Source organism: Oncorhynchus masou, chromosome 33, assembly GCF_036934945.1.
Source record: "Oncorhynchus masou masou isolate Uvic2021 chromosome 33, UVic_Omas_1.1, whole genome shotgun sequence".
Lineage (NCBI taxonomy): Eukaryota > Metazoa > Chordata > Actinopteri > Salmoniformes > Salmonidae > Oncorhynchus > Oncorhynchus masou.
In genome coordinates, this window is record NC_088244.1 from 36,137,207 (window position 1) to 36,271,318 (window position 134,112).

General features: G+C 42.9%; 11 protein-coding genes, 1 long non-coding RNA gene and 1 pseudogene across 20 annotated transcripts in view; 6 read left to right on the top strand and 7 right to left on the bottom strand.

Annotated features, from left to right (window-relative positions):
* Positions 1-6,140, top strand: part of LOC135528396 (F-actin-monooxygenase mical1-like) — a 21,703-nt gene extending 15,563 nt beyond the window's left edge. For 4 of the 6 annotated variants that reach the window (XM_064957451.1, XM_064957449.1, XM_064957452.1 and 1 more), the window contains 9 exons: positions 131-195; positions 454-1,096; positions 1,247-1,480; positions 2,317-2,435; positions 2,513-2,626; positions 2,911-3,004; positions 3,229-3,322; positions 3,579-3,652; positions 3,829-6,140. In XM_064957451.1, the coding sequence (XP_064813523.1) occupies positions 131-195; positions 454-1,096; positions 1,247-1,480; positions 2,317-2,435; positions 2,513-2,626; positions 2,911-3,004; positions 3,229-3,322; positions 3,579-3,652; positions 3,829-4,037 (1,646 nt within the window). In that variant the 3' untranslated portion in view covers positions 4,038-6,140. The remainder of the gene's footprint in view (positions 1-130; positions 196-453; positions 1,097-1,246; positions 1,481-2,316; positions 2,436-2,512; positions 2,627-2,910; positions 3,005-3,228; positions 3,323-3,578; positions 3,653-3,828) is intronic. The other 2 variants (XM_064957453.1, XM_064957454.1) reach the window with 2 other exon arrangements.
* Positions 6,141-19,416: 13,276 nt separating this feature from the next.
* LOC135528399 (calcium/calmodulin-dependent protein kinase type 1D-like) lies at positions 19,417-29,659 on the top strand. 3 transcript variants are annotated; one of them, XM_064957460.1, is made up of 11 exons: positions 19,417-19,629; positions 21,872-21,980; positions 25,479-25,604; positions 25,737-25,811; positions 26,190-26,452; positions 26,661-26,736; positions 27,140-27,331; positions 27,596-27,683; positions 28,017-28,333; positions 28,493-28,598; positions 28,743-29,659. In XM_064957460.1, the coding sequence occupies exons 1-10, from the start codon at positions 19,488-19,490 to the stop codon at positions 28,554-28,556; spliced, it is 1,452 nt and encodes a 483-aa protein (XP_064813532.1). In that variant the 5' UTR covers positions 19,417-19,487; the 3' UTR covers positions 28,557-28,598; positions 28,743-29,659. The 3 variants fall into 3 exon arrangements, with proteins under 3 accessions (XP_064813532.1, XP_064813531.1, XP_064813533.1); XM_064957459.1 differs by lacking the exon at positions 19,417-19,629 and adding an exon at positions 20,053-20,212; XM_064957461.1 differs by lacking the exon at positions 19,417-19,629 and adding an exon at positions 20,637-20,984.
* Positions 29,660-32,745: 3,086 nt separating this feature from the next.
* On the top strand, positions 32,746-33,744 carry LOC135528403 (G0/G1 switch protein 2-like). The gene is made up of 2 exons (XM_064957465.1): positions 32,746-32,835; positions 33,075-33,744. The coding sequence occupies exon 2, from the start codon at positions 33,090-33,092 to the stop codon at positions 33,426-33,428; it is 339 nt and encodes a 112-aa protein (XP_064813537.1). The 5' UTR covers positions 32,746-32,835; positions 33,075-33,089; the 3' UTR covers positions 33,429-33,744.
* On the bottom strand, positions 33,347-34,748 carry LOC135528405 (uncharacterized). The gene is made up of 3 exons (XR_010453548.1): positions 34,543-34,748; positions 34,170-34,213; positions 33,347-33,435 (listed from the first exon to the last, which is right to left on the bottom strand). It is a non-coding gene; the product is annotated as an uncharacterized LOC135528405 (long non-coding RNA).
* LOC135528401 (transcription initiation factor TFIID subunit 8-like) lies at positions 34,062-39,898 on the top strand. The gene is made up of 8 exons (XM_064957463.1): positions 34,062-34,224; positions 35,524-35,683; positions 35,869-35,967; positions 37,779-37,841; positions 38,323-38,447; positions 38,591-38,738; positions 38,925-39,067; positions 39,319-39,898. The coding sequence occupies exons 1-8, from the start codon at positions 34,177-34,179 to the stop codon at positions 39,457-39,459; spliced, it is 927 nt and encodes a 308-aa protein (XP_064813535.1). The 5' UTR covers positions 34,062-34,176; the 3' UTR covers positions 39,460-39,898.
* Positions 39,899-40,435: 537 nt separating this feature from the next.
* Positions 40,436-42,041, bottom strand: LOC135528402 (ciliary microtubule-associated protein 3-like). Its single transcript, XM_064957464.1, has 6 exons — positions 41,982-42,041; positions 41,763-41,899; positions 41,440-41,538; positions 41,077-41,210; positions 40,665-40,782; positions 40,436-40,563 (listed from the first exon to the last, which is right to left on the bottom strand). The coding sequence occupies exons 1-6, from the start codon at positions 41,998-42,000 to the stop codon at positions 40,495-40,497; spliced, it is 576 nt and encodes a 191-aa protein (XP_064813536.1). The 5' UTR covers positions 42,001-42,041; the 3' UTR covers positions 40,436-40,494.
* An 870-nt stretch (positions 42,042-42,911) lies between these two features.
* On the bottom strand, positions 42,912-49,228 carry LOC135528400 (V-type proton ATPase subunit S1-like). The gene is made up of 10 exons (XM_064957462.1): positions 49,059-49,228; positions 48,639-48,765; positions 47,665-47,739; positions 47,051-47,244; positions 46,888-46,925; positions 46,657-46,742; positions 46,209-46,453; positions 45,404-45,457; positions 44,671-44,902; positions 42,912-44,531 (listed from the first exon to the last, which is right to left on the bottom strand). The coding sequence occupies exons 1-10, from the start codon at positions 49,181-49,183 to the stop codon at positions 44,316-44,318; spliced, it is 1,392 nt and encodes a 463-aa protein (XP_064813534.1). The 5' UTR covers positions 49,184-49,228; the 3' UTR covers positions 42,912-44,315.
* A 1,142-nt stretch (positions 49,229-50,370) lies between these two features.
* LOC135528407 (rab GDP dissociation inhibitor alpha) lies at positions 50,371-59,928 on the top strand. Its single transcript, XM_064957467.1, has 11 exons — positions 50,371-50,650; positions 51,538-51,645; positions 51,899-51,998; positions 54,616-54,750; positions 54,896-55,094; positions 55,294-55,425; positions 55,640-55,739; positions 55,914-56,085; positions 56,303-56,447; positions 56,780-56,834; positions 56,957-59,928. Exons 1-11 carry the CDS (start codon positions 50,606-50,608, stop codon positions 57,107-57,109), a joined length of 1,344 nt encoding a protein of 447 aa, XP_064813539.1. The 5' UTR covers positions 50,371-50,605; the 3' UTR covers positions 57,110-59,928.
* On the bottom strand, positions 59,904-78,379 carry LOC135528406 (inter-alpha-trypsin inhibitor heavy chain H6-like). The gene is made up of 18 exons (XM_064957466.1): positions 77,902-78,379; positions 75,535-75,570; positions 70,212-70,366; positions 67,527-67,637; positions 66,993-67,240; positions 66,595-66,764; positions 66,331-66,447; positions 66,023-66,194; positions 65,337-65,809; positions 63,507-64,707; positions 63,135-63,167; positions 62,921-62,938; positions 62,678-62,725; positions 62,536-62,559; positions 62,345-62,395; positions 62,121-62,234; positions 61,478-61,882; positions 59,904-61,331 (listed from the first exon to the last, which is right to left on the bottom strand). Exons 1-18 carry the CDS (start codon positions 78,022-78,024, stop codon positions 61,072-61,074), a joined length of 3,759 nt encoding a protein of 1,252 aa, XP_064813538.1. The 5' UTR covers positions 78,025-78,379; the 3' UTR covers positions 59,904-61,071.
* A 643-nt stretch (positions 78,380-79,022) lies between these two features.
* On the bottom strand, positions 79,023-93,868 carry LOC135528408 (6-phosphofructo-2-kinase/fructose-2,6-bisphosphatase-like; annotated as a pseudogene).
* A 12,946-nt stretch (positions 93,869-106,814) lies between these two features.
* LOC135528409 (UDP-glucuronosyltransferase 2A2-like) lies at positions 106,815-111,455 on the top strand. Of its 2 annotated transcripts, XM_064957470.1 has the most exons (5): positions 106,815-107,289; positions 107,875-108,002; positions 109,054-109,211; positions 109,457-109,656; positions 109,832-111,455. In XM_064957470.1, the coding sequence occupies exons 2-5, from the start codon at positions 107,996-107,998 to the stop codon at positions 111,075-111,077; spliced, it is 1,611 nt and encodes a 536-aa protein (XP_064813542.1). In that variant the 5' UTR covers positions 106,815-107,289; positions 107,875-107,995; the 3' UTR covers positions 111,078-111,455. The 2 variants fall into 2 exon arrangements, with proteins under 2 accessions (XP_064813542.1, XP_064813541.1); XM_064957469.1 differs by lacking the exon at positions 107,875-108,002.
* A 609-nt stretch (positions 111,456-112,064) lies between these two features.
* LOC135528411 (P2Y purinoceptor 1-like) lies at positions 112,065-113,766 on the bottom strand. The gene has a single exon (XM_064957472.1). It carries the CDS (start codon positions 113,046-113,048, stop codon positions 112,065-112,067), a length of 984 nt encoding a protein of 327 aa, XP_064813544.1. The 5' UTR covers positions 113,049-113,766.
* A 349-nt stretch (positions 113,767-114,115) lies between these two features.
* Positions 114,116-120,557, bottom strand: LOC135528410 (CCN family member 5-like). Its single transcript, XM_064957471.1, has 5 exons — positions 120,001-120,557; positions 118,847-119,063; positions 117,530-117,778; positions 115,986-116,185; positions 114,116-115,572 (listed from the first exon to the last, which is right to left on the bottom strand). Exons 1-5 carry the CDS (start codon positions 120,070-120,072, stop codon positions 115,255-115,257), a joined length of 1,056 nt encoding a protein of 351 aa, XP_064813543.1. The 5' UTR covers positions 120,073-120,557; the 3' UTR covers positions 114,116-115,254.
* Between the last annotated feature and the right edge of the window lie 13,555 nt (positions 120,558-134,112).

The following is a 134,112-nucleotide window of genomic DNA, read 5'->3' on the forward strand; positions in this document are numbered from 1 at the left end:
ATCCCCTTTTTACGTGTTTTGTGGTTCATGTGAAAAGGAGAACGGGAGAAAGGGTTGCCAAGTAGCATCTCTTAACATGTACCAGATCCAGAGTCTGTGCAAGCTGTTGATTTCCCTCTTGTGCCCTCAGGGAAGTTCTACTGTGAGCTGCACTCTGAACAGATAGGGAACAGGGAACAATCCCCATCCGTTAAGGTGGGTCTCTCTGTTCTGAGTTTGAGCAGATGGGAAATTAAACCGTTCTGTTGCATACCATGTTGCCAGCTTGTGGCTCAGCTTGTCTGTACAGAACAGTTAAGGACAGCTAGTGGGTAGAAGTAATACATTGGCGTTGAGTCACAAGACTTGTTAATTTCCAACAGGGCAGTGTACCATGACCATTCATTTACAGAGGAATGTTTAATCACAACAATGCTAATGCTACAATGCTTCTTTCATTTCGTTCCCTTCTAGGATACCATCGGAGGTCACGAGGAGAGAGGTGTGAATTCGATCTCCAGTGAAGACCCCTCACCTTGTCCCTCTGAGGACGATGAGTACTATCTAGACTCGGGTCCTCCTAAACCCATGGAGTCTCTGCATCTTCAGAGTCAGGAAGACCCCAGTAGCAAACAGCCTAACCCTGTAGAGGAGCACCCGGTCTCACCAAAACCACCCATAGACGTTTTCACAGAGAAAGTTTTTGAGGACTGTGAGGTAGAGGAAGAGGGGAAGGAGGGGGGTGAGGATGCCCCCTCGGATCCTCTGACCCCTGTCCCAAAACCTCGCCACTCTCGCTCGTCCATCCCAAGCCCTCAGGCCTCCCCTCCTGTACCCAAACCACGCACCGTCCTCCTCACCCCAAAAGGGGACACGTCACCAGCCCATGTAGGGGAGAAGGGTTCCCCCAGGGCAGAAAGAGAAAAAGGGACTCCCAAGGCAGCCCCTGACTCCAGGCCGAAGCCATCCCTGCGGAAGCTGCAGCTGACCGACGAGGAGAAGAACCACCTAGTTAACTTGAGCTTCAGCCTGGACTCTGACTCAGAGACACCCGGTTCTTCCTCCTGCTCCTCTTCCTCAGCCACAGCAGGGGGTCCCTGCCCACCCAAACCCCCAGGTATCTTTTTCTTTCATTACCTTTTCTTTGTTTAGTCTCTTCTATTGTTTTAACTGTTTTTAAAAATGTTGCGATTTTAAATGGGAGTGTGAACTATGTTTAAAATGGCCCAGTCGAAAGCTTGAAGGGTTTAATAAAGTGTGATTTGAGGTGCAGACGGCCAGGAGGAGGAGGGCTACTGGAGTGGGGGCCCTGGGTCGGGGGGCCCTGGGTCGGGGGGCCACATACGGGAGCACAGGAACCGCCGCTGCTTCAGGAGGAAAGAGGAACCAGCGGCGGGCCGGGGTCAGCACGCCAGGGTCCGCTCCAAGTTCTCCCCCTGGAACTTGTCCTCTCCTCGGCTGGGGAGGGACCAACGCTTCAGCGTCCTCAACAGCCACCCAGGTAAAGACCCTAGTGGGCTGTGAATTACTGTCTCGGCCATAGAGACACAATTACTAGAGAGGCTATGTCATAAACCCTCAAAGTTCCCGAATGGGGTGAAAATGGCCGCCACTTTGGTCAGGGAGTAATCCAAACCAGTGTAATTGGAAAGAATGGTAGTGGAGGCGTAATCCTGATTTTTATTCTGCAGGAAAATAGAGTACGGCATGTCATTATATCAGAAGTTGTGAAGTACAATTACTGTCATCCTAAAATATTGTCATATTAATATAAATAGTTCAAATGGATTTCATACCCATTTTCTGTATAATTATGTTTTCTTGGAAAGCAGCGAGGGCTATTCTACGTGATACTATATCAGTACTTGTTGCATTTACAACGTGTCTAAATCCTATCATCAACTGATTTGAGCCAGTGAATATATGGCTGTGGATTGACTGCATTGTTTGACTAGAATGTTGGCATATTGGCAGTTTAATTTAAAAATATACATGTATATATATATATATTGATGTAATCATTCCTCTAAAACTGTCTGGCTAGCTAGCCAACAAACATACAGTCCGTGCAGATAAATGATTCAAATTCATTATTTTACACTATCACAGCACTGGCAAACTGTGGTTAACCAACTCCCTGATCAAAATGGCTGACCTTTATCCCATCATAAGAAGGTTCATGTCCATTTTAGTATTCTGATTCCTAATTATATGGTGTCAGTATGACAACATCTTTATACCTATCAATTATTTATTTATATCGCAAACAGCAGTTGTTAATAGCCATGTTCTTCATATCTATTCTGAATGAATAATTGTATTTCTTTAACTTCAAAGAAGTACACCATGGCCACAGTGTATCTGAGGAAGATTGTGCTGATGATGATGATGAGGACGAGGAAGAGGATGAGTTGGATATGTTTGCACCAGATGGCTTGGATTTATATGACGATAAGGTAAGGAGTGGGACTTGTCTGGCTGGCATATTAAGCCCATAGACATTGCACTCACACGCACTCTCCCTTGTCTCTAGTTCCAGACCATCCCTTCAGACCCTGTGGAGGCTGAGAAACTGGAGCTGTTGAAGATGAGGACGTTGGATCGACGGGCCAAGGCGTGTGAGATGCAGCGCTTCCACAAAGCACAGGTCGGTTCACTGTACTGAGATTTTCCAGTAAAGCATAGGATTGTGTTTACTAGAGAGAGAGAACATTAATTGTTGCAAAAGGTTTTGCTCTGGTGCACCCTACTGAATACTGCACAGGTCTGTTCACTGTCTGAACAGGACAGTGATAATGCCAGATCAGAACAGCTCTACATTGGGATGGTTCGTCTTAACACTGGACCTGCCAGTATTGAGTCTTGCTGCTTGTCTAGTGTTTTCTGCTTTAAAGCTCATCTTATTGTATGCTTGTGACCCCCTCCACCCAGTCTATTCAGAGACGCCTGGAGGAGATTGAGGTGACGTTTAAAGAGCTGGAGGATAAAGGTGTGGTGTTGGAGCAGGTACTCCGAGGAGAGGAAGGTGCGGCCCCACCCCGACCCTTTCGTTTGATCTAGTGAACCATAACACAGTACTTTGAACATCGCTTGTCTTCTTGCAAAGATTTGCCTTTTCATCTTTTATCCTGTGATGCTCGGATGGACGTCCATAGAGCGAAACATTGGCATTTGGCAAACTTTAGGGATCAAAGAACTCCTTGCGTCTCTTTCGCCCTCCCCCTATCATGTCTTCTCATTCTCCCACAGGCAGTGGCGGTTCCCCTGAGATGATCGACCAGTGGATCCATCTGGTCCATCAGAAGAACGCCTTGGTCTCTGAGGAGTCAGACCTCATGGTGGCGTGAGTGTAGAACTTTTCAATACATTTCCACACATTATACAGAGTGTGGTGTTCTTGTGTGGTGAGAGTCCCTAGCTGAAGTAGCCAGTGGGGGACAGAGAAGCAGACTTATTGTGTTCAACATAGCTGCACCCTTGTTTTGCCATGTTGACTCATGAGCTGAGTGTGAGCTGTGGGGGGGGGGTCCCTTAACTGCAACTAAGGCCCTATTGAATGAAACCAGCCACTTCTATTCAACTGTTTTCTGTTTCCTCAGGTCTCGACAGCTGGAGTTGGAGGACAAACAGAGTATGCTGGAGATGGAGCTCAGACAATACATGGCGCTGGATGGTATGTTTCTCTACAAAAAGACTGGATCGTTGCATTTGTCTCACTGATAGCGTTGTTGAAAGCTCACATATTGGGAGGAGCAAAAGAGGGAGCGGATAGGCTTTTTGTTCAGCTCCTGTGCGAAGTTTGACGTGTGTCCGTAAAATCCTCTTTTATCGTGTCCGTGTCCACCCCAGACTCTGAGAAGACGGCGGAGAAGCAGGCAGAAGAGGACCGTGTGCTACAGGAGATGCTGGAGGTGGTTGACATGAGGAACTCTCTGGTGTCCTTCCTGGATGAGAAGCGACTCAAGGAGATCGAGAGTGACAAGCAGCAGGCCACCTCGCTGTTAGAGGCCAAGAGACACTCCACAGCCTCAGCAGGGGCACAGGTGCACTGGGCGTGAGGGTGACACACACACACACACACACACATGTATCTGCTAAAATGAAGGAAACACTTGAGTAAATGAGGGATGCAAAGTATATTGAACGCAGGTACGTGGTTCTTTAGTTAATTAAGCAATTAACATCCCATCATGCTTAGTGTCATGTATTAAAATGCCCAGTTGCCCATTATTTTGGCTACCATGGCTAGAAGAGATCTCCGTGACTTTGATAGAGGAGTCTCAAAGGAGCCTAGGGGGTTTAAAGTGTGTCTGTCACCGGCTCTCAACCCAATTGAACACTTCTGGAGCGGTGCTTGACACTATTTTCCATCAACAAAACACTAAATGATGGAATTTCTCATGGAAGAATGGTGTCCCATCCCTCCAATAGTTCCAGAACACATCTATGCCAAGGCACATTGAAGTTGTTCTGGCTTGTGGTGGCCTAACGCTATATTAAGACACTTATGATGGTGTTTCCTTTATTTTGGCAGTACATGCCTACATTAATACATATGTACAGGTATACATACACACTTAAATGTATTTAAAGAGAATATTGCTGCTTACAGACGCACACGCATGATCTTACATTTGCAAAGCCAAAGATGTATTGGTGAAGGTATTTCTCCAGAAGTGTTGTGCTCTGTGTTGAGCCGCAGTGTACTGTCCAACTCCAGATGTATAACACAGAAACTGGTCTAGAGATATGTGGCTTACAATCTGGATGCATCCAGGCCTTCCTGGCCTGTTCCCACTGGCCATACATCTCCAGTGAAGGCAGTGCTCCAGCAGCAGCCCCAGAATAAAGAGACCCCCACAGCCAGCTGAACTCGCACCAACCTGACTAACTGCTGACCGCAGTACTGCAGTACAAAGCCAAGGAGTTGAATGGTCACAGGGTTAATATATTCTGTGGGTTGGACAGTGTTGTGTAAAATGCCTTTTTTTGTTGTTGTTGTGTAACACTGGATGAGTGAGTTCTGCTAAGCACCACGGTAATATCACAATTCTACTTTTGTATACTGTATAAATTGACATAATTAGATTATATTACAACAATTTGTTGTTTGAGAATTGCGTGGTCCATAACAATTCAATATTATTAAAGATGTTAAATATTAGATTATTTACTAGTATTTAAAGTTATTCCTTTTTTAATTTTTTGCACCTTCAGTGACTCATGTTGTGGATTGTTTTGCATGTTACATTTATAGTTAATGTTTAGTCTCAGGGGTTAACCAGTGCACTCCTCTAGGAATCGTTGTTTGATGGAGGTCACTAATTGGACGTGTGATACTAAGGCTGCAATACACAGGCAGCCCAATTTGAATTGTTCTTTTGACCACTCACAGCAGATCTGATTGGTCAAAAGACCAATTGGTGAAGAATAAGATCAAAATTGGGCGGCCTGTCTAAATGCAGCTTTTAGTGTATGGGTGAAATACATTCTGAAGTGACAGGCTATTTTCTGACTCTATATCCATCATTTATCATTTGCTAATCTCTAAGTATAATAGTATAGCCAAGGGAAAACGTTGTTAGTCAGACCCAGCCTAATGTACCCTCCAGTGTTGAATGCCTCTGTTGTGCTGCCGGGACAGTACTTTGCAGAATATAACATAAAGACCCTGCACTGTCATCTAATTTTATGACTTAAGGACATCCTCGTATGTACGTATTGGATTTTTTGGTAAACCTTGTCCCATGTTGTTTTGATGCTGTTCCTAATGGTTACCACTAGAGAGCATACCTACCCTGTTTGGCTGCATTGCATTAGTGGAAACCAAGACTTTGGTCATGGCAGACCTGATTGTCGTTAGATATTTTAGTTGTGACCGGGACAATTTTAGCTAACCCTCTTCCTAACCTGTTACGAAAAGTTGCTTCTGCTAGTCAAAACCGACACATCTGCCCTAAGAATAGTCTTGGTTTCCACTAATGTGATACAGCCCCTGTTTGACAGCGTTTATAGACACATGATTCACGTGACTTCACAAATTGCCCGTGAACTGCAATAGGTTCAGCAAGTGTTTAATTGTAATCTAGTTTATTCTGCACTGGCACTGGATTGACTAAATAAATACTCAGAATAAAGAAGTAGTCTTGTTTCACTGCAAATTGAACTTGCTCAGTGATGCCTGCTAGCAATGCAAAACAACTATATAGCTAGCCTCTTTGAAATAACCTGAATATAATTCTGAAAGTAATAAAATACACGGTATTGTGTTTGCAATTTCATTGCTGAAGCACTTATGTGATGTCCAATGCACCATTCTGCAACTAGGCTGCAGTTGTGCAATAGTTGCAGGTGGAGATCTTCCAGGTCATCCATATCGATTGACTTTGATCCTGTTCATCAGGACAGATATGGGCCAGCATTTCTATGCAGCTCACTATCATTACATCTAAGTTGAAATGTGCTATTTGCAAGCCTCTGTTATTAAGCTTATAGCTGCTGTCACCATATCCATCGCATGGTGTTTGGCACCAGGGGTTTGGGCCCTGGTGGGTACAGGCCCACCCAATGCGGAGCCAGGTCCAACCAATCAGATTGAGATTATTATTTTTTGTTTAAATGTTATTGCTCTATTTGTCAGTGTTACAAATGGGACATTATTTCTCTTTTTACCTAAGCAGAGTACTTGACTTGAGCAGGAGCTCACCAGAACTGAGTAGCGGCACCTACATTTTTTTTCTGCTCGAGTTCCTGCACCTCATAGAATATTAGCGCAAAATATTGAGTTCCTGAACCTAAATATAAACGGTACCGGCACCTGCAGCTTTTCAGTCCAAGTCGAGCACTGGCATAAACATTCATACACGCATAGGAAGGGGGGTGGGACATAAATTGACAATAATACATTTTATTTTGAAGATGCCTTCTCGGACACTCAAGGACATCTTACATAAAATATAGTGCTGTAATAAAATATATTAGGCCTATGTAATGAATATGAATTGTTTGATTATTTACCAGGAAAAATAAATACAAATTGTTTAAAAAACAACAACAATATAATAGGCGGGTTCTGGCACGTGTGTCACTTCGCACTGATACCATGTGCAGTAAACAGTATCTATCGCTGTGTAGGCTATTTACCTTTAGCTAAGACTCGCTAGCCAAAACAAGTAAAATGGCCAAACAAAGCGCATTGTTATTTTTTTTTCAGGAGACCTTGATGTTGGAGCATTTGCCAATTTATTTGATATCAGTGATTTCGCCATGAAGGGCCTCCAGTCTCCTCAGCAGAAAATTGCACTCGGCTTGCATTTTGACTCCTAAAGTGATCTCGACTAATAAAAGTTGTGATCACTGTACTAGTCTATATAGGCTATGGCCTATTATTATCTATATTAGCATACTGTTAGGCTATAATTTTAAGTTTCCTTTGATGGTGTTTAATATGCAGCTTGTAACCTAATGCAAATCGGATCTACTTTGATTGGCCTCCATGCCAGTGATTAACATTAAAAGCCTTATGTAACATTTTAGAAAACGAAAAAATGTATTCAAGTCTTTAGAAATTTATTCATAAAAAAATGTAATACTTTCAGTTGAAATATATTATAGTGCTTTAAGGGTTGTGAGGGCAGGTGGGGAATTATTTTAATTAGATTTATTTCACCTTTATTTAACCAGGTAGTCCAGTTGAGAACAAGTTCTCATTTACAACTGCGACCTGGCCAAGATAAAGCAAAGCAGTGTGACACAAACAACAGAGTTACACATGGGATAAACAAATGTACAGTCAATAACGCAATAGAAAAGTCTATATACAGTGTGTGCAAATGGCGTAAGGAGGTAAGGCAATAAATAGGCCATAGTAGCAAAGTAATTAGAATTTAGCAAATTAACAATGGAGTGATAGATGTGCAGATGATGATGGGCAAGAAGAAATACTGGTGTGCAAAAGAGCACAAAGGTAAATAAAACAATATGGAGATGAGGTAGGTAGTTGGATGGGCTATTTACAGATAGGCTATGGACAGCTGCAGCGATCGGTAAGCTGCACAGATAGCTGATGTTTAAAGTTAGACTCCCACCGATTTTTTTTATTTTTTTTTTGCAATTCGTTCCAGCCATTGGCAGCAGAGAACTGGAAGGAAAGGCGGCCAAAAGAGGTGTTGGCTTTGGGGTTGACCAGTGAGATATACCTGCTGGAGCGCGTGCTATGGGTGGGTGTTGTTATGGTGACCAGTGAGCAGAGATAAGGCGGAGCTTTACCAAGCAGAGACTTTTATAGCCGATGTCAAAGTGCTGTACAGAAACCCAGCCTGAAATCCCCAAACGGCAAGCAATGCAGGTGTAGAAGCAAGATGTACCATTCTTATTCTTCCAGTCATAACTAGCACTCTTCCCATTGAGTTCACAGTTTAAAAATGACTGTACAGTGTAACACTTCATTATCAAGATCAGCTAGTGTCTCTGTGTTTCAGTAAATCATGCATTTTCAACTAGAGTTCGACTGATTATGATTTTTCAACGCCGATTGTTGGATACCGATTATTGGGGGACCAAAAAAAAGCCGATACCGATTAATCTGCCGATTTAAAAAAAAAATATATATATATATATATATATATTTGTAATAATGACAATTACAACAATACTGAATGAACACTTATTTTAACTTAATATAATACATCAATAAAATCAATTTAGCCTCAAATAAATAATGAAACATGTTCAATTTGGTTTAAATAATGCAAAAACAAAGTGTTGGAGAAGAAAGTAAAAGTGCAATATGTGCCATGTAAGAAAGCTAACGTTTAAGTTCTTTGCACAGAACATGAGAACATATGAAAGCTGGTGGTTCCTTTTAACATGTCTTCAATATTCCCAGGTAAGAAGTTTTAGGTTGTAGTTAATTATAGGAATTATAGGGCTATTTCTCTCTATACCATTTGTATTTCATTAACCTTTGACTATTGGATGTTCTTATAGGCACTTTAGTATTGCCAGTGTTAAAGTATAGCTTCCTGGCTCGAACCAGGAACACATTGACAACAGCCACCCTCGAAGCAGCGTTACCCATGCAGAGCAAGGGGAACAACCACTCCAAGTCTCAGAGCAAGTGACGTTTGAAACGCTATTAGCGTGCACCCGCTAACCATTTCACATCGGTTACACCAGCCTAATTTCAGGAGTTGATAGGCTTGAAGTCATAAACAGCGCAATGATTGAAGCATTGTGCTGCTGGCAAAATGCACGAAAGGGCTGTTTGAATGAATGCTTACGAGCCTGCTGGTGCCTACCACCGCTCATTCAGGCTGCTCTATCAAATCATAGACTTGGTTATAACATAATAACACACAGAAATACGAGCTTTTGGTAAACAATATGGTCGAATCCGGAAAACAAGACGTTTATTCTTTCAGTGAAATACGGAACCGTTCCGTATTTTATCTAATGGGTGGCATCCATAAGTCTAAATATTCCTGTTACATTGCACAACCTTCAATGTTATGTCATAATTAGGCGGCCCAAACTGTTGCATATACACTGACCCTGCGTGCAATGAACGCAAGAGAAGTGACACAATTTCACCTTGTTAATATTGCCTGCTAACCTGGATTTCTTTTAGCTAAATATGCAGGTTTAAAAATATATACTTCTGTGTATTGATTTTAAGAAAGGCATTGATGTTTATGGTTAGGTACACATTGGAGCAACGACAGTCCTTTTTCACGAATACTCATCGATTATTATATCGATTAATATTAATTTGTTTGTTTTTTGTTCTAGGAACCCTTGATTGCATTGCTTGCATTCAACACTTCCAATATACAGGACCTCCCAACGGAACAAAGGGTCATGTAAAGTATGTTTCATGCTTTAACCTTGTGCTCTGGGTCTGAATGAGTGAGTTGGCAAGCTGGGCCAGTGCGCATGGTGCCTTCTTGGGATTCAAGGCAAGGGAAGATGCAAAATATTAGCGTGGTTTGCCAGTGCACAAGTTATGGTCATTTTTTTTGTCAGTATTATAAGGCACCGATGAACTCTAGAATGGTCCTTTGGTTTGATTGTCAATGAGGTTGTCCAACAGATTTATATTTAGTGCAGAACGTTGGACTACTCTGCCAGGTCTTGGGTACCTTGGTAGGGCTTGGGAGTGAGCCCAGCCCTCCCGTTGAGGTAAGCTCAGTGCGGGAGAATACATACATCATTGTTATCATGCAACAGCTCTTCAGTACTCATCTCTATTATGCAGTGGCAACCCATCATTCAGGGCAGGTGGGGCTCGTTTAGCTAAAATATATATATATTGTCACAGCCCCTCCTCTGCATTGCAGGGGTGGTTCCTCCTGCAGGCAGAGGGTTGTTAGTGATTGGAGCCACCTGGGCTCAGGGTATTTAAACTGCTTCACTAACCACTCGTCTCTCTCTCTCTGCTCCTCCAAGTATGATCCTGTTTTGTTTGTTCCTTTGTAGTTTTCACTCAGTCATTCACACACACAGATTCACGCATCCCTGCACTTTACATACACCCTACATTATGATACTTTCACACCTCATTCCTTTTTCTTTGTTTAAAGTTAATCGTTTTTGGTTTATAATAAAGAACCTTTTTGATTGGCCTATACCTGTTGTTCGTGTCCCCTCATTTTTGCCACAGGCTATGAGCTGGCCTGTGACAATATATATTATTAAACAAATGTTTTGCCTGTTTTACATGTTATTTTGACATTCATACATGTCAAGAATTAGTTTGCAAATAATGTAAAAAAAAAAAAAAAAATGTGTTAATAAAGCTGCATACAAACTGCAGCTGTTTCAGCCTTGCCCAGTGCTTTCTGTGGTGGTGGGGCAGCCAGCGGTAAAATACAGAGCATATGGATTGCTAATGTCCTCTAGTTGCACCGTGATTGTCTCAGCTCGAAAATTCAATCCCATTTGGGTGCTGCCATAGAGTTAGTGGGAAACAAAGTATGTGAACCCTTTAGAATTACGTGGATTTCTGCATAAGTTGGTCACAAATTTGATCTGATCTTCAAAGTTACAACAATAGACAAACAGTCTGCGTAAACTAATAACACACAATTATAATTTTTCATGTCTTTATTTATTGTAAACATTCATCGTGCAGGTTGGATCAAGTATGTGAACAGGTTGACCCTCCTTTGGCAGCAATAACCTCAACTAAACGTTTTCTGTAGTTGTGGATCAGACCTAAACAACAGTCAGGAGGATTTTTGGACAGATCATGATTGGACAGATCATGTTAACATCATACTTTCAAAATCTTAGCTAGACAAGCAGTCATCATCATGAATCAAGTCGACAATCTACTGGCAAACCCTTTTCAGTCCTTATCACATGAAGAGAAATTATAGATAAAACGTATCGGTGCTCATCGGACATAAACATTACACAACAAGTTGGAAATCGCAAATTCGACAATGAGTGGTTTGGAATGAATCAGTGGCAAGAGTTGCAAAGCAAGCACTAGACTGCTATTCAGTGGAGTGTGTGATCCAAGTCTTTAAGGGTCTCTTTTCCAAGCTTAAAAGGATAAACATTCAACACCATGGGCCAGAAAAGTTTGAATGCATTGGCAATGCTGTCAATCCAGGATGATTTCTGCTGCGTTCAAAACAATTGGAGACAGGGAAATCATATACATATGCAACCAAGGTTAATCCTATTCCACCGAGATGGCTACTTGGTGGAATAGGATTAACCTTTAGTTGCATATGTACAGTGCCTTGCAAAAGTATTCGGCCCATTGAACTTTGCGACCTTTTGCCACATTTCAGGCTTCAAACATAAAGATATAAAACTATTTTTTTGTGAAGAATCAACAACAAGTGGGACACAATCATGAAGTGGAACGACATTTATTGGATATTTCAAACTTTTTTAACAAATCAAAAACTGAAAAATTGGGCGTGCAAAAATATTCAGCCCCCTTAAGTTAATACTTTGTAGCGCCACCTTTTGCTTCGATTACAGCTGTAAGTTGCTTGGGGTATGTCTCTATCAGTTTTGCACATCGAGAGTGACATTTTTTCCCATTCCTCCTTGCAAAACAGCTCGAGCTCAGTGAGGTTGGATGGAGAGCATTTGTGAGCAGCAGTTTTCAGTTCTTTCCACAGATTCTCGATTGGATTCAGGTCTGGACTTTGACTTGGCCATGCTAACACCTGGATATGTTTATTTTTGAACCATTCCATTGTAGATTTTGCTTTATGTTTTGGATCATTGTCTTGTTGGAAGACAAATCTCCGTCCCAGTCTCAGGTCTTTTGCAGACTCCATCAGGTTTTCTTCCAGAATAGTCCTGTATTTGGCTCCATCCATCTTCCCATCAATTTTAACCATCTTCCATGTCCCTGCTGAAGAAAAGCAGGCCCAAACCATGATGCTGCCACCACCATGTTTGACAGTGGGTATGGTGTGTTCAGGGTGATGAGCTGTGTTGCTTTTACGCCAAACATAACGTTTTGCATTGTTGCCAAAAAGTTCAATTTTGGTTTCATCTGACCAGAGCACCTTCTTCCACATGTTTGGCGTGTCTCCCAGGTGGCTTGTGGCAAACTTTAAACAACACTTTTTATGGATATCTTTAAGAAATGGCTTTCTTCTTGCCACTCTTCCATAAAGGCCAGATTTGTGCAATATACGACTGATTGTTGTCCTATGGACAGAATCTCCCACCTCAGCTGTAGATCTTTGCAGTTCATCCAGAGTGATCATGGGCCTCTTGGCTGCATCTCTGATCAGTCTTCCCCTTGTATGAGCTGAAGGTTTAGAGGGACGGCCAGGTCTTGGTAGATTTGCAGTGGTCTGATACTCCTTCCATTTCAATATTATCGCTTGCACAGTGCTCCTTGGGATGTTTAAAGCTTGGGAAATCTTTTTGTATCCAAATCCGGCTTTAAACTTCTTCACAACAGTATCTCGGACCTGCCTGGTGTGTTCCTTGTTCTTCATGATGCTCTCTGCGCTTTTAACGGACCTCTGAGACTATCACAGTGCAGGTGCATTTATACGGAGACTTGATTACACACAGGTGGATTATATTTATCATCATTAGTCATTTAGATCAACATTGGATCATTCAGAGATCCTCACTGAACTTCTGGAGAGAGTTTGCTGCACTGAAAGTAAAGGGGCTGAATAATTTTGCACGCCCAATTTTTCAGTTTTTGATTTGTTAAAAAAGTTTGAAATATCCAATAAATGTCGTTCCACTTCATGATTGTGTCCCACTTGTTGATTCTTCACAAAAAAATACAGTTTTATATCTTTATGTTTGAAGCCTGAAATGTGGCAAAAGTTTGCAAAGTTCAAGGGGGCTGAATACTTTCGCAATGCACTGTATATGATTTCCCTGTCTACAATCGGATAACACTTTACATTAAATTGCTCCTATACATGCGCACTGTAATTACCACATTGTGCACTTGTGAAACAATAGCGGAAGTGCATAACGATGGCGCCCACCCAGGGACTTACCACAAATCTTCGTTTTGTTAAGTTCTCCGTACTTTACGTGACTTTTTTTGTACGGTCATTAGCACAGTATTATCCCAATTTTAGCTTCAAGACACCTTAGAACAACTGAAGAAGTAGCCTAGATTGTGCTGATTTATTGGCACATTGAACCGTGCTCTAGATTTAAAAACTTAGTAGATATTGCTAAAATAATGAAATGATAGGGTTTACTCTGCCCAAGATCTGCCTGTGTTAAGCAGATCCTTAATTATAAAGCAAGTGAGGAGTTTTTGTATGGGGGGCAATGAGAGTGTACTGCTATTTTGATCTAACAGAACTTTCGTAAAGCTTAGGTTTTTAGGAGTGTACTGATAAGTGTGATGCACGTGACATCCTGGCAACTTTGAGAAAGAAAAAAAAACTATCGGAGTTGTCCATGTGGGAGCAAACCAGCCTGCCGTTCCGCTCTATGGACAACGAATCCCATTGTTAGGGGTGGAGACACAAGCAACTCGTCATTACAGTATATCCAGTATCTCTGATGACCTCGTATCTAAATTCTGCTCTTTATGCAAGTTCACCATTGTTATTAGACAGAGCTACTGCATGAGAGCTACTTCATGTAAAGTGCGACTTTTCCTTTTGTAAACAGCATTCAATATGTGATATGCCAAATTTGCTAATCTGTCCATATTTTAGATTTCCCCTAATGACAATCATCACCTAGAGAAATGGAAAGTTTCAATGACAGTGCCTATGACAACAGCATGAACTAAACATGTAAACCAGCAAATTAAAGTCCTTAAGCCTGTGAAGCTAAATGGATGTTCTGTATTCACTCACAGACCAGTTAACTCTTGCTTTAAACCAATGTACTGCCAGCTTGACAAGCTCAACGGCAATACAAGGATTACAAGCGTATTTAATATGTTCATGAAATGTTCATGAAATAATTGAATTAATGATCAATGCATTGCAGTGAAAATGTATAGATGTATTTTTTAATAATATTAATTATTTCAAATGAACCTGTAAATCTTTGAAAATTACAATAAAAACATTGAAAAGAAAATTGAGTGTATGCATTGTGTTTCTTATACCAATATTCTACTGTATTTTGCATGCAATTACACATGACTGTGCATTGTTGCTGTGTTTGACATAGCTTTTTCTTTGTCTGCATAGTGCTATGACAGGTTATCAAATTATCAACACCTGATGGAGATAAGCCTATGAAAGATTAATGTATAAGCCTGTAAAGGGTCAAGTAAAGGGCATGTATGAGCCGCCTAGTGCCCTTCACATCTGCAATATGCTGTTTTATACAACAAGTGGGTCTAATCCTGAATGCTGATTGGTTAAAACCTCATTCCAGCCGGTGTCTATTCCACAAATTACCTCCGGTTAAATCTATGACATTAAAATGCCTATTTACTCTGTTCCATCGAACTGCGCAATCCACTGTCCCATCAACCCAGCCATGCAATTTCTAAACTTGATCTCCACTATAAAAAGCATTTAGACATTATCTCACATTTCTTTTAGACTAACATTTAGTTTTCAACAGCGGATATGTGTATCTCCGACATTTGCAACTTTGTTTAAATATTTAAATTCGATCGCCAGTTTTCGCATAGTAATGAACGTTTCAGGATTCGAGATCAGACAAACATGCAGGCAGGCAGCGTTTCTCAGCCATTCGAAATCATGAATGGACATAATTTTTATGGATATATACATAGAAATATCAATAGAAAACAGGCCAAATTAAACAAAGTGCAGCTAGTTTGCAGTCTTTCCAGCTTCACTTTGAAGTGATTATGTTAGCTATGTTGTTGGCTAGCTCCTCTGAACAGCTGTGTTCTGACGAGAGCACATTTTCAATGCCAGGTGAATTTGCTCATTGTTATAGATGTATCCAAATAAATGACAATAGAAAAAAGCTTGAACAAATACAAATAGAGCTACGTTGTTGTTTTCTGGCTGCACTGTCTGAAGTGACTGGAAATTATCCGAGCAAGCAAGGGATAAGAACGTTGCCAGCCAGTATGGAAGTAGAACATTTAGAACGAACGATTGGGTCGCGTCCATAGATACCGAACAAAAAGACTTGACTGGGTCACGTCTCTGGCAACCAAACCGATAGAACGACCAGTCATCTTCGGTAGCAACCCAATATTTGTGTCGGGACTATATCTTGTGGTAGTAAGAATGTTTTATAAAAATATGTAAATCATTATTTGAATATGTTGGTAACCCATTATATAAAAGTGATGTGATAACGCCCTCGAAGCCGGTGTTTGGAGGAAATATTTGCACGGTGTGCCGGCCCTCGAGGAAGCGCCAATATATCCTCCTAACACCGGCTTCTCTGACAATGTCATTTAAATAATTCACACTAAGGTCATCAACAACTTGCTGGCATCCTGTTCCTTGAGGGAGTGCTGTTCTTGCATTATGCATGTTGACACATGAGAGCTTAATACAAAACACTTCAAAAAGGTATAAAGCTTGATACATTTTTTCAAATAAAATAATTACTGATATTTAATGTCTGAAATGTTAGTGTTTGCCAAATAAATAAACATAAATTTAGAGCATGTATAAACTTATTGCAATTAGGCAAAAGCAGTGCTATCTCAGCTATCTCAGTTTGCAAGTGTATAAAAAAATGTACACTGAACAAAAATTAACATGTAACAATTTCAAAGAATTTCCTGAGTTATAGTTCATATTAGTAAATCAGTCAATTCAAATAAATTTATTCGGCCCTAATCTATGGATTTCACATGACTGGGAATACAGATATTCATCTATTGGTCACAGATTGTAAAGGTAGGGGCGTGGATCTGAAAACCAGTCAGTATCTGGTGTGACCACCATTTGCCTCATGCAGCGCGACACAGCACCTTTACATAGAGCCATACACACTGTTTGCCATATGCCCAGTCTGTTGATTGTGGCCTGTGGAATGTTGTCCCACTCCTCTTTAATGGCTGTGTGAAGTTGTTGGATATTGTCTGGAACTGGAACGCATCATTGATCCAGAGCATCCCAAACATGCTCAATTTGTGACATGTCTGGTGAATATGCAGGCCATGGAAGAATTGGGACATTTTCAGCTTCGAGGGATTGTGTACAGATCCTTGCGTCATGGGGCAAACCATGCATTATCATGCTGAAACATGAGGTGATAGCGGCAGATGAATGGCATGACAATGGGCCTCAGGATCTCCTCACGTTATCTCTGTGCATTCAAATTGCCATCGATAAAATGCAATTGTGTTCGTTGTCCGTAGCTTATGCCTGCCCATACCATAAACCCCATCGCCACCATGGGGTACTCTGTTCACAACATTGACATCAAATCTGAAATGTAAAAAATGTAAAATCAGCAAACCACTCACCCGCAAGACGCCATACACACTGTCTGCCATATGCCCAGTACAGTTGATACTGGGATTCATCCATGAAGAACACACTTCTCCAGCATGCCAGTGGCCATCGAAGGTGAGTATTTGCCCACTGAAGTAGGTTACGAATGCCAACTTCAGTCCGGTCAAGACCCTGGTTAGGACTACGAGCATGCATGTGAGATTCCCTGAGACAGTTTGTGCAGAAATCCTTCGGTTGTGCAAACCCACAGTTTCATCAGCTGTCTGGGTGGCCATTCTCAATTCTTTAAAGTGACTTTGGAAGTGGCTTTTGGTAGAGAAATGGCAAAAGCTATAGTGGGGCATGCTAATTGCACGCTCCCTCAAAACATCTGTGGCGTTGTGTGACAAATCAGCACATTTTAGAGTGGCCCTTTATTAATCTCAGCACAAGGTCCACCTGTGTAATGATCATTCTGTTTAATCATCTTGATATGCCACACTTGTCAGGTGGATGGATTATCTTGGCAAATGAGAAATGGTCACTAACAGGGATGTAATTTGTGCACAAAATGTGAAATATCAAAAGAGAAATAAGCTTTTTGTGGGTATGGAACATTTCTGTGAAATTTTATTTCAGCTCATGAAACATGAGACTAACACTTTACATGTTGCATTTATATTTTTGTTCAGTATAGATGCAAGCATCAATAGCAAAATACTTGGTCAACATGTGCATTATGTCACCTTGATGTAAAGTGATACAGTATATCCTAACACTGTCTTATTGCAATGAATAGACTACTGCACATGCACATGTGAAAATAAAAATGTAAAGATCTAAAGATACAATATGTACATTTAACAGCCTGACCCTTCCACGTTGTGACTGATGGATGGAAAAATACAGTGGGGCAAAAAAGTATTTAGTCAGCTACCAATTGTGCAAGTTCACCCACTTAAAAAGATGAGAGAGGCCTGTAATTTTCATCATTGGTACACTTCAACTATGACAGACAAAATGAGAAAAAAAATCCAGAAAATCACATTGTAGGATTTTTAATGAATTTATTTTCCAATTATGGTGGAAAATAAGTATTTGGTCACCTACAAACAAGCAAGATTTCTGGCTCTCACAGACCTGTAACAACTTCTTTAAGAGGCTACTCTGTCCTCCACTCGTTACCTGTATTAATGGCACCGGTTTGAACTTGTTATCAGTATTAAAGACACCTGTCCACAACCTCAAACAGTCACACTCCAAACTCCACTATGGCCAAGACCAAAGAGCTGTCAAAGGACACAAGAAACAAAATTGTAGACCTACACCAGGCTGGGAAGACTGAATCTGCAATAGGTAAGCAGCTTGATTTGAAGAATTCAACTGTGGGAGCAATTATTTGGAAATGGAAGACATACAAGACCACTGATAATCTCCCTCGATCTGGGGCTCCACGCAAGATCTCACCCCGTGGGGTCAAAATGATCACAAGAACGGTGAGCAAAAATCCCAGAACCACACGGGGGGACCTAGTGAATGACCTGCAGAGAGCTGGGACCAAAGTAACAAAGCCTACCATCAGTAACACACTACGCCACCAGGGACTCAAATCCTGCAGTGCCAGACGTGTCCCCCTGCTAAAGCCAGTACATGTCCAGGCCCGTCTGAAGTTTGCTAGAGAGTATTTGGATGATCCAGAAGAAGATTGGGAGAATGTCATATGGTCAGATGAAACCAAAATATAACTTTTTGGTAAAAACTCAACTTGTCGTGTTTGGAGGACAAAGAATGCTGAGTTGCATCCAAAGAACACCATACCTACTGTGAAGCATGGGGGTGGAAACATCATACTTTGTGGCTGTTTTTCTGCAAAGGGACCAGGACGACTGATCCGTGTAAAGGAAAGAATGAATGGGGCCATGTATCGTGAGATTTTGAGTGAAAACCTTCCATCAGCAAGGGCATTGAAGATGAAACGTGGCTGGGTCTTTCAGCATGACAATGATCCCAAACACACCGCCCGGGCAACGAAGGAGTGGCTTCGTAAGAAGCATTTCAAGGTCCTGGAGTGGCCTAGCCAAGTCTCCAGATCTCAACCCCATAGAAAATCTTTGGAGGGAATTGAAAGTCTGTGTTGCCCAGCAACAGCCCCAAAACATCACTGCTCTAGGGGAGATCTGCATGGAGGAATGGGCCAAAATACCAGCAACAGTGTGTGAAAACCTTGTGAAGACTTACAGAAAACGTTTGACCTGTCATTGCCAAAAAAAAGGGTATATAACAAAGTATTGAGATAAACTTTTGTTATTGACCAAATACTTATTTTCCACCATAATTTTCAAATAAATGCATTAAAAATCCTACAGTGTGATTTTCTGGATTTTTTTTCTCATTTTGTCTGTCATAGTTGAAGTGGACCTATGATGAAAATTACAGGCCTCTCTCATCTTTTTAAGTTGGAGAACTTGCACAATTGGTGGCTGACTAAATACTTTTTTGCCCACTAACCAATTTGACAAAAAATGGTCCCAGTATTTATTTTCAAATCTTTAAACAACAACATGACGTTAGAGCGAAAGAACATATAGTGATGACTATCACTACACTGCTCAATAAATTAACCCCTGTGACATTCTCGAACCGTTAACGGGGATGGAACTGCGCGACCTAATCTCTGACCTGAAAAAACGAGTTATTTCCGTGGCTGTCGACACGGTAATCTGTCCAGTCCTCAACGAGGTTTTGGCAGGAGAGTCAGAGAAGAGCTACCTTCAGCACCTACAGTATCTCACTGGTAAGTCAAAGAGAAATCCGCTCCGCCAGGGTAGACTAAACTGCCTCCAGGGTAGGTCTATCTCGTTCATGGAAGTCGGTCCATTAGTGCTTCTCGGTCTGAATTGAAGGATTGCCGCCACGTCCTAGAATATAGCTGGTGGGTTTTCATATTAAAAAGGTAGTTTCAACATAATATTTTTTTGCCTAATGATAGACTAGACTATTCTGCGTGTGGATGACATTCAGATCAAAAAGGCTCATAGACCTACAACTCAAGTTAAATAATATATCTGTAAAAATATTTTTGAGATTGTAATACAATCAGAAAAGTGTCAAATAAGATGTTTTTAAACAGGCTAATTCGAGTGATTGCGCAGGTGATGTTGCAGCCAACTTGGTCCATCGAGCGGCTTTGAGTGCACAGAAAAAAAACACTGGATGTGCGACGTCCCAGCGAATGTCGGTCTTTAAATACAAAAGAACACTCAGTCCTCTCGCATTTTCCCACGGCGTTTTCTACCGGTGTTGTCCTTGCATTGGCCGGACTGCCTGCATCCCGAAAGGCAAAACTACCTGTGGCTTGAGTTGTTATAAACTTTCAGGTAAGGCAGTCCAGCTTTAAAAGACATCGTCTGAGAACTGTCTTTAAAGTTTAAACTTACCAAGAATTTAAAGTAGCCTAATGTGATGATCAATAGATTTACAACATCCCGTTTAGAGATTTGTTGTCTTATAGCAAGCATTGATACTAAGGATTTTATACTCTGTATTTATTTAATTCTGGGAAAAAAATAGTCATATTTTATTCTGGAATTGTGTGTACCATAACATATGTCTGAAGCTGCATATCTATCTTATGACATGGTATAATTCTATGTTTACGCTGAAACACTGTACTGTTCCATGGATATACTGAACCTGCACTGATCTGGAAGTACTGATGTTGCTGCTTGTGCTGTATAATGCCCACATAATGACAACATATTGATGTGGGTAGACAGAGGACTTTACAGTGTGATATCAGGGAGACAAAGGAACAAAAGCATGACAGGTGGCTGTGGGAGAGAGACTGAGAGGGACCAGACAGGGACAGAGCTTAATCTTTTATCATAGTTGGTAGTAGCCAGAATTCTAGACATGAGAGGAGTGGAATAGTTATTCAACATTTTGGCTTTAGCATATACTTAAAAAAACAAATCTTATGCTTGTCATGTGGCTACTGTATTACCTGACTGAGTGACAGATCTGACAGATAATTTGTCCGACAGTCTTAACAGGTTCAGAGAAGTTTTCATTTGTCTACTATGGTTTTGTCTATTTGGATATCAATGGAATCGACTTCCGAAGAAGATCGTTGGGAAGGAAATGTGAGAGGTAGTGATGTCAAATTTGCTTCCTACTTTCAAGAGGGTTCCCTTTGTTTGTCTAGTTTCACATAGGAAAATCATCTTGCTTGTTTGATACCATGTTCAGGATATTGTTTTTCTTTGGTCGAACAGCTACACTTTATTTCCCAAGGGTTGTTTTACATGTAGAAATGGATTGATAATTCTGTCAAGCGCTCTGGACATGTTCCATAAATGATTGAATCCTGTCCTTGGCTTGGTTTGCCTCTTACACTGACTATTCCTGGCAAGGTCAGGGTCTACGGATCAGAAGTTTGTAATCTCTTATATAACGGAAACGAGGCAAAGCTACAGGGTAACTTGGCTGCATAAACTAGGCCTACCATAGCAGTAATCTTTCCCAAACAGTTTTGGTTGATCAGCCACGTTACCTAATTCTGAACAGCAAAAAATAAATACGTCAGCTAACCTCTATAGATATTGCATCTACGGCTGGTTTGGATGTTCACTCTGAGTTCATCTCAGAGTAATAGAGAATAATGGATGCTGAATGATTTTACCATTGTCTATGTCAATCATCTCTCAATCAGATAACTAATGATTTAGCAGCCTTGTTAGACAGACAGCGGTGTCAGAATGTCTGGCATTATGGTGTGCTGTACACGGGCCAATGGACTACAGATGTTTAACCTATGTGGCTGCAGACAATGTGTTGATTTCTCATGACTCTGAGAAATGTCATAATCCAACAGGACATTGTGAGAGTGTATGGGTGTGGATACAGAAATTATTATTTTAGGGTTTCGCAATAGCACTGCAGAACATATGTGAAGTAGGAATCTAGGCAACATTATTATACTCGATTCTGAAAACTGGTGTTTAATGACATTCCTCTGTTTTTTCCCATTGTTACAGAAATCCCCTTTAAAGAAGCAGACATGGGTCGTAAAGAAGCCGAATTTGACTGGAAGAAGACCACTGACAACATTCAGGAGGTGTTTGACTTCATGGAGGTTCTTGGCTCGTAAGTACAGCCCACACCCACCTACCAAAGGACCATTTTCCCTACCTCATTAGAACATGCATGTGACCTCATTGAGGAAAGAGAGAGTGACCCTCATGACTATCCACTGGCTGAGGTGCATATCATGCAGTAGGTTTGATTGGATTACCATAAGACCTGCTTTACAGGTGTCTTATAGACAAGTCACTGTGGCAGCGCTGAGGGTATCCGTCCTAGACCTTCTGATGACATCTGGTACATCAGATGGCTCATCAGATCATTTACAAAATGGCCAATAGAAGTCATCTATGGAGCCATCTTTTGCTTGATATTCATTCAGTTTCAAATTCAAAACTGGATTTTGATTGTCTTTGGTACAAAATTCCACAAGAACTCTTCAAAGATTTTTCCCCCAGACATTTTTGATGGCCTTGTAGAAAATGTAAGTTATTGTAACCAGATGTGTAAAGTACTTTACATAAAAATACTTTAAAGTACTACTTAAGTAGTTTTTTGGGGGTATCTGTACTTTATTTTACTATTTATATTTTTGACTATTTTTTACTTTTACTTCAATTTGTTTTTTACTCCATACATTTTTCCCTGACACCCAAAAGTACTTGTTACATTTCGAATGCTTAGCAGAACAGGAAGATGGTACAATTCACAAACTTATCAAGATAACATCCCTGGTTATCCCTACTGCCTCGGATCTGGCAGACTCACTAAACACAAATGTTTTGATTGTGAATTATGTCTGAGTGTTGGAGTGTGCCCTGGCTATTCATAAATTTAAAAAACAAGAAAATTGTGCCGTCTGGTTTGCTTAATACAAGAATGTGAAATTATTTTAGACTTCTACTTTTGATACTTACAGTAAGTATATTTGAGCAATTACATTTACTTTTGATACTTAATTATTATTTAAAAGCAAATACTTTTAGACTTTTACTCAAGTAGTATTTTACTGGGTGACTTTTACTTGTAGTTCTCTATTAAATTAACTTTTACTCAAGTATGACAGTTGGGTACTTTTCCCACCACTGACTGTAACTAAGTAATTTGAGTAAATGTAACTAACAGTTTCAAACAATTTAGATAGTTTGTGTTGGATAAATATTTTATATGCGCATTGATTTTGCACCAGTCAAAATTGCCTCATTTTAGTGCGTCAACCACCATGACTTAATCCATGGGGTCAATCAAATGTTCTTGACTGAGCTGTCCGGTCTTACTGAAACGGTCATGTTGAGAGGCTTAGGAAGCGGTGGTGGTGGATAATGAATCTGGGGCTGGGCCAGAGGTAAATTAAGGTGTGTAGGCTACTGCTGCCTAGAGGTCTGACATCACTGTACTGTGGGAACACAGACTTGGCTGGACCGAGGATTGGATATGCAGATAAGAGAGGAAGCCATGTAGACAAACAACATTTGTGTGAACATATGTTTTGGAGAACATCGCCTCTTAACTAAGAATGGATGTTCTTTTGGAATTTTCCTGAATGGAATCTTGATGTTAAAAGGAAAAAAAAATGTATGGCAGAATGAAGGCACGTTGACTTATTGTTGCATGATAAGTGATGCAGGTGTAACTTGTTCTCAGCAGAGACCTACTTCAAAAAGTGACAGATCACATCTGGGGAAAATATCACAAAACAGAAACGTATAAAATAAGTACAATATGGGGAAAGCATAATACAAGAATAAAAGTAGCATTATTTTCTCAGAATTATACAACTCTCTTCTCTTAGGGCAGGGTGATAGCTTTGCCTAGTCAGGAGAGGTTAGCTTTGTTCTGCTGGTGTCAGGCTAAGGGTGATCAGGTGAAGGGCAGACTGACACTGATAATCTTTCTCTCAGATTGGAATAAGGATCAATGAGCAGAAAGAACAGGTAAACGGATGGAGAAAGCTTGGACAGGTGCTCTATAGATCCGATTACTGTACAGTGAAACACCTGTATGTAAACCAAGGCCCCGTGTTATCTCTTGTTTCCTCTCTATAGGCCTAATTTATATAATTAGCATGCACACAGAGTGGTTTCTAGACTACGGTGTTTGACGATCAACATATCACCATAACAAATGAGCGCAGAGCAGTCCCTACTGTATTTCCTTCCTATGTTCCATCACAAGGATCTATCTCGGGGAATTAGGGAGATCCATTGGATGAGGCTTTATAAAGCAGAAACCCACAGAACACAACAAAAACACAATCTAGTTCCCTGGCAATCTGACATACAGTACAGAGGCTTGCAGTCTGTCGTTACACACCAGTCTCTCATGTAGATATCATCCCTATCCTGATCGGTCCGTTTATCGTGGCTTATTTCAACAGCTGATGATGTATTCTGTCTGTCTTGAGTTTTCAAACTGTACATGAGGAGACAACAAGCTGACAACGAGTCTGACAACAAGCTTACTAATAGCTGCCTTGCATACCAATTTGTTTCCACGGATGCTGTTTGATTGATAATATCCCTTGTGGGGCATAAGGAGAATCATGGGGTTCTCTGGGAGAAGATGCTGCGTAGTTTGGGAGAACATAAAGACGTCAGCGTGTCTGACTTACGTCCTGGGGCCTACCTCTGTGCTCCATTTGAATTTAATGAGACAATGTGAGACACAGCTGTCATAACTCTGCCTGCGTCCATGCTGTAAAGATACGTTGGGACTTGGGACTGTCTGCTGCAGTTGAAGCAATCTCTGCTAATTAATCTTTAGAATTAAGTTGGTTCAATCATTTGACCTTGCAGTGCTCTCATCTTGCATATGTGTTCCTTATACCTTCTTCAGTGGGGTAACCCAACAGAAAGGGGGCTGCACTTTTGCGGTACATTGTCTTCTGTCAGCCTCTCTCTCCAGGTTGTGTGTGATCCAATATATGATCTGGCTGCTGCTTGGGGTAGAGGTCTGTTTGTGATGGCCGCATATGCTCCCGTTTGTCCACACCTCAAGCCTGCCTGCCACAGTGTCTGTTGCGTAAGGGATAATCAGGCTCATCCCAGACAATGCTGAAGATAGCTCGGAAACTGTACAGAACACTAAATTGAGTGAGCCCTTAAGCCACTCAATCCCGTCTTAGGCCTTAATAGGACCTTTTTCCACAGTATTCTGTTTTGATATCCTGCACCTCTCTCTGCTCTAAAATCAAAGGGTGCATATAGGCCACCTGATACCTGAAGAACAATAGAAACCATCAACGGTGTATTGCAAACATTTATAACCTACTGCAGGTCCACGATAACTGTAGCCTACATCAAAGCTAAATGTAGCAATTTTGATGAAATTACAGAAAAGGAGAAGATTAATGTCAGAAAATACATCTCAGTATCTCATTTCACATCCAGCATCACCTCAGTTTTATAACATCATGCCCATGAGGGCCTGACTAACGGTGCCCTTCATATTTTCTTATGGAAAATGTCAGTCCTCCTAATAGGGTAATAAGCTGATTATAATTATTATATTATAATAATAATGGAACCAACACTTTGCTTATGTGTTTGTGTGTTCATCCAGGGGCGCGTTCTCCGAGGTGTTCATGGTGAAGGAGAGGAAGACAGGCAAGCTGTTTGCCATGAAGTGTGTGAAGAAGAAGCAGAAGAGTATTCAGAATCTGGAGAACGAGATTGCCGTGTTGAGAAAGTAGGAGTTCAAAAACGTTCAATTGTCATTCAGTCCCATTTCAAATTGGATGACTCTTCCATACAGCTACGGTGTGTTTCATTGTATTTTCATCTCACATTCTAAACATGACCTATATCTTCTCACTCCCAGGATCAAACACGATAACGTTGTTGGGCTGGAGGATTTCTATGAAAGTCGTTCTCATTACTACCTTGTCATGCAACTGTAAGTTCGACATGTTTTACCTTCTATTACAGTAGAATGGAGAAAATATTACGATAGTTATTTCCTATAAAACCCTTGTGTACGCACAAACTCCACAAATAATAGTTATTGCCCATTGATTTAATGACAGCCACAATGTTCCGCCTGTCTGAGTTTGGGATCAGACAGAAACTTAGCACTCAAGTCACACGGAGAAGCATCATGCTGAATGTTCCCAATGCTGAGCCTGAACATGAGCAGAAGCTCATGGATTGAAAAGCATATGTCATCCACAAATGTTAGGCTGAGCAATGTTTCCGACAATCACTTCATGGTTAAGGTTAGGTTGAGTCAGCTTTAAGGGCTCAAGGTTAATGGCTGTTGTTCTTCTACCGGTAGCGTTGCTGGGGGTGAGCTGTTTGACCGTATCCTGGACCGGGGGATGTACTCAGAGAAGGATGCCAGCAGGGTCATCCAACAGGTGCTCCAGGCTGTACAATACCTCCATCAGAATGGCATCGTACACCGTGACCTCAAGCCGGAGAACCTGCTGTATTACAGCCAGGATGAGAGCTCCAAGATCATGATCAGTGACTTTGGCCTGTCCAAGATGGAGGACAACGGTGTTATGTCCACAGCCTGCGGCACTCCAGGATATGTGGGTAAGGAAGGAGACGTTTGGCCTCTACGGATAATTAACTGTGTGTACGGGTGATACACTGGGTCAGAAGAACCACACTCAAACACATAAGGGAGACAACAAAGACATTACGAAACCTAATAGCCTGTCAAATACCATACAACACTAGTTGAGGAAAATGACCTGAACTTGGAGAATTGTCCTTACTTACTATGTTTCCCAAACTCCAGCCCCTGAAGTCTTGGCCCAGAAACCCTACAGCAAGGCAGTGGACTGTTGGTCTATTGGAGTCATCACCTATATCCTGTGAGTATTGCTCTCATTGATGACCTCTGGATATGTCAATACTGGACCAGGTCTATCTTGGAAAAGAGATGTTATCTCATTGAGAAAAACCTTGTACAAATACATGTTAAAAATAGTCTACTGTAAGGTGTAGTTGATTGCATGTAAAGACTATGTATCTGACCAGGCAAGAGTGCATTTTGGGTTTTCAAGCTTGTTAGTCTAATCAAGGGTTATCTATAGTATGATGAAGGCATTGTCATGCTAATTCATTAGTGGCACTGGGCCGTTCCCTCAACATATACTGTTACAGTGGTGAAGTTAGAGCTCCACCTTGTGGACATTTAACACAAAGACAAACACACACACACTATCATTTCGTAAAGACACAAACTTACACAGCATTATTATTTGGTTTCTCTAGTCTCTGTGGATATCCCCCTTTCTATGAGGACACTGAGACGCGACTGTTCTCTAAGATCATGAAGGCACAGTACGAGTTTGACTCTCCCTTCTGGGATGACATCTCTGAATCAGCCAAAGATTTTATCCGCAACATGATGCAGAAGAACCCGAAGATGCGCTTCACCACAGAGCAGGCTCTCAGGCATCCCTGGTGAGTGTCATGATCAACAACATTATTGCTTCATCTATTTTTGTCTGTAACATCTACAACAACATATTCTCTGTGGTGTCCAGTGTGAGGTGTATTCAGGCTAGCCTGGAAACAGTTTCAGTTTCAATGACAGGAATGCCAGACTGAATTAGTGAGCTGAAACAAAGGTGAAATATAGCAGGATTTAGTCTAGATTACGAGGCTAGATTCAGGCTAAAACCCATCAGGAGATTACAATGTTCTTTTCGGTTGTCTCTCCTTCAGGATCATTGGAAATACCGCACGGAGCCAGGATATCTACCACTCTGTCAGTGTCCAGATCCAGAAGAACTTTGCCAAGACCAAGTGGAAGGTGAGCCTTCCTCCCATACCGCTCAGAAAGGGTTCTGGCTCTCCCCCCCATTTTAGACATAATCCCAGTGTGTTGTTTCTGTGTACGACACATCTGATCTCTTTTCTGATTTAAGGGCCATGAAATACTGTAAACATCTAGGTGTTATTCAACATCTCTGATTACTCATAATCAAGTCAATATCAAGACGACTATAAGAGATTCTATGCCCAAGCTTTTCCCAAATAAAACCACATTGCCTAACTCATGATGATGGCTGTCACCTTGGGAGCGCATACAGTACTTTTTCTCTTAGCATGTTTCTCATCAACTGTTGTCGGTGTGTCATTACAGCAAGCCTTTAACGCCACCGTGGCCATCAATCACATGAAGAAGCTGCAGCTGGCCCACTCTGAGCTGGTGGTCAAGGCGCAGACCCTCAACATGCCCACCATCCAGGTTATCGACGTCTCCTCCCCCGCCAATTCCCACAACCCCCCAGATCCCGATAGGCTGGAACCCAAAGGGAACCAAATTACCCTACCAATCAGCTCCAGAGACACGAAGAGCCACCAGCCCTTAAAGATCAGCCAAAGCGAGCCGGCACACGCCCATACCCTCGCAGAGACGGGCAAATACACCTACCACTCTGAGCCTGCGAACCTTAATACGTAAGGACTAACCCAAACTCCCATATTTTCCTAAAAAGACGACTAGCCTCCATTCACTGTGCCTGAATGACTATTAAACAGTGGGGAATTTCCCCGATTTAGCCGTTGCGCCATCTTCTGTAACTATCTGATGGATGACTTTGCGTCCCCTTGTTTTAGGTACAGGGCAACGGCCAACCGCAATGGCCAAGTTCTCCAGACTGGAGTGTGCTCTGTCATGTGAAGGATCTTTGGAAGGACTTTGCGTGGAATTTGTTTTTACTAGGTAAATATTGAACTATTACACATTGCTCTTTATTTTAGTGCTGTAACGAAGTTGCGTAACGGTAGTTTATTTCTTATTAGTAATAGATATAGATCATCTGAAGGTGGGATTGTGTTTGACTAAGTGTGTGTCCCTCCTCTCAAGGTCAGTCAGCTGACTTGGTCATGTCTGCTTCCTTCCCGTGGGCCAGCCCAGGCACTGATACTGACAAGTGGATTCTCAGGATGGCCAATGAGATCCAGAATCCGCCTGGTTTCTGAAAATAATTCTGAACAGTGCCTAGAAACCTCCTTGAACACATTTTGGACATACTGTACACCGACAGACGTTCACACACATACATGTATATAACAAGGTATTCCACGATGTCCAGAATCCCAGGGAGGAGGGGCACTATGCTCACTAGGGACTGGGCGATGTATGTATTATACCACGAAGAAACAATTATTCACATAAGAATTTTGTGTTATAACCCTTGAAGAAGGAGTTGATGTCAGGGAAAGGTTTGCTTGCGTCATGATGTGGTGATGCGATGTGGAGCAAAGTTGAAAGACAGCTAAAGAAGAAATAGGACTACTGTGTACATGACTATAAGACTGATTTAAGTGGTTGTGCTGTTCCATGGTGTGGGGAGATGTTCGAAACAGAAGGCAGGTTTTTGATGTGGAATATATGACCAATCAGGATTTTATCCCTATGTACATTGATGGGGGAAGTTGATGGGGAACATTGAGTAACTAAACAATAGTGTTATCCATGTGCTCACTGTCAACTCATTACCAGTGTAAATACCACACTTAATGATTTGCCAACTCACCAGCACTCATATTAATGAAAGTTGAGATTGTAAATCTAATTTATCCTCGTGCTGAAGAGATTTGGATACCATTATTATGATTTTATTACTGTATTGATAATATGCCTCCTTTTAATACAAGGAGGTGAGTTGCTTCTGTCCCAAGCTCAGCGGAGCTTGCTGTTGGTGTTTTGTAAATATTCTAGATTGGGGTTTTTTCTCTGTAGCTTCATTGTAAATAAATAAAATATGTACACAAACAATCCTATGTCTTTGCTCCCCCCCCTCTCTACGCTCGGTCATGTGACGCAATTCAGTGACCTACATCAGGGCTTCCAAACTTTTTTCTCCAGCACCCCTTATAAATCTGTTATTGAGATTGCCTATATTAAATAGACCACCAGCTTGATATAGTTTAATCTGAAGTCTCAGAATAGATCATACAGTATGGTCGGCTGAGCTGCAGGGGATAACACCAGGGGTTATTGATGAGACTGGATCAATGGCTTAGCTAGATAACTTCATATTATGAAACAAGTCTATAAAGAGGTATACACATTCTTATTGTTAAATTAGCTAAACCCACTCACTTGGCTAAACTATAATTAAGCAATAAGGCCCAGGGGGGTATATGGCCAATGTACCATGGCTAAGGGCTGTTCTTATGAGCAATGCGGAGTGGCCATATACCACAAACCCCCAAGGTGCCTTATTTCTATTATAAACTGGTTACCAACGTAATCAGAACAATAAGTTTGTTTTTTGTTATACCAGTGGTACACGGTCTGATAACACAGCTTTCAGCCAATCAGCATTCAGGGCTCGAACCACCCAGTTTATAATTAGTCATTAATTTCACAGGGGCTACAAGTGAAGGAGAAAGTGGTATAACTGCAATACAGGACACTTTTAGTATCAGAAAACACATATGGAAGATGTTATTTGTCCCGACTACACTGTCCACCAAATCCCCCCTTTTAAAAATGCAATGTGAAATGACTTTTTGCCTTTCCTCTCATGTGGTACAGATGAGAAGGTCCTCACACGAGTGCTACATGCAGCGTGTTAGCTTTCTTACCCACCCTTCCACCCCACAAGATAGTTGACTTGGAGCACAGATAGCCGAGACAGATGGCCTATTCAGGCAAAAGAGCGTGGCACAGAACCTAGAAATATGGGGCAAAAGTCCCCAAAAAGTCTAGCAGTTTTCCTAAAGTAGCAAACATGCCAGTCCAAAGCCACAGCTTACTGAAACAGGGAGTCTGTAGTCGGTGTGGTTCTCACCTCACACGTTAATGGTCTTCCTGAAAGTGTAATTACAGCCATATTACGCACCATCACTTCAAGGAAGACTGCCACGGCCAAGAACCATAAAGAGGGGAAAGGTTGAGTCTACTTTGCAAATGGCATGAGAATACAGAACATGAGTGGGAATCCCAGGATTCCAGATAGTGATATGTGACAATGGAATTTTATAGTGGACTTTACAACCTTGGTCTGACTGGCAGTCACATTTTGAAGAATGTGAGTGAGACTGGAGTGTGAAAAGTAGCCTGTTTAACAGTCACCAAGGTCTGAAAATGTGACACGTATTTTATTATTGCCATTTCAGTATTGCCGAAATGACAACACATGGCACTCTGTGCCTAGTGACCAGATTATTTCACAACAGAACCAGACGACTGCCTTCCTCTTGTCCTGCTTTGGGAAATCATGTCAAAGGGCATGGTGCTTCGCACGAGCGCACACACACACACACACACACACACACACTTATCTAGAGCAACTTACAAGGGCAATTATGGTTAAGTGCCTTGCTCAAGGGCACATCGACAGATTTTTCACCTTGTCGGCTCAGGGATTCAAACCAACAACCTTTCGGTTACCGGCCAAACGCTCTTAACCGCTAGGCTACCTGTCACCCCACATCCAATTTAACTTCATCAATGTATCAACAATGTCAATATATACTGTAAATCCATTTGTTGTGGACACCCATAGGCTAAAGCACTGGAGGTCTAAGAGGCATTGGGACTTCCGTAAAGCTCTCTGTACTACTTTATTTGATTAGGAATTAACCTAACACTGCAGCTGGGGCAATCCAACCAATAAAGGGGTGGTACAGAGATAATTTGATTGAGGGGTTAGTACTCTTAACATTAAATAATTCTCATTGGATACAGGTCAACCTCTCCTGATGGTGTTTAATGTACACAACACTGGACATAAACCGACCAACCACACAATGGTCAATGTTCAGCAACATGTGTATAGTGTTAGTCTTGGAAGTATTGGAGTATTGGAAGTGGGTTCAGGTCGAGCATAGCCACTGCTGGTGTTTGTCTTACTGTTTCACAAAATGTTCACTCTTAGGATTAACTATCTGCCTAGTTCAACTTCAAAGTTTTGCAGGTAGATGAGACCCACAAAATGAGTCAGATTTTCACCTTTGACATAATTAGACTTTCTTTATTTGATGACACATCAGCAAACGTTGTACTGCATTGTAGAACTAACACTCATTGCACTGTTTAGAAGCAGCAAGATTGATGGGTTTCTGTCGTATTACGTAGCATCATAGACTACCACGCTGACTAGATAGTAGCTGATGAGTGATGAATGCTTTTCACGTTATAATACTGCAGTAATACAGTAGCCTATACAGCACTACTACACTTATTAAAGATACATTCCGGGATCCTAAGCACTTACAAATTTGTAACATACTGTACGAATTGTAATTTGTAACATATTGAACGAAATGCATAACAACTAAAATTGTCGGGACGTAACATATCCTACGTAAGTGCTTAGGATACAATTCGTATGATATGTTACAAATTCCAATTCGTTCAATGTTACAAATTTGTAACATACTGTACGAATTATAATTTGTAAGTGCTTAGGATCCCGAAATGCATCTTTAATAAGTATAGTAGTGCTGTATAGGCTACTGTATTACTGCAGTATTATAACGTGAAAAGCATTCATCACAATTTTTGGGGACCGTTTTGGCTCGTGAGCACGACTTTCAAAACAACTGGCTGAAATTATACAAAAGCTCTACAAAACCACACAATTGTACCTCTGTTTCATGACTAAAACACATGTGACTCACGTGATATTACTTGCACAATATATTTTGGCAAGTTGGGTTTTTTTCAGTGACTTTGCCTTTGTACCGACTCTTGGCTGTTTCCAAAACAGCCCTGGATGCCATTATAGAGTGCATCAGATATCGAAGACATTGCCTCAAAGCAGTTGACTCCAACACTGCACTTCCTCAACACCCATCGTCATGAATATTCATAATTTGACACTTTGTGGGAGTTGATGTGGATCTCCTTGTGTATAAAACCCAGCACCTCTCATTGCATCTTTGCTTGGGGATGCTTGACTAAGACGAAATCTAAGGAAAGCATTTAACAGGTCCCTATACAGGTAAGTACATTTAAATATTTTCAGCTCTGTTCTGTGCAGTCTTCATTCAATCTTATTCAGAATTGAAGAGTGTAATCTACATTGTCTGAATATATTATCAGTGATATATTATTTAATACATTATGATTATCATAAAATGTACAGCGGTCATTACTAATAATTATGCTAATTCATTTTAGTTTAATTACCACAGTCATTAAACAGCCTATTAATTATGACATTTCCTTTTCCCTCAATAGACTGAACTTAAGACAATGGAGACCATAAACGAGATCATTCCATTCGCTAAGGAGATGCTGAGCCAGAAGCCCAGTCGAGGCATGATGAAGGTGTACCTGCTGGGTTCTACCCTGGCGTTTTTTGGAGTGGTCGGTGGGCTGGTGGAAACGGTCTGCATGCCATTTTGTGAACAGGAGCCATTAGATGAGGAAATGATCAAGTTGATCACAGAGGAGAAGAAGAGGCAAATGCTGGAGCCAGAGATAACCACTGTCGAGCCTGATGTTGTGGATGAGTTGCAAACAGAGATTGATGCTAAGAAGCCACTGGAAGGTCGTCAGAGGAGGGCGTCTATCAGGTCACCTGCCTGTTGAAGATGCACTGCAACAACCTCTCATGTTACACACACTAATGAAACCAACACTCAGAACACAAAATGTGGTGAAATAAGCTGTCAACCAGGCAATCAATAGAGATTGCACTTGGTGATTTTTGTCATGATAATTTGGCCATGTTTAGGGAACCCTTGACTTATTATTAATGAGAAGAGAAGAGGCTGAATGGATGGATGGACGGATGCAACAACAAGCTGCAGTGATGACTGGCTGCTGGGCAGCAGAAGCTCTGTGACTGATTGAGAATTTGTATTTTCTTTTGGCTTCCTAATAAACCTATTTTAGGTTACCACTGGGTCATGAACTGGTTAATGTCAAACAGTGCTGTGAGTAGTCTACTGTAGCCTATCTAATTATTTATATAAACCCTAGATGACTGTTTTAAAGCCACTGCACAGCTATTTTTGTACTCCATTGTAAAAAAATATTTTGGAAGCTATAGAAATGCATTTATAAATGTGTATATTCGTTTTTGCTAAGTATATTCTATTACATACACATTGATGCATACATTTCAATTGTATTATGTGAACTGAACATTAAAAATACATTAAAAAAAGACATTAATAAAAACATTTTCCTTAAAGGAGTTTTTCTACCGGAAATGCCAGTGTTTTGTTTTTCTGTCTGTTGTGTGCCTAGCAAGCTAGGCGAACACTTTTGTTGTCAGAAAGGTGCGACTTTGTGTAATAACGATTTGGGAGCAAATAAACAACCTACCGTGCAGATGGCGGACCCTGCAGTGATGGCGGGTGGATTCAGTGCTATAGTAGGGGTAAATAAGATCGTTTGTCATATGTAAGCTAACTTGGCTACAATGTTAGCCATCATCAGGCTAGCTTGTCAACATAACGTTAGGTTAACCTCAATGGTTGTAAATCGCCTGTCTTTGTCCAAATTAAACTAGCACATTAAAACACGACATTTTCCCAGAATTTTGCCACGTCACATGACATCCATTCGCTAGCTAAGTTTAAACGAATGTTTTTTTTTAAGGAAAGTCGGTTAATTAAGAACAAATTCGTATTTACAATGGCGGCCTAGGAACAGTGGGTTAACTGCCTTGTTCAGGGGCAGAACGACAGATTTGTACCTTGTCAGCTCGGAGATTCGATCTCGCGTAAACTCGTACATCGCCTTGGTCGGTACAATTGCCCTTATTTTAGCGCCCCAAAAACGTAATAATTCCAGATCAACTGTAATGTCATTACAATTGCAAAGCACAATTTCTCCCCTTTCCAACAGAATCAATTACATGACCTAAACGCTGCCCGTTTCTGCATAATTCAACAGGTCTTTTTAAAAATGGCGGGTGGGGAAGCGAAACTAATGCGTGATAGTGAGAAGGAGAAATGTTGTGTGGGAAAATTGCTTTTTTTCACTCGATTGTCCAACATGTCACCTTATCGCCTCTAAAATGTAAATAAAACACTAAAGAGTTTATATAATGTGCCATTACATACCTATTTGAAGGTTTGTGTCAAATTTTAATCAGGTTTTTAGGGCAGTGCTAAAGTGATCTTATAAGTAAACCGCGGCTTTGAGAATGATGATCGCAAGCAATGATGACGAGGTATCTCCCCCCTCACTGTCCATTTCTTGTTTTTAAAGGATAGAAGTGCTACACCTGGTGGAGAGAGATTGTAAGACAGAAATAGTTGCTTTATGCGTGCTGTACGTTACGACATGACACGTCAAGACGTAACGGAGGGTCCGTTTTTTCAACTTTTCTCCAATACTATAAAGTCATTACCATGTCGATCAACGCTTGAATAGAAACCTAGTTCACACCCCCGATTTTGACGTCAACACAGTCCCATTAGTTCTTTGTAGCCTCGTTTGAATGTTGCGGACATTTGTACGGAATGGGGTGAGTTTACGCTTGCAACCTTTCGGTTACTCGCCCAACGCTCTAACCACTAGGCTACTTCCCACCCCCGTTGTTGACTTGCTGTTTACAATCACGTCATGCCATTTGCAAACTGGGGTCATTAATCCTGTATAAGCGTGTAGGTAGCTAGTTGGCTAACCATGAGAGAAAGTGTTTTCACACTGACATCTGTATGTTTTACAGCGTTCCGGGTGCGGTAAGGCGACGTCCAGCCCGGCAGAGAATTACCAGCTTGCCCGGCGTCGCACCCTCCAAGTGGTAGTGAGCTCTCTGCTGACAGAGTGTGGATTCGAGAGCGCAGAGAAGGCCACTGTGGAATCACTGACTGAGATGATCCAGAGCTGTATGTAACCATTGTGTGTTGATGTTTTTGAAAATGTAATTCATTATATGTTTTGGATTAAACTAATAACCCTTTGCTGGCTTGAATTAAACAACAAGCCATGTCAAGTGACTAGCCCTTCGTGAAATCACCACAATTGTCTGTATTACTGACCTCATCTGTGTCTATTCCCTGTACTTTTTCAGACATATCTGAAGTAGGTCGTTGTGCCAAGTCATACTGTGAGCACACAGCTCGAATCACGCCCACCCTCTCTGACGCTGTGGTCACACTCAATGAAATGGGTTAGTTTAACCTCAGGAAAGATGCAAAATAATTACAGCTTGAATTAGGCGGTATACTGTATTTTATGATATACCTGTATTGATGCAGGGACCAGTTTGGGTTTTTACTTTACCAGTTTTTGAATGTTTGGTTTGTTAAATGTGATACGCCATGTGTAATCAATTTTTATAGTTTACTTTGCTTCTTGAGTCATCTCTCTCCGTGCCACTTTCCACACAGACCTTGCCACGCCCCTGTCACTCAAGGAGCACATTTGATGTTCCTCAACCATGAGATACTTGTGTTCAGTCTGCATGGTCAATGCAGCACATGCAACAATGTTGATGACAACAATGCTGTTTTCAATTTGCTTCTTAATATAAATCCACAAGCGTTCTATAATGACACTATTAGTTTGTGTTTCTTACATCAGCAAACAGCTAGTTTGTCTTTTCTTAGCAAGTTGACCTAAATCTTGTGAGATGCTAATTGTTAGCCGCTAATAAATGTACTGAGAAAGAGCAAACGTAGCTAGCTAATACAGCTTGATAATACCAGTGATGGTGTAGACCTAAATCAGCATGTTTGTGCAACAGTATCTTCTAAATCAAAGAGAAATATGCAAAGCAAGAATATGTTAGCTACATGAAGTAGCTAAGAGAAAACATTCAATGTAGCCAAAGCTTTTAGGGTCCACTAGGAAACACTTAACACTTTAGTTCCTACCCTCTCACAATAACTCCTCCCTGGCATTTTAATTCGTTGTCATCTCAAAACACAATATTCAAAGTGCCCACTTATATTCTAACTATAGAATTAGAAAAGTCATTATATTTCCATGATTCCAACATTTTTGTTCTAATTGGCCAGTCAAATCGCAATTGCAACATTTGGTTAAAAATAAGTCCTAGATTATTTGCCCATATCGTGCAGCCCTACGTGGCAGTGTGGGCCTTATCTCAATTGAGCAGTGGTGTAAAGTACTTAAGTAAAGATACTTTCAATTTTTTGGTATCTGTACTTTGCTTAATTTTTTTTACAATTTACTTTACTACATTCCTAAAGCGAAAAATTGTACTTTTTACTCGATGCATTTTCCCTGACACCTAAAAGTACTTGTTACATTTTGAATGCTTAGCAGGACAGGAAAATGGTCCGATTTACGCACTTGTCAAGAGAACATCCCTGGTCATCTATTGGCTCTGATCTGGGAGACTCACTAAACACGCATGCTTTGTTTGTAAATTATGTCTGAGTGTTGGAGTGTGCCCCTGGCTATCTGTAAATAAATAAATAAAAACAAGAAAATGGTGCCATCTGGTTTGCTTAATATAAGGAATTTGAAATGATTTATACTTTTACTTTTGATACTTTAAGTATATTTAAAACCAAATACTTTTAGACTTTTACTCAAGTGGTGTTTTACTGGGGGACTTTCACTTTTACTTGAGTAATTTTCTATTAACGTATCTTTACTTCTACTCATGTATGACAATAGGCTACTTTTTCCACCACTGCAATTGAGTGCAGGAAATACAGAAATGATAAGTGCTGAAATTTGTTTTGGTTGAATTGAACAGTATAAAACAATCAATGGAGAAAGACTCATTGAAATCACTTAATGTATGCGTTGCCACCCTAGGATCACTCACTACTCATAAAGCAAATGTAGAACTTGTATTATTCATAAACTAAAAATACCGTCATACCGTAAAAAAAGTTTTAAATACCATGATATAATATTTGGGCCATATCGCCCAGCCCTAGCTTGAATATGAAATCACTATTTAATTTGTCTTCATTAACTTATTTGTTTCACGTACCACCACAGGTTTCAATGTGGACACTCTGCCAGGGTATGCCAAGAGATCACAGAGGATGGTTATAACTGCTCGTGAGTCTTTACTGTTAGTAGACCCTCAAGAGGCTGTTATTTACCCTGCACCGAAGAGGCTGCTGCCCTATATACATAGACATGGAATCACTGACCACATTAATAATGGCACACTAGTCACTGTAATAATGTTTACATAGTGCTTTACTCATCTCATATGTATATACTGTATTCTATTCCACTGTATTTTAGTCAATGCCACTCCCGACATTGCTTCTCCTAATATTTATATTTCTTAATTCCATTTTTAGATTTGTGTATTGTTGTGAATTGTTAGATACTACTGCACTGTTGGAGCTAGGAACACAAGCATTTCGCTATACCCGCAATAACATCTGCTAAATATGTGTATGTGACCAATACAATTTGATTTAGACTACAACTGAGGACAAAACACAAGAACACTATAGAGAAAGCTAGTAACTGGTCTTTGAATGAAAGTAGAAAGACGTTTAACTGGCAATCTGTGTGTATTTTTCAGCTCCAGTGACGAATGCTCCTGTGATCCCAAAGGCCTTGATTGCTGGACAGAAACGCACTCATCCCTCCCACATCCCCAACCACTTCCCGGAGTTCCCCGATCCTCACACTTACATCAAAACTCCAGTGAGTCAACCACACTTCTTACCGTTTTCCAAGCCAGAAACATACTTGACTTAGTATTTATATACTGACACTTTTCCGAGTGGTCTAGTGAAAAGATTTAAGATGAACACATTGGTGAGTTTCCTCGGTTGTCTTTCTATCAGACGTTTCGGGAGCCTGTGTCAGATTACCAGGTGGTGCGAGAAAAGGCAGCTTCTCAGAGAAGAGATGTAGAGCGAGCACTCACACGCTTCATGGCCAAGACTGGAGAAACACAGAGCCTCTTCAAGGATGATGTCACTGCCTTCCCATGTGAGCGAGTGCTCGTTGTTGTTGTCAAGCATGATTCTCATTCATGCTGTTGAATTGAATAATCTGCACAAAAATGCTTCTAATAAGGAACAGAAGTTCTGTTCCCATTGATCTTATTTCCTACTAGAGAGTGTTGGGTACCTGTGTTTACATGGGTAATAATACTGATGCCTTTGTGGTTGCCAGTGATCGCAGAGCGGCCCAGCTCCATCCCGTACCTCAGTGCCCTGCTGCCCTCAGAACTGGAGCTGCAGACTCTGGAGGAGACAGACTCCTCTGAACAGGACGATCAGACAGACAGCGAGAACACGCCAGTCAACAACCTCAATGTGAGTCAGGGACATGGGCCAAAGGAAATATTCAAGCTTGAGTCTTTATGATCTGCAGTGCAATGTGGTTTGGCCTATACAGAATTAACTTCAATAGAATAATCAAGGCCCTCCTAAATGAGGGTGTTTACAAAGCCATTCATTGTTAAGAGCAAATCTATATTAAAATGTACCTGGTGTGTTGATTGCTACAAAAAAAAACATTTGAAATTAAGTTTGTTTTCCTCATCTATGCCTTTAATCAAATTTAGGATGATTCTGGAGCTGATAAGGAGAATTCCGTGCTTCTTGCTGGTGGCGTGGTTCCCTTGGTGAAGGTCAGTGAAGAAAACATGATTGACAACCCATACTTGAGACCAGTCAAGAAACCCAAAGTGAGGAGGAAGAAGTGAGAGTTTACTACACTTAGCTACTAATTTGGACTTCTGTCAGCCACAACGAAGAGTGAATTGTAAGAAGCAGTCAACAGCTCTGTGCTTCTGAGAAGTGGACCCACGTGGACATCTGAGGTCAGGGACTCCAACCTCAACTTCCTACATGGCAAATACTACTCATGACACCCTTCACCAGTTACATTCATGAGAAAACAGACATTTTGCAATTTAATATTTTTCAAATTTGTGGAATGGTTCTGTCGTGAAAGAAAATGTAACATTTGCTAAAATGTTATTTTTACCCATTTCCAAATTATGATTTCAGTCATTTGTGAATAATGAACAGGAAATAAAATGTTTCGATTTGTAATTTTAACATTAAATTTACCCAAATGACACATTTTAGCCTATCGCCAAATATACACTGAACAAAAAAATAAACGCAACATGTAAAGTGTTTGTCCCTTGTTTCATGATCTGAAATAAAACATGTCCCAGTTCTTCCATGGCCTGCATACTCACCAGACATGTCACCCATTGAGCATGTTTGGGAGGTTCTGGATCGATGTGTACGGCAGCGTGTTCCAGTTCTCGCCAATATCCAGCAACAACTTTAGTATCTGGTGTGATACTGCCATTGAAGAAGAGTGGGGCAACATTTCCACAGGCCACAATCAACAGCCTGATCAACTATGCGCTGCATGAGACAAATGGTAGTCACAGCAGATACTGATTGGTTTTCTGATCCACGCCCCTACCTTGAAGGTATCTGAACAGATGCACATCTGTATTCCCAGTCGTGAAATCCATAGATTAGGGCCTTATTTATTTATTTGAAATGTACTAGTTCCTTATATGAACTGTAACTCTGAAAAATCTTTGAAATTGTTGCACGTTACATTTAGATTTTTGTTCAGCGTACATGAGGCAAGAATTGGGCAACTTCACTCCCCACTTCGTATACCTTGAGATATTGGTCAATTGTGAGGCTATATATAGCTGAGAAATAAAATCACTTTATTTATGCTTACATCAGATTGATCTCCAGAAGAGTCAGGAGTAGAACAACTGTAGATATGCCACCCGACTTCTTTGCTTCACAAACTCCTTGTCACAAAGCAGCTATGTATGACAAAAATGAAACGCATGTTATTGCTGACAATACCGGTATACATCTCCATATTACTTTGTATAGTAATGCAAAGTCAAACTTATAAACCCACCTCTGTCCTCAAGGCTTTCCTCTCTAATGTGGGCAGTCTACCCCAGTCTGGGGAACCAAATTTCATAGGCCATGACACCTTCTGGTTCAGAGTAGTATCATGAGCATATGTCCCTGGGCTGCATCATAAAAACAGCTGTTAGTAGTCAATCAATTTGAAGAATGATACATGCAATATACATTGATACGATATTCCTCAAACTCAACTCTGGACTTTGAAGACAGTTTCAATGCTCCCCTCTAATCAGGGACTGATTTTGACCAGGTGGGTGCAATTAATAATCAGGGAACAGAAAACCAGCAGGCTCCGAACCTCATAGTGTAAGAGTTGAATACCCCTGCAAGAGATAATCAGTGGTTTCCTATTATGGATAGTTTGGAAAGGGTGCCACTCCCAATTAGCATTCACTCACCCTGGTTTGAAGTCAGCTGTAACAGGCTTGGTCCTGAACCTCTTTGTGGTGGAGCTGAAGGGGATTCTGCCAGGAGGGTATACTTTAGACCAGGTTCTGTCCTGCTGATAGCTCTGAGGGGAAGGAGTGATTGTCTGGGTGGTGGGAGGAAAACATTTAATGAGAGAAGGATATTCAGAGACCTACAAACAGAAGTAAATGTTACAATATGCCTATAAGAAGATCATTTTTCAAATTGCTTTCAATGTAATGGCAATAGGTTGACTAATTTCTCACGTCGTTAGATAAACCTTAAGATTTTTCAAAAACAGGTTGGCTATCAACATAAATCATGCATATTCTCATAAGGCTTTAACATCATACCTGAGCACAGGGCAGAAACCGTGCAGACGTCCTTGCAGCAAGAGTGTATCCTTTCTTACTCTCAGGTCTCTTCTGTACATCATATAGAATGGTACCAACCTGTTGGAACAATGACTAACATGAAAAACCTCAAGAGAATGTAAGGATTTCCTAATGTTATTTGAACTGGCTGTTTGAGTAGCTTCTGCAATGCATTATTTATTACCATGCGGAAAATAACCAAATTGGTTTATTTGAGATCAACAGGATAACAGATCTTTATCAAGAGTGTGGATAGAAGGTCATTGAAAGCACATGACAGTAAGCTGCTCAGAAAAACTCACATGATTGTCATAGCAGCCGGGGCCACGGTGTGGGGCTCCCTCAAGTGAGAGCGTATTGCCCAGCCGGTTCGGTGCATAGTGGGTCGGAAATAACTTCCGTTCCTGGCAGCTGCCAAAGGCAACGCACCGCAGGGGAGCTATAAATTCAGAGATAAGATTGGACATTTTTAATTGATGCTAATAGATAAAAACGCAATGGGTGGACGCTAATAATTTTACCTGCATCCAGAGCCGCCATGTTCCCTCTTCCTTTTGTTTATATTCTTACCGGTAACGATGGGAACCAGGTGGATGGATGGTATAGAAGGGATCCAGTTTTTGTCAAATTAACGTCAAAGGTAGATTTTTTTTTGGTGCGTGGGGATTTAAGCTAACCCTAAGTAACCTTTTCTTAACCTTCTACTAACCTGCTACGAAAAGTCAAATCTGACGTTATTTTGACAAAAAAACTGGATCCTTCCAGCCATGACAGGATGGATGCGCGGTAAATTATGCAAATACTTTGCTGGAAACTTCAGGTTGACGTGAATGGCTACTCTATTCTCCACTTTCAACGAATGATAATTAACTTGTTTACTTTACTTTTGCAATTTAATAATGTGACCATAATGCAATATTCATGTGATAATTATAATCAAACATGTATTATTTGGAGGCAATGTTTGGACAGTGTGACCAGACAAATAAAAAACCGGGTTACACCTGTTTAAGCCAAGTTTGTGGGACATTTTAAACTACCAAAGCAGCCGTTTTTATGTCAATATCAAATCATTTCTAGCTAACAATTAAGTACCTTACTGTGATTGTTTTCAATAAAAATTGTCAAAAAGAATAAAAATATATATATTCTTGGCAAAGAGCAATTTCTCAAGCAAGAATTTTGCTAGGACTGTCTGGGAATGTTCTGAGTGGGAGGGGAAAACCGAAAACTAGCTGTTATTGGCAGAGAGGTTTGGAACTCTATTAACCAATGATGATGATGACATCAAGCAGGCCAAAACAGGCTGAAATTCCAGGCAGTCTTTGCAAGCACCTCTTACACTAAAAAGGCATGCATTATTTCAGTATTATTCCAACCTCATAGTGGATATATACATAAAAAAACAGGAGAAACACTTTTGACTCTACTGGGCCTTTTGACTCTACTGATAGTGTTTAAGAGGCACATTTTTTATTCTTAATAAATTACATGAGTTGCTTCAAGATGGCAAAGCATTGGATTTGAGTATACATTTGGTACTGTATGTGTAGGGGCATGAGGGTCCCTGATAGTTTTGACATTTGATGTAATTTCAGCATAACTTTACACTTATCAATAATAATAAAAAACAGGCCAGCATTGTTGTGTATTGTTGCATTGTTGTCTATTTGGAACAAAGTTATACAAAACAATTTGCACAGCATTCTGTGATCTCAAATTCCCAACAGCAATATTTAGGGTAGGGCTTTGTCAATAGCATAAGTCTGCACACATACATTCAACTTCATATGTACATGCAATTCTTTCATTATTATTGTTATCTTTTTAAATTACACATGTGAGAAACTTACAAAGCAAGTGAAATACAACTAAATCAGTCCCACAACATGCTACAATCACATTAATTAAATTGGCAACAAAAGTTTCTCTCTGACAATTAGCAGTATTACTTGTACAAACAAAACCCTTAATTGGCACTCATTGAAGCATGCGTGATCTGAGAATTTATCAAGGCAAAAGAGAAGTATTGACAGTACATCATGCAGTTTCCTTTGGGCAAGTGCAGATGAAGAGAGGCTATTGAATGTACCGCATTGCAAGATAAAAGTGTAACACAGACATAGAAACACATGGATGGTGTCAGAGGAACAAAGGCCGTGTCAGGGGAAGGCCCAAAAATTGTCAGACTCCAACTACCCAAGTCATAGACTGTTCTCTCTGCTACAGCACGGCAAGCGTTACCGACATACCACGTTTGGAACCAACAGCTACCTGGCCTATCTGCATTGACCCTTTTTGCACTAACTCATATGACTGATCACATAAGCTGCTGCTAATGTTGACTATCTATCCTGTTGCCTAGTCATTTTATCCCTACCTATATGTACACATTTACTTCTTACCCCTGCTTATCTACTCAGTACTGGTACCCAGGTTATCATTACTCGCTGTGTATTTATTCCGTTATTATTTCTCTCTGCATTGTTGGGAAGGGCCCATAAGAAAGCATTTCACTGTTAGTCTATACCTGTTGTTTACGAACAATGTGACGAATACAATGTGATTGGACAAATGCTAAGAGGATGGGAATGCTCAATGCTGACAATCAGAGAACAGGGTGGAGGTGGCTAAAATAAGTAAGCAAATGGCAATAGAACATATCGAATAACTCATGAGCAAATCAATGTGGAGGGAACATAAGTTAGGGGAGTGGAGGGGTTAGCCTGGTTCCAGATCTGTTTGTGTCGTCTTGCCAACTCACATGGTCAATGTCACACGACAATGACCATAGGGGTAGGCAAGACAACACAAACGGATCTGGGACCGGGCTCAGGGGCGTTCTCTTGTCTTCATTACTCCGACTGAGGCACTGAGATTGAGGGGCCTTTAGGGTCGTCAAAGCGGTCCATGGAGCGTAGCTGCATGATCATGTGCATGCCGTAGGTGAGGATTAGCAGCATTAGCAGAGAGGTGATCAGGCCCATCCAGATCCCTGGTGTGAAGAAGCCAGCACAGTCACTGGCATAGGAGAAATCTGTTGTCCTGTTCAGTATACTGAAGCCTTGGATCTAGATGGGGAATGGGGGGAATAAGCCAAATGAGTAACAAGGAATTAGAGAGTAAAGACTGAACACTTTTTGTTCAATGAACCCTCTAAACACTGCTTATTGAAAGGCGCTTTCTTTTCCGACATTCATGCATCAGTACCTGGAAGTCAGTGAAGAGAATCCTCCACTGGGTAGCATTCTGAGTGTGGGGCACAAGCAGTGCATTACGGAAGTTGTTGACATTCTGGCAGTGGAAGGAGTACTCTGCGGGGGCGTAGATGCCCCGGCTGCCATTGTAGATGGCTGTATCGGCATTGAATAGCAGTTCCACTGTGTCCAGGGTGAACCAGTTTCGTGCAGACACGGGGTAGCGCCGCTGGCTCATGGAGAAGCTAGAGAAGATGAGACTTGGTGAGGGTCATGCTTTAATTAAGCAATAAGGCCCGAGGGGGTGTGGTATATGGACAATATACCATGGCTAAGGGCTGTTCTTATGCACAACACGAAGCAGAGTGCCTGGATACAGCCCGTAGCCGTGGAATATTAGCAATATACCACAAACCTTGAGGTGCCTTATTGCTATTATAAACTGGCCAATTAGAGCATTAAAAATAAATGATTTGTCATACCCGTGGTATACAGTCTGATATACCACGGCTTTCAGCCAATCAGCATTCAGGGCTCAAACCGCCCAGTTATGACACATTTAATGTGTGTAACCTCATGCTTAATATAGGAGTGAGAATGTACAGGAATTAATTGTTTATACAGATCGATACATGCAAGAGCAAGGTGGTGTATTTTCATAGGAACTGATGCTCTGCACTTTGGTGTAATTTTTTATAATACTTGTTTTGCGTATTATCGTGATATAACTACATTATAATACTTACATGAGACGGAAGAGAGTGTATGTTGGAACAGAACTTCCATAATCAAGGACAAGCCTGAGAAAGACGAGCACACGTTGTATTCAAAACATCCGCCATTATTGCACAGTGTAATAGTAATAATGTCACCAATAAACAAATCCCAATTTATTAAATCAACACACAATTGGGTAATTTGATAGTGCTAAGAGATATAACACTTGTACCATAAGACACTAATCAACAGTGGGACTATACTTTGTATAGTACCAGTCAAAAGTTTGGACACTTACTCATTCCTGGATTTTACTTTATTTGGACTATTTTCTACATTGTAGAATAATAATGAAGAAATCAAAACTATGAAATAACATATCGTAACCAAAAAAAGTGTTCAATCAAAATATATTTTATATTTGAGATTCTTCAAAGTAGCCACCCTTTACCTTGATGACAGCTTTGCACACTCTTGGCATTCTCTCAACCAGCTTCACCTGGAATGCTTTCCCAACAGTCTTGAAGGAGTTCCCATATATGCTGAGCACTTGTCAGCTGGTTTTTCTTTACTCTGCGGTCCAACTCATCCCAAACCATCTCAATTGGGTTGAGATTGGGTGATTGTGGAGACCCGGGTTACTTTATTGGTTAGTACATGATTCCATATGTGTTATTTCATAGTTTTGATGTCTTCACTATTATTCTACAATGTAGAAAATAGTAAAAATAAAGAAAAAGCCTTGAATGAATAGGTGTGTCCAAACTTTTGACTGGTACAGTAGTACATAACAACAAGTGTCATGTCATAGTAAAAAGAGAGTATGAAGCTCACTGTGAATTTGTTTCATTACAGAAGGACCCAGCCGTGCTCACAGAGCCACCGGGAGCAAAGGTCAATGGACCGAGGTCAATCCATTCCAGGTTATTAAAGCTGACGTTGAGATTCTGGGCCCAGAGCATGATGCAAGGGCCACTGGTAGTGTTAAACATCAAAGGAGGTTTGACCTCATCAACAACCGCCTGCAGCAAGGACCGGCCCATAGAAGACTGGCCAACCATGGATGGCTCCTCAATCACCTAGGGAACAAGAAGGTAAGTAGAACACAATAACATTTAAAAAAAATACAACTTTATTGATAAGGCGAGTAGAACATAAAAGAACACCACATCACTTTATTTTATGTCAGGTGAGGGGACAGTAGAAACTACAATGCTGAAAACGTGCTTATACACATCATGTAGATTAGAGGCATATGTTTGATTATTTTAAAGTTACTTACTCGTGAGGGCTTGAGTCCAGTGTAAATAGCAGTATAGGGAACACCCTGGGCTTTCATGATGCTCAGAACTTTACCAATGACCTCATCTAATGAGATAGGAAAATGCACTACTCAAACATACTGTATGACACATTGAGTCACAGAAATAAGTAGTTATTGAATACATAAATACCAATATATAAAACAACAGGATTTGGACAAGAACAATAAATGGTCAAAACTTCAACTTACCATTGCTACGCAGGACTTCCTTACAGGACAGATAAGCACTGGAACATAAACAAAGAGCTTGAATATACAATACATGCTTAAGTTACTGTACGATTGTGAATCAATCAAATAGTATTTTTCCCAAAACACTGGACTCTAGAAACATTTGGTTGAATTGTATTACCCAGTAGAATAGGGCAGGATGATAAGCAGCAGAGTGTTGTCTGATGCATTGAGTTGGAGATGCGCCAGTGTGTCTGGGTCTACGCTGAGTGGGGAGACACCCAGCTTCTCCTGTAGCAGACCTGGGACTGCACTAGCACCAAGCCATGACAGGGCAGGCAGCACCAATTGCGAAGAGGAAGACTGTAATGCAGACTGGGAGAAAGAAAGGTCAAAGTTAGTTATCAACCTACATCTGGGTCTGAATTTACAAAGGGTCTCAAAGTAGCGCTGCTGATGTAGGATTAGATCCCCACTGTCCATGTTATCGTACTCATTGTGATCTAAAACCGCTCCTCTGAGACCCCCCAGCTGTTCCCTGTATGATCTATTCCAGAGCCAGCACACCTGATTTAGCTTGTCAACTAATCATCAAACCATTGAATAGGTGAATCAGGTGAGCTAGTTCAGGGCTACAATAAAATTGTGAAACGTCTGGGGGTCCCAGAGTAGAGGTTTGAGAACCACTGATCATACATCACCAATCCAACACTGAGATGACACTTTATGAATATGGGCACTGATCATATTAGTATCCCAATACCCAGCCTCACCTCAAAAGGATAGAATACTTACCTCCAGGTTTGGAAAGGCACTCTCATGATTGTTTCCAAAAACACCCCCATACCTTGTGAAGTCATCTTTGCTCAGCTATGTTAAAAAACAAAACGCATATCAACAACGTCAGTGTCACCTGCTTCAGAGTTAAAACCCTTTAGCATAGTATCATTATTACTACATATCTAAAAACAGGATGGTCTGAGAATGGGAAGTAGTAAAGGGGAAGTGGTGCTGTGGCACATTGTCACACCAGAATGAGAAACACCAGGCCAGGGCATCACGGGCTTCATTGCATTTCCATACAGGATTCACCCGTGTTTTACCCAAAAGGCACAGACTTTTCTGTTTCCATCTACGTGGGCTGGCACCCGTGCTCACGGGGCCATGGCTCCGGCAGACCTGCTCTCACTTCGGTCCAAAGACTGTCCCCTGGTACTTTTCAGCTGACATTTACATAACAATAGCTAACTGTGAACAATAGCTAATGGAACTCTTTACAAGTCCTCACAGTCAGCCCTAGCTATGGAAACAATTTCCCTAGTATACACTAGTGTCTACCTCTATCACTCCAGTGTCCCTGCAGATTGTAAATATGCTACTGGAATGTACTGACCCCGTATATAGTATGCTTACTTTCTCATGTTCTTCTTATTTCTATTTATCGTGTGTCTTTGTTCTACCTTATGTTATGTTTAGTATTATATTGTTATTGATTACTGTATTGTTGGGTTTAGAGCTAACAAGAAAGGCATTTCACTGTACTTGTGCACGTGACATTAAAACAACTAATTACTGTTAAAAAAACATACTTCACTTTAGCTGGCCTAGCTCTGCACTACTGTTCTCTAAAGCAGGAGTACAGTAGGTTATTGAAATTTGACATTACATACTAACACTGGCATTGATCAGGCTTCAAATAGTATTTGCCAAGTAGTAGACCCTTTTTCATGGTACAACTGAATACAATTATGATTCATCTCAGGCCTGACCTTGTCCTGTAGGAAGAGAAGCACGTTGTGTGGGGCAGACCCCAGAGCAGAATTTAGGTAGGACACCAGCTGGTCATTAGATATTATGTGACCAGCAGCTGGAGATGCCATGGGTGGCAAGGTGTACCTGGAAATATGAACAAAATAATTTTATATTAATAGAATAGCAAGACATCTAACTGCTACAGTTGGACATAAATCAACAACTAACATGGCAATGATTAGAAATACCTAATAAAAATATATATATTTTTTAGAAAGGATAAATGCATTTACCCTGATCACGTCATACGTCTTATAAAACTGAATATAGCTACAAGGCTAGCTAGCAATCCAGCTGGAATGGTTAGTTTAGCATGCTAGCTAAACCAGCACAGTGTTTAAAATCCCTTCGCTTTCAAACTAATAATACATATTTACCCTTCACTGGACCACATTACAAGTGGTACTTGACTGCTGCAATGTCCAGTAGATAACAGGGCAAATAAAAGAGCAATAAAGGCCATGATAGTACGCAATTTACTTGACGACTCAGATCCTGCCATGGTAGATTTTCTTTTCCGTAAAGTCCTAGTCACGTGGGGTAAATCAGCTGACTGTCATGGGAGTCAATGGAACACTTCCTTCTCACGCAGCCTGCCCTGACCCATCTTTTCACAAAGACCACATTGAGCTTTGATCAATTATTTACAGCGAATAGGAAATAATAACTCAATTCAATCTTAACCGTTTTCGGGGCCAAGCAATGTCACAAGTTGCAATATGCAAAGACATTTGTTTTTACCAATAAAGCCTGATTTCTTGTGGCAATTTATTTAGCGCCACAATTCGATAAAGATCTGTAACATTATAGAATCTCATTAGGTTATGGTTAGTTTATTTAAGTCGTAGCAGATGTATAGGCCTGTGATTGTATCAATTGTCTATCTGTGAACACCTGACAAAGTAATTGCAAGACTGTTTAAGCCTAATCTCAGAATATTGGTGAATATGATATGGGACTTTCAAAGTTAAACGGGCGCTATATTGTCCGAAAAACCTTTTGCGCTCTCCGTGGTCCTGAAATTTGAACCTGAGTGGCCTGTCAGAACGGGTTAACGTTCCAACAATTAACCTGGCATCGGTCCATGGTGCAGATATGGGTGACAGCTATCGTGCGCCTGTTTCCGGCCTTCATTTTCGGTCCATACAATGGAATAGGCCATATAGTAGGCTATACGTACATAGGCAGTTGGACGTTTTCAGGCGTGTCTAATCTTGAGGATATAGTCTATAGGGCTAAAATGAATGGCTTTTATATGCCAGCCAAATCAGGTTGATGAACGATTAATAGGCTACACAAAGTAGCCAACATAATGCATAAATAAGCAAGATGAATGTTATGTAACACTTCGCACAGCTGATGTTATACACAGGCTAAATACATAACTATTTTCATAGTCTATCTGAGCTTTTTCATAACAGCAGTGTTGGCGGAGGAATACCAGTGCATCCGCAATTGCTGCACTACTTCAATAAAAAAGGACTGAATGGGGAAATACAAATTAAAAGTCTAATCAGTCAATAGAAGATAATTGAAAAATGTTAAACCTCCGGGAACATCATAGTATATTTATGAATAAGCAAGCCTTTAATAGCATAAATATTTTAATCTTGAGTGTAGTGTGAGGAGCAGACGCAAGGGATGTGCACTACTTTCCGACGCGAAGGTATCGTTGCTGTTCCACAGCGTTCCACGGTTAGGGCCATTTTTGGTAGTTCTCGCCGGTGACAGTGTGTGGACCAGATTCCACTTATCAATTAAAACTGTTTCTAAATAAATAAATACAAACTTAAAACGGCATACACTTGCCCAGAAGAAACGGAGATAAATTGCGTTCGTTCTTCCACTGGGTTTCTTTTCCTGTCAATTTCCCTGAAATTTCACAAGGCAAAAGAGGGCGAGACAGGAGAGACGGTGATACAACATGGATGAGGAATATGACGTGATCGTTTTGGGAACCGGACTCACAGTAAGTGCTTCATATTAGGGCTTGGCTTGGTGATGTTGCATACTAAACTTAACATTTATGAAGTTTGCCTATGTTCCCTTATTCATCCAATAATGCAATGGATCAGAGCAACTGCGTCCATGGCTGACTTTAAGGAAATGTGATGATAAATATCGTATCAGCTTTTGTGCAGATAGGCTATCTTTCAATAATAAATACAACGATATAGCTAGGCTATTTATTTGGATACATTTGTGTTGTCAATGCATTCTTCATTCGTTGTGCAGCATCTTTAGGCGTAACCCCTGTGTGATGGTGTAATGGGCCTTCATTGAACAGTATTTGAGCAGGCCTGAGAACGGTTTTAATTAATAGAACCTCTCCGAAGAACTGTATAATGTGTCGCCTGTTATCGCACAATGTGTACCGACTTTACTACGACAAAGCCGACATCTTAAGTAAGCTGTATGTACAATGTCATATTTTTTTGTTTTTTTTGTTTAGACAAGTTAATGATATAGCCTGAGTGAATATGAACAATATAATATCCAGTACCAATGCAAAGAGAGCACACTTTTATTTTCTTTATTTCCATTACAATGATTTGTTTTTATGAGTAGGATTATTAGTATTATTCTTATGGATGAGACATCCGCTCATGTGTGCACACTTCTTGTCCCTCCCTCCTACACCCCTCCTTTATCTCACTACTTCCTCTCTGTCTCTCTCTCTCTCTCTCTCTCTCTCTCTCTCTCACACACACACACACACACACACACACACACACACACACACACATTCTTTCTCACCCTTTCTATCTCTCCCTCTCACACACAAACACACACACACACAAAATTGCTTTTTCAATATGAATGTTGATTCATATTTTGCTTTTAATTTTGTTTAAGGAATGCATCCTCTCTGGGATCATGTCTGTGAATGGAAAGAAAGTGCTGCACATGGACAGGAACCCCTACTATGGAGGTGAAAGCTCCTCCATCACCCCTCTGGAAGAGGTAAGGGCACGGAACATTGAGGATCTAATGGTCATCACTTCATGTGTCAATATCTATTCAAATATTCAATCATATTTCATGTATTCCAATGTTTCACTCAACCCTCCATGGTCTATGTAAAATACTTATTCTCTTGTACTTTACTTTTGTACTTTACTTTTATTTCTGCCCCCAGGTTAATAGTTTGCAATTTGTTAGAAAAATAATAGTCTTCATTGATGTTTTCACTCAAGCATATATTTTCCTTCCATAGCTGTACAAGCGCTTTGAGCTGCCTGACAGCCCTCCAGAGTCTATGGGTCGTGGAAGAGACTGGAATGTGGACCTCATCCCCAAATTTCTAATGGCCAATGGTCAGTTGTGGGATTTGTTTTTAATTTACACATGAGAGATACCATTTAAACCATTAAATTCATGAATATTACCATTAGCAAAACCAACCAGTACACCAACAGCCTCAATCATGACTCCTGTTGCTCACTACAAAGCAGGGATCATGAACTAGATTCAGGCCGGGGGGCAATATTTTTCTTCAGCGGATGGTTAGGGGGCCAGACTTTGGAACAGATTTCCAAAATTAAAGTCACTTGGAGCTGATTTGATGGTGTTTTGAGAGTCTTTCATGTCCAACAATAATATAAACAAATTTTATATATATATACCAGTCAAAAGTTTGGACACACCTACTCATTCAAGGGTTTTTCTTTATTTTTACTATTTTCTACATTGTAGAATAATATTGAAGACATCAAAACTATGAAATAACACATATGGAATCATGTAGTAACCAAAAAGTGTTAAACAAATCCAAATGTATTTTATATTTGAGATTCTTCAAATAGCCACCCTTTGCATTGATGACAGGTTTGCACACTCTTGGCATTCTCTCAACCAGCTTCACCTGGAATGCTTTTCCAACCGTCCTGAATGAGTTCCCACATATGCTGAGCACTTGTTGGATGCTTTTCCGGGTGACTGTGGAGGCCAGATCAACTGATGCAGCACTCCATCACTCTTCTTCTTGGTCAAATAGCCCTTACACAGCCCGGAGGTGTGTTTTGGGTCATTGTCCTGTTGAAAAACAAATGATAGTCCCACTAAGCGCAAACCAGATGGGATGCATACCACTGCAGAATGCTGTGGTAGCCATGCTGGTTAAGTGTGTCTTGAATTCTAAATAAATCACTCACAGTGTCACCACCAAAGCATCACACAGCCTCCTCCATGCTTCACGGTGGGAACCACACATGCAGAGATCATCTGTTCACCTACTCTGCATCTCAAAACGATACCATGGTTGGAACCGCCGGGAGGCTGGCTTCTAGTCAGAATTCTTCTGTCCAGTGTCTGTGTTCTCTTGTCCATCTTAATCTTTTCTTTTTATTGGCCAGTCTGAGATATGGCATTTACTTTGCAACTCTGCCTAGAAGGCCAGCATCCCGGAGTCGCCTCTTCACTATTGATGTTGAGACTGGTGTTTTGCGGGTACTATTTAACGAAGCTGCCATTTGAGGACTTGTGAGGTGTCTGTTTCTCAAACTAGATACTCTAATGTCCTCTTGCTCAGTTGTGCACAGGGGCCTCCCACTCTTTCTACTCTGGTTAGAGCCAGTTTGTGTTGTTCTGTGAAGGGAGTAGTACACAGTGTTGTACAAGATCTTCAGTTTCTTGGCAATTTCTTGCATGGAATAGACTTCATTTCTCAGTACATGAATAGACTGACGAGTTTCAGAAGAAAGTACTTTGTTTCTGGTCAATTTGAGCCTGTAATCGAACCCACAAATGCTGATGCTCCAGATACTCAACTAGTCTAAATATGGCTAGTTTTATTGCTTCTTTAATCGGAAACAACAGTTTCCAGCTGTGCTATCATAATTGTAAAAGGGTTTTCTAATGATCAATTAACCTTTTAAAATGATAAACTTGGATTAGCTAACACAACGTGCCATTGGAACACAGGAGTGATGGTTGCTGATAATGGGCCTTTGTACGCCTATGTAGATATTCCATTAAAAATCAGCCGTTACCAGCTACAATAGTCATTTACAACATTAACAATGTCTACACTGTATTTCTGATCAATTTGATGTTATTTTAATGGACAAAAAGTGTACTTTTCTTTCAAAAACAAGGACATTTCTAAGTGACCCCAAACTTTTGAACGGTAGTGTATATATATATATATATATATATATATATTATTATTTTTTTTTATTTATTTTTTTCTTCTCAGAAAACTTTGGGGCCAAATCAAAATCACCCGGCATTTGGGGAACCCTGTTACAGGGTGACCAGACGTCCCCAATTTCTGGACATAATCCCCGATTTTGGTGTCCTCTCCCCGGCTAGAGCTGTGTCTGGAAATGTCCCAGATTAGCCCTCAGAATAACACAACTCTGAAGTTATATTGAGGCTGATTTTTCAATAATCAAAATGTGTATCCAATCAGGCATGCATGTGAAAAATGTTGCGTGTCCCTGCAACAAACCTTTTTGCTCCTGCAGCTTTGCCTTGGACCTCATGAGAATATTTGATAAGTGATACATTGTAACCATCACATGGACAACCATGGTCATGGCAACAAACAAAAAAGCAAAGGCTACCAAACTTGGATGATTCTAAAATTACTAGATAGCCTAAGATTAAGGAGACTGTCGAGGGATAATCCATTTCTGTGTTATAATTAATAAAACTATTTGAATGGCCTATAGCGAAAAGTGATAGTCAAATATAGTTCCATACAAACCCCAAAATTGTTCTGCTTAGCCCCCCCACCCCCATTTCCAAATATGGTCACCTTAGCTACTAGCCTTACTCAACATACCCATATGCAGACCATCACCACATCATAGGGATAAGATGGGAGATGTCAATCTTCATCTCCATCGTGCCTGTTGATGAAACACAGTGAAATCTTGGAGTAATTAAATGAAGACCACCCTTTCTTGTCTGTGAATCCAATAAAAACAGGTCAGCTTGTGAAGATGCTGCTATACACCGAGGTGACAAGATACCTGGACTTCAAAGTAGTGGAGGGTAGTTTTGTGTACAAGGGAGGAAAAATCTACAAAGTGCCCTCAACTGAGACTGAGGCACTAGCTTCAAGTAAGTTTCAATGTGCTATAGATTGTGATGTGTGTTCACTATATGTACTACAAAATCTGTGATATTAGATTTGTGATCTTTAATTTGTATTGTTCTGCTTTGTACAGTATAGTATATTATGTCTTTGTCTTCACTACTTGTCCAGATCTTATGGGTATGTTTGAGAAGAGAAGGTTCCGGAAATTCTTAGTGTTTGTGGCTAACTTTGACGAGAACGACCCTAAGACCTTCGAGGGCGTCGACCCCAAAGTCACCACCATGAAAGATGTGTACAAGAAGTTTGACCTTGGTCAGGATGTCATCGACTTCACTGGCCACGCCCTGGCCCTCTACAGGACAGACGAGTAAGAGCACTTAAATCTATTACTAATCACTAATCTCCTAATAAGATGAGGCACTATGATCCCTATCAGGAAGTAAACTGACATTCCAATTCAACATTTATGCATTGGAATTTCAGTTTACTTCTTGAATTGAAACAGAATTGACCCCAACCCTGACTCTTATTGATCATGTGGCTCTCTCTCTATCCCCCAACTCTAGCTACCTTGATGTGCCCTGTTTGGAGACCATCAACCGCATCAAGCTGTACAGTGAATCCCTGGCCCGATATGGGAAGAGCCCCTACCTGTACCCCCTCTATGGCCTCGGGGAGCTGCCTCAAGGATTCGCCAGGTCTGTGTGTAAAATGTATAATCCCTAAATCCTTATGGCCTGTCTTTAGTTAGACAAAGCTCTTCATGTTGAATTCTGATCACTCTGTCACGGGATAAAATGATCTAACTGACTAAATTGTAAATGTAAAATGTCTTCAATAGTGTAGAGTATTTTTGCCATATTTGATAATATAGTATAAATCATAGTCTCTCTCTCTCTCATACATTTTTAGGTTAAGTGCAATTTATGGAGGAACCTACATGCTCAACAAACCAGTGGAGGAGATAGTGATGGAGGATGGCCATGTGGTGGGAGTGAAGTCTGAGGGAGAGGTAAAATCGCAATTGAATCTGTTTTATAAAATCACAATCTCTTGACTATATAGTAAAGTGGTCAAGACTATTGATAATACACTGAGGGAAACATACAATTGGTAGAAGAGGGAAAATACATTATGTGAATATATTCGATTGACATTGTCTTCTATATTGTCCCTCCCCTGTCAGGTGGCTCGGTGCAAACAGCTGATCTGTGACCCCAGCTACATCCAGGACCGAGTGCGTAAGGCAGGTCAGGTGATCAGGGTCATCTGTATCCTCAGCCACCCCATCAAGAACACCAACGACGCCAACTCCTGTCAGATCATCATCCCTCAGAACCAGGTCAACCGCAAGTCAGGTGAGGAGTGGACCAAGTACAGGTTTACTAAGATGGGATGTTTCTGACTTCCTTTTGTCATGATGTAGAGATTTTCTCTCTAACAGTAAGTTTACCTCACAGAGACGATAATAAAAGCAGTTTTTGTAGAGGGGGAAAAGAGAGTTGGAGAGAGGAATGTCCAATTATAAAATCTGAATTGAATACTCAATGTTCTAACGTGTGTTCTCTCCTCCAGACATCTACGTGTGTATGATCTCCTATGCCCACAACGTGGCGGCCCAGGGAAAGTACATCGCCATCGTCAGCACCACCGTGGAGACCAGTGAACCTGAGGCTGAGATAGAACCTGCTCTGGAGCTGCTGGAGCCCATTGACCAGAAGTACGTTTCTTCTCCCTCTTCTTCTACCCTTCTCCCTCTTCTTCTACCCTTCTCCCTCTTCTTCTACCCTTCTCCCTCTTCTTCTACCCTTCTTCCTCTTCTTCTACCCTTCTCCCTCTTCTTCTACTCTTCTCCCTCTTCTTCTACTCTTCTCCCCTCTTCTTCTACCCTTCTCCCCTCTTCTTCTACTCTTCTCCCTCTTCTCTGATTGTCTTGTATTGTCCAAAACTGTCTCAGCTCATACAATGTGTGCTATCACAAATTAATGAAATGAATAGCAGTAAGGACGTTTTTGTGAAATAATAACTGATGTCTCCCCTCTTTATCTGCAGGTTTGTGTCCCTCAGTGACCTCTATGAGCCCACCGATGATGGTACTGAGAGCCAGGTGAGTCAAACACATCTAGATATACACTACCTTCTATATTTCTACACAACTATTTATGAGACATGTTTTAGGCCCAGGCATTGGAGTGAAAGAAACCCTGTGGGATTTTGTGTCTCGTTCAGATATTCGCCTCGTCAGCCTACGACGCCACCACTCACTTCGAGACCACCTGCAACGACATCAAGGACATCTACAAGCGTATGACAGGCAGCGACTTTGACTTTGAGAACATGAAGCGCAAACAGAACGATGTGTTTGGGGAGGATGAGCAATGAGGAGTGAGGAGCATCAGGGAAAGGGAGAGGTGGAGAGAGGAGTGAGAAGGGGTTTTTAAATAGAAAAGAGGCCATAACATAGAGGGTAGGACGGTACAAAGATAGGGCTAGGGTACTGTAGGGGTAGTGTATTAAGCTGGGTACTGTATTTGGGAGATAGTGGGGGAGTCTGAATAAGTGAAGGTTCTAGGTAATGGGTGGTGATGGATCTAGGGAGTTCTAGGAGGTTCTAGGTTCCGTGTGTGTGGTTCTGACTCCTTTTGCTCATGTCCCTCCCTTTCCTGAGGTCTCCGTACTCAAACACATTTGAAACACTCACACACATCGTTCCAAGACTCACATTCCCTATATCTATCACTGAAATGCAGGGTTGATATGGTCTTTCATTCCATTTTTGATTATCTATAAACTACATGTCTAAACTGTTATCATTAGAGGTAGACTGATTCATTGTTGTGGCAATTTCAAAGTATTTTTCTCATATCAAGGTCAATGACATTGCAAGAATGTCTGAATTCTGATGTAAAATGAATGAATGACTAACTGTAGAAAATTTGAAGTGGAAACTGTTTTTGGAAAGACAGTTTGGTCATAAATAGTGATTTGCCTCTGCTCTGGATGTGTCACCTCTAATTGACATGCATGCATATTTTACACATAGTAGGATTGTACATAGAACATGATGACACAGCAGCGTTCTGAAGGCTGGGCCATTCTCACACTGATCATTCCATCCTGTCAACCCTGCTTTCACTCTCGTCTAACTTACTGGTCTGTTACCCATCTTACTTATTGACATAGATTGCTCCTTTTTCAGCAAATATCTCTCTCGGTCAGACAAAATGTTTAAAAATGAAAAGTTATTGATATATCAATGGGCTGTTCTGTCAAACTGATAGTGCTCACTTTGCAGTGCTGTTGTGTTCCCTGCGCCAGCAGACAAGCTAACCGGTGGCTAACTGTTCTGTTGTCCCTAAAACCACGTTTTGTTTCTCTTGTCTGTTGTGTGATGTCCAAGGTACAGTTTTGAACGGTTTACGTTTGTATTTACACCATTATGAGTTTTATTTCGTAATATTTGGTGCACATTTTCACTTGCTGAAGTTATGAAGTTTACTGAATTTGAAACGGGAACATGGACCGATACTCCGAAGTGGACTTTGAGGTCAAACACTGAAAAAAGGTCAATTGTGGTGCAGAAAAGCGAGAGAGATTTAACTGTGAGGGTCTGTCCGGAGGTGAGGCATGTTGGTGAGGTTTTATGAGTAAGTATGGAAGAGTTTGTCATGGAATGAGAGCGTTTTAATCAAAAAAGGGAGGTCCGATCAGATCACGACACGTTGAGATGCGAGGAAGGTGATAAGAACCAATGTAGCTCGGGAATGTCGCAGACTTGAGATCAGGAAAGTGTCACTTTTGTGTTAAAGACGGCAGACTGAACTCTCGGCTTGTCGTGAAAGGATGCACCAGATCATGTTATGATCAAACTAACCCTTGTTGTGTATGTCACACAGAGCGACTAATTCCCGTTGAACTCCTGCCAGGCAACCTTACAGTAGCTAGTGGAGGGGAAAACGGACACTCCCAAAATGTAAAACACTTAACAGGATGCAGTATTACAAAACGTCCTGAGGCCATGGTATAAAGTGCCTCCCCAGAGTATGAACCAATATGCTTTTACTTGGTTTTAGCCTTAATTTGGGGTCTTATTCAATATGTTCGGGTTCTCTAAAAATGCGATCATTTCATTCTATTTAAAAACAAGGTAATCTGCCGATTATTCCTGTCCTTCGAGCGATAATTGATGTCAGTTGATTGACTTGATGCAGCAAATGTCCTGTGTATTTCATGACTGCTAACTGTGCACATTGTATTTCCACTAACTACTACCCACACATTATTACATAGAGATAGAATCTTTAGAATTCCAGTCAATCTATTCACATGGTATAATAACTCCAGTGGTCCTGTGGACTTAGCTGTGCTCCTATGTCAGTCTCCCCCATTGTAGCTTCCCTTAACCGCCATTCTGTCTGATCCTTTGGAGTTAGCGGTGTTTTTTCTTCATCTATGTTTCCATGTGTGACATTGTTTTGAGGTGTGGATCAGCGGCGTGGTTAATTATTTACAGTACAGTACATATCAAATGGTGGGCAGCAAACCTTACCCTTCAAACATGATGACAGTAACACGGTGGAAGCCAGTGTGAAGGATTGCCTCTCCCTTCCTGTCGTCCCTCCATAACTATATCTCTAAACGACACAGTTATCACAAGTTCGGGGTGGATTTATGTGTCTTATTATTATAATGGTATTTTTATTTATTTCATTTCACTTATTCAACGTGTTCTCGTGGGTGGAAGGTTTAAGTGAAACGCTGACTCTGCTTCTCTGCTATTCATTTGTTATATTATCATAACGGAACTGATCTGAGAGGGATGCATATGTGCAGATGTCATTGTTTTTGCTTTGTTGTCGTTTACTGTGTCACGTTTCACCCGATTTCGTGGTTATTATTAGTGTTACGTGGGTTGAGCATTATTAACAGGTCTTGTAACAGGTTGGGATGGATAACGGTAGGACGATAGCAACAGTCTCTGGCCCTCGATCATAGGGTCCATTTCACGCTTTTAACCTTTCAGACACATGTCTGCAGACTGTGCACAGTTTACACTTTTGTGTGAATTTCATTCTGGAATCATGTTATCTTGGTGATTACTGGAATAGTGTTAAGTTTACTCTGCTAGCTTATCTAGTTATATTTGAACCTTTTTCCCATTCCTCACCACCAGATGTTGTCTTCTCTTTTTTTTTTATTTTTTTTTTTAACAAACGCCTACAATGTGGTTGTACTGTATTAATTTAAGAGTTTTTGCCTTTGACAAATGTTATATCGATGATATCCCTTGACATTGACGAAAACATTGGTCAGTCTGAGTAGCAGACAACTTACAGTCCTTTGTTTGATCACTAGTATGTGAACAATGCCTAATAATGTATTGTGTAACAAACAAATAAAATGAAACTATGAACGAAATGATAGAACAAAAATAATAAAAGCACATGGCGAAACCTGAAAAGTCAAATCCAAAGTGTCTGTGTTTCAACAGAAGTAAATGATTTTGTGTAAAACTACTCCGATAACACCACGACGAGTTCCATAGACAATTGTTTTTAAATAAGATGTAGTCCTTTTATAACTTATACTTCACAATAAAACTGAAACAATTAAAATACAACTCTGACCCTCTATATAAAATGACACATTGCTAAAAATCTAATGATCGATTCATATATTTGTTATAACATTGGAATTATAAATTGTCCTTATGAAGCATATGATTTTTTGCGAATGAGAGTTTGGATTTAGCTGTATGTCAAGATCAAGCAGCATTTGTCTGCAGAAGTATAGAGACAATTAACATATCTAACTGTTGCCACGTTAACAGCAGAAGAAGTCTGTCCCCTTTTGTTATTTCAGAAAGACATCCCATCTCCTATATATTATCTTTCCATGTCTGACACCTATGAGAATTACCTCATCATTCTTTAGATTTCTTACTGGACTCAATCTCTGTCTCTCTCTCTCTATTTCACTCGCTCTTTTGTCTTTGTTTGTCGTTGTATCTGTCTCTCTTTGTGTCCCTCTCTCTGTCTCTCTCTCATTTTCATAATCATGAACATGAATTCATGCACACTTTCAGAGGAGAGAGAGTAATAACCCACTATGTGATGTTGGTATTGAAGGCTAGCCAGCAGCACACTAGTCACAGTGCTGTTTGTCCTTGCAGAGACACTGTATTTTCCCATTGGCCTGAGCTGCCCAGCTTTGAGGTGTTGGTAGCTAGATGAGTGGCTCGGTTCCAATCTCTATACTAGCATACCACTTAGTATGAAGCAATGTACTAGGCATGTGTATTCTAAGTGGAGTGCTAATACTGGATGGACATTTGAAAATAGTATTCACATGTCATCCACCAGGTAGCTCTGGTATGGATGACCTAACAGTTTCTCCACCTGTGCCTTGGGCACGATCCAACACCTGCCCAGGTGACGTTTCCTCACTGTGTCCTTCAGGGTCTTGTCCTGTAGGGTGATGGGTACGTGTATCGCCCCCCACCTCAGCAACCCCCTGGACAGGACCCCCTCTTTACTAGGCTGGGGCGGTGTGTCACTAGGGTCCTTCACCGGCGTCACACTCATGTCCGCATGCTGGAACTGGCCTGTTGGAAAGAGGGGACAATGAGAGGGCAGTCAATCACAACATATGTATAGTATTTTTCCATAGCCTTTTATACAGCAACACTTTAGGGCCAGGTGTATGTAACAAGTCAAGGAAACTGGTTTAAAGACATTAAATACAACGTACCCAGTAGGCCTTGGGTTGAAGGAGAGAGGCCTTGTCCATCAGTGATATAGAACCCGAGGTGCGCCATCTGCAGGTAGCTGGGCTGTTTGTAGTGGTGGAACAGAACCAGGAAACAAATATCCTTCGCCAGCTCGACCCGACAGCTCTGATGGATGTCATCTGTGGTGTCCACGGATACCGCCACGCCCTGCCTCGTTACAGATCCCTGCAGATTAGTGGGTAAGGTGTCACGTCCCTCCCCTTCCACCACCACGGCGTCCAATGAGAGTGTGATCACTATGCCACCCAGCCCGCCACGCCCGCCCATGGCAGCGGAGATGGTTATCTTGTCAAAGTAAGTGCGGGAGCGGTCCTCCACGTCTTGCTTGGACGGAGCCCACATGAGATGGCCGTCCACCGTAATACCTTGAGGGGAAGAGGAAGGCATGGGTTAGCTGTGTGTGTGCGCGCATGCGTGTGCGTTCCAACTTACAGAATGTAGGTGTTCTTTAATGTGATCCAATTTTTAATATACTGTATGCCTATAAAATGTTATGGTCCTTCTAAAGTAGATTATACGGCACGTTTCTTAAATTCAATGACATGCCACTAATATAAGACTACCGTTCTGGACTTTTGTTTGTGGTAGTCTGTGCTGACTAACCTCTCTCTGGGTCTTCCAGCAGTCTCAGTACGTCGTTGGCCCTGCCGTCCACCGTGAAACACAGATTCTGATTCAGTTTGGGGAGCTGGACCATAAAATGAGGGTCTCCATCAACTAAAACAAAAAAACATTGAACATAAAGACTAAGGTGAGAAACAGATTTTACAGTTATATGTTACGTTACTGGTTATGTTATGTTACTGGTTAAAGTGTAAGCCCCTTACCAGAAGAGGAGAAGACTCTCACAGAACTCAGTCTGGAGGTGGGGCCTGGCGCTGGAAGGACAACAGGTACAACTGAGACTAAGTCTTATCTTTCTAAAGCACTGAAACCAATGACAGATCAGAGCCTACTAACATCTCTGAAGTACATTGATCTTATGCTAGACTACACAGAAAAACAATGAAATACTTACAAAGATTTGATGCTGATTCATCCCCTGAAAAGATACCAATTCCAAAAGTGTGTTAAATATCTGTATCAACTGAGGAACGTACAAAGTATCCCTATTGCCAACACAACTAAATAGTTCTACATATTAGTCAACTGTGACTTACAGGAATCATAGTTGAGGTCGTAGTCTTGGTCGTAGGTTGCGTCATAATCTAAAAGATCCAATCATATGGTCATCATTAGACACCAGACAGACACAGTAAAAAAAATATCCTCTCCCTGAGTTGGTCTGAGGGGCTTTCATCAGAATCTCTATAGGAGGAAACAACAGCTTTGAAGATACAACAACATACATGCTGTTGCAATGAATTGGTTTGTCATGGCAGGGAAGTAAGAGAGGAACTCACCTTTATCTCGGTCCATATCTAAGGCAGGGAGACATGGAGAAAACACAGATTGACACAGTGATACACTAAAGGACAACTTCATCACTTTTTAACCTCCTACCCATTATCTCTGTATTCAAATACAGCATGTATCCATTTCAAGAATTATATTTCAGGACATTTGTGCAACAGAGCTGAAACAGACTGATGAAATCTTCTGGTATGGTTGATTCACCTTTTCTATGGATCTGGATGGATGTGGAGACATCTGGTGGAAAGAAGAGGAACATGTCACAATTCAGCCAGAAATGGTGGATTGATAGTGCTGGTGCTGCATTCAATTGTACTAATATTTACAGGTACAAGATATGGACTGTAAGTTCAATACCTGATGCAACACAATTCATATAATATGCAATACTGTTATTTAATTAAAAATGTATCCTTTAAGACAAGTATTATTCAACTTTACTTTGCATTGTAGTAGTTGACGTTCCAAGTGAGATTGACAGAGAGCGAGAACCAATCTCATAAATGGTATCGTAGCATTTGTCAACAGACTGTGGGACGCAATGACTAACAAGGAATATTGGAGTGGAATACCAACCCAGTAGTCCTGCAGCCTCCCACAGTTTAGGCCCGTCTGTGATGCCTGGCATGGGGGCAAATGTGGCAGAGACAAAGGTGGCAATCTGGTCCACATCTGAGACTGGCTCTGTGTTACGGCCCTGTGGAGCTGGAGTAGGGGCGACGGACAGAACACTGTACAGGAATGTGGTAACCTGAGGTGGATGGGCATCAGTGGCAGACATGGTGGCATTCTCTGAAGAGAAGGAGGAGAGGGGTATTATAACTGGAGGGAGGACTGTTCTAACAGAGATGGGAAGGGGCGTGGCGGGTTTCCAAGGCTGTAGAGCAGGGGTGAGATCGGTTCTGACTGAGGTGGGGGTGGTAGTGGAGGTAGTGGTTTTCACAGTTGTAGGGACTGTAGTCTTAACTGTGGTGGGGGATGTGGTAGGGATGGTCTTTACTATGTTGGGTGGAGGGGTGGTTGTGGTTTTCCCTGGTGCAGGAGCGGCAGCTGTTTTGAGCGAGTTGGCCAGGGGGGTAGAGAATATCCTGGCGGGAGGGGCAGGGGCAGTTTTAGGAGAGCTGGGAGGAGGGGTGGGGGTTTTTCCAGAGAGAGGGGCATGGACGGTTCTGGCGGCACTGGGGCTGGGGCTGGAGGTGCTAGTCTTAGTGGTTCTCTTGGGGGATGGTGGAGCCACTGTTTTTGCTGGGCTGGGTGGGGTGGAGTCCTTTCTGGGTGGAGGTTGGGGAGGTGGATGCTTGGTGACAAGAGGGTCTGGCTTAGCTTCGTTACTCCTGGGCTTTTTCACAGGGATGGGGGAGGCTATTTCGGTGGCAGTAGTGTGGGCAACTGTGGTTGTTGTAGTAGCTCTACTAGTGGTGTTGGTTGTGGTGGCGGGTTGAGCTGTCGTAGTTGACGCTGTGGTAGGAATTTCATCTGCATCAGGCTTGACTACAACAAGGGAAGTAACAGGCGTGACAAAGTTGAACTTGAGGGAGAGGTTGGTTGCCTTCTCGCCCAGCAGTTTCTGCATGACCAGGTCGGTGCTGCTCAGTTTGGCCAGCAGCAGCTCTTTGATCGTGAAGTAAGCCCAGAGACGACGTACAAAGCTGGAGATCCCACCCATGCCCCCAGGGCAGCCCATGGAGTAGGCTGTCCCATTCTCCTCTCCTTTAGACACCAACACGTCGTTCTCGATCTTCACTTTCTGCTTAGAGTCACTGGCTGTCAGAGACACCTAAGAAGAGAATAGAAGAGAAGCAAGGAGAGGAGAAGGGAAGAGAAAGGAAGAGAAGCAAGGAGAGGAGAAGGGAAGAGAAGAGAGGAGAAGAGAAGGGAAGAGAAGAGAAGAGAGGAGAAGAGAAGGGAAGAGAAGGGATGAGAAAGGAAGAGAAGAGGAGAAGAGAAGGGATGAGAAAGGAAGAGAAGAGAGGAGAAGAGAAAGGAGAAGAGAAGAGAGGAGAAGGGAAGAAAAGGGAAGAGAAGATGAGAAGAGAAGGGAAGAGAGGAGAAGAGAAATGAAGGGAAGAGAAATGAAGGGAAGGGAAAGGAAGAGAAGAGGAGAAGGGAAGAGAAAGGAAGAGAAGAGAGGAGAAGAGAAGGGAAGAGAAATGAAGGGAAGAGAAGAGGAGAAGGGAAGAGGAGAAGAGAAAGGAAGAGAAGAGGAGAAGGGAAGAGAAGAGAAGGGAAGAGAAGAGAAGAGAGGAGAAGAGAAGAGAAATGAAGGGAAGAGAAATGAAGGGAAGAGAAATGAAGAGAAGCAAATAAAACAAAAGATTTATCAATATCAATATTTCCCCAAAAATTAAATGTTCCATCAACTCATGGTAAAAACAATGGACAATTACAACATGATGTGATACCAACCTTCAGATTCCTGACCCCTGGCTTGACCTTCCCTGTGACCACCAGCTCTGAGCCCTGGAAGTAGTTAGGGAAGAGGGAGCGGGTGACGTCGAAGGCCTGGTCGTCCAAGTAGGTCAGCTGGATGTCTGACAGTAGCGGGCTGGCTACCTCATCGTAGAATCCCTTCAACTGGAGAGCGGCGTCTGTGTCCTCATACACCATCCTCGCCATGCCACGGTTGTCCAGTGCCAGGCGCCGCAGCAAGGGGAAGTCGGCGTCGTCTCCGAAGGCCAGGCCAAACAGAGAGGCGGAACCCAGAGCGCTCTTAGCGTTGCTAAGGATAGAGTCCCCGGACGTCACGCCGATGGTAGCTTCACCGTCCGTCAAGAAGATGACCAAAGGGACCCGACGGAAGCCACCGGAAGAGGACGAGGAAGAGGCAGAGGGGTTGACCAGTTGGGCGGCTGAGAGGAGGGCCGCGTTGATGTTGGTCCCTGGAGGATGAGAGAGGGAAGGTGGCGTGGAGAAGGGAAGGTGGCGTGGAGAAGGGAAGGTGGCATGGAGAAGAGAGGGAGGTGTGGAGGAAATGGAGGAGAGAGGATGCAGAAGAGGAGACAGAAGATGGAATACAGACCGTGTTTTAGCGGTCTTGTCAGGTTTCTGCAGATATAATGCAATTTGAGCACATCAGACTCAATACCACTCACATCCCTCGGCGATGATCCTCTTGACAAATTCCTTAGCGTCTCGTACGTTATTCGGCGTGGCCCTCACTGTGCGACCCTTCTTCCAGGTGAGGACCTTGTCTGAGAAGGTGATGATGTTGAAGTGGTCCCCTTCACGAAGGTCTCCCAGAATAGTGGACATTGCCTGCTTTGTCTGGTCCACACCAATACAGAGCGAGAAGAGAAATGATCATTTTATTGATATAATGTAGTGTCAATGTTGTCATTCTTGTCTAAATGAATGAGGTGTTGCTGGATGCAATTTGAGAGGGGTAAAACATCTACTGTACCTGTTTGATCTTGGTGCCAATCATGGAGCCACTGACATCAATGACAAAGATGACATCCTTGGGGACCACAGGAAGCCCCCGAGGTGCAAAGTAGTGGGCAAAGTATCCATCAAACACCTGAGGCAGGCCAACAGAAGAGAATAATCCCTCATTGGATTAGATGATTGCCTCGCTAGATACCGTCTTTGTACAGTATTTGTTGTGTAAGAGTTTGTGCCTACACAGTGTGTAGTGCTTGCGCGTATGTGTGTTTCGTGCGCTGACCTGGATGTCTCCCATGAGGTCGCTGAGCTCTACATCGTACTGGATGATGTAGTCAGCGTTGAGTCCCTTCGAGGAGACACTGCTCTGCTGCTGCAGGCTGGGGTTGTAATGAACACGGGCACAACAAGGGTTCTGCTGGATCTCAGTGGAGGCCGGGGCTTCTGACTCACCTGGATGGGAGAGGAAGACCAGAGAACACCCATGTCACTGTGCATGTTTGAGGCGTACTACATGTACGTTGCATCCTACTATACAATACCTACTCATCACTGTGATCCAGATGAGTGATCATGCAACTTGCCTTGTTCAAACTGATCCCCTCAAACATGCTGCTTGTGTCAAAACTAGCACTGCTTACTTTGACGATAAACAATAACTGCTGCCTTTTCCTATGTTACCTGTGACAGTGTTGGAGAGCCGTCGGCTGGACTTCAGCGGGAGGACCTTGACGAAGCGGAGTCCCGTCCTCTCTGCTATGCTGACATCCAGGGTGAGATTAGTGACCAGTCCTCCAGGCCTCAGGCCCAGGATCAGTTCATAGCGACCCAACCTGCGGGGCAACAGCTCCTCGTAGGACAGCGAGAAGGAAATCCGGCTCCCAGAGGGAACACTCACCGCCATGCGGAACTTCTCGATCTCCCTCTCCCTGAGGTGAAGACACAGCAAGAGAGAGGTATTGGAGTGGTGGCGGTGGTAACTGGTGAAAGAATGACTTGGAAAACTGTGGTGAAATGGAAAGAATTTGAAGCAGGCAAGTACAACTGATCTGAGTAGAAGTGCTAAAAGATTTAAATGAGTGTGGTGGGTGACGGGTGTCCATACGTCTACAATACAGCTGCGTTGTTGTACTTTTCCCCACATAAAACAAAGAAATCCGAAATAAAACACATATCAAAGATGGATTGTGGTATGAAATACTTTCTCAGACTGACTTGGTGGCAACGAGTCCAGCTGTTTTCCCTTGCTTCTTGGCTGCGTCATAGATCTTCCTGGCCACACTCCTCTCCTTCACCTGGGCGATGTGCACTTTGCCATTGGAGGTGCTGGGGGCAGAGGGAAGGATGAGGTAACATGTGCAACTCGCAATGGTCAGACTATGTTAAGGAACAGGCATTGGCCTCATGGACGGAAAATATCTAGGTTTATCTGCGGTAAACAAAACTTCCTTGACGGCAATTACTTACACGGTTAGTCACATGTTACAAGGCAACAACGTACTTCACCGCATTTGTGTTAGACTCAGATGGAGGACAAACGTGTATCGTGCTGGTTTACAGATTAAGTTCAAAACCTGCTCGAGAGGAAAGGTAGGGTGAAGCGAAGGGTGAGAGGAAGGAGTCATTCCCCTCTGAAAATATGAGCTCTGTGAGCTCTGGTCCATGATTTGGTTGGGAAATGGTTCGCTGTAGGTTCTGCGGAGGCCATGAAAGGGTCTCAGGGCGTTATAATATCTCTTTTCAGTAACCATGTTTACATCCCAAATGACACCCTATTCCATATAGTAGACTACTTTTGACCTGACCGTTATGTGTTTGGATAGGAGACGCACTCATGATAACTGAAAAATGACACTCGGAAACCCCCTCCATGGCCCCTGGAGAACCTACTCCATACCCAACCATTTCCCAACCAAACTGGACCAGAGCTCACACACCCTAATCCAAACCATACAGTTCCTAAATTCTCACCGCCTTTCTGTCACATGTGATGAAGTGCTAAAATAAGGTCATGTCCTTTGAAAAAAATGTTTTTAAATAAAAACCAACAGGGACCAACCAAAATAAATCTCCAGCCTTGAAGCAGGTCTTGTTCCGGACACAGAGCAGAAGGAAATGGTGGGTTTAGCAGGATGGAAAATAGAGGGGCCTGTATGTATGTGTGGCTGAGAGGGAGTGGGAACTGGAAACGGCTGCCCATGAGTGACCTACACACAGAACACAAGGCCCCTCAGTCTCACGTTGTGAAACGCCACTGAACTAAAGAAACACATTCACCACAGTTATTTTCCTTCTGGGTTAATTGGTGAAGTGTCGTGTGTGTGTGTTCCAGCTTGCACAGAACGTTCTGAAAAACCAAAAGTTTCTTAGAGCTTGATAAGAGCGTGGTTGTCCTATGCTAATGATCCAGATAGTCAACTAGTCTAAAGAAGGCCAGTTTTATTGCTTCTTTAATCAGACCAACAGTTTTCAGCTGTGCTAACATAATTGCAAAAGGGTTTTCTAACGTTCAATTATCCTTTTAAAATGATAAACTTGGATTAGCAAATACAACGTGCCATTGGAACACTGGAGTGTTGGTTGCTGATAATGGGCCTCTGTACCCCTATGTAGATATTCCATTAAAAAAAAATCAGCCGTTTCCAGCTACAATAGTCATTTACAACATTAACAATGTCTACACTGTATTTCTGATCAAACCCTAACCCTAAGTGACCCCAAACTAACCCTAAGTGACCCCAAACTAACCCTAAGTGACCCCAAACTTTTGAACGGTAGTGTACATTCCCACAACTTCCAAGGAACTGTGTGTGTGTGTGCGTGCGTGTGCTCGTACGTGTGACAGAGAAAGATGTGTGATATTATATGCATGCATCAGAGAGTTAGTCCGCATGTAAAACGGTCTATTTTCAAGTGTTTACATCCCCCATTTGATTACATGTAAATGGATATGTGTGTTGGCTATGTGTGTCAGAATGTGTTTGCATGTGTGTGCGTGCAGGTCTGCGTAGCATGTGTACCTTGGCTTGTTTATATGTACCTTGGTAAACTTCGCAGGCGGGGGGGTGGGGGGGGGGGGGGGTGGGGTGGACAGGGCGTGCTTCTGTCATTTTCTCTACTAACTATTTTACATATTTACAAAGCATGGTATTCATCTGCTTTTAAGATCCCCCCCAGACTCCTCCCTCTTCTGACCCAAACCCAACCCCAGGCTCCTCGTTGGGTCTTTAATGTTGACTTATTTATCTTGTTTATATTTAGCATTTTTTAAAGGAGAGTGGCAGAGTGGTTTCCAGCCTTCTTAGTAATCAAATTATGTGTCTCCCCTCCACACCCAACAGAATGTCAGTTCCTGACATAATTCCTCTGAAATGTGTATTTTGGGGAGTATGTCCGGAAACCGCAGACCTCACTGGCATTTGGGATTTATTTTGTTCATTTACTACCAAGCTTTACCCTCCTTTTAATTTTTTAGGACCTCTTATCTTAAACTTTACCCCCCTTCACAGACAAAAATAAATGTATTTTTGACCCTGAAGAATATTCGCCCGAGTGCCATTCTGTTTGTGCTATTATGCCAACTCCTTGTCACTCATCGTCAAGCAGCAAGAGTTGGCAAGAGAGAAGAAGCTGGCACCCAGGATAGAGGGATTACATCATTCCAAGGGAAAGAACAATTAATTTGATTATAGGCCCACTTCCTGGGATGAAGTGACTAAAAGAAAAATAGAGATGAGAGAGAGAGAGAGAGAGAGAGAGAGAACGAGCTGGCTGGTTCTCACTCATGGCCTCTCCTGCTGCCTGTGAGCTTGTGTGAGTGAGGGGTACAAAAAACAACATTTCCTCCTCTTGGGATGATAAAGTAAACTTCACTTGACTTAAAGTGTGTGACTGACTCACATTGTGAAGTTGGAGATGAATGCTGCTGATGGCAGGTCCACCTCAAAGGCTGCCTCCTTGGTGACAGCTAGCTGGTTCCACACAGAGCTCTGGATGGTGGTGTGGGAGTAGCGAGACATGACAGAACACCTCACATGGTAGTCTGTCACCTTCAGCTGGGAACAGATGAATCCATCAAACCGTCAGCAAAGAACATACACATTTGATCTGATGAAATCGCTATATAGCTACCCAAGTACAAAGCCAATAGCGACCTCATCAAGAGGTTTGGACCTCTTGGTGTAATTGCTAAGGTGTTTGACTGACAGTTGCAGAGACGCAGGTTTGAGTACTGATGGGGCTCTTTTGTAAATGAAAATCCAAGTATTACTAGGCTTTTTTTAACCAGACTTCAGTGCCTTGACAAGTTTAGACAAATGTTACAAAGCCACACTCTGCAAGATATCCCTCCCACCCCGTTGTTTACTTGGATAATTCTGGGCCCTGCTGGGACCAATCTGGTCAGCTGGGCCACATTACTGCCAGGTCGGGACACAGCCAGACCTGAGCTACTGAGAGACTAACAGACCTGTTTCTAGATACTTACCAGTATCAAAGACAGTGGACAAGCTTTCTGATACAACGGACACCGATTGCTTGATGATCTACAATCTATCATTGGCAACATTCAAAGCATCAAATAAAATGATGGCTCCACTGAGATACAGTACTAATGTAGGGTTTCTCATTCTGTGTGGCACACAGGTTGAAAATACAGATTGCAATGAAAGTGAATAGCTAGATCTACACTCATAGCATGATTTCCTCATAACCTAAAACGGGCATGTTTGATCATCATGTTTCTATCCAGATGTCATCAATGATGTCATTAAAGTCCCAGGATTGGCTTATTTCAAAGGGCTTAATGTGAAGCGTTTCTTGTATTGCTAGTAAAACAATGTAAGCTTTTCTTCTCCCTTATGGGCATACAACTGGCAAAAAATCATCTCTAGCATACATGGAGGTTAATATCAAATCATATTAGTCACATGAGCTGAATACAACAGGTGTAGACCTCACTGTGAAATCTTTACTTACGAGCCCCTAACCAACAATGCAGTTAAAAAAAATACAGATAAGAATAAGAAATACAAGTAACAAGCAATTAAAGAGCAGCAGTAAAATAACAATAGAGAGAGTATATACGAGGGGGTACCGGTACAGAGTCAGTGTGTGGGGGCACCGGTTAGTTGTGATAATATGTACATGAAGGTAGAGTTATTAAAGTGACAATGCATAGATGATAACAACAGAGAGTAGCAGCAGTGTAAAAGAGGGTTGAGTGTGGGGGGGGGGGCCAATGCAAATAGTCTGGGTAGCCATTTGATTAGATGTTCAGGAGTCTTATGGCTTGGGGGTAGAAGCTGTTTAGAAGCCTCTTGGACCTAGACTTGGCTCTCCGGTACCGCTTGATGTGCGGTAGCAGAGAGAACTAGGGCGTTCCTCTGACACCGGGTGTTCCTCTGACACCGCCTGGAGGAGAGGTCCTGGATGGCAGGAAGCTTGGCCCCAGTGATGTACTGGGCCGTTCGCACTACCCCCTGTAGTGCCTTGTGGTCGGAGGCTGAGCAGTTGCCATACCAGGCAGTGATGCAACCAGTCAGGATGCTCTCGATGGTGCAGCTGTAGAACCTTTTGAGGATCTGAGGACCCATGCAAAATCTTTTCAGTCTCCTGAGGGGGAATAGGTTTTGTCGTGACCTCTTCACGACTGTCTTGGTGTGCTTGGACCATGTTAGTTTGTTGGTGATGTGGAAATCAAGGAACTTGAAGCTCTCAACCTGCTCCACTGCAGCCCCGTCGATGGAAATGGGGGCGTGCTTGGTCCTATTTTTCCTGTAGTCCACAATCATCTCCTTTGTCTTGATCACGTTGAGGGAGAGGTTGTTGACCTGGCACCACACGGCCAGGTCTCTGACCTCCTCCCTATAGGCTGTCTCATCGTTGTCGGTGAGCAGGCCAACCACGGTTGTGTCATCGGCAAACTTAATGATGGTGTTGGAGTCGTGCTTGGCCGTGCAGTCATGTGCGAACAGGGAGTACAGGAGGGGACTGAGCACGTACCCCTGAGGGGCCCCGTTTTGAGGATCAGCGTGGTGGATGTGTTGTTACCTAGCCTTACCACCTGGGGGCGGCCTGTCAGGAAGTCCAGGATCCAGTTGCAAAGGGAGGTGTTTGGTCCCAGGGTCCTTAGCTTATTGATGAGCTTTGAGGGCACTATGGTGTTGAATGCTAAGCTGTAGTCAATGAATAGCATTCTCAAATAGGTGTTACTTTTGTCCAGGTGGGAAAGGGCAGTGTTGAGTGCAATAGAGATTGCATCATCTGTGGATCTGTTGGGGCGGTATGCAAATTGGAGTGGGTCTATGGTTTCTGGGATAATGGTGTTGATGTGAGCCATGACCAGCCTTTCAAAGCACTTCATGGCTACAGATGTGAGTGCTACGGGTCAGTAGTCATTTAGGCAGGTTACCTTAGTGTTCTTGGGCACAGGCACCATGGTGGTTCTGCTTAAAACATGTTGGTATTACAGACTCAGTCAGGGAGAGGTTGAAAATGTCAGTGAAGACACTTATCAGTTGGTCAGCGCATGCTCGCAGTTCACGTCCTGGTAATCCGTCTGGCCCTGCGGCCTTGTGAATGTTAACCTGTTCAAAGGACTTACTCACATCGGCTGCGGAGAGAGTAATCACACAGTCTTCCAGAACAGCTGGTGCTCTCATACATATTTCAGTGTTATTTGCCTCGAAGTGAGCATAGAAGTACAGTTGAAGTCGGAAGTTTACATACACTTAGGTTGGAGTCATTTTTCAACCCCTCCACAAATTATTTGTTAACAAACTACAGTTTTGGCAAGTCGGATAGGACATCTACTTTGTGCACGACAAAAGTTATTTTACCAACAATTGTTTACAGACAGATTATTTCACTTATAATTCACTGTATCACAATACCAGTGGGTCAGAAGTTTACATACAGTAAGTTGACTGTGCCTTTAAACAGCTTGGAAAATTCCAGAAAACTATGTCATGGCTTTAGAAGGTTTTGATAGGCTAATTGACATCATTTGAGTCACTTGGAGGTGTACCTGTGCCTCTTCGCTTGACTTCATGGGAAAATCAAAAGAAATCAACCAAGACCTCCGAAAAAATGTTGTAGACCTCCACAAGTCTGGTTCATCCTTGGGAGCAATTTCCAAATGCCTGAAGGTACCATGTTCATCTGTAAAAACAATAGTATGCAAGTATAAACACCATGGGACCACGCAGCCGTCATATCGCTCAGGAATGAGACACGTTCTGTCTCCTAGAGATGAACATACTTTGGTCCGAAAAGTGCAAATCAATCCCAAAACAACAGCAAAGGACCTTGTGAAGATGCTGGAGGAAACAGGTACAAAAGTATATATATCCACAGTAAAATGAATCCTATATCGACATAACCTGAAAAGCCGCTCAGCAAGGAAGACGCCACTGCTCCGAAATCGCCATAAAAAAGCCAGACTACGGTTTGCAACTGCACATGGGGACAAAGATCGTACTTTTTGGAGAAATGTCCACTGGTCTAATGAAACAAAAATATAACTGTTTGGCCATAAAAAACATTTATGTTTGGAGGAAAAAGGGGGAGGCTTGCAAGCCCAAGAACACCCTCCCAACCGTGAAGCACGGGGGTGGCAGCATCAAGTTGTGGGGGTGCTTTGCTGCAGGAGGGACTGGTGCACTTCACAAAATTATGTGGATATATTGAAGCAACATCTCAAGACATCAGTCAGGAAGTTAAAGCTTAGGCACAAATGGGTCATCCGAATGGACAATAACCCCAAGCATACTTCCAAAGTTGTGGCAAAATGGCTTAAGGACAACAAAGACAAGGTATTGGAGTGGCCATCACAAAGCCCTGACCTCAATCCTATAGAAAATTTGTGGGCAGAACTGAAAAAGTGTGTGCGAGCATGGAGGCCTACAAACCTGACTCAGTTGCACCAGCTCTGTCATGTGGAATGGGTCAAAATTCACCCAACTTATTGTGGGAAGCTTGTGGAAGGCTACCCGAAACATTTGACCCAAGTTAAACAATTTAAAGGCAATGGTACCAAATACTAATTGAGTGTATGTAAACTTCTGATCCACTAGGAATGTGATGAAAGAAATAAAAGCTGAAATAAATAATTCTCTCTAGTATTATTCTGACATTTCACATTCTTAAAATAAAGTGGTGATCCTAACTGACCTAAGACGTGAATTTTCACTAGGATTAAATGTCAGGAATTGTGAAAAACTGAGTTTAAATGTACTTGGCTAAGATATATGTAAACATCCGTCTTCAACTGTAGTTTAGCTCCTCTGGTAGGCTTGTGTCACTGGGCAGCTCTCGGCTGTGCTTCCCTTTGTAGTCTGTAATGGTTTGCAAGCCCTGCCACATCGACGAGCGTCAGATCCGGTGTCGTACATTTCGATCTTAGTCCTGTATTGACGCTTTGCCTGTATGATGGTTCGTCGGAGGGCATAGCGGGATTTCTTGTAAGCTTGAAAGTGGCAGCTCTAGCCTTTAGCTTAGAGCAGATGTTGCCTGTAATCCATGGCTTCTGTTTGAGGTATGTACATACAGTCTCTGTGGGGACGACGTCATCGATGCACTTATTGATGAAGTCAATGACGTATATGGTGTACTCCTCAATGCCATCGGAGGAATCCTGGATCATATTATAGTCTGCGTTAGCAAAACAGTCCTGTAGCTTAGCATCTGTTTCATCTGACCACTTTTTTATTGATCTAGTCACGGGTGCTTCCTGCTTTAATTTTTGCTTGTAAGGAGGAATCAGCAGGATAGAATTCTGGTCAGATTTGCCAAATGGAGGGCGAGGGAGAGCGTTGTATGTGTCTCTGTGTGTGGAGTAAAGGTGCAGAGTTTTTTCCCCTATGGTTGCACATTTAAAATGCTGATAGAAATTTGGTAAAACAAATTCATGTTTCCCTGCATTAAAGTCCCCGGGTACTCGGACCGCCGCCTCTGGTTGGGCATTTTCTTGTTTGCTTATGGCGGAATTACAGCTCATTCAATTCTGTCTTAGTGCCCGCCTCCGTCTGCTGCGGAATAGTCACCACCACACATATTGATATGATTTAGAAGGGGATCAATGTTCAGTGAATGCTATCCAATATTATCACAGCCCGTCTACACAGGCAGTTGTTGCGCGTGTGAGAAGCCGTACCAGTAAGATATCTTACTGGTTTCGGTAATGATACATTCCCCTGGGACATTCCATGAAGCTCATACTCACCAACGGTTTTGCTGGTTTGCTCTGGCGTCTCACTCTCTGGGGAGAAAGTCAATAAGAGTGTAATGAATCCTAACTATAGGGTTGAGCACTGCAGAGCTATAGGGTTTGAGCGCAGCAGAGTTACGGGGTTTGAGCACAGCAGAGCTATAGGGTTTGAGCGCAGCAGAGCTGTAGCGTTTGAGCGCAGCAGAGTTACGGGGTTTGAGCGAAGTAGAGCTATAGGGTTTGGGCGCAGCAGAGCTATAGGGTTTGGGCGCAGCAGAGCTATAGGGTTTGAGCGCAGCAGAGCTATAGGGTTTGAGCGCAGCAGAGTTACGGGGTTTGAGTGCAGCATAGCTATAGGGTTTGGGCGCAGCAGAGCTATAGGGTTTGAGCGCAGCAGAGCTAAAGGGTTTGAGCGCAGCAGAGCTAAAGGGTTTGAGCGCAGCAGAGCTAAAGGGTTTGAGCGCAGCAGAGCTATAGGGTTTGAGCGCAGCAGAGCTATAGGGTTTGAGCGCAGCAGAGCTATAGGGTTTGAGCGCAGCAGAGTTACGGGGTTTGAGTGCAGCATAGCTATAGGGTTTGGGCGCAGCAGAGCTATAGGGTTTGAGCGCAGCAGAGCTAAAGGGTTTGAGCGCAGCAGAGCTAAAGGGTTTGAGCGCAGCAGAGCTATAGGGTTTGAGCGCAGCAGAGCTATAGGGTTTGAGCGCAGCAGAGCTATAGGGTTTGAGCGCAGCAGAGCTATAGGGTTTGAGCGCAGCAGAGCTATAGGGTTTGAGCGCAGCAGAGCTATAGGGTTTGAGCGCAGCAGAGCTATAGGGTTTGGGCGCAGCAGAGCTATAGGGTTTGAGCGCAGCAGAGCTATAGGGTTTGGGCGCAGCAGAGCTAAAGGGTTTGAGCGCAGCAGAGCTATAGGGTTTGAGCGCAGCAGAGCTATAGGGTTTGAGCGCAGCAGAGCTATAGGGTTGTAGGTGTCATCAACAGTAAAAAAATAAAAATAAATCGAATGGTACTGTAATTCGACCCCACAGGTTGTACCATACCTTATCTTGGGAGCGCCAAAAACATTTTCATCCTTAGTGGGTGCATGGCATTGTTGTTTCTGGATTATTAACATATTTTGAGGCGTGTCTTGTAAGAGGCTCTATTTGTTGCACCCGTAAGTGAAAGCCTGGACTTGAACTGAGAATCTCTAGTGGCACAGCTAGCACTGTGATGCAGTGCCTTAAATCACTGCGCCACTCGGGAGCCCCGAGGTAGCTGGTCTTAAAACTGAAATGGTTCAGCATTGTGCCATGTCCTTTTGGTCTGTTTTTCCTGTAGTTGCTGCCAGTTTGGAAGCCTTTGTTAAGGCCTCTAGAAGTGACAGTGATATAAAACCCTAAATATGAATTAATACTGTAATGTGTAAACACTTTACCTAGCAGCCAACCTGCTTGCACCAATCCCTTGTAATTACAGTAACACAATGTGAAATACAAACTCTACCCTGAATTAATATCATCCATTCATTCAAACTATGGTAGAATTGACTTTTTATCAGTATAATACAGTCAATTCTACGATATTGTACTGTATGTCAGTACACAGTACACGCTTTGATACCATATACTGTATATTACAGAATGTATACTGTAATATTAAATACGTAATTTTACTTGCAACCGAGCTGCCTGTAAATTACAGTCAAATTCATGGTAGACCCTTAACAGTGGACTGATGGGTAACGTTAATGGGAGTAAATACGATTCAAATGGAGTTTCCCCATGTAAAGAAGTAATCTATACCCAACCCTCCAGTAAATCATAAGGAATTTACAAAATTCCGTTTTGGATGATCAAAAGTATGCTATTTACACTTTGTAGTGAATTTTGACTCTAGGCTATTAATCTTTCTGACTCATGTCGATGCCACATAAATCGATTAAAACCAGAAAAGTTGGTTCGAAGCGGCAGTTGATCTTTATTAAAGAGAGGGACACCTTTCAATGTGCAGGGGTTCATTCTGAAGTGACATTTTTTTCTAGATTTTTGGGGTAATTTAAACTGTATTTTTAATTCATGTAAATGTAGACTTTACTGTATAGTTTAGGCTATATCATGTGTTTGTTTCCAATGCGTAATTGTATTCACATCTGCCATCCATCCTATAGTAACGTGCAGTCCTGTACATGTTCTATATAGTTTACCCCTCACTTGAGTGCAACAAATACATATTGCGTGCAACATTTAATGTAGCCTTGTATGAGGAATACATTTTTCGTTGAACTGGGATAAAAACATTTTTTTATTATTAAACATGATTTTGTGAAGCTGTCATGAGTATGTTATATTTTTCCAAGAGTTTCCAATATTACCCGTCCCAATAGGAAGATAAAATAATTCACACCTGTATTGGTATTTCTTTTGCTCCCAGGCGTGCTCCGTATTCCTCTGAAAATCCCCTCTGCACTGAGATTACGAAGAAAAATAAAACACACAGGATTTTTAAATCCACTTTCCCCATGTTCATTATACTTTTTAGTCTCCCGAGATGAAAAACGTTATGTTGCCAGTGGTCTCAAGTTGCCAGTCAGTTAGAGAGATCCAGTGCAGGTACGCAGGACGAGGTAGAACAAACCTCACAATTTACTAGTTATTTTTCAAGAGGCAGTCGACTCGTTCATCTCCCTCCCCTTTATTTTAATACATTTGAAACCTCGTATATAATAACAGAAAATAAATCGTAGAATTATAATGTATATCTGACAGACAGATGAACAATTAAAGAATATCAGTGCACGCAGAATTTGCAGGAGTTGAGTCCCTGTGAGTTCAATAGGGTAGCCCTCCTTACGTGTACATACTGGACATTTCGCGGACTGTTGCCATCGGTTAGTGAGCATGAAGAGAAATGACGAATTATTCACCAATGAATGTCGACAATTTGAAAGAAAAACATTCCAATCTCTCTTTGCTGTCGCCCCTTTCTCATTTCCAAAATGGGACCGTATAATATATAGGATATCCCACCTCTGACAAACAAATGAGACATGAGAAAAACAACTCTTTACCATTGGACTAAATGATATTCCATCATAGGCTACCCCACTCGTTCTTGAATAGTCAGAATATAACATCTCATGTGTGACCCTATAAATTATAGCTTCAATTATCTGCAAAACAGATCTCTAAAATTGGTTATGGAATTTATTTTAATTGGACTATTTCACCAATCTAGTTCCAGTCATTCAGTTTAATAAGCTCTTTGTCTTAACAATTGTGCTATTTTATACGTTTGTCACAAATATACTTATTGTCAACATGTTGACTCAAAAATGTGTGACCAGTACAGTGTTGCACATCTAGCCAAGCCAAAGGACTCCTGCAGAAAAGTTGAATTGCAACCAGCATTGTGTTTGTTTGGGCACTGTGTCTAGGGTTCTGACACCTAGCTACCACATAAGCATCATCAATAATCACAAAATGTCTCCAAATATAATATTTGTTTATTCATTTAAAGGCCCAGTACAGTCAAATGTGATTTCCCTGTGTTTTATATATTTCCACATTATGAAGTTGGAATAATACTGTGAAATTCTGGAAATGAGGCGGCAGGTAGTCTAGTGGTTAAGAGCGTTGGACCAGTAACTGAAAGGTTGCTGGTTCAAATTCCTGGAGGTGACTAGGTAAAAGATCTGTCAATGTGCCCTTGAGCAAGGCACTTAAACCTAATTGCTCCTGTAAATTGCTCTAGAGAAGAGCATCTGCTAGATGATAATCCCCTTTTAGTGTAAGAACTGTTTGAAAAGACTGCCTGAAATTTCAGCCTGTTTTGGTGGGATGGAGTTTGTCCTGCCTGGTGATGTCTCCAGGTGGCAAATTAGTTAACAGACCAATAAGCCAGTTCCAAACCTCTCTGCTAAATAACAGCTAGTTTTCAGTTTTCCCTTCCCCAGTCAGATGACTCACAGACAGTCCTATCATCATTCTTGCTTGAGAAACCGGTCTTAGCTAAGAATCTATTTTTGTTTCTTTAAAAAATTGTTTTTAAACAATCACAGTAAGGTACATAAAATAAATAAAAACAGCTGCATTAGACCTATAACACTTCACTAGAATGGATTACCTTTTGAGCTTTACTTTCACTTAAGTATAATCATTTATCCTGCAGCCTAATGTAAGAATTGCCTGAGAAAATGTTTGCTTGACAACATGTTGGGCCACTTTCACACTATGCCAAACTACATCTGACACCACCTGTCTGAATGCGCTTCACTAAATGTCTGGTATGAGATACCAGGGTCAGAGTGAGCAGACCGAGGCATGTACATTATAGGTCAATAAACAACACATGCTCATTCAGTACTTGGCTTTAGCCTTTGTTGCCACGGAGGAGGAAGAAATCAGTCAATTTTCCCCCTGTGTTTCCATATGCAGTGGGGTTTGTCATATTTGATCTTGTATTCATCCAGTCTTCTCCCTTGTCTTTTTTCCCCCCTTTGCCCCTTGCTGCCTTTGACAAGGTTTAATCTGAAAAGGTACGCAGTCATAATTGATTGAAAATAAAGTTAAAAGCATCATTATGGTCCTAGAGTCCATATCCTCTAAATCAGGGGTGGCCAACTCCAGTCCTCGAGGGCCTGATTGGTGTCACACATTTTCTCCATCCCTAGGAAACAGCTGATTAATCAAATTTCATTCTAAACTGAAGATCATGATTAGGTGATTATTGGAGTCAGGTGTGTGAGCTGGGGCTGGGGCAAAGCTGTGACACCAATCAGGCCCTCGAGGACTGGAATTGGCCTCCCCTGCTCTAAATCATGTTCAAAAGTGGTCAGGAATAGTCTTCAAGGCCTCTTCTGGGTCTCTAGATACATCCACATTCTACAACAATAACACAAATGGGAGTCAGTGTTAGATTTGCGGAATCTATTATACATTTTTTTATTTTTATATTGTGCTTGCAATAAATGTACATGTTTTGTAAAGCTCACCCCAGGTCTCTCTCTGTGCGTGTTGACTGCCTCAATATTTAGGAAAACATGCTCCACTTTACATCCTGTATCAGGAGCGAAAGAGCCATGAGTGAATTTGAAATTCTGAACTTATTCATTTGACAACAACTTACCATAGGCCACCGGTGTAAGTTTGAGCGCCGTATGAAGAGGACATTTTAGGTATGGCAACTCATCTGGGGAGAGAACAGGATGTACGTCTTAAGACCTAGTCTCGCCTGACAGCCAGCGCACATGCAAGATTTGGTTCTGGGTGCTGAGATCATCTTTGACCTGACAAGCGTCATTATCTTAAAAAAATACCAAATAAACCCATGTATTGTTGAACTGTTGTCCAACTGTACCTGCGGTTTTGTCTAGTAAGTAGGCCAGCAGACAACGCATGACAGCTTGGTGACACACAACCAGCACATTCTCCTGTCTCTCCAGCTCCATAATCACTGGCTCCAGACGGTGGACCAGGTCTTCATATGACTGTAGTAGAGAGAGGAAAAAGAATCGGACAAAAAAAATAAAAAATAATACATCTTTCCCACTATTGCACCAACCTGAACCATACCATGCAATACATTTTCTTTCTTGCCTTTCCAGCTCAGCATTGTGAATCAACCCAGAGACAGATAATATGGGTATGTTATCAATTATCTTCCTCAGTCTCTCAGATCCACCATCCACCTTCCACCAAGTGTCATCTGAAATATTTCATTACAGTATTGTTGCAAATTGGAATGATAGCCCCGACCGGGACTCGAACCCAGTGGGTTCCTGCAACTGTCAATCCAACACCTTAGCTGTTTCCCCCGGCAGATTCAAATCTCTTGACAAGGTAGTAGCTAGGTGTTGTACTAAGATCGCTAGGTGTTGGAGTAAGATCGCCAGGTGTTGGACTAAGATCGCGAGGTGTTGTACTAAGATCGCTAGGGTCTGTACCGTACTAAGGTCGCTACAGTATGTCTGAGAGTAATGTACAGTGTATGTATATTTGGTGTGTATTTGGTGAGCAATGCAATGTGTGGTGAATTAAGACGGGTCCTACCTCACCCTTGGGGTAACGGTAGCGGTACTTGTCCTGGTCTCTCAGTGCAAACTCCTCTGGGTGGTTGTCCTGGATCTCCTCATACGTCATCTCCTCACACACACCCTGATGAGGAACGGACAGTGCAAGGAAGTGGTCAATGAGTGGTACAGGCACGCACTATGATGAGAAACATATCCTGAGACCCGAAAACTTCTGTTAGCTCATGGCTAACTTCTGTTAGCTCAGTAGGCTACTTGTGGTGTACAGGTAACCCAATGGGTCACACATTCACTGTGAACTGTATATACACGTGCGGTGCAGACTCACATAAAATGTATGCTTAAACTCAGAAGTAAACATTGACTTACTGCATCAATCTCATTGAGAGCCTTCCACTGCTCATAGGGGATCCCCAGATGCTCTGCAGTCTGGATGGTCCTCTTCATATGACTGGTCCACACCTTTAGATCCTTTATATGCTGGCTCTTGATGAAGGTTCCCAGGGCAGTGGCATACTACAGGGGCAGACCATGTTCACAGGGAGTGGGGATGATTGTTTACATAATATTTTGCTTTACTGTCCATTTTCTTTGCGGATAATAAAACTGTATCTTTGTTCTTTCAACCCAACTCTCTTAGACATATTTTAAATGTCACATGCACCATGCATTATGGCTTTCTCTTGTCTACTCAAGGGTGGGACCAATACATTAAGGCATTGGGTGGAAGAATAGAATTACAGTGAATTTGGAAAGTATTCAGACCCCTTGACTTTTTCCACATTGTTACGGTACAGACTTATTCTAAAATGGATTAAATAACAAATGTTCCTCAATCTACACACAATTACCCATAATGACAAAGTGAAAATAGGTTTTGACACATTTTTGCAAAATAAACAACAGAAATACCTTATTTACATAAGTATTCAGACCCTTTGCTATGAGACTTGAAATTGAGCTCAGGTGCATCCCGTTTCCATCGATCATCCTTGAGATGTTTCTACAACTTGATTGGAGTCCAACTGTGGTAAATTCAATTGATTGAATATGATTTGGAAAGCCACACATCTGTCTATATAAGGTCCCACAGTATACAGTGCAATATCAGAGCAAAAAAACGTTTAATCAATTTTAGAACAAGGCTGTAACGTAGAATAATGTGGAAAAAGGGAAGGGGTCTGAATACTTTCCGAATGCACTGTATATCTGGATTAAAACAATAATGTCATATTAGTATCTGGTGACAGCCTTAACATTAGAATGTTCGCTGATTAGGTTCTGGTGGGCGAGATGCATGTCATAAACACAGAACCTGTGTGGCCTACTGACCTTATGACCCCTGGGAGAGAGTCCGGAGTCTCCCCCAATGCGACCCAGCAGGTTCATATTGCTCTCCCCGTGGCGGCTCAGGTAGATGGAGCGCGGCGTGACATGGATGTTCATGAGGTAGTAGACTATCCGGCTCTGGATATGGTCCCGCACACAGTTCACCAGGTACCTAGAGCCCACGTTGAAGATTTTGATGTAAGACAGGCACCTTGGTAGGGGAAATATAGAGAGAGCCACATAGGGAGACAATTATTCTCTAAAACAGGTGCATGACACGATTACATGTAGGGGAAATATAGGGAGACAGAAGAAGAGATGGATTTTTCAGTTTAGTTCTTACTCTTTCTCTAATTCATGGAGAACAGCTGTTAGCATAAAGCTTGGTACCAGATTTGTTTGTGGCAATGACCATACAGGAGTTGGCCAGACAGCACAAACAGATCAGGGACCAGGCTGGTTGGCATAATCTGAGAAGCATCAAAAAAATAACTCTACCTGTCTTTCTCATCATCCAATGGCACGTAGGTTTGCTTGTAGCACTCGATACGTTTCAGGAAGTCTGCCAGTGCCTCCTCCTTGTCACAGTTCAGATAGTCTGGGCTGCTCACCTTCACATCCTGGGACAAAGGTCAGTGTCACAGTGTAGAGTTTAACATCTTGTAGAGTTTAACATCTTAGAAACAGAGAACCCTCTGGTATTTAAGAGTGAACTTTGAGAGGAGACTTTCTCACCGCGATATTCTGTGCAATGATGTCTGGATCATCACAAATGGACTCCACAAAAAATACCTGTGAGGAAAATTCAGTTGTTCAGAGAAAGTGAGCAGTGTTCATTATTCCAAAGTTTTTTTTTTCTAGAGTTCAAAATTGAGGTTTAATGTATATCACCATCTGAATATGTATTTAGCTGGTGCAGTTGTAGAACAGTTGTTTATTAATAATATATTAGTAGCAGTTACAGGACTGCCTGCACCTGAACCTGCCTTATAGCCTTTTTCCTTGGCAAAGCTCACAATGGAGACCCTCCTCTCCCGTGTTGTGTTGGTGGCATCAAACACCTGGAGGGAAGAGGACATTCCACTCACTGTTGCAGAACTTTGTGGCCTCTGATGCTAGGAGGAACTCTGATGCTAGGAGGAACAGTGGGCACAGTGTATATTTATTTAACCATTATTTACTCTGTAACTCCCATAGTGGTCATAATCCCTTTTTACCCAGGAGGACCTTGGGAGTGTATAGTATTTGATGTCCAGTGTGTCTGTACAGTATGCGTGAAGTTCAATGCCCTGAGTACTGTCATTTTCACTCATATATGAGGTATGGTGTGTGCCTGTCGACTGTCAGCTCAGAGGGACAGTTTTAAGTTGTCCTCTTACTCACAGCTACTTGTCCATGTTCCTTCGAGAAGTAGATAACTACATCTTTAAGGGCATTTGAAGCACAGGCCCTGAGAAAGAAAATACAGGGCGAAATCATTGGATTAACAAACCACAGAAAAGGTCAATCCTACAACACAAAAGGACATAGCAAATCAATTGTTCCATAATACGACACACAAACCACCACAGTCCTAAGGAGCCTTCCTCTGCCCAGGCGTTGCTGATGCATGCCAGATCTTACAATACCTGGACAGGTAATTTATGTATCAGCTAACCACATCATATGTTATAGCAATTTGTCAGTCGATGACACAGCTGATGACGTGGGCACGCAAACATTGGCCGGTGCAGTAGGAGAACGCTGCTATAGACTGTGTCCGAATTGTCACACCACAAATTTGAGATCAGAATTTTAACAACCACAGTGTAGGAAAGCCTGTTTCTTTAAGCACTCAATGATGACGTCCCAGCTATCACAGGCTGGCAGAGTGTTTAGTGCATTACCAAATGCAGCTCGCCATCTACTGCTGTGAACACACATTTCAGTTTTGGACATTATGTCCTTTCTGACCAATTTATTCATCACTGTGCGCGAGTACCAAAACTGTAAGTAAAGGTATACGTTTCCCCCCTGTTTTACTGATGATAGTTCTCAATAGTATTTTCATCATTATTACAGCATTATGTGTCTCGTTTTTATGCTAGCTTTATTTTCGCCTGTAATTGTTAGCTGGTTAGTCTAATGTTGCTAGCTACTTGTATTTTAGTTTCAGTCATTGGATTATTATAACAGATGAGTCGTATCTTGTTTGTTATTGCTAAATGAATGTGCCTCATCTTAGTATTGATGCCATTCTATTCATGTTTATTTTCAAACCACATCTTGTATGGGTACATTTACATTTAATTAGATAATCACAGCTGAGTGACATGGCACAGAATTGCAAACATTGTTCATCTCCAATCAACATTACAGAACCCTAAACTGAGGAGCTGTCTCTTTCACCGTCTCTCAAATTGTGTAACGCCCAATGCAGGAGATGAGAAGCAGGTACAGGGAGTGATCCATTTAATATAGACGGACATGCAACGGAACAAGAACAGCGTCTGGACAGAAACACGACAAAACAATGCAACTACAGGGAACAACACAGAGGAGCAGACACACCACCGTTCAAAAGTTTGGAGTCACTTAGAAATGTCCTTGTTTTTGAAAGAAAAGCACATTGTTTGTCCATTAAAATAACATCAATTGATCAGAAATACAGTGTAGACATTGTTAATGTTGTAAATGACTGTTGTAGCTGGAAACGGATGATTTTTTTTATGGAATATCTACAGAGGCCCATTATCAGCAAACATCCCTCCTGTGTTCCAATGGCACGTTGTGTTAGCTAATCCAAGTTGATCATTTTTAAAAAGGCTAATTGATCATTAGAAAACCCTTTTGGAATTATGTTAGCACAGCTGAAAACAGTTGTACTAATTAAAGGAGCAATAAAACTGGCCTTCTTTAGACTCGTTGAGTATCTGGAGCATCAGCATTTGTGGGTACAACATGCTCAAAATGGCTAGAAACAAAGCACTTTCTTCTGAAACTCTTCTGAGGATCTGGTGACCCATGCCAAATCTTTTCAGTCTCCTGAGGGGGAAAAGTCTTTTTTGTTCCTTCTTCACAACTGTCTTGGCGTGTTTGGACCATGATAGTTCGTTGTCCTGGCACCACACTGACAGTTCTCTGACCTCCCTATAGGCTGTCTCATCGTTGTTGGTGATCAGGCCTACCACAGTTGTGTTGTCCGCAAACTTAATGATGGTGTTGGAGTCGTGCCTGGCCACACAGTCGTGGGTAAACAGGGAGTACAGGAGGGGACTGAGCATGTACCCCCTGAGGGCCCCCGTGTTGAGGATCAACATGGAACATGTGTTGTTACCTACACTTATCACCTGGGGGCGGCCCGTCAGGAAATTCAGAATCCAGTTGCAGAGGGAGGTGTTTAGTCCCAGGGTCCTTAGCTTAGTGATGAGCTTCATGGGCACTATGGTGTTGAACGCTGAGCTGTAGTCAATGAACAGCATTCTCACATAGGTGTTCTTTTTGTCCAAGTGGGAAAGAGCAGTGTGGAGTGCGATTGAGATCGCGTCATCTATGGATCTGTTGGGCCGCTATGCGAATTGGAGTTGGTCTAGGGTATTTGGGAGGATGCTGTTGATGTGAGCCATGACCAGCGTTTTACAGCACTTCATGGCTCCCGACGTGAGTGCTACAGGACGGTAATCATTTAGGCAGGTTACCTTCGCTTCCTCGGGCACAAGGACTATGGTGGTCTGCTTGAAACATACAGACTTAGTCAGGGAGCGGTCGCATGCTTTGAGTACACGTCCTGGTAATCCACCTGGCCCTGCGGCTTTGTGAATGTTGACCTGTATAAAGGTCTTGCTCACATCGGCTTCCGAGAGCGTTATCACACAGTCATATAGAACAGCTGATGCTCTTGTGCATGCTTCAAATCAAATCAAATTTTATTGTCACATACACATGGTTAGCAGATGTTAATGCGAGTGTAGCGAAATGCTTGTGCTTCTAGTTCCGACAATGCAGTAATAACCAACAAGTAATCTAACTAACAATTCCTAAACTACTGTCTTATACACAGGGTAAGGGGATAAAGAATATGTACATAAGGATATATGAATGAGTGATGGTACAGAGCAGCATAGGCAAGATACAGTAGATGGTATCGAGTACAGTATATACATATGAGATGAGTATGTAAACAAAGTGGCATAGTTAAAGTGGCTAGTGATACATGTATTACATAAGGATGCAGTCGATGATATAGAGTACAGTATATACGTATGCATATGAGATGAATAATGTAGGGTAAGTAACATTATATAAGGTAGCATTGTTTAAAGTGGCTAGTGATATATTTACATCATTTCCCATCAATTCCCATTATTAAAGTGGCTGGAGTTGAGTCAGTGTCAGTGTGTTGGCAGCAGCCACTCAATGTTAGTGGTGGCTGTTTAACAGTCTGATGGCCTTGAGATAGAAGCTGTTTTTCAGTCTCTCGGTCCCAGCTTTGATGCACCTGTACTGACCTCGCCTTCTGGATGATAGCGGGGTGAACAGGCAGTGGCTCGGGTGGTTGATGTCCTTGATGATCTTTATGGCCTTCCTGTAACATCGGGTGGTGTAGGTGTCCTGGAGGACAGGTAGTTTGCCCCCGGTGATGCGTTGTGCAGACCTCACTACCCTCTGGAGAGCCTTACGGTTGAGGGCGGAGCAGTTGCCGTACCAGGCGGTGATACAGCCCGCCAGGATGCTCTCGATTGTGCATCTGTAGAAGTTTGTGAGTGCTTTTGGTGACAAGCCGAATTTCTTCAGCCTCCTGAGGTTGAAGAGGCGCTGCTGCGCCTTCTTCACGATGCTGTCTGTGTGAGTGGACCAATTCAGTTTGTCTGTGATGTGTATGCCAAGGAACTTAAAACTTGCTACTCTCTCCACTACTGTTCCATCGATGTGGATAGGGGGGTGTTCCCTCTGCTATTTCCTTAAGTCCACAATCATCTCCTTAGTTTTGTTGACGTTGAGTGTGACGTTATTTTCCTGACACCACACTCCGAGGGTCCTCACCTCCTCCCTGTAGGCCGTCTCGTCGTTGTTGGTAATCAAGCCTACCACTGTTGTGTCGTCCGCAAACTTGATGATTGAGTTGGAGGCGTGCGTGGCCACGCAGTCGTGGGTGAACAGGGAGTACAGGAGAGGGCTCAGAACGCACCCTTGTGGGGCCCCAGTGTTGAGGATCAGCGGGGAGGAGATGTTGTTACCTACCCTCACCACCTGGGGGCGGCCCGTCAGGAAGTCCAGTACCCAGTTGCACAGGGCGGGGTCGAGACCCAGGGTTTCGAGCTTGATGACAAGCTTGGAGGGTACTATGGTGTTGAATGCCGAGCTGTAGTCGATGAACAGCATTCTCACATAGGTATTCCTCTTGTCCAGATGGGTTAGATGGGTTAGGGCAGTGTGCAGTGTTCAGTGTTGCTTGCCTCAAAGCGAGCATAAAAGGCATTTAGCTTGTCTGGTAGGCTCGCGTCAATGGGCAGCTCGTATCTGGGTTTCCCTTTGTAGTCCGTAATAGTTTTCAAGCCCTGCCACATCCGACGAGCGTCAGAGATTCAGTCTTAATCCTGTGTTGATGCTTTGTTTGATGGTTAGTCTGAGGGCATAGCGGGATTTCTTATAAGCATCCGGATTAGTGTCCCACTCTTTGAAAGCGGCAGCTCTAGCCTTTAGTTCAATACGGATGTTGCCTGTAATCCATGACTTCTGGCTGGGATATGTATGTACGGCCACAGTGGGGACGACGTCATCGATCCACTTATTGATGAAGCCGATGACTGAAGTGGTTTACTCAATGCCATTGGATGAATCCCGGGAACATATTCCCGTCTGTGCTAGCAAAACAGTCCTGTAGCGTAGCATCCGTGTCATCTGACCACTTCCTTATTGAGCGAGTCACTGGTACTTCCTGCTTTAGTTTTTGTTTGTAAGCAGGAATCAGGAGGATAGAATTATGGTTAGATTTTCCAAATGGAGGGCGAGTGAGCTTCGTATGCATCTCTGTGTGTGGAGTAAAGGTGGTCTCGAGTTTTTTTTCCTCTGGTTGCACATGTGCCTACTGGTAAAAATGTGGTAAAACTGTTTTAAGTTTCCATGCATTAAAGTCCCCGGCCACTAGGAGCGCCACTTCTGGGTGAGCATTTTCTTGTTTGCTTATGGCCTTATAGAATTGGTTGAGTGCGGTCTTAGTGCCAGCATTGGTCTGTGTGGTAAATAGACGGCTACGAATAATATTGGTGAGAACTCTCTTGGTAGATAGTGTGGTCTACAGCTTATCAAAATGTACTCTACCTCAGGCGAGCAATACCTTGAGACTTCTTTAATATTAGACATCGCTCACCAGCTGTTATTGACAAAAAGACACACACCCCCACCCCTTGTCTTACCAGACGTAGCTTCTCTGTTCTGCCGGTGCATGGAAAATCCCGCCAGCTCTATATTATCCGTGTCGTCATTCAGCCACGACTTGATGAAACATAAGATATTACAGTTCTTAATGTCCCGTTGGTAGGATAATCATAAGTCATCAATTTTATTTCCCAATGATTTCATGTTCGCAAGTAGAATGAATGGCAGTGGGAGTTTACTCGCTCGCCAGATTCTCAGAAGGCAGCCCGACCTGCATCCTCTTTTCCTCCGTATTTTCTTCGTCCAAATGATTTGTGCCTGCTCCCGGGAGAGCTCGTTAAAGGAAAAAGCTTCTTCCACTTTGTGGTGAGTAATCACTGTTCTGATGTCTAGAAGTTATTTTCTGGAGCAGAAACATTATGTACAAAATAAGTACAAAAATAAGTTACAAACAATATAAAAAAACAAAATAGCACAAATGGTTAGGAGCATGTAAAACGTCAGCCATCCTCTTCGGCACCATCTTAACAGCGTCTCCTTTACACACCCCTGGTGTTGGTTCCCTAACAAGTTCAATTAACACTTTTAGAGTTGATGCTGTTAAACTTTCAGCGTTATATTTTTTTGTTAGTGAATGTGTTAGAATTAAAAGTAAACCCTTTATGACCATATATTGTACATTTCATTAAGGCCTTTAGTTATGGCCTAGTTATCCTCAACATTGTGGTCTGAAATTCCTGGGTTACGGGCCACATCAGACATGCAGGTCACAATACACTGGTTTGTGAAGTGATTAGTGATTCCTATTGAAATCCAGGCAGAGGGAGGATATTCAACAATTGGAATATTTTATCACCCTCGACCTGCATTCAAAATGGCTGCTATGGTGAACGACTTGACAAACAAGATTACCCAACCCATCTAACCTGGAACAACCATCTCGGTAACAATAAGTCCAACCCCTACAAATTGTATTGTTTAATATCAATTAATAAATCAATGTGCATGAGGAAGCACAGATATTAAAACTAATTATTATGAGTCAACCTGCAACAAAGCATGCTGGGAAATATGATAATGAAGACCCTTCCATGTGCTTTTCACTACGTTTTTTCTATTTTTTTATATAACTAGGCAAGTCAGTTAAGAACACATTTTTATTTATAATGACAACCAACTGTTTCTAGGCTAACTGCCTTGTTCAGGGGCATAACGACAGATTTTGACCTTGCCAGCTCGGGGGTTCGATCCACTAGCCTTTCGGTTACGGGCGCTCCAACACTCTAACCACAAGGCTAGTTAACGGAAATTAACTTAACACAGTCGAGTAATAACACCATGCAATGTTGATTCCACTGCGATTGAAAAAACACTTCTTATATTCACTGCATGTGGTGTCAATTTCAATCCCCCTGGTGTTAACCCCACTAGAATCAACACTCAGATATTGCACTCACAATTTTTACCTCAACACCGAGATTTGAACACTTGCAAATTTGCTGTGAACCCTTTTCCCTATATGCTGTTGTGCACTGCTACTTTGACCACACACAAAAGGTAGTGGAAAAGTCTAGCAGTATAGGGCAATAGGATGCCAGTTCAGACGCAACCATAGCTTCATAACATAGATAGAGCAACCCGTCAAACCTGCAGCATCACGTACTTGCGAATCTGCATGGCCTCCTCATTGTCCGGTCTGAAGAACTCAAAGCTCTTGTAGCTCTGGACTTCCCTGCGATACTGGCCCAAGTTGAAGACTATAGACAATAGACAATAGGGGCCGGAGAGCGAAAGACCATCAACTCCAGTCCTCAGTGACGTGCATGGGCATTCAAGCACCCCTCAGATCATTGAACTTGGCTAGTGTGTGTAAACTGACCTTTTGTGGGAACCCCTATCCAGTTGAGGTAGCGGGTGAGCTTCTTGGATATGTATGTCTTCCCCCTGGCAGGCAGTCCAACCATCACAATCAGAGTGGGGGAGTTGGTGAACTGGGGCACGGAGGCTGGGGATAAACAAGACAAACACCATAGGAATCTATTGTACATGCCTGGTGGGTAAATAGAAGGGTTATCTATGAACACTTTGACAACGGCACAACTCAATGGTGGGAGTAAACACTACATTCAAGTGTGTGTGTGTGTGCGCAAACATAATGCTCACCATCTCATCAAGAGAGAGGGCACCAGGGGAGAGAGAGCTAAAATATCAGCTAACCAGGGCACACCTATCAGATCTGCTCCTGAGTGGAGGTGCGGTCGAAGGCACTACAGACCCTGGTTCGATTCCAGGCTGTATCACAACTGGCCGTGACTGGGAGTCACATAGGGCGGTGCACAATCGGTCCAGCGTCGTCCGGGTTTGGCTGTCATTGTAAATAAGAATTTGTTCTTAACTGACTTGCCTAGTTAAATAAAGGTTAACTAAATAATAGTACAAATACAAGATCTCCCAATGGAATTGATTGAGTCATCATTGTTACCATGCTATGTCTTACCAGAGGTATACAAATGTGTTCTGCATAATAATCATGGCCCAAGTAATTAGTCAACTCCTTTGAGAGTGTCGTCCCACTATACCTTTAGCACCACAGAGTATCCCATGCAGCCAGTCACATGGGTGACAACACCACCCTGAGGACAGTACAGTACCAGCATCTTGTTCAGCATGCGATTTCATCATAGTAACACAAAAACTGAAACAGAAGCGTTCCACGGGATATATTAGACCAGTCAATAAAGTCAAGCTCAAACTGCATATATCCATAAGCTCCAGATATCATTTCTCATTTCAGAAATGTAAGCAGCTCCACTTACTCTAGCCTACTGACGGTCGATACTAATAGTGGCTAATATTTAACATGATAGAAATAGGAAACAGAGAAAGTCTGATAGCCTAGAATGAATAACATTTGAGAGTGCCCATTCCTGCAAGTTAAAAGGGCCGTACAATTTAAATTCTCTATAATGTCACAGCATTTCATAAACTTTACTGTGGGAAAGTTGATATGATATGCTTTAGTTTGCTGCCATGGGACTGATATCACATTTGTCTCTTAGCGATTAGAAAGTTGAAGAGATCTAAAACAATCTATGTCATCTATGTCTACAATTCCCTAATCAAACGGCTTACCAAGCTTAACCAAGCTCTTATCAAGTTGTAAATTGGAGAATGGTGTAATTTCTATTAAAAAAAAAACATTCATTATTTCCACTCGAAGAAAGGTGGTGGAATTCTTAGGGAATTAATTCAAGGTCAGGATACACATCTCTGCCACGCCTTCATTTCTTAGATCTCCACCCCGAACGAATAGCGGGTGAATAGCATGCTATTCTCATGCTTAAATTCAAGGTCAGAATACCATTGACGTACGCTTCACCTGGGTCACAATCGGCCCCTAAGAGGGTTGATTTACAGTAGGAGAACCAGTGTACTCTGTATGAATGGTGACTGACTGCAGCGTCAGCATAAAGTATCCAGTGGTGTAAAGTACTTAAGTGTTTAAAGTATTTTTTTACTTAAGTTGTTTTTTGGATGGTATCTGTAATAAAAAATGTACCTCACTAAAGAAGAAAATAATGTACTTTCTACTTTTTACATACATTTCCCCTGACACCCAAGTAAAAATTGTCCCAGTCGTGCACTTATCAAGAGAACATTCCTGGTCATCCCTACTGCCTCTGATCTGGCGGACAACCTAAACACAAACGCTTCATTTGTAAATTAATGACTTGAGTGTTGGAGTATGCCTCTGGCTATCTGTAAATAAAATTTGAACAAAATGTGTGCTGTCTGGTTTGCATAATATAAGGAATTTGAAATGATTCCTACTTTTACTTTTGACACTTAAGTATATTTGAGCAATTCCATTTACTTTTGATACTTAAGTATATTTAAAACCAAATACTTTTATTAGACTTTTACTCTAATAGTATTTTACTGTGTGACTTTCACTTGAGTAATTTTCTATTAAGGTATCTTTATTTTTTTTACCATTTTAGTACTTTTTCCACCACTGACAGTATCCATGCAAGTCACAGGACAGTGTTAAAGTAGGACAGCAGAGAGCAGCACTGTAATCCCAAGGCCCACTTATTCCATTGAGAGACAGATGCCTGCCATCGGCGTGATGAAGTTAATTCTCACGCACAGGGCATGGGGAGGAGAGAAGGAAGCCATAGAATAGATCTATGAGTGTCACAATATGAAACAATCAGTCTTAACTTGGCAACACTTGAACACTCATCCACCTGTTGTTTCAGATAACTTTCCCATGACTCGTACTAATGAATGAATTAAGAAGTTGAGAGGAAAGAAGCGAGAGAAAACAGACAGAAGACAGAGGGAAATAGAGAGAGAGAAAGAGAGAACTTGACAGAAAGCCAGGCTGAGTGGTTCTTCTCACTTACAGCCTCTCCTGCTCCTCCCATCCCCAACGATGGCACCCAGATCTTGAGCAGCGGAGTCTGCGTTAGCTCATTCTTCTCCTGGTCTGTGGTCATGTAGGCATTCGGCAAAGCACAGACAGACAGAGTCATGCAACACAGCACAGTCCTCCAGGCCCTGTGCAGCGGAGCGAGTGTGAGCGTGAGCGAGGGAGACAAGATGAGCAAGACAGAAGCTTGTTTCAATGAATTCTTGCACGGTCACCTGACTGTTGCCAAGGAGAACGAGGGGAAGGGGAGGACCTCTGGGGTAACGCCCCAAATGGCACCCGATTCTCAATAGTGCACAGTTTTTTGCCAGGACAAAGGTGCCCTGAAGTTGTGCACTATGTAGGGAGCATGGTGGATTTGGGGACATGATATATAGCTCTGTAGCTTAGCCTTGCTGTTTCACTGCAACTCAGCTGTTAGTGAGGTACATGGCCAGAGGAAACTCAAATCTCCAGCCAGTAGGGAGGAGGAATCACACAGTCACACACATCTGTGTTGTGGTGGGGACATGGCACTAATGCATTAAATATACAGTGCCTTGCGAAAATATTCGGCCCCCTTGAACTTTGCGACAAATGCTCTCCATCCAACCTCACTGAGCTCGAGCTGTTTTGCAAGGAGGAATGGGAAAACATTTCAGTCTCTCGATGTGCAAAACTGATAGAGACATACCCCAAGCGACTTACAGCTGTAATCGCAGCAAAAGGTGGGGCTACAAAGTATTAACTTAAGGGGGCTGAATAATTTTTCACGCCCAATTTTTCAGCTTTTGATTTGTTAAAAAAGTTTGAAATATCCAATAAATGTCGTTCCACTTCATGATTGTGTCCCACTTGTTGTTGATTCTTCACAAAAAAATACAGTTTTATATCTTTATGTTTGAAGCCTGAAATGTGGCAAAAGGTTGCAAAGTTCAAGGGGGCCGAATACTTTCGCAAGGCACAGTATCAGCCCTTTTGAGAACAAGCTCATGAAAAATGAACAGTTTAACCAAAGTCAACTCTCACTGTAAAATGAACTGATCAGAACATTTTATGTCGTGCTGCTATGGTTGATCTATTTCACTTGACAACACGCTGTATGTATATATCACTTGCGTTTAGAGACAGTGCGGTGTTACTCAATTATGCCACAAGGTGGCAGTTGGAAGTCAGAATTCACAGCTCCCCTTTGAAATGTTAATCTAAACTAGAGGAATGACAACTGGCTTTGTTACCGATAGTGCCATGTCACCAGATGTGTGATTCCTCCTCTCTATTGGCTGGAGTTTATAGTTTCCTCTAAAGTAGTGCCCTCTGGCTGTCATGCCCTGGTCGTAATATATTGTGTTTATCTTCATTTATTTGGTCAGGTCAGGTTGTGACATGGGTTTATTGTGGTGTGTTTTGTCTTGGGGTTTTGTGGGGTGTTGGGTGTGTGGCTTAGTGGGGTTATCTGGCAATGTCTATGGCTGTCTGGAGTGGTTCTCAATCAGAGGCAGGTGTGTATCGTTGTCTCTGATTGGGAACCATATTTAGGCAGCCATATTCTTTGAGTATTTCGTGGGTGATTGTTCCTGTCTCTGCGTTTGTTGTCACAAGATAGGCTGTATAGGTTTTCACGTTCCGGTTGTTGTTTTTGTATTGTTCATGTTTTTTTCATCATCATTAAACATGTCTCAAAAATACCACGCTGCATTTTGGTCCGCTTCTCCTTCACCAGACGAGAACCGTTACACTGGCCCTGTTCCTCACTAACTGCTGAGGAGCAGTGAAACAGCGTGGCTAAGGTACAGAGCTAGTGTACTAGCTAGTGAATGGCAACATATTCCCTAAAGATAAGGGTTAAGGTTTGGGATAGGCTTCAAACAAAAATATCAAAAACAACTTTCTATCGCTAGATTCAAACATGCAACCTTTTGAACCAGAGCCAGATGCTTGCGCCCATCCACCATCCCCGTCCACAATGCCCTGCCAGTATCATGGGTGACCTGCCTGAATAAGGTACTAACCAGATTAAAGAATTAGACAGCTGACAGCCTTATATGAGACATGTGCAGTCCCTGATCTGATCTCATTACAACTCATTTACAAGCATTTTGCTACGCTACACCCGCAATAGCATCTGCTAAAGAAGTGTATGCAACCAATAACACTTGATTTAATTTAATCCAGTGGAATTTTAAAGGGAAGAAGCATCATGGATTAGATCATGTGATAAATAGATCATATATCCTGCCAGCAGAGGCAGGGGAAATAGTTTGAAATGACTTCATGACAACAAGATTACAACCAGTTGTAAACTGACATTTTCAACCAGCTTTGCCTATATCCTCTGGCTGCTTATATATACAGTATCTTACACCTGACCGTTTAGTAGTTTTACATTCAGTGGCAACATTATTTGGACCATTTACACTGTGGGGTTTGCTGTAACAATTGTGACTTACAACCTATCAAGGCTGAAATGGGCATAAAAACAGGATACTTTTCAATAAAATGTTGTGGTCAAATTCTAACAGAGACAGACAGACAATTAGTTTGTAAATTAGTCTGACAGGATCTTGGCCTGTGCCAGTACTCCCAAACAGGTAATGCCAAATCAAATAAAAATGTATTGGTCACATGCACATGGTTAGCAGATGTTAATGCTGGTGTAGTGAAATGCTTGTGCCTCTAGTTCTGACATTGCAGCAATATCTAACATGTAATCTAACAATACCACAACATCTACCTAATCCACACCTATAAATATATGGATGAGCAATGACCGAGCTGCATAGGCAAGACGCAAAAGATGGTATAAAATACATTATATACATATGTGATGAGACATTATTAAAGTGGCATTACTAAAGTGACTAGTGATCAATTTATTGAAGTGCCCAATGATTTCAAGTCTGTATGTAGGCAGCAGCCTCACTGTGTTAGTGATGGCTGTTTAACAGTCAGATGGCCTTGAGATAGAAGCTATTTTTCAGTCTCTCGGTCCCAGCTTTGATGCACCTGTACTGACCTTGCCTTCTGGATGTTAGTGGGGTTAACAGGCAGTGGCTCGGGTGCTTGTTGTCCTTGATGATCTTTTTGGCCTTCCTGCAACATCAGGTACTGTAGGTGTCCTGAAGGGCAGGTAGTTTGCCTCCGGTGATGCGTTGTGTAGACCACCCTCTGGAGAACCCTGCGGTTATGGGCAGTGTAGTTTCCGTACCAGGCGGTGATGATTCCTGATAGGATGCTCTCAATTGTGCATCTGTAAAAGTTTGAGGGTTTTAGGTGAAAAGCCTAATTTCTTCAACCTCCTGAGGTTGAAGAGGCGCTGTTGCACCTTCTTCACCACACTGTCTGTGTGGGTGGACCATTTCAGTTTGTCCGTGATGTGTATGCCAAGGAACTTAACTTTCCACCTTCTCCACTGCGGTCCCATTGATGTGGTTAGTGTGGTGCTCCCTCTGGTGTTTCCTGAAGGCCACAATCATCTTTTTTGTTTTGGCGCTGAGTGAGAGGTTGTTTTCCTGACACCACACTCCGCGTGCTTCACCTCCTCCCTGTAGGCTGTCTCGTCGTTGTTGGTAATCAAGCCTACTACTGTTGTGTCGTCTGCAAATTTGATGAGTGAATTGGAGGCGTGCAGGGCCACGTAGTCATGGGTGAACAGGGAATACAGGAAGGGGCTGAGTACGCACCTTAGTGGGGCCCCAGTGTTGAGGATCAGCGAAGTGCAGATGTTGTTTCCTATCTTCACCACCTAGGGGTGGCCCTACATGGTCTGTGGACCTATTGGGGCGGTACGCAAATTGAAGTGGGTCTAGTGTGAAAGGTAAGTTGGAGGTGATATGATCCTTGACTAGTCTCTCAAAGCACTTCATGATGACAGAAGTGAGTGCTACGGGGTAATAGTTATTTAGTTAAGTTATATAAGCCTTCTTGGATACAGGAACAATGGTGGCCACCTTGAAGCATTTGGGGACAGCAGACTGGGATAGGGAGAGATTGAATATGTCCGTAAACATGACAGCTGGTCTGCGCATGCTCTGAGGACGCGGCTAGGGATGTTGTCTGGGCAAGAGTCATCCACGGAGAAGGAGAGCCCACAGTCTTTGGTAGCGGGCCGCGTCGGTTGCACTATATTATCCTCAAAGTGGGCAAAGAAGGTGTTTAGTTAGTGTGGAACGGCTAGGGATGTTGTCTGGGCAAGAGTCATCCACGGAGAAGGAGAGCCCACAGTCTTTGGTAGCGGGCCGCGTCAGTTGCACTATATTATCCTCAAAGTGGGCAAAGAAGGTGTTTAGTTAGTGTGGAAGCAAGATGTTGGTATCCGTGACATGGCTGGTGATTGTCTGTAGACCCTGCCATATACGTCTAGTTTCTGAGCCATTGAATTGCGACTCCACTTTGTCTCTATACTGACATTTCGCTTATTTGATTTCCTTGTGGAGGGAATAACTACACTGTTTGTATTCGGCCATATTCCCAGTCAACTTTCCATGGTTAAATGTAGTGGTTCGCGCTTTCAGTTTTGCGCAAATGCAGTCATCTATCCACGGTTTCTGGTTAGGGAAGGTTTTAATAGTCACAGTGGGTACAACATCTCCTATCCACTTCCTTATAAACTCACCCCCCGAAACAACGTATACATCAATATTATTCTCTGAAGCTACCCGGAACATGTCCTAGTCCGCGTGATCAAAACAGTCTTGAAGCGAGGATTCCGATTGGTCAGACCAGTGTTGAATAATTCTTGTCACAGGTAAATCCTGTTTGAGTTTCTGCCTATAGGAAGTGTGGAGCAAAATGGAGTGGTGGTCAGATTTGCCGAAGGGAGGGCGGAGGAGGGTCTTGTATGCATCGTGGAAGTTAGAGTAGCAGCGTGAGTGCTGCAGTCAATATACTGATAGATTTTAGGTAGCCTTGTTCTCAAATTTGCTTTATTAAAATCCTCATCTACAATAAATGCAGCCTCAGGATATATGGTTTCAAGTTTGCATAAAGTCCAGTGAAGTTCCTTGAGGGCCGTCGTGGTATCTGCTTGAGGGGGGATATACACGGCTGTGACAACAATAACGAGAATTCTCTTGGGAGATATAATGGTCAGCATTTGATTTTTAGGAATTCTAGGTCAGGTGAACAAAAGGACTTGAGTTCCTGTATGTTGTTACAATTACACCATGAGTCGTTAATCATAAAACATACACCCCAGCCCTTCTTCTTCCCAGAGAGATGTTCATTTCTGTCATCGTGAAGCACAAAGAATCCCGGTGGCTGTCCTGACTCCGGCAGCATATCCCGAGAGAGCCATGTTTCTGTGAAACAGAGTATGTTGCAATCCCTAACGTCTCTCTGGAAAGCAACCCTGGCCCTAATTCCGTCTACCTTGTTATCTAGAGACAGGAAATCAGCGGGTAATGTACCCGGAATCGGTTGGTGGTGTGTGCGCGCCTCCGAAGTCTGACCAGAAGGCCGCTCTGTCTACCTCTTCTGCAGCAATGTTGTTTTGGGTCAGCCTCTGGAATCAGTGCCCGTAACACAGCTGGACATTCTTGCATCTTTAGTGTCAGACCTCATACCAACTGTTACCGATTTTCCTAGTCGGCTACATTCTGGGCAAATAGAATTGTATGCCTATTGTCAGTTGGCATGTTAAAAAAGGTTATGTAGCAAACGTAATATTCTGCAGTAGCCTACAGACAGTGTTTATGCCTTTCAGTAATGATCACAGTGTCTAGATCTGTTTTTGTTAGTAGAGCCCAGGAGAGAGAGGAACATGCTATCCTTGCCGGCTGAGAGTTTGGCCTATTAGGAATTTAGTCTGGCCTCCCTGCTCCAAATAGAGTGACAGGGATAGACATTACTGTAGCAGCTGAGCTATGATTGGGCAGCAGCTGTAAACCACAGGTAAGTGCAAGTGTGTTCCTGGAAACACTGAGACCTCTCTCTCTCTCTCTCGCTCTCTCTCTCTCTCTCTGCTGTCTTAGAAAGCCTTTCACAACACACTGTTTTGAAGGACCACCATTGAAAAGTGTATCTTCGAGTGGAGAGAGAGAGGGGAGAGAGGAGGATGGAGCCATAAGGGTGAGATTGAGAAAGAATGCTTAAGTATCCATCATGATGTTTTAATGCACTTAAACTCTTTGATGTTTACCAGAGCTGACTTCACTAAGTCCTGTGGATAAACTCTCACATTTTGCCAGTGCTGGAGTTTCAGAGGCTGACAGAAACAATCCTAGCCTGGGGTGGCAGGTAGCCTAGTGGTTGAGCGTTGGGCCAGTAACCAAAATGTTGCTGGATTGAATCCCCGAGCTGACAAGGTATAAAAAAAATTGTAGTTCTGCCCCTGAACAAGGCAGTTAACCCACTGTTCCCCAGTAGGCCACCATTGTAAATAAGATTTTGTTCTTAACTGGCTTACCTAGCTAAAAAAAAAGAACCCAAGATTAGAGCCATAGAGAGGAACCATCATTTCCACATGTTGGACAGACACTGTGGCAACACACCAGTCCATGTGGATAGAGGAAAAGTATGTCTGTATAATGTTGCATGTTCACATCTCTTTCCCAGTGAGAAAAACTGGTCGCAATGACATCAAAGCAACCTGGTTTCTAGTTGTAATGACATCACAGCCAGCTTGCTGGGATATGACTTTACATACGTCTCTGGTGTATTTGCTCTAATATTTGCAAATATGTGTGTGTGTCTGTCTCTGTGTGCAAAGTGTGTGTGTGTGTGTCTGTCTCTGTGTGCAAAGTGTGTGTGTGTGTGTGTGTGTGTGTGTGTGTGTGTGTGTGTGTGTGTGTGTGTGTGTGTGTGTGTGTGTGTCTGTCTCTGTGTGCAAAGTGTGTGTGTGTGTGTGTGTGTGTGTGCGTGTGTGTGTGTCTGTCTCTGTGTGCAAAGTGTGTGTGTGTGTGTGTGTGTTTGTGTGCACAGACACGTGTTCATCCCAGGTCTCTAAAGAGGAGACAGGCAGGTGTCAATATCTCCTCTGTGGCGTCCAGACCTGACCATTCACCCCCCGTCCCCGTCCCCGTCCCTCCCCCCCGTCCCCCTCTCCCTAGCCCAGAGGCAGCCTACCTCATGCTCTGGATCCAGAGCTGGTACCCACAGCGGAAAAGTCTCATTGGGGCAGCTGTCTGCTGAGGCAACATGGGGTCACAACGCTCTGTTCCCATCTTGCGTCTCACATTTCTGTGTCCCATACTGAGTTGTCATCATAACCTTTGGATATTGCTAGAAGGGGTTCCGACATGAATTTCACATCTATTCAGTCCTGAAAGATATTCTGCTGCTGTGTTGCTCTCCTTTCTCGCATGTGTTGCCTATGACAGACTGCAGGCTGAGCTGCTTGGTGTGGGGCTGATCTCTCTCTCTCTCTCTCTCTCCAAAATGTTTACTTGGAACATAATGTACTTAAGGGGGTTGAGGTTCCATTTCATATGATGGCACGAGGTATAAGGATGGCAAGAGGGTTCATGACATTTTGCAGTTGGTTGAGTAAGACAGACCGTCCCAGGACAGGCCCCAATGATCTGATCAGGTTCCATACAGGGAAGCATAAACATGTCAAGCATGTTTCCAGTGAGCTTGAAGGGTCCTGGTTGGGCAACTGGCCAAGTGCTGCTGACTAGCTTCATTCATTCACAGATAGTCTACTAGCATACTATACCGATCCCGGACCATGTTAAACATACTGTATGTCAACAGAGCACAGGAACAAAACTAATACTACTGGATAGTTCAATGAAATTAGTGCATTTTGCATCCCTTTGATATTTTGAGTAGAAATTGTGCACCAATATTGCATTTTAAAAGCCTGTTATATTGAATGAAGTTCACTTTAATATTGGCCACATGGAGAATTTAATCAATCAGCTTTTTAATATGAATATTGACTTGTTAAAATGCCAAAATTCAGCAACCCTCTGTGACATAGTCAGGTCATAGTGTGAAAGCAGGTGAGCTGGTTCTACTCTTTTTGGCTATTTTGTGTTGTGGTGGAAAACTGAGCGGGTCGAGCATAACACGTCAACCCTGTTAACCCATACTGTACATACACAGGCTAGAAATATTTTAACAATTACAGTTTTTTTTGTGCGACGCTTGCATTTAATTGCCACTCCCTGTTGCACACAACAAACTTCCATTCCCCCTGTCAAAATGGGATTCATGGCTTATATTTGGCACTTAGTACCCACTGTGCACACCAAGTCATTTCAATGTGGAAATTTGGGTCAAATTTGGTTGAGACGTTGATCAATGAGATTTCAACTTTTATTCACCCACTCAAAATACAGACAGATTTGTTGAATTCCCAAATGTGTTATCACAGCGCTTTCAACCATTTAAAAGCACAACAAAGTTCAAATGTGTATACAAAGTCAGATATCTTGTATTTACTGTATTTAACAACTTACTGTGTTTCATCTAATAGCAGAACCAAATGACCTGGAATGCAGTTGAGATAACATAAAAAATACATGGTGCAAGTGACCAATGCTGTTCAAGCTTCTGGCAGATTATCATAGCAATTGTGAAGATCTCCGAAGACCTGCGACCTTTGCATGCTATCTTGAACATGCACGCTTTCTATGATTACATAAGTAGTTACAGTGGGCTAACCTCAATGTGACTTAGCCTAATAAATCATTTATGTTGGATTCACTTCTCCATCACAACCAAATATCTAAGTTAAAGAATATGAGTAAATCAAACCAAACTTTATTTAAATTCCGTTTAAAGTTTGATTTGATTTAATGTAGTCCTATTCTTTAGCAAAAACAAATGGTTGCAATGGAGAAGTGTATCCAACATATCAATTATTAATGTGAAGAGAAATGGGAATTAAAGCCAGACTAAGTCAGAGACACAGATGGAATGATCCAAGCAGAAGGTCTCCTTCAAATGTTGATATTTGGTTGCGTTGACAACCAAACACAATTCAATATCCAGTTTGCCTACAAATTAATAATCAATATGTTGGATTCACATCTCCATCTCAACCAAATGTAAGTTCAAGAATAGGACTAAATCTATTCCAACTTTAAATGCACTTTAAATAAAGTTTGATTTGATTTAGTTTAGTACTATTCTTTAACTTACATTTTTGGTTGAAATGAAGATGTGAAGCCAACATATTAATGATTAACTTGAAGATTACATTTGAAATTAACCAAAGCTTGAAAACCTAGGCCTTTATTGTCTATTTTTAGTTGAAGCCTGGGTTGAACTGAAACAATACCTGTTGATGACTTTACAAATGCTATATAGGCCTAAATAGTATTATTGATTGTTACGGTTTTCTATTTGCGAAGGAGAGTCGGACCAAAATGCGGCGTGTAGATTGCGATCCATGTTTAATAGACTGAAAAACACGAATCAAAATACAAAACAAACAATAAACGTAACGAAAACCGAAACAGCCTAATACTGGTGCAAACTAATACACGACAGACATAAGGACAAAATGACAATAAGGACAATCACCCACGAAATACTCAAAGAATATGGCTGCCGAAATATGGTTCCCAATCAGAGACAAACGATCAACACCTGCCTCTGATTGAGAACCACTTCAGACAGCCATAGATTCACCTAGAACACCCCACTAAGCTACCATCCCAATACATGTGAAAAAAAACCCAAGACAAAACACACCACATACAAAAACCCATGTCACACCCTGGCCTGACTAAATAGATAAAGAAAACACTAAATACTAAGACCAGGGCGTGACAGAAACCCCCCCCCCCCAAGGTGCGGACTCCCGGCCGCACACTAAAACCCATAGGGGAGGGTCCGAGTGGGCGTCTGTCCACGGTGGCGGCTCCGGCGTGGGACGTAGACCCCACTCTAACAAAGTCTTAGTCCCTCTTCCTCGCGTCCTTAGATAGCCCACCCTCGCCGCCGACCATGGCCTAGTAGTCCTCACCCAGGACCCCACTGGACTGAGGGGCAGCTCGGGACTGAGGGGCAGCTCGGGACTGAGGGGCAGCTCGGCACTGAGGGGAAGCTCGGCACTGAGAGGAAGCTCGGCACTGAGAGGAAGCTCGGCACTGAGAGGAAGCTCAGGCAGGTAGTTGGCTCTGGCAGATCCTGGCTGGCTGGCAGTTCTGGCAGAGTCTGGCTGACTGGCGGATCTGGAAGAGTCTGGCTGACTGGTGGATCCTGGCAGACTGGCGGATCTGGAAGAGTCTGGCTGACTGGCAGATCTGGAAGAGTCTGGCAGACTGGCGGATCAGAAACGCTGTAGAGGAGGAAGGCTCTGGCAGCGCTGGAGAGGCGAGGCGCACTGTAGGCCTGATGCGTGGTGCTGGCACTGGTGGTACTGGGCCGAGGACACGTACAGGAAGCCTGGTGCGGGGAGCTGCCACCGGAGGGCTGGTGCGTGGAGGTGGTACTGGGTAGACCGGACCGTGCAGGCGCACTGGAGCGCTTGAGCACTGAGCCTGCCCAACCTTACCTGGTTGAATACTCCCGGACGCTCTGCCAGTGCGGCAAGGTGGAATAGCCTGCACTGGGCTATGCAGGCGAACCGGGGACACCGTGCGCAAGGCTGGTGCCATGTAAGCCGGCCCAAGGAGACACACTGGGGACCAGATTCTTAGAGCCAGCTTCATGGCATTCGCTCTCTCTAGCCCCCCGGTAAGCACAGGAAGTTGGCGTAGGTCTCCTACCTAGCGTCACCATACTCCCTGTGAGCCGTCCCCCCAAGAAATTTTTGGGGCTGACTCCCGGGCTTCCTTGCCAACCGTGGTCCCTCATATCGCCGGCTCCTCTCTCCGGCTGCCTCTGCTCTCCTAAGTGCCTCCACCTGTTCCCATGGGAGGCGATCTCTTCCAGCCAGTATTTCCTCCCATGTGTAGCAACCCTTGCCATCCAAAACATCCTCCCATGTCCATTCCTCATTGCGCCGCTGTTGCCTGTTGTCACGCCGCTTGGTCCTGTTGTGGTGGGTGATTCTGTTACAGTTTTCTATTTGCAAAGGACCAAAATGTGGCGTGTAGATTGCGATCCATGTTTAATAAACTGAAGAAACACGAATCAAAATACTAAACAAAACAATAAACGTAACGAAAACCGAAACAGCCTAATACTGGTACAAACCTACACTTTGGAATGACTTCGATAGCAACAGTGAATATGTTTAGTTATTAAGAGATCTGTCAATAATGATTCTCACAATAGTGCATTGATAGTAGTCAGTGACAAATATAAAAGCTAAGCAGGGCAGTTTTTTTCTGGCAGTGAATATAACATTGAAGCTCTGACGTTGTTTCAAAGGTGAAAATTAAACATATTTTATAGGTTTGTTTGTGTTGACAATTGGTTACAATGATGACAGTAACCCGTGGTTGAATTTTTAAAAATTTAACCTCTTGAGATGGGAAAACGTGTTTTTTTATGAAGTTAAACATGTGCTATTAATGGCAGAATGCTAAAGCACTGAATTGGTGGAACAACCCTTGGGGAAACAAAAGAAGATAAGAGTTACCAGAGGGACAGACCTTCCCAAGTCCTTTCCCATTTGGTCTGTGTGTCCATTATTTTTCAATTCAGGCGGCTCAACTTGAAACCCAGAGAACACATTGTCCTGTCTGTTGTCCTCCTGTATATTGTACTGTCTGCATCACAGGGTGGACCAAGTCAATTTTTACTCACATGCACTTCTGTGCTGCTGGACTCAATCCCCTGAACAACATGTGATCATAACATGTGCATAGAAAGCACTAAACCAGCAGAGTAAAGTTGGACTTTACTATACTATCTCAGAGCTTTTATTTCAATGATCGGTCTCACCTGCACTGTCACAGCGGCGCCTCATCATGTATTCCATATTGGGCAGTTCCATCCCTGCCAATATTCTCAGTGTGTCTAAGAGCAGAGTGCACGGTCTGAAGAAGACTAGCGGGTGGCTATGGAGCTGCTGCCAGATGCTCTTCTCAATGTAACCAAACCCCTCTGCCAAAGCCTTTTCTCCCCCTTCACCCCCATCCTCCCTCTTTCTACGACACATGGACATATGATAGTGGCACTGGGCTTGTCCTTTAATGTTTTCCAAGCCTAGGGTTCACAGTTCACAACCTACAAATACAGTCACATACACACAGCCAGGGGAGTGAGCTCATAACAGGGGCAAAGGTCACCAAGGGGGTTTTAACCTTTTCAACTCTGTCGCTCCATTTATCATTCTGACCTGAGTTGAAATAATATTTGAGATCTTTTAAATACTATTAACGTTTGCTTCAGCCTGCCTGTAGTGCCAGGTGGGTGTAACGGGTGTCGTCGTCTGAAGAGGAATAATCGTACCAAAGCGCAGCGTGGTAAGTGTTTATGCTTTTTATTTAAATTGACCACTATAACAAAATAACAAAGGGAATAACCGAAACAGTCCTGTCAGGTGCAGAAAACACTAAACAGAAAATAACTACCCACAAAAACCATGTGGGGGAAAAAGCTACTTAAGTATGGTTCCCAATCAGAGACAACAATAAACAGCTGTCTCTGATTGAGAACCATACCCGCCAAAACAAAGAAATAGAAAAACACAGAAAAAAGAACATAGAATGTCCACCCAAATCACACCCTGACCAAACTAAAATAGAGACCTAAAAAGCTCTCTAAGGTCAGGGCATGACGGTGTGAGGGGTTTACAGTTCCGTGACTCTTCTTTTGGTTCCATTGCACCAGGCAAACTCAATCAAGCCCAGCTAGCTGACATATGGAATTGTTTTAAGATGGTGCCTGGCTTTATAACCAAGACCCAAATATGCTGCTCCTATTGTAAATAGTTTAAAGTATTGGCTTTGCGTTATGTTAGCCTTTTGGATTAAGAACAGGCCTTTTTCTTCACTAAACATGTCTGTCTTCGTTTGTCAACATCACATCTACCAACATCCTCACCTCCCACACAGCCTTGGATGGTAGCCAGGAAAACTCATCATAGCTCCTCTGGTTTTCCAAGAACTTTCTGTTGATCAGACATGCAGTTATGTAACAAAACATAATTTGTTTGATTTTAATCCCAGTCACACTCAGTACTCACTCAGGAATTTGCCTCCCTAATCTCAATAAGACAGTTAGGTGTGTTATGTTGTAATGACTTGCTGGCTGCACAATGTGTTACTGTACTGTAATGATCCCTTGGGCCACCACACAAGTATTGACATTAGATTTGATTCAATTCCATTTGGCGAGGATTTGAGGCGATGGAAAGATATTCTTTATTCTTTGTTTGGATCCCCATTAGCAGACACCTTGGCGACCGCGAGTCTTCCTGGGGTCTGAAATTTATATCAACAGAGAAACTGAGAAGAGGCCCTGGGTTTGGAAATGTTGAAGTCTGAAGATTAGAGTGAAACCTTTTCAAAACAACATCCATCCAAGAAAGGAAACGAGAGTACAAGACAGAAAGAAAGGCAGAGGAGAAGGGAAAGGGAGAGAACAACTGATGGGCTGCTATGTGCTCTCTGACTGTCGGATCTACTGACTGGGAGTACCCTCATCAGTGACGGACTTGACTGGCCTGAACGAAGTGCAATGATATGGTTAAAGTATCCCTAGGGGAATTCATAGATTACATATTCCCTTTCAGTGTAGTTACTCATTCACTGTGAGTGAGGCTCAGACAGGATAGCTGTATGGTGGAGAAGAAGCAAAAAGATGGATTTTAGAGGTAAGGATTTACTTTGCTGTTCTGTATTTGTAAATGATCGTTTCCGTTGGAATTCCATTATTTCCAAGGCCAAATAATATTCATCCAAATACTTGAATGACTGATGGTAAGTCCCGTTGACCATGTAGTTTGGGTCATGTAATATTTTAGCGAGATCTTTTTTTGTGATATCCAATCGGTAGTTACAGTCTTGTCCCACCACTGTAACTCCTGTGTGGAGCAATGCGTCATCCGAAACATGACCCTGCCAAGCGGCACTGCTTCCTGACACTGCTCGCTTAACCCGGAGGCCACACCAATGTGTTGGAGGGAGGACACACCGTACAACTGGCGACACAAGTCAGCGTGCATGTGCCCAACCGGCCGAACCCTCCCCTAATCCTGACGACGCTGGGCCTGTAGTGACACCTTTAGCACTGCGATGCAGTGCCGTAGACCGATGCGCCTCTCGGGAGGCGAGATCAAAGTTCTTTGTACATTACATTACATTTTGAAATGTATTAGAGCCAATCATTTGTTTAAAATGTCAATCATTTTACTAAAATGTTGCTTGTATCTGATCCTGCACATCTCTCTCTAAATCAGGTGGTTTGTGTTGAAACTTAATCATAGTGTCCTGTACAGTAATACTGTGCGTCATTAGATATAGTTTGGAATAAGGACACATCCTGCAGCATAAAGAGGTCATGCTCCTATCTGCTGCTGAATGACTGGTAAGGAATAGAGTGGGGTGTACTTTACACAATACTTACTGAGGACTACAAAACTCTTCTTGGCAGAACAACTGTGTCACATCAAATTCATTTAATCTTTGATCTGAGGCTGGGCTGGTCTTAGTTTTTTGGGGGCCCTGAGCAAAATTTTGCTGGGGGCCACCCACTTCACGGGTAAAACATTTGAATGGTCCCCCTCTTGAGGTCAGAGAGATGAAATTGAAGTTTTAAAGCACATTTTCTGCAATTCTACACATTTTGCCATGAGGTGGAGAAAAATGATGCACGTTTCAAACTAATTTCATGCAATTCTACTCATTGTGCCATGCAACAGGCAGAAACCGTTTCAGTTTTAAAGCAAATTTTCTACAATTCTAAAACATTTTTCATGGGGTGGAGAGAATTTAGCAGTTTTTAGAACATTTTTCATGCAATTCTACTCATTTATTCCTTGAGGCGGGGAGAAAAATATGCAGTTTTAAGCAATTCTACACATTTTGCCATGACTTATTCCTTGTTCATAGATATCTGAGTCAGAGTGACTAACAAAATCAAGGTCAGGGCCCCTGGGAACATGCACTGCGTGCCTGATCAGTAATTCTGCCAAGAATAGTGCAAGGTGTACTTAGCTAGCAAGACTAACTTACCAATTTAAAAAGTGTGAGCTGACATGGGCAAGACATTACAAGAGAAAAACTGCTGACGCGCTACCAAATTTCGAAATTGCAGCTTGTGTATTCTACGACTCTAACACTCAACAGTAAGTTGAGACTCCGACTGAATTCTTAATATGTATATATTTTTTGATTAAAAAAACAGTGTATGTCGCTTATGCCAGAGCATGCCCTGATCTAAGACTCACTGACCCTTATAAGCAAAATGTGAAAAAGAACTATGGTGTTTAAAGTATATTCTTAGTTTATGGATGTCAATTTACTCATTTTTACTGTTGTGTCCCAGTTAAGTGTATTTCAGTGTCTTTACAATGTACAGTATTTTAGTGTATTTACAGTGTATGTCAGTCTACTTACCCCACTGTCTCTCTCCACAGTGATGGGGTCCTGTGTGGCCTTGGTGCCTGTCCTTCTGCTCCTGTCCTCCCTGCAGCACACCAGTGAGGCTGGAAGGGTCCTGGTCTACCCTGTCGACGGCAGCCACTGGCTCAACATGAGGATACTGGTGGAGGCACTTCACACCCAGGGTCACCAGGTCATTAAGCATGAGACAATCTCATGATATGAGAACAAAACAATATGTACATTGGACTTTTTTTTAAATGTACTGCAATACAATTTATCACGACTGTCCATAAAAAAATACAGTTGAATTAACATTAATATTAGGATTTATGTTTTGCCATCGTTGAGAAACCTTTGAAATGTTGTTCAAATAAAAATAAAAATGCAGAGGAATGTACCGAACCAAGAGCTGAGTGTACTGTCTTTCCCTCACAGGTGACCGTTCTGCGCACCTCCACCAGCTGGTACGTGGCTGAACACTCCCCCCACTACACCTCCATCACTGTGCCCCAGGCTCAGCCCCAGAACATCGAGAGTCAGGAGTTCATGGCCCACTTCCTGAAGAGGTCGCTGGAGATCCAGTGGGGCAAGGGCTCACCTTGGGCCTTCCTGCAGTTCTGTGGGAACCTCTTCAGGTACAAATATAGCCCAAAGGCAGGACTAACAGAGCAAAAACCTCATTCCTCCCCAAAGCAATGGAATTGATGCCAATTTGACTTTTTGCACAAGCTAGTTTTGCACCAGCTGATACATGCCTGATGTTTAAATTGTGTTTTTGTCTGTTTACTTTGAATGATCTAATCTGTTCAGCATGCTGAGGCAGAACCAGGAGATGGTGGCCGAGCTGGTCGTCACCATGTTTGAGAACCAGACTCTGATGACAGATCTGAAAGAGGCTGAGTATGACCTGGTCCTGACTGACCCAGTGTTCCCTGCCGGGGTCCTGGTGGCCCACTACCTCCAGCTCCCCCTGGTTCTCAATGTGCGCTGGCACCTCAGCGGGGAGGGACACTTTGCCATCGCTCCCTCGCCACTATCCTACGTCCCTCAAATATTCTCCCGCAACTCTGACCTGATGAACTTTGCACAGAGGATAAATAACATATTCTACCACTGTCTCAGCTACTACATGTATCGTTACGTCTCCAACCCGCCTTACCAGGCCGTGTGCGACCGCTACTTTGCCCCCGATGAGGTGGACGTCATATCCCTTATCCAGGGAGCTGATCTGTGGCTGATGAGGGTGGACTTCGTCTTTGAGTTCCCTAGACCCACCATGCCGAACGTGGTCTACACTGGTGGGTTCCAGTGCAAACCCTCCAAGCCTTTACCTGTAGCTTTAGAGGAGTTTGTCCAGAGTTCTGGAGAACACGGGGTGGTGGTGATGTCACTGGGGACTCTGTTGGGTGGACTGGGTCCAGAGATAACAGAGGTCATAGCCTCAGCCTTCGCCCGGCTGCCCCAGAAGGTGGTGTGGAGACACCTGGGAGAGAGGCCTTTGTCCCTAGGCAACAACACCCTGCTAGTGAAATGGCTGCCTCAGAACGACCTCCTGGGTCACCCCAAAACCAAAGTGTTCGTCACACACGGGGGCACCAACGGGATCTACGAGGCCATCTATCACGGAGTCCCATTGTTAGGTATCCCTCTCATCTTTGACCAGTTTGATAATATGGTGCGCATGAAGGCCAGAGGAGTGGCGGAGGTTATAGAGGTTACAACGTTAGAGGTGGAATCCTTAACACAGACTCTGATGGGCATTCTGGATGAAGAAAAGCCCTACAGAGAGAATATGAGAAGACTATCACGGTTGCACCACGACCGGCCTATAGAACCTTTGGACAGCGCCATCTTCTGGCTGGAGTTTGTTATGCGACACAAGGGGGCAGCTCACTTACGTACAGATTCCTATAAGATGCCATGGTATGTCTATCATAATGTGGATGTTCTAGCACTGCTGCTGGGCTCTGCTCTGCTTGTTTTGGTGTTGCTTGTGGTTTCCTGTATGTGCTTGGTAAGAGGATTACGAAAGAGGAGAAAGTCCAAGTTGGAGTGATTATGTTACTTATGGCCTACTTACTTAGTTATTACACAGCTTACAATCCAAGCATACAGTAGCTAGATATGGGGAAAGCAATTGCAAAAAAACTGAAGGTTGTTATAATGGGATTTCCAAAGTGTGTCTGTCTCTGGTCTTTTATGTAGAGAACCTTCCTAATATATCAAATATATAGGTTATATATATTTATTACATGCATTTTTTTAATCAAGGTTTTATTGGGTTATTATAATGCAATCCTGCATTTGCCGTGTATTTTCACTCGTGTTATCAATTTTATAATATACAGTGTAAATGGTGACAATTTTTTAGTTTTTAATAAAATGCGAATACGTTCAATTGATGCGGAATAAACGGCGAAAGTCTTCTTGATAACTTTTGCATTTTCACGTCAATACTTCACAAGCCACTTTTTAAAACCTTATGGTCAGGTATGCATCAGATCACCATACAGGAAATCCTCATGTAGAGTTATCACCACATCTTGAAAGCAGATTGACACCTTTTGTGAAATTGACGTTTCCTGTTCTTCTGCAAATGCATTCACAGCACTTTGTGTTTTCACATGGCTCTTATCGTATCCTTAATACAAGGCATCATAAACCAATACAGCCTGCTGTGTGCTTAGTTGCAACTGTCTGGCAAATATTATACATTTACAACATCTTTACATCTATCCGTTGAATATACTGTATATTTACAATATATTTACATCTCTTAGATACAATAAATAACCAGGAATGTACATTCATGCAGATGACCATGCAAGGAATACAATGTACTTTCCATATCAGCATATTTATAGTACAGCTCAGTAAACACAGCAAACACACAAGAGACCTATAGAAATCTGGGAACTGTCCTTTGAACTTCCCTATTCAAACAATAATATGCACAGTAATAAACACATTAGAAATTGCTGAAAGAAAAGCAGAACGACTCTCAAGAAAGCAAACAAAGCTACACTGCTATTTCAATGTGAGTTCATAACGGTGGGGTTTGTGTCTGGATGCGATGGTTGAATAGCAGAGGCACAGACCGACGAGCTCGTTCCCAAAGCCTGGTGATATGTACGAGCAGGTTTTCATTGCTGTGGATGTAAACCAATGGGTTGATGGCACTGTTTAGACACACGAGTGATCGGCTGACTTGGTGAGCAATGTAGATGCCAGCAAACCAATCCTCACACGTGCCTTTGCTTTTCAAAATCCTAGTCTTCAGGTTTAGATTTCTGAATATGTGATACGGTATGTAGCAAACTGAGAAGAGTAAAGTCACAATGATCACCAGTTTTAGGCATCTCTGCTTCATCACTTGGTCAATGTTGGGGTTGTTAAAGAGGACCACAGCCACGTGTCCATAGCAACCCAATATGATGAGCAGAGGGATGAAAAATCCAGATACTGTCCACGCAATACTGTAGTCCAGGTATTCCTTGGTAGAGAAGTTGAAGGTGGTGTCAACGCATTTGACTATCCCTGAAGAAGAGTTGAGTAATGTTTTGTCAAAGAACATATCAGGAATAATCTCAATGCAGACTAAACCCCAAACTACAGCTGTGATGACTACAGAGTGGCCCCTTGTTATCCTGCCCATCACTCTCAGTGGGTGGACAATGCTCAGGTACCTGTATACACTAATACATGTGAGGAAACCAATACTGCCATACAAGTTCAAATTGAAGCAGAATCTTGTCATCTTGCAGAAGAGTTGTCCAAAGGCCCAGTGACTGCCTGCTGAGTAGTACGCAAACAGAAATGGAAGAGTGAGCAAATACAGAATATCTGCAACTCCAAGGTTCAGAACAAAAATGTTGATATTTCCGAATTTCTTCCAGTTCGCAAACAAGGATTTTAGTCCCCAGCAGTTACCAACAAGGCCGACAATAAATACGGACATATACACTGTAGGTAAGAACGTGTGAGTAAAGTCCATGTTAATGATTCCACAGGAAATGTTTGTCTTCATTTTCTTTCCTCAACAAAATATTTGATTATAAACAGGTCGGTCTTGCCAAAGATATTATATCTGGATGAGTATAACCTGTATAAATAAAGGTCAAGTTGAATGAAGTCAGATTCTCAGTTTCCTAGTACTCCTCAGTTCTTCTCAGTGCTCCGTGTCAGTGTTTTCTATTTAAACTTGTTTGACATTTCCTTGTGGTCTATGTGACAAACTGTATCACTGACTCATACATTAGAATTATGAGATCAATAGGGGTTGCTTTCCTGTTTCTCGGTAGGCATGCAGAAGAGCAGACACACCCAACTACACACAGGAAACCCATGTACGTCTACACACACACACACACACACACACACACACACACACACACACACACACACACACACACACACACACACACACTGATAAGACAGCCTATAGTGAGGTCAGAGACCTGGCAGTGTGCTGCCAGGACAACAACTTCTCCCTCGTCAGCAAGACACAGGAGCTGACCGTGGACTGCAGGAAACGAAGGGCCGAGCCCGCCCCCATTCACATCGACAGGGCTGTAGTGGAGAGGGTCGAGAGCTTCAAGTTCCTCGGTGTCCACATCACTAAGGATCTATCATGGTCCAACACACCAACACAGTTGTGAAGAGGGCATGACAACGCCTCTTTCCCCTCAGGAGGCTGAAAATATTTGGCATGGGCCCTCAGATCCTCAAAGAGTTCTACAGCTGCACCATTGAGAGCATCTTGACTGGCTGCATCACCGCTTGGCATCTGACCAAAAGGCGCTACAGAGGGTAGTGCATACAACCCAGTACATCACTGGGGCCGAGCTCCCTGCCATCCAGGACCTCTATACCATGCAAATTGTCAAAGACTACAGCCACCAAAGTCATAGATTGCTTTTTTTTTTTTTTACTCATATCTCATTGTAACTATATTTGCACTGATATTGTGAGTCCAATGGAAGTCATTAGATACTGCAAATAAGAAGATACTGTACATGGCTTTCTGACTTTGGGAAGCTACGGCGTATATTGTGGATGTTGAAAGCTATCAAATATCAGCACCCAAATCACTAATAAGTCATAAGGAGTTTTAAGGGAAAGTTATATCACAAATTACAACAATTGAATCTCAATGTAGTAATATCATTAATGAATAATATGCAATATACAAAGGAGCTCAAGCTTTACATAAAAAGGCATTGTGAATGGAAAACAGTTTGGACATCAAACATCAGTTTGAACAAGTATAAAATCAGTGATACAATTGTACAATATTTCAAAAAGCATTCGAATAGTTTATATTTACAACAACATTGAAAATAAGTGCAATTTCATCTGACTAAGAACACAAAATAGACACATTTATAAACAAACAAACAAACTGACATAACAGATGGCATTTGCATGTCAAGATACAGTATCTATCAACTCAAAGGTTGGTGTCACTCTGCAAAATAAATTCACTCAAATCAAAGTAACAACACTTGAGTCTTATCCACTCAACTAAGTCAGGTCAAGTGGGCAGGAGAAAATCTGGGGCTTAAAATGAGTCAAGAAAGACAACAAATGACTGTCAGCTGGTCTTCTAGATACAGCATAAGACTACAGTTGGTCAAATCGTCATAAATGCATTTGTTGTGTGACAATATTTAACTTACATATGCTAGATAGAGGCTCCTCGTGGAGTTGCCATGCCTAATGTTTGGCTTGACAATGACTCTGTTGTGGAGAGAAACCAGGCTAATATCTGGGGTCAGGGTAGCTAACTAGGGTTTCCTGACCTATTCTTTTCCCCATGAGGTCACCTTATGAGATGTGATAAGAGTGGAATAGAGTGGGAGGTCTTAGTGCAGACGGAGCTTGTCCATATTCATATCAGGGCTTTCTTCCCTCAACTCAGTCATAGTTTATCACCTGGAAGATCTTTTCACTTCCCCTATCTACCCTATGAAGTGGGCTACACCTGCTGGATCAAGCCATGATAGACAGAGGCTCCGTTCAAATAATCATACGGGTATACCACTTAGAAGGAGTGCACTTGTATGGACATTGGAACACAGCAAAGGTGTTGCTCGCAGGTCCTGTCTGGACAGGTCTCAGTATGAGCGTGTCAGTACATGGAGAGGGGTAGGATAGGAGGTGGAGAGCCATGGTGGACGCTCCAGGTTCTCAAAGAGGCATAGGGGCCCAGAGGATTGACTCGAACGTCAAGTCTAGCCCCACACGGCAGGGCTCCGGTGAGAGCGTGCGGAGCCTGAGTAGGGTGCAGTTGCGTAGGGTCCTGTAGCGGAGTAGGGGCAGTTGTAGTGACAGACACAGGACTGGATCATCATGACTGCCCGGTGAAGACGCCTGCCGGTGGGGCAACGGAAGGCCACCATGGCCGTGCTGATCTGGTAGGGGGTACAGCAGCGGGCGTCGGTGCACTGGCCGCAGTACCGGGGCCGGTAGACCCGTGTGCTGTAGCAGCCCTGGTGCACCAGTCTCACTGGCACCACTGACCTGTAGCTGGGCTCACAATGCCGGGCCCACTGGGAAAACAGATCATCAACGTTAGGCTGCTAGATGAGCTCATGGTTGCTGAGAATAGAGGTTAATGTATGTATTATTAGACTGGGAATGAACTCAAATGTACTTATTGAAGAAAAACACATTTACCCTAATACATCTACTGTACACATTCTTATATCTGTGAGAGATATTTTTTCCACCTCAAGCATTTTCCAGTATGACCATTTCACAGACTGAGCAATGGGCACTTTACACCAATATAGTAGAGTCTAGGTGACAGGAACACACATTTTAACACATACATGAGGCTTACGTATGGCTCCTGTTAACATAACCTATTAACCCCAAATTACACTTAAGGTTGGGGTAGACGTGGAGTTAGGGTAGGGGGGTAAAGACGTGGGGCAGAGAGTCTGGGAAGATATTAACTCACCATGGGCTTCCTGTGTGGCTGGAGTGCCTGACAGGGCCGGACCTTACAAAGACGGCTCTGCATCTCGAGTCGACAGGCTGGGTTCTTGTTGGAGACCCGCGTGGAGACCCCAGCGCCACAGGTTTGGGAACATGCACTCCACTCTGTACTCTGGTCTATACAGTTAGAGGGACCCGACAGGCCTGGCCACAAACTGGAGGCTGGAGAGAGGAGGCCAGGATAAAAACGAGACCGAATGGTGAATTTCCTGAAGAAAACTCGAGTACTTCCTTCAGCTGTCTAAAATAAGAATAATAAGTACGGGGAATAACAGTAGTGTGCTTCGAGCAAACACACTAATGGGACAATGAGGAATGAGTGACTTGTCACGAGATCCAGCTGTTAACAACTCAATCAGAGCCAAGCTAACTCATCTGCCATGACTTCCCTGGTTGATAGGTTTTTATCAGAGTGTCTCAGATGTCATAATGTTTCTTAATGACTCAATTGGCCTAAACTTGTACAGGAACTTCCTGTCTTTTCGTAGCACAGAAAAGCAGTGCTATCTGGATGGAGATCAATCCCTAAGATTGCATCTCCGGTCGGATCTGAGTCATAATAATCAGCAGTTTCTTTGGCATTGTTTCTGTAACACAGCACGAAAAGAAAAAACGTCTAGGCTTTGAATTCAAGAACACTTTGAACAAAATGTTCCATTGCTATTGACATAGCTTGACTGTGTGACAGTGTCAGAAATTCCAGATGTTCTTTTTTTCCTTAGCGGTTTTATTTTCCTAACCCGTTTTTGGGACTATTTCAGACTCCTTATAGGCTTATTGTGTTTAATTGTTGCGTCGCCTAGCCATGGGTCTTGTTATGAAACTAGGCATTGGTCCCAAAATGGAACCATATTCCCTATTTAATTCAGTACTTGGTCAAAAGTAGTGCACTACATATGGAACAGGGGGCCATCTGGGACGCAGCTTTGGAAACAGGCTCGGTGTTGGAACCGGGCTTGTTATTTTGACAATAATGTGCATTTTCATCTGGCCAGACTTTTCCAATGAAATGCGGGGGTTATATTTGGACGTTGTGCCTTTTCATTTGGCCAGACTTACCACAATAAAATGCAAAAGATCCCTCAATAAAAGACCTCATGAGCGTCAGTGGCAGAGCTCATGTAAACGTGGGAAGCTAAATATTGCCCTACAGCTTGATCGACGGAACAACATTTGTCATTCTTATATTCAATTGTGTGTAAAAGTGCTATGTATAGTTAGCTAACATCTAAGCTGGACAAAACACCATATTCTTCATGAATGTCAAGCTAACACCAAAAATAATGGTTTAGGATCCACAGGCAGGCATTTTATTGGTTCCCTCTCAAGATGGTCCAATCGAAATACATAGCGGAAACCTGTGTCAGAACAGAGGATTACTAGCCTGGTACCAGATCTGCATATAGTAGCTAATGCCAACCACCATATGGAGTTGGCTATACAGCACAAACATATCTGGAACCAGGCTAGAATATGACTGTTAAACTAGACTGATGTCTCAGTTACCTGTGATGGCATCCTGAATGACTGTGTTGTCCATGTTCTCACAGACCCACTCCTTGCAGCACCTCCCAGGCAGCTGTACCCTTTGGGGGTGTGGGCAGTCTGGGTTGGGAAGATTGACGTCCTCAGGGCACAGGGGCACGCAAGTCAACCCTCCCCCCAGGCAGCGGCACTGAGTGGCACAGGAGGGCTGGAACACCTGGCCATCCTGATAGGAGACCCCGTTCAGCTCACAGCCCAACTCCTCCTGACCTGGAAGGGTGGAAACAGAACAGACCTGGTTTCAAAAACTATTTGCCTGCCTGGAGTGCCAGATGGGTAGGGTTTGCATTTTGGGACTATTGGATCACTTCATCAAACCATGCAAACTCAATCAAGCACAGATATTTGAAATTATTTAAACTATTATTTGAACCCAGGTCTGGGAACAGGACAGAGAGACCCTCTTAGAGGCTCTTTACCCTGGACTGGCAGCCCCACCCTATCCTTAACCCTAACCCTAACCCATACACATACCCTGCACCATGGACCCTGCTCTGTTCTGGACTCTGGAAAAAAATACAATTACTCACAGAAAGACAGAGAGAGAGAGAGAGAGAGAGAGAGAGAGAGAGAGAGAGAGAGTGAGTGACAGAGCTTGTGTAAGAGTGAGGTAAGGACACAAGAGGATAATGTCTACTGCCAAGCCTCTGGGTTGTTATGTGATGTTATGGGAAACCATGCGTTCCCAAATGGAACCCTTTCCCCTATTTAGTGCACTACTTCTGGTCAAAAGTAGTGCACTATGCAGGGAATAGGGTGCCATTTGGGATGCACCCCAGTCCTGAGGAGACTGAGGAGTCTGTTTTCCAATCCGTGTGTGTTGTCTCGGCAATGTATCATTCTCGATGGGCAGTCATCAGAGGAAATGTGCCAACACCACCACTGAAAATAGAGGTTCAGATGTAGTACAGTCAAACTCAAGCCCCTGCGCTCTGCGGCTGGCTGGATCAGTATATGCCCTCAACAGATTGTCTGCTTGTCCCTCTTATACAAACAGTCAGACATAGACTTCAGCTCCATGTGCCATCCCTTTCTGTATTTTTTTGTCTGCTAGCCTGGTTGTTTAGAAAAGGGTGATCACTGTGCAGAGCCTGTGGTCCAGTGGCAACACTTCCGGCACAAGCACATGTGTTATGACCCTGGAGACCAGGCAGGATTCAATCCCTGTGTCCACCCTTCCCACTGTTTATCCTCCTCATCTAACCCCCCCCCCCATTCTGTTTACATTACTGTCAGTAATAAATCCTAAAAAAACAGGAGGAAAAGGCTGGCACTCACTGACACACTCTCCAGGGTCGCCGGGGAAGCTGGCGCTGTAGTCACACTGCAGTCCTCTCTGGCTGTCACACACATACAGGTCGCTGCAAGCCTCGCCCTGCTGCCGGGCACACACCTGGCAGCACTGGCAGCCATCCAGGACCAGAGGGACTTCTGCTGGGCACTGGGGCACGGGGTTGGGGCACTGGCATGGTCCCGGGCACAGCTGACACCACACCTAGAGTAACACAGGGAGCAGAGGTTAGAGGTTAAAGCAGGCTGAGGTTAGAGCAAGAGGAGTAGGAGGTCAATTGGTTGTTGTCATTGTCATCATGGTTTTCATCATTACGACCATTATTGTCGTCGTCATCATAATCATCCTCATCACCATAGTTGAAAAATGCTGCCGTTATGTTCTGAAATAAAACAGCCTTTCCTTGACCAATTGTAAGCACATTAATATTTGGTAGAAGTACTTTGTTTGGGGAACACTATGTCCAACACTGTCTGGTCAAAATAGTCCTGTCTTCAATTACATACAGTTAATGGAGCCAAGCCACAGCAGGCAGCCTATGGACATACTGGCCTCAATTATTCACTGGTGGAGCAATGTCATGCCCCCATGGACTCAAAAACATAATTTGTCTTCTCTACCACAACTATGCAATGCAACATCAAACATTCACAATATTCATCATTCATCAAAATTTCTAAACATGTATCATTAATATTCATGATAATCTGTTTAAAGTGTAAAAAAATAAATGTAAAAAAAGCCCATTTCTAAATGACAAAACACAAAATAACACAAAGAGTACTTAGCAGTGTACAATACTGTTATATCATGCCATGAATAGCTAGCTACTTGTACATATATTACATATTGGCTATGCAGTAAGTTACAAATATGGTAAATTGACCATAGAGTAAGTTACAAATAAAAAACAACAGCAATAACATAAAAACAAAATCAGTTCTATCAAAACAATCTTCAACCACAGCCACCTGAAAGCTTCTGATAGATCTTTCCGTGAAATCAATGGAATCGATCAATGGAATGCAGTTTCGTTGATTTCCACAGACAGTTCACATCCTGAGCAACAGGTGTAAGCTACAGGTACAGTTCACCTCCAGGTACACACAAATAGAAGAGCAGAATAGTCGTTTGGCCTCACCTGCAGTGAACCCATACAGAGCAGCAAAGCCAAGGCTATCACATTGTCACCGAGTTGTCTTGAAATTTCCATTGGAACGTCTGTAGGTTGATTGAACTGCTCTGTTTGCCCGTCTGTCTAACCTCTTAAGTGTGATGGTAGTGGTGCTAGCTAGCTACCAGTGCTGCTTGCTGTTTCCTGACTGCTCATTCCTCTGCATGGCTGACATTTATCGAGTCTCTGCTGTGATGTCACAGGCTGACCGCCGTGTAAACAGTCACTGGAGCAGGAGCAGAAATGCTTCACATTCCTACTCCCTGTTGCCCATTTCTACTTCCAGACCTTTTCTCCTCCTACCTCCCTCCCATCTCTCTCCCCCTCTAGCTGTTATCGATTGAAACAGGGAGTTTGTTCGTTATTTCCTCATTTCAAAACCTCATCAGATGCAACTGAATTCAATGACATATTCTAAGTCAACCTGCAGTTGTAATAATGAGCCTCTTATAATTCCAAACTCGTCGTCCTCTGGTTGCCATGGTGCTGCAGCAGCATGTCTGATGTGAGGCTGAACTTGAGTCGCTGTGACCAGTCCCATTGTGAAAGAGAGGATCTCAAAACAGAAACACTAGAGTAAAGTAAAGTGAAAGTAAACACTGTCCGAGAGTTCCATCCTCAGAGACCATGAGGACACAACATGTTCTTCTGAAATGACACCCTAATTCACTATAGAGTGCACTACTTTTGACCAGGGCCCATGGGGCTCTGGCTAAAAGTAGAGTACTATATAGGGAATAGGGTGCATTTCGGGAAGCACATGAGGACACATACTAAGTAGAATTGCCCAGCAACCACAGCAAAGAAGCAGAAAACACTAACATCTAGCCTAAATTAGAGGCTGTTATTATGACTGGAGAGAATACTTGGGGCGGGTGAAAATGATTTCTGTAAAAGTCTAGATTATTTGCTTCTTTTATCAATGAAATAGGTCTACCATTACTTACCATTAGCGTTGGGGAGTAGTGAACTACATGTAGTTATTCAACTACGTTTTCCAGTAGCTTGGTGGTAGTTGAACTAAATTCAAATATTGGTATTTTCAGTAGTTAATTTATTTTTTGCCATGTAGCAGTGTAGCTAATTACTGGAACTACACACTTATTTTTTTGCATAAATTAAATACAATTTGTGTTTAATACACATTCTGTTAACATCTGATACCAGAGTGATCTATCTATGACATTTCAGATTTAGATATGATAATTTTTTACGAAGTAGCTTGGATGTAACTACTTTTCCAAAGTAACTTCAGTTAAATAAACTATCTTTTTCTTAAGGGTAGCTTTAGTGAAGCTTCTTCCAGTGTGAAGTAATTGGTACTTTGGTCAACTATGATTTCAGAGTAGCTTCCACAACACTGTATACCATTGAAATATTTTTGGTAAAGAAATAGATCTGATAATATATTGAGTACTACTTGGGCATGACTATTCAGGATTCATTCCTTGGTCCATTCTCAATCATGAGAATTCATGATAACAGTTCACATGGAGAAAGAAGGGACGAGGGAATGAAAAGAAAGGAAAAGAGATGGTTTAAAAATAGAATGAGACAGATGAAAGTATGCATGTCCAATACAGGTGGGAGCCAGGTGGTTAGCCAGTTAAAGCAGACCAGACGTGAACTGATCGCCAGTTTGCTCTAAACTTTGTTCTCCCTACATTTTTTATTTACTTTTCATACTGTCCAAGAAATACAGGATTTGGAATGCCCCAAGCATATAGGCAAGGCAAAAGCCCTGCTGTAACACACAGCACACATTAGACATTTGGAGGAGACCTTGCTTCAGGGGCAGAAAACAAAGGGTCTACAGTATTCAACTTGTGGCAATAGTGTCAGGGTTGGGGAGTAACTGTTTACATGTAAAGTAGTCCAATTACCTAATCGTATTACATTACTGAGTTTGGGTAAATCCAAAAGTTATGTTATTGATACCAATTTTGGACAGCAGGTAGCTAGTAACTGTAACGGACTACATTCAGAAAGTAACCTACCCAACCCTGAATATTGTTTTGTTTTGTAATAAAGTATGTATATTTCAAACAATGCTTGTTCAAACACACAGGTGTAGCAAAGATATTACAATGTTCAAGTTTAAGTGTTGATTGGAAATGTCATTATTTGTCTTAATGTATGCGGTAATAAAAGGATGAATTAAAGTGATGACAAAAAATACTTGCTTTAAAAAAAATACAATCAAAGGAGCAAAACAATGCCATCGTGAGCATCAAATCATCAATGATATACTTAAGTAAAATCTATAAATACCAAAGGATTGTGAAAGCCAAGTAAGCCCTACAATCAATCAATCTTTCCAAAACCCACAGGGTTTGGTTGGAAAGCTAAAGGATAATAAAGTATTACTGTGACTGAGTCCCTCAGGGCTCAATACAATGACCCCATTCAGTTTAAGAGTGATATTGTTTTGCTACGTAATGGTATACAGGAGCCCTATTTGATTAAATGTTGATTCAATCACACATGGACTGTAGGGCAATGCTATGAAAATATTATGGCTCCTATCAATGTAGAAAAGAAAGCGTTGATCAAAGTGTTGAGAAATATAAGCGAATCGAGCCTACTGTTCCAAATCTGCCACTATGGAGCTAGAATGGCCAACATATGTTCAAGGAAAAGGTTCATCCAACGTTCAGTAAATATCTAAAAACGGCATTGAATATTCAATAATGGTCAAACATAAAAACACTGTAACATACAAAGTAGACATACAAAGTAGACAAAAAATAGAGTTGCGGAAGCCATAATTGCATCCATTTATTCCACCGTAAATCAAATGTTCTCACCTCTCATATTTCTCTCATCAGCTAACCGAGCGAGTTGAGGTCTGCCAGCTTTATGGTTAGTGGGTTTGGGTGGCACTTAATTGGTGTGCTCTGAGGGATCTGAATGTGAATGAAAGTCAATAAGCTGTGGCCAGCAACAGTCACAAATAATACATCTCACCTCTCCCCCAGGGCAGTATCTGACACACACGCACACAAACACACACACACACACACACACACACACACACACACACACACACACACACACACACACACACACACACACACACACACACACACACACACACACACACACACACACACACACACACACACACAGTGCCAAGTGCACTCTGAAGTTGGTGTCTAAGGTTTTGGCACAGGTGCATCTCTGAAACAACAGCCTCAGGCTTCCGAGCAGCGCCATGTTTAAGCTTACAAGACTGGCAGATATGCTTGTATCTTCAAGATTCGGAAGACACATTGCCTCTCTGTGTGTGTGTGTGTGTGTGTGTGTGTGTGTGTGTGTGTGTGTGTGTGTGTGTGTGTGTGTGTGTGTGTGTGTGTGTGTGTGTGTGTGTGTGTGTGTGTGTGTGTGTGTGTGTGTGTGTGTGTGTTTGTGTGCATGTGCGTGTGCGTGTGCGTGTGCGTGTGTGTGTGTGTGTGTGTGTGTGTGTGTGTGTGTGTGTGTGTGTGTGTGTGTGTGTGTGTTTGTGTGCGTGTGCGTGTGCGTGTGCGTGTGCGTGTGCGTGTGCGTTTGTGTGCGTGTGCGTGTGCGTGTGCGTGTGTTTGTGTGTGTGTGTGTGTGTGTGTGTGTGTGTGTGTGTGTGTGTGTGTGTTTGTGTGCGTGTGCGTGTGCGTGTGCGTGTGCGTGTGTGTGTGTGTGTGTGTGTGTGTGTGTGTGTGTGTGTGTGTGTGTGTGTGTGAGGTAATATGAGTTCAGAAATAGCAAAAGTGGTCCAGCTTCACGTTAGAGAATGCTAAGCGTGTGCAAAGCTGTCATCAAGGCGAAGGGTGGTACTCTGAATAATATAAAATATAAAATAGATTTAGATTTATTAAACCATTTTTGGTTACTACATGATTCCATATATGTTATTTCATCGTTTTGATGTCTTCACTATTATGCTACAACGTAGAAAATAGTAAAAAATAAAGAAAAACCATTGAATGAGTAGCTGTGTCCAAACTTTTGACTGGTACTGTACATTGACTCATTATTCCAGTGAAGCTCATGGCAGAGGTGATGCCCGACATCGCGCTCTTACTGCCAACTTCTAAACTAAAGAGAAACTCACAGGCCGATTATTCCTGATTCAGTGAAAATAAGCCTTAGCTCTTCCACATTCCTCCCTCAGTCTGGAAGAATAAAAGCCCAATGAACGATGTGAAAGATGTGTTTCCCTCCCAAGTTTTACTGTAAATTCATCCAACTTCAACATTGAAACAATGTGTTCTTTCTTTACGGTTTAAGCTCTGAAATGTTACCAAATGGCTATGCCTAAATCACTGTCGACCAAGAGTTTGTAGTATACATGATTACTGCAATGCATGAAGCCTCTCTTTATGTCTTTCCACCGAGCTAAAAGGTGCACCAAACAGAGCATCAGCAGGAAAGGTGGAGGTCTCAGTCTACACATGGATTTGAACAGCCTGGTTAGGAATCTTGCAAGGAGGAGGATAAGGAGGTTGCAGGTGCAAAGTTTGGCAGGCCAGAAAGTGCTCTAACATTAGCATAAAGTAATGCACACCAGCTGGAGAGAAATACTATTTTAAGTTCGGGGTTTACTGTACTACAAGTGTGGCCCTGGACATGTGTTCCTGCCTGAAGATTGCTTGCTGACCTCTTGAAATCTATAGGAAACGCTACAGTTGCATATTTGTTACATCATGCTATATTGTCTGTACATTGTCTGAAATTGGCACAGTACTGTCAGAAAACCCAAATAAATCCTTTTCTGGTAACTGACAATTAACTAAGAAGAGGGAAAACAAAACAAGTAATGATACAGTATCAAAACAAGTTTAATAAAGCCACATTTTGTCAATCTTTAATCCCAGCTGTGGTCCAGATGTGCTTAGACAGTTCAGCTATGTAGACACAGAGAGCTCTCCAACTCTCCAACACGGAGGGATAGTCTCCGGCAGCCAAGATGTTTTGCTGTTGAAGGAAATGACACCTAGATTCCAGGCATTCCAGTTCAATGTGTGAAAATCACATAGGCCTGTCACAGACACTCCGGAACAGCTAAACATTCTGATAAGGACAGTGTCCTGACCAGGAGGTCACCTGGTGACGTCAGTAGGGTGGGGAACTGCACTCTCTCCCAGGTTTGGTCCCAAATGGCACCCTATTCCCTAGTTAGTGCACTACTACGGGCCCCTGTCAAAAGTAGCCCATTTACATAGGAAATAGGTTGCCATTTGGGACGCAGTCCTAGTCTGTCTGCTAGGAAACTCCTGTCGCCTACGGGGAAGCACCCGCCCACCCACCTTGATAGCCACAGTGGCAGGTTTATTAGCTAGGAAGGTAGGAAGGCAACACTGTCTGTCTCATCTGGCACGGTCTGAGCAGCAACATGGATGGAAATATTTTTGTTCAGGCCTGTGAATGACAATCTGTGTAAACTATGATTTGTCCTGTAATATATAGGGAATATATAGAAACAGGATGGTTAGAACAAAAACCAGGACAAATAACTTGGACGCCAACCAACAAACTAGTCATTTTGGGCAGCCAGGCTTCTCAATTATTCATTTTAACATCTTACAGTGGGATTCACAGAATCTCTAAGTAGCTCGAAGAACCAATCTCACAAGTCTGTTGAGTCGCTTGCCCTCTGGTCATTTTCACCCCCCTTCCTCACAGAAAAGTTCTACTTTAGCTCTCCTCAGCACGACATGATCTGTTTTCCTGTTCAACTGGAAGGCTACGCCGACGAGCAAAGGTTTTTCAGCTTTCGTCTTTTGTGTTGGGTGAATTCACAGAAAGGAACCTTTTCGATTTGGTTAATCAGCTTTTCCGCTCTTTTTTCCTTTCGTCTCCTGTGGTGGCTTTCGTGAGACTTGGCTCGCTAAGCTGCAAGGATAGCTATTCTACAACAACTAAAAATTCTACGTGGAAGGATGGAATTACTAGCGCTCTCATTTAGGTCAACCCACTGACGTTTCGCATTGAATAGACTGACCGTCTGCTTATCAGTCGAGAGCCACACTTTGGTTCATCGCAAGACCCACATGGTGCTAGCTTCTCTGGCTAGCACTGTGCTAACTAGCTAGGCTATTAGCTCAGGTGGCAAATGGGAAGGGGACCTCAATGACGACGATGGCATGAAAGACTCCCTCCAGGCAGCGGAGGAGGAAGAGGACGAGGAGGCGCAAGCCATTACCTCTAGACCCTCTTCTGCCCTTAACGGGGCACCTGTGGCAGATGACATATATTCACTTATCGATGTCTGCAAACGAGCAGCCGCCAGACTCAGCGTTGAGTGACCTGAACCCATGGGGGTGGCAGTGCAGAGAGGGACTGGTATGATGGGAGGTAACTCCCCTCTTGCACCCTCCCAGGCAAACAACTCCTCTCAGCTATTCCAGATTGTGACAAACCTAATTGGGACAAACCCTTGACTGGCAAGATCCAAACCGGACTTTTTGACAGCATGAATGTCAAAGACATGGAGGAGCTGGGCCACGGCAAGCCAACGTTGGTCGAGCAGTCACTGGCCAGCCACCTCAACTCTAGTACCTTGTCACCGACAAGCAATTCTCGCCCTGATAAGACGGACCACTTCTCCGCGTCCTTCTCCCAAAAAGTCACAAAAAGTCACCTAAAAGCACACATGAGATTTTTATGGTTTGCTTTTCAAGGTACAGCCAACAACAGTCAACGTTTCTGCTGCACGTTCTGTACGGCTGTTGAATGTTACATCCCTACTGCTGGCTTACCAGGCTGATTTAATGCTAGAGATTCACAATCTCCTACTTGTCGGCAAGCCTAACCCAGACATTTGGGATGAGATCTGTGTCATCACAGATCTCAACCTCAGAGCTTCCAGTGGTGCCATTTAAGGCTTTGGCCGTGCCATGAGCCTTGCGGTGTTAGGGGAGAGAACCTTGTGGCTCAACTAGTCCAGCCTGTCTGACAAGGAGAAAGCAGACTTCCTTGACGCTCCTGTCGAGCCAAATGAACTGTTTGGGCCAGCTGTCGCCGCCATTGCGTCAGAAGTGCAAACTTCGAAAGAAGGAGGTTGACCCCTTCAACTTCTGGCTGCCCTGTATACTCGGGAATCATGGCTACCTGGCGTACACCTCTGTTGTATTCAAGCGTATTGCCAAGGACACAGAGCAAAAATACAGAATACAGAGGGTGCTGCGGCACCACTAGTGAGCGAGAGTCTGTCGACCTGTGGGCTACTCACCACCAGAGCTGGGAACTGTCGCTCATGTGCAGTCCAGCCCTGGATCTGGTCCACGGTTATGAAGGGGTTGAGTCCACCCGCTTTCAGTAGCTACTGGCGACTTGACACGCATACTAGAGCAGGATGGCTCCTCTTTATTACACAAAGGGGTCACATTCAGTACGTGCGTTTGAGTGCTGGGGTTTATGGTGTCCTCCATCTCAGTAGTACCCCTTGGCCTACTGAGGATGAGAGACTTCCAGTGCTGCCCAGCATCTGTGTACACAGCATCACCTCAACCCGTCAGATAGAGGTGACCTCTGCTTGTCTTTCAGCTCTCTGTCACTGGAAGAGACCCTTGGTCTTTGTTTTGGGCACTCCCCTAGGGGTAGTGGCAACAGGGATAGTGGTGACGCGTTACTTACGGGCTGGGGCCTGTTCAAGAGGGGAATGCAATAAACGGACTGTGGATCCCACAATGCTGAATTTCTCATATAAACTACCTTGAATTGCTGACAGTGTTTCCTACTCTGAGACACGTTCGACCCTCCCTTTGGAATTATCATGCCTTGACTAAAACATACAATACGACTGTGGTGGCATACATTAACCGCCAGGGTGGCACTCTCTCCCTGCGCTTATTCTGCGGAGCAAAGCACACCTACTGTCACACAGGTCCAGGAATGGCTGAAGTATTGCAACATTTGCCTAGAACTAACACTACAGATAGCAATACTGGGTGATTTGAAAAGCCATAGTCAATCAATCAATAATATAATAATTGTTTTAGCAAAAAAATATATTTTTAATTTACAATCTGCAGAAGATATGAGAATAGGAAGGTTCAATTATTTTGTGAAGCATCACAGCACAGTTGAAAAATATATGGCAAGTAGAAATCCGAAATGGATGATGTTGAGAGACAGATGGGAGGGGTTGAGTAGAGCTGAAGGGTGGGACTAATAACAAGATAAACAATGTAGGGCATAAGGGATCTGTAGAATGTATATAGGTTTGGAGCTTTTGTGAAATAGCATAGTTACAAATAGAAATCAAACTGGATGGACATCAGAAATAGAGGAAGGACTAAGAACAAACAAGAGAGAACTATTGTAAAGTAGACTGTCTGTAGAGTGTGTATAAGATGTATGGATTGAAGGTAGAAGCAGAAGTGTTTATTAGTTTACTCCAATTGGGGATTGGCGGAAGGGTTTGTGGGGAATAATAATAAAGGTATATTCTTTAAAAAAGTATGTATGTCTATATAGCTGATCCACCCTCCCCCCAAAATTTTTTAAATAAATAAAATAGATCTCTTCACATTGCAAAGAAAACATGCACTTCCCGTTGTCCTTCGCGCTAGCAGGAGACACACCTCTGGGGGTGGATGCACTGGCACACCCTTGCCTGAGGGTATTGCTTTAGGCTTTTCCTCCCCTCAGCCTCACACTCCCCACTGTAGCCAGAGTGAGGGATGAATGCTCATCCCTCATCTTGGTAGCCCCACAATGATACGGCAAGCTCTGGATAGGCGGATGCGACAGGCCTATCTCTCTGTCATGTAGACTTTTCAGAGTGCTAGGGTTACTTTGCCAAGCTCACCTATGGAAAAAGTTGGTGCGTTTTTGAGAAGCGGTGTGACCAAAAATAGATCATTCCTTTCCAATGCTTTGTGTCTGAGGTTATATGCTTTCTGCAGGACATTTTGTACAGAGGGAGGGTGTTCTCCACTGTTAAAGTCTATATAGTCGCCATCTCCAACCGGTTCCGGTTGGAGCGAGCGGTCGCATCTACACTTCGGTCCGCAGGTAGTATAACTTTTCATTACATTTCATTACATTTCGTTATAGTACAACGGTTTGATTTGTCTTATCTTAGCAATTTCTTCTTAGCTAGCTACATAGCCGTCTTTGTATCAACGACAATTGCATATTATCGTATTTCGTCGTCCTAACGTATCTGCCCAGCAGCTAGCTAAGCAGCTAGCTAACATCCACTGTCCACTAGCACTGTAGAAACTATTACACTCAACTGAACGACTCGATTAGCGTAGTGTCAGCTAGCTACATAGTTGTCTTCGCTGTCTTCGTATCCAAGATAATTGTGCAGTTTAGAGTGTGTAGACTTAGAGTGATTATCTTAATTTACCGAGGTTAGCTAGCCAGCTATTTGTCGTCCTTAACGTAGGAAATGCTGCTAGCTAGCTAGCCAACAGCTAGCCAACCTCTACCGAATTGAACTCCAACTACCCGGTCAACATTCCGCGTCGCTCCACAGGTAGTATCACATTTTTCATTTCACTTCATTACAGTACAACGGTTTGATTTGTTTGATCGTAGCTAGCCAGCTACATAGCCGTCTTTGTATCTAAGACAATTGTGTAGTCTAGAGCGATTTTCTAGGTTAGCTGGCCAGCTATTGTCGTTCTTTCAACGTAGCTAGCCAGCTAGCCCCCGAATAGCAGCACTGTAGTAACTATTACAGTACAACGGTTTGTTTTGTTTGATCGTAGCTAGCTAGCTACATAGCCGTCTTTGTATCTAAGACAATTGTGTAGCCTAGAGCGATTTTCTAGGTTAGCTGGCCAGCTATTGTCGTTCTCTTAACGTAGCTAGCCAGCTAGCCCCCGAATAGCAGCACTGTAGTAACTATTACAGTACAACGGTTTGTTTTGTTTGATCGTAGCTAGCTAGCTACATAGCCGTCTTTGTATCTAAGTCAATTGTTTAGCCTAGAGCGATTTTCTAGGTTAGCTACATCGCAGCCACTACCAGCTAGCCTACTCCAGCAGTACTGTATCATTTCAATCATTTTAGTCTATAAGATTCTTGCTACGTAAGCTTAACTTTCTGAACATTCGAGACGTGTAGTCCACTTGTCATTCCAATCTCCTTTGCATTAGCGTAGCCTCTTCTGTACCCTGTCAACTATGTGTCTATCTATCCCTGTTCTCTCCTCTCTGCACAGACCATACAAACGCTCCACACCGCGTGGCCGCGCCACCCTAATCTGGTGGTCCCAGCGCGCACGACCCACGTGGAGTTCCTGGTCTCCGGTAGCCTCTGGAACTGCAGATCTGCGGCCAACAAGGCAGAGTTCATCTCAGCCTATGCCTCCCTCCAGTCCCTCGACTTCCTGGCACTGACGGAAACATGGATCACCACAGATAACACTGCTACTCCTACTGCTCTCTCTTCGTCCGCCCACGTGTTCTCGCACACCCCGAGAGCTTCTGGTCAGCGGGGTGGTGGCACCGGGATCCTCATCTCTCCCAAGTGGTCATTCTCTCTCTCTCCCCTTACCCATCTATCTATCGCCTCCTTTGAATTCCATGCTGTCACAGTTACCAGCCCTTTCAAGCTTAACATCCTTATCATTTATCGCCCTCCAGGTTCCCTCGGAGAGTTCATCAATGAGCTTGATGCCTTGATAAGCTCCTTTCCTGAGGACGGCTCACCTCTCACAGTCCTGGGCGACTTTAACCTCCCCACGTCTACCTTTGACTCATTCCTCTCTGCCTCCTTCTTTCCACTCCTCTCCTCTTTTGACCTCACCCTCTCACCTTCCCCCCTACTCACAAGGCAGGCAATACGCTCGACCTCATCTTTACTAGATGCTGTTCTTCCACTAACCTCATTGCAACTCCCCTCCAAGTCTCCGACCACTACCTTGTATCCTTTTCCCTCTCGCTCTCATCCAACACTTCCCACACTGCCCCTACTCGGATGGTATCGCGCCGTCCCAACCTTCGCTCTCTCTCCCCCGCTACTCTCTCCTCTTCCATCCTATCATCTCTTCCCTCTGCTCATACCTTCTCCAACCTTTCTCCTGAGTCTGCCTCCTCAACCCTCCTCTCTTCCCTTTCTGCATCCTTTGACTCTCTATGTCCCCTATCCTCCAGGCCGGCTCGGTCCTCCCCTCCCGCTCCGTGGCTCGATGACTCATTGCGAGCTCACAGAACAGAGCTCCGGGCAGCCGAGCGGAAATGGAGGAAAACTCGCCTCCCTGCGGACCTGGCATCCTTTCACTCCCTCCTCTCTACATTTTCCTCCTCTGTCTCTGCTGCTAAAGCCACTTTCTACCACTCTAAATTCCAAGCATCTGCCTCTAACCCTAGGAAGCTCTTTGCCACCTTCTCCTCCCTCCTGAATCCTCCTCCCCCTCTCCCCCCCCCCCCCTCCTCCCTCTCTGCAGATGACTTCGTCAACCATTTTGAAAAGAAGGTCGACGACATCCGATCCTCGTTTGCTAAGTCAAACGACACCGCTGGTTCTGCTCACACTGCCCTACCCTGTGCTCTGACCTCTTTCTCCCTCTCTCTCCAGATGAAATCTCGCTTCTTGTGACGGCCGGCCGCCCAACAACCTGCCCGCTTGACCCTATCCCCTCCTCTCTTCTCCAGACCATTTCCGGGGACCTTCTCCCTTACCTCACCTCGCTCATCAACTCATCCCTGACCGCTGGCTACGTCCCTTCCGTCTTCAAGAGAGCGAGAGTTGCACCCCTTCTGAAAAAACCTACACTCGATCCCTCCGATGTCAACAACTACAGACCAGTATCCCTTCTTTCTTTTCTCTCCAAAACTCTTGAACGTGCCGTCCTTGGCCAGCTCTCCCACTATCTCTCTCAGAATGACCTTCTTGATCCAAATCAGTCAGGTTTCAAGACTAGTCATTCAACTGAGACTGCTCTTCTCTGTATCACGGAGGCGCTCCGCACTGCTAAAGCTAACTCTCTCTCCTCTGCTCTCATCCTTCTAGACCTATCGGCTGCCTTCGATACTGTGAACCATCAGATCCTCCTCTCCACCCTCTCCGAGTTGGGCATCTCCGGCGTGGCCCACGCTTGGATTGCGTCCTACCTGACAGGTCGCTCCTACCAGGTGGCGTGGCGAGAATCTGTCTCCTCGCCACGCGCTCTCACCACTGGTGTCCCCCAGGGCTCTGTTCTAGGCCCTCTCCTATTCTCGCTATACACCAAGTCACTTGGCTCTGTCATAACCTCACATGGTCTCTCCTATCATTGCTATGCAGACGACACACAATTAATCTTCTCCTTTCCCCCTTCTGATGACCAGGTGGCGAATCGCATCTCTGCATGTCTGGCAGACATATCAGTGTGGATGACGGATCACCACCTCAAGCTGAACCTCGGCAAGACGGAGCTGCTCTTCCTCCCGGGGAAGGACTGCCCGTTCCATGATCTCGCCATCACGGTTGACAACTCCATTGTGTCCTCCTCCCAGAGCGCTAAGAACCTTGGCGTGATCCTGGACAACACCCTGTCGTTCTCAACCAACATCATGGCGGTGGCCCGTTCCTGTAGGTTCATGCTCTACAACATCCGCAGAGTACGACCCTGCCTCACACAGGAAGCGGCGCAGGTCCTAATCCAGGCACTTGTCATCTCCCGTCTGGATTACTGCAACTCGCTGTTGGCTGGGCTCCCTGCCTGTGCCATTAAACCCCTACAACTCATCCAGAACGCCGCAGCCCGTCTGGTGTTCAACCTTCCCAAGTTCTCTCACGTCACCCCGCTCCTCCGCTCTCTCCACTGGCTTCCAGTTGAAGCTCGCATCCGCTACAAGACCATGGTGCTTGCCTACGGAGCTGTGAGGGGAACGGCACCGCAGTACCTCCAGGCTCTGATCAGGCCCTACACCCAAGCAAGGGCACTGCGTTCATCCACCTCTGGCCTGCTCGCCTCCCTACCATTGAGGAAGTACAGTTCCCGCTCAGCCCAGTCAAAACTGTTCGCTGCTCTGGCCCCCCAATGGTGGAACAAACTCCCTCACGACGCCAGGACAGCGGAGTCAATCACCACCTTCCGGAGACACCTGAAACCCCACCTCTTCAAGGAATACCTAGGATAAGATAAGTAATCCTTCTCACCACCCCCCCTTAATGATTTAGATGCACTATTGTAAAGTGGCTGTTCCACTGGATGTCAGAAGGTGAATTCACCAATTTGTAAGTCGCTCTGGATAAGAGCGTCTGCTAAATGACTTAAATGTAAAATGTAAATGTAAATCACGGCCTGTCATATCGACTTCGACAATAAGACTGTGGGTAAGCACCCCTTGTTATGTCATTTCGTGAAGGGAGAGCGTTGCTGACATATCTATTCTTTAAGACTGCTTTACTGGTTGCCCTTCCATCCGCAAAGTGTCAGCTCACCTCACCGTTGGTACCTGCCTTTATGCCTAAGGTCAGCAGCAATTACAATTGCCATTGCCTCGCCTGTTTAAGGGCATTTCCTTGCAGGAGATTTGCGATGCGGATTGTTGGGCATGCCCTCATACTTTTCTGAGGTTCTACCGGCTAGACATCACTACACAGTCTTTGGCGCAGTGTCCTCAGTGTCCTTTGAGGATTGAAACCTTGAGAATACCTGGCTTCAGAAAGCATGTGCTATACGGGAGTTGGCCATATATCCCATATGTGAGATATTGAAACAAATAATTGAAAGAGAATATTATGATATTATGAGTGAGATACCCCCACCACATTCCCCTACTCACAAGAGTGGCTCTTTAGTATGAGATGAGGGGCTCCCTGATTCGCCACTTGACTTGTCTCTCTCTGACAGACATGTATGATTGGTTCTTCAAGCTGCTTAGAGATTCGGTGAATCCCACTGTGAGATATCTCACTCATAATATCAGAGAACCGGGGTTACGCAAATAACCTTCAGTACACAAAGGTATCTGTTTATGGAAAGATAATTACATCTGTTTATGGAAAGGTAACATACTGTAGAAATAGCCATGTGCAATGCATTCAGACACACCTAAACCAACAACACATCCATTTCTAGCCGCAGTTACTACAAATAACTGGAGAACAAATAAATACGGTCCAAGGACCAAATTCATCTGTGAGACCACTTCCTAA

What these genes read in the sequence shown, in the direction of transcription:
- LOC135528401 (XM_064957463.1), top strand. Translation starts at nt 34,177, where the DNA reads ATGGCGGACCCTGCAGTGATGGCGGGTGGATTCAGTGCTATAGTAGGG. An exon ending in ACACTTACATCAAAACTCCA is followed by an intron (nt 38,448 to 38,590) that starts GTGAGTCAACCA and finishes TCTTTCTATCAG; the next exon opens with ACGTTTCGGGAGCCTGTGTC. An exon ending in CGCCAGTCAACAACCTCAAT is followed by an intron (nt 39,068 to 39,318) that starts GTGAGTCAGGGA and finishes AATCAAATTTAG; the next exon opens with GATGATTCTGGAGCTGATAA.
- LOC135528399 (XM_064957459.1), top strand. Translation starts at nt 20,068, where the DNA reads ATGTCGGTCTTTAAATACAAAAGAACACTCAGTCCTCTCGCATTTTCC. An exon ending in GAGATTGCCGTGTTGAGAAA is followed by an intron (nt 25,605 to 25,736) that starts GTAGGAGTTCAA and finishes TCTCACTCCCAG; the next exon opens with GATCAAACACGATAACGTTG. An exon ending in TTGCCAAGACCAAGTGGAAG is followed by an intron (nt 27,684 to 28,016) that starts GTGAGCCTTCCT and finishes GTGTCATTACAG; the next exon opens with CAAGCCTTTAACGCCACCGT.
- LOC135528407 (XM_064957467.1), top strand. Translation starts at nt 50,606, where the DNA reads ATGGATGAGGAATATGACGTGATCGTTTTGGGAACCGGACTCACA. An exon ending in TTTTGGGAACCGGACTCACA is followed by an intron (nt 50,651 to 51,537) that starts GTAAGTGCTTCA and finishes ATTTTGTTTAAG; the next exon opens with GAATGCATCCTCTCTGGGAT. An exon ending in GAGTGAAGTCTGAGGGAGAG is followed by an intron (nt 55,740 to 55,913) that starts GTAAAATCGCAA and finishes CTCCCCTGTCAG; the next exon opens with GTGGCTCGGTGCAAACAGCT.
- LOC135528406 (XM_064957466.1), bottom strand. Translation starts at nt 78,024, where the DNA reads ATGAACATGGGGAAAGTGGATTTAAAAATCCTGTGTGTTTTATTTTTC. An exon ending in ACCTCATGGGAGACATCCAG is followed by an intron (nt 66,448 to 66,594) that starts GTCAGCGCACGA and finishes GGCCTGCCTCAG; the next exon opens with GTGTTTGATGGATACTTTGC. An exon ending in GAGGATCATCGCCGAGGGAT is followed by an intron (nt 65,810 to 66,022) that starts GTGAGTGGTATT and finishes CTCATCCTCCAG; the next exon opens with GGACCAACATCAACGCGGCC.
- LOC135528403 (XM_064957465.1), top strand. Translation starts at nt 33,090, where the DNA reads ATGGAGACCATAAACGAGATCATTCCATTCGCTAAGGAGATGCTGAGC.
- LOC135528402 (XM_064957464.1), bottom strand. An exon ending in CCGGCTGCTATGACAATCAT is followed by an intron (nt 41,539 to 41,762) that starts GTGAGTTTTTCT and finishes TTGTTCCAACAG; the next exon opens with GTTGGTACCATTCTATATGA. An exon ending in ACAGCTGACTTCAAACCAGG is followed by an intron (nt 40,783 to 41,076) that starts GTGAGTGAATGC and finishes TTTATGATGCAG; the next exon opens with CCCAGGGACATATGCTCATG.
- LOC135528409 (XM_064957469.1), top strand. An exon ending in TTCACACCCAGGGTCACCAG is followed by an intron (nt 109,212 to 109,456) that starts GTCATTAAGCAT and finishes TTTCCCTCACAG; the next exon opens with GTGACCGTTCTGCGCACCTC. An exon ending in TTCTGTGGGAACCTCTTCAG is followed by an intron (nt 109,657 to 109,831) that starts GTACAAATATAG and finishes TAATCTGTTCAG; the next exon opens with CATGCTGAGGCAGAACCAGG.
- LOC135528400 (XM_064957462.1), bottom strand. Translation starts at nt 49,183, where the DNA reads ATGGCAGGATCTGAGTCGTCAAGTAAATTGCGTACTATCATGGCCTTT. An exon ending in GGAAGTCCTGCGTAGCAATG is followed by an intron (nt 46,743 to 46,887) that starts GTAAGTTGAAGT and finishes CTATCTCATTAG; the next exon opens with ATGAGGTCATTGGTAAAGTT. An exon ending in TACACTCTCTTCCGTCTCAT is followed by an intron (nt 44,903 to 45,403) that starts GTAAGTATTATA and finishes CATCTTCTCTAG; the next exon opens with CTTCTCCATGAGCCAGCGGC.
- LOC135528411 (XM_064957472.1), bottom strand. Translation starts at nt 113,048, where the DNA reads ATGAAGACAAACATTTCCTGTGGAATCATTAACATGGACTTTACTCAC.
- LOC135528410 (XM_064957471.1), bottom strand. Translation starts at nt 120,072, where the DNA reads ATGGAAATTTCAAGACAACTCGGTGACAATGTGATAGCCTTGGCTTTG. An exon ending in CGACCCTGGAGAGTGTGTCA is followed by an intron (nt 117,779 to 118,846) that starts GTGAGTGCCAGC and finishes CCACCCTTCCAG; the next exon opens with GTCAGGAGGAGTTGGGCTGT. An exon ending in CATTCAGGATGCCATCACAG is followed by an intron (nt 116,186 to 117,529) that starts GTAACTGAGACA and finishes TCCTCTCTCCAG; the next exon opens with CCTCCAGTTTGTGGCCAGGC.